The sequence below is a fragment of the Haliotis rufescens genome, unplaced genomic scaffold, assembly GCF_023055435.1.
Source record: "Haliotis rufescens isolate VD_foot unplaced genomic scaffold, xgHalRufe1.0.p SCAF_12, whole genome shotgun sequence".
Lineage (NCBI taxonomy): Eukaryota > Metazoa > Mollusca > Gastropoda > Lepetellida > Haliotidae > Haliotis > Haliotis rufescens.
In genome coordinates, this window is record NW_025963802.1 from 8,051,135 (window position 1) to 8,167,142 (window position 116,008).

At 39.1% G+C, this 116,008-nt stretch overlaps 7 protein-coding genes across 11 annotated transcripts; 5 read left to right on the plus strand and 2 right to left on the minus strand.

The window, feature by feature from the left end:
• The first annotated feature begins 9,620 nt into the window (after positions 1-9,620).
• LOC124141213 (ADP-ribosylation factor-like protein 1) lies at positions 9,621-12,949 on the plus strand. Its single transcript, XM_046509151.2, has 4 exons — positions 9,621-9,862; positions 10,599-10,672; positions 11,216-11,444; positions 11,751-12,949. The coding sequence occupies exons 1-4, from the start codon at positions 9,748-9,750 to the stop codon at positions 11,972-11,974; spliced, it is 642 nt and encodes a 213-aa protein (XP_046365107.1). The 5' UTR covers positions 9,621-9,747; the 3' UTR covers positions 11,975-12,949.
• Positions 12,950-16,137: 3,188 nt separating this feature from the next.
• On the plus strand, positions 16,138-23,943 carry LOC124141210 (protein toll-like). Its single transcript, XM_046509148.2, has 2 exons — positions 16,138-16,416; positions 21,425-23,943. The coding sequence occupies exon 2, from the start codon at positions 21,700-21,702 to the stop codon at positions 23,722-23,724; it is 2,025 nt and encodes a 674-aa protein (XP_046365104.2). The 5' UTR covers positions 16,138-16,416; positions 21,425-21,699; the 3' UTR covers positions 23,725-23,943.
• Positions 23,944-28,727: 4,784 nt separating this feature from the next.
• On the plus strand, positions 28,728-33,221 carry LOC124141209 (glycoprotein 3-alpha-L-fucosyltransferase A-like). The gene is made up of 2 exons (XM_046509147.2): positions 28,728-28,888; positions 30,558-33,221. Exon 2 carries the CDS (start codon positions 30,599-30,601, stop codon positions 31,763-31,765), a length of 1,167 nt encoding a protein of 388 aa, XP_046365103.1. The 5' UTR covers positions 28,728-28,888; positions 30,558-30,598; the 3' UTR covers positions 31,766-33,221.
• Positions 33,222-37,861: 4,640 nt separating this feature from the next.
• LOC124141207 (cell growth-regulating nucleolar protein-like) lies at positions 37,862-46,788 on the minus strand. 2 transcript variants are annotated; one of them, XM_048393336.1, is made up of 7 exons: positions 46,768-46,788; positions 44,976-45,123; positions 42,879-42,993; positions 42,426-42,536; positions 41,401-41,484; positions 39,650-40,117; positions 37,862-38,711 (listed from the first exon to the last, which is right to left on the minus strand). In XM_048393336.1, exons 2-7 carry the CDS (start codon positions 45,098-45,100, stop codon positions 38,574-38,576), a joined length of 1,041 nt encoding a protein of 346 aa, XP_048249293.1. In that variant the 5' UTR covers positions 45,101-45,123; positions 46,768-46,788; the 3' UTR covers positions 37,862-38,573. The 2 variants fall into 2 exon arrangements, with proteins under 2 accessions (XP_048249293.1, XP_046365099.2); XM_046509143.2 differs by lacking the exon at positions 46,768-46,788 and adding an exon at positions 46,251-46,341.
• LOC124141206 (protein mono-ADP-ribosyltransferase PARP14-like) lies at positions 46,532-86,035 on the plus strand. Of its 2 annotated transcripts, none has more exons than XM_048393331.1 (26): positions 46,532-46,741; positions 56,867-56,985; positions 58,356-58,959; positions 62,139-62,342; positions 63,339-63,581; positions 64,380-64,622; positions 64,830-66,536; positions 66,735-67,241; positions 67,497-67,561; positions 68,110-68,373; positions 69,076-69,312; positions 73,234-73,285; positions 73,629-73,678; positions 73,818-74,039; positions 74,874-75,095; positions 75,309-75,396; positions 75,660-75,791; positions 76,461-76,526; positions 78,137-78,316; positions 78,911-79,114; positions 79,601-79,827; positions 80,230-80,310; positions 80,468-80,792; positions 81,791-81,930; positions 82,400-82,574; positions 83,343-86,035. In XM_048393331.1, the coding sequence occupies exons 1-26, from the start codon at positions 46,555-46,557 to the stop codon at positions 83,627-83,629; spliced, it is 6,831 nt and encodes a 2,276-aa protein (XP_048249288.1). In that variant the 5' UTR covers positions 46,532-46,554; the 3' UTR covers positions 83,630-86,035. The 2 variants fall into 2 exon arrangements, with proteins under 2 accessions (XP_048249288.1, XP_046365097.2); XM_046509141.2 differs by having other exon boundaries at positions 69,091-69,312.
• Positions 48,516-54,020, plus strand: LOC125371546. Of its 2 annotated transcripts, XM_048393333.1 has the most exons (3): positions 48,516-48,771; positions 49,565-49,730; positions 50,281-54,020. In XM_048393333.1, the coding sequence occupies exons 1-3, from the start codon at positions 48,625-48,627 to the stop codon at positions 50,385-50,387; spliced, it is 420 nt and encodes a 139-aa protein (XP_048249290.1). In that variant the 5' UTR covers positions 48,516-48,624; the 3' UTR covers positions 50,388-54,020. The 2 variants fall into 2 exon arrangements, with proteins under 2 accessions (XP_048249290.1, XP_048249289.1); XM_048393332.1 differs by lacking the exon at positions 48,516-48,771 and having other exon boundaries at positions 48,794-49,730.
• A 1,932-nt stretch (positions 86,036-87,967) lies between the features above and the next one.
• LOC124126283 (kallikrein 1-related peptidase b16-like) lies at positions 87,968-106,357 on the minus strand. Of its 2 annotated transcripts, none has more exons than XM_048393335.1 (10): positions 105,795-106,357; positions 100,994-101,090; positions 99,403-99,516; positions 98,185-98,292; positions 96,961-97,080; positions 95,024-95,192; positions 93,880-94,055; positions 90,602-90,745; positions 89,610-89,746; positions 87,968-88,241 (listed from the first exon to the last, which is right to left on the minus strand). In XM_048393335.1, exons 2-10 carry the CDS (start codon positions 101,073-101,075, stop codon positions 88,053-88,055), a joined length of 1,239 nt encoding a protein of 412 aa, XP_048249292.1. In that variant the 5' UTR covers positions 101,076-101,090; positions 105,795-106,357; the 3' UTR covers positions 87,968-88,052. The 2 variants fall into 2 exon arrangements, with proteins under 2 accessions (XP_048249292.1, XP_048249291.1); XM_048393334.1 differs by having other exon boundaries at positions 105,786-106,357.
• Positions 106,358-116,008: the final 9,651 nt, after the last annotated feature.

Below are 116,008 nucleotides of genomic sequence, written 5' to 3' on the forward strand. Positions count from 1 at the left end.
GTTCCTCATCGTCGTTCCTCATCCTATATGCAATCCATTTAAAGTAGTAATGCGTTCGTTGAATTTGTTGCCCTCTTCTCCTATTGAACCACTTAAATTCTCGGTAAGCCTCACACAACGTTTAACACTTGTATATACAGATACAATAGCTTGATACGTTTGTCCACACATACCAAGGAGTACTGAGAAAAAAAGATTTGATGTAATTACCGAAATGTATACAAATATTTGAAGAAACAATTATTCATCTGTTTTGCAATAAATGTAAAATAATCCTGGTGACAGAAGGTTTAAACAGTTACAAAAGGCACATTTTCTAAGAAGAGCCAAGCAAATTTGAATTGCGGCTTGACATAGAAGGACAATGATGGAGTCACGTGATCATGACAGCGATCAGAGAATGGTAATGTTACGGAGTGAGTGCCAAGACAGGGGCTGGTACATCACGCCCTGGAAATGTTAAATGTTTGAAGATCTCTATTGGTCCTATCTACCCTCGTGGGGATGCCGTGTTAGAATAGTCTCCCGGCAGTCGATGCCGGTCGTAAGGGACGATCGGGTGGTCAGGCTCGGTGACGTGGTTGATTGCATGTCGGCCTACCCCGACGGCGAGGATCGTTGCTCATAACATCAATCACTTGGTTGTCTGACCTAGATCGATTATTTACAGGCCGCCGTCATATAGCCGGAATACTGCTGAGTGCGACGTTAAACAACAAACAAACAAAACAAATACATTGACAAAAAGGAAACCGTATTTCGTCCAACACACGACCTAGAAATTGTAATAGCCCGGTGTGGATTAGGGGCCCCACCTATGTCTTTACGGCTGTACGAACTGATCACTCAACCTTCTGGTGCTACCTTCACTTTTCGACATTAAACAGCACTTTACGACATTAATCGGTACATTTCATCATTAATCGGTACATTTCATCATTAATCGGTACATTTCACCATTAATCGGTACATTTCATCATTAATCGGTGCATTTCATCATTAATCGGTACATTTCATCATTAATCGGTGCATTTCATCATTAAACGCTGCATTTCATCATTAATCGGTACATTTCATCATTAATCGGCACATTTCATCATTAATCGGTACATTTCATCATTAATCTGTGCATTTCATCATTAACTGGCACATTTCATCATTAATCGGTACATTTCATCATTAATCTGTGCATTTCATCATTAACTGGCAAATTTCATCATTAATCGGTACATTTCATCATTAATCGGTGCATTTCATCATTAATCGGTACATTCCATCATTAATCGGTACATTTCATCATTAATCGGTGCATTTCATCATTAATCGGTACATTTCATCATTAACTGGCACATTTCATTATTAGTCGGCACATTTCATCATAAATCGGTACATTTCATCATTAATCTGTGCATTTCATCATTAACTGTCACATTTCATCATTAATCGGTACATTTCATCATTAATCGGTACATTTCATCATTAATCGATGTACTTCATCATTAATCGGTGCATTTCATCATTAATCGGTACATTCCATCTTTAATCGGTACATTTCATCATTAATCGGTGCATTTCATCATTAATCGGTACATTTCATCATTAACTGGCACATTTCATTATTAGTCGGCACATTTCATCATAAATCGGTACATTTCATCATTAATCGGTGCATTTCATCATTAATCGGTGCATTTCATCATTAATCGGTACATTCCATCATTAATCGGTACATTTCATCATTAATCGGTGCATTTCATCATTAATCGGTACATTTCATCATTAACTGGCACATTTCATTATTAGTCGGCACATTTCATCATAAATCGGTACATTTCATCATTAATCGGTGCATTTCATCATTAATCGGTGCATTTCACCATTAATCGGTACATTTCATCATTAATCGGTGCATTTCATCATTAATCTATTGGACTGGTTTATGGTATTTTTGGTTTGGAGAATAATGGGATATATAAAATACATTACTGCTTTGTCTTTTTTTTATCTATTCCTTTCTGTTACAATGGATGAAACGTTTCTGCGTTTGGCAAAGCTAAACAAAACTGTTAAATCAAGACAATTCTCACACTCATAGCCAGTTTACATACACTATCGCCAGGTCTGGAGGGGATCAAAACACGATATATTGGTTGTCACGTGAAGTATAAGAAAAAGGGCGGGGGTACGTGTCTGATGCATATTTATGACACCTCAATAAGAAACACCGAAAGATATCCAGTAACGACCGAGATATTGCAGCATGTTTAAGTATCTGCAATCTACCCTACACAATTCACATCCGAATTCAGCTCGCGTACCCGGTTCAACTTCACACGAAGCTATACTTACACGCGCTAATACTTAAGTAAACAAACAAGACGTCGCAGACTATCACGTGACCTAATTCCTTGATAGCGGTGTTGAGTCTTAGATTGCGTGTTAACCTTCTTCCGGGTAGCCTGGCCTGCCCCGACCCATGGGTAGTGTTTGAACACCTTGTTCAGTTTTGTTACATGCAATCGACAGTACATATGCTGCCGTCGACGAGGTGATACGTATTTTATGGAGGACGTGAGTATATAGTGGTCACATTAAGTCTTTCCATAAAGTTGTGTGTGACTAGGAATCAAGTAGTAGTATTGGCGTTGGCAAGGTGGAGATTTCGCTCATTCAAACGTACTCATTCTGATAATGTAACCTTCACCTTAACCTTATGACCAGCTAAAGTCTTACCCATAGTAAGAAACAGACATTCACGTAGTCTGTCTCACAGTCTCTGAAGCATAATCTCTTCCTTCCATCCAGCCCTTACTGTTACCTTATAGCTCTAAACGAAGTCTAGATTTTCCATAGGTTCAGGATCTCCTTTTCATTTCAAATGAATTTTTTTGTTTCGACGAAAATAATTTACTTTCAGAGACTAATCGTAGGTCTAAATGTAAGAGCAAGGCACATTGTATACAAATGTTAAGGCTGAAATAAGGGTATGTTTAGAAATAACGTGAAAATATGAATACATCGAGACATATTATATCCTAATTATGTCCTGAATACATGACACGTGTTATGGATAACAACTTGGTAAAGGGGCAAGGAGTAGCCCTGAAAGGTCGTTACAAAGAATTATGAACTTGTTATCAAGAACAAAATGCCATGTATTCGTGTTCTTCAAGCTTCCAAATGCCTATCGAAGATTTTGGGATTATATAATTAAGATCCTCAAAGTAAAACATTTGGTGTTAAATGCTGCAGTTTGTTTCATTGCTTTATGAGTGAGTGCGTGAGTGAGTATGATGTTACGTGTAGCATTCCAGTCATAACCAGGATTCGAACCTGACAAGCCAAGTCATTAGCCACTGTATCAGTTTCCCCAACACACCACTCCCTATTGTTGTAAGCTACCTTAATGGGATGATGAGTGAGAGAGTGAGTATGGTTTTACGCCGCTTTTAGTAATATTCCAGCAATATCACGGCGGGGGACACTAGAAATGGGCTTCACACATTGTACCATGTGGGGAATCGGACCCAGGTCTTCGGTGTGACGAGCGAACGCTTTAACCGCTAGGCTACCGCACTGCTCCTTATGTGATAATGTAATTAGTTGTAAAAAGATAGATATAACATTCCTGTCACTGTTACCAGATAAAGACATGCACTAACACGGCCTTAATTCGTTGTGAGTGAGTGAGTGAGTTAGTATGGGTTAACGCCGCTTTTAGCAATGTTCCAGCAATATCACGGCGGGGGTACACCAGAAATAGGCTTCACACATTGTACACATTGGGCAAGTAAAACGGTATCTACGAGCTCGTAAAGGGCACGAGTGTAGTAATTTATTTATTGCTCGCTTAAACTCAGCAAATTAAACTACCCGGTATCTAAATTCAACGTCGAAAAAAAATGTTGTGTCAACGTTCGTTGAAATACACTCGTTATAAGAACGGTATCAAAACGCGCTTTCATATTTTGATAATGTGTAACAGACAGGCAGACATATCCATATCCTAATTTAAACAGAATATTTTAATATTGGGGATTGAGTAGCCCATGTGGTGCGACCAGAATCGTCCAGTGAGTTGAGCATTAAATAGCATGGACGAGGCAGTCTGTAATCATCCAAGAGAAGTAACCCTCGTATACACAAGTTGGAGAGGGGCTCTACTACACTCTCCCAAAGCCATAGCCTTGTTTGTTTTACCCGTTTTAAGAAACCATTTGTTCGTTTTATACTGTACATCTTCAATAATGTTACAATATGTGGTGCCCCATAATTCTGCACCGTAACAAACTATAGACACAATCATAGCATTAAATATTTTAAATAAATACCGTATTCGACCAAATAAGCGCACAGGGCGCTCTCAAAATTAGAAATAGGGGGCTCTTAGAGTTGAGAGATCGTATATTTCGTGGTTTATGCTGACAGCCTGAAATGATACAAAAGAGGTGAGGTGAGGTGAAATGGGGTTTAAATTCTGGAAAAATATATCTGTCGTGAAAATACGCACAGACTTTTCTTTTGTATCAGACCGCCTCCGTGGTCTAGTGGTAGAGCGTCCGCCCGGAGAGCGGAAGGTCAGGGGTTCGATCCCCGGCCGCTGTAACTCCAAGATTATTGCACTTATATAGCGACGTGCATGTACGTGTGTGTGTGTGGCTGCTTGTACTAGTCCGGACTGATGCCGATTTATAGGGCTAGCCCACTGAGATACCATGCCGCAGTTTAACATGAATAACCCACTCAGACACAGTATACTGACTCCGAGCCGACCAGTCCTTGTCTTTGCCCCTTAATGCCGAGCGCCAGACAGGGTAACAACAAGTACCATCTTTTTTACGTCTTTTGGTATGACGCGGCCGGGGATCGAACCCCTGACCTTCCGCTCTCCGGGCGGACGCTCTACCACTAGACCACGGAGGCGGTCTGATACAAAAGAAAAGTCTGTGCGTATTTTCACGACAGATATATTTTTCCAGAATTTAATTGCCCGTAATTATGGGTGCATATAGCACACGAGTGCGTATTATACACGAATAAATATGTCCTGTGTACATTGATCAATCGGAAGGGTGCTAATTGGGATTGTTCACTAGCAAATATCGCCGTGGGCGCCGTGGGCGCCTATTACGTTGAATATGGTATTGTCAGGGAATAACTTTCTTTTGATATCTGCATAGTGTCATAATGGCCTTGTTACTCGCGAGGCAATAGTAGCTAGTGCTTTAGTCAAAACAAGTTCAGGCTTGAACAAAATACCCCAAAATCGATAAAACGACACAGTTTAAATATATACACCAATAAATTTTCACCTGTCATACGTTCTTAGATGTTAACTATTTTTGAATACTGTAACTTTAGTTTTCTTCAAGTTTACCTTCATACCTGTGGTGTTGCAAACATATTCTAAGGCACAAATCTTCTTTTGTAGATTTAAAGGTGTATCAACATTAGATGACACGTCATAAGCATGCATAAGTGCATATATTTCTAGACAGTCTTTAGTAATAAAGACGGTTTGTCCATACAATTTACAAATATATTTATGAATATTAAAAACATCTGTGGGCTAAGAATGCATCCTTGACGGGTACCTATGTTACACTTTAACAAGTTCAAGTATTTAGATAACCCAGCAGGTATTCTAACACAGGCACACAGTTTAGCATACATTGCTTTAATAATAGACAAAAACATTTAAAAGGCACCACTATCAGATACAAACAACTCCATTGATCCCTAATGAGACGGAAGATCCTGAACCTGTGGAAAATGCAGATTTGCTATAACGTTACAGTAATCGCTTAGTAGAAGGGGATGTAACATGGTTCAGGGACTGTGAGACTGACTGCTCTTACTTTGACTCCCCGTGTATTGCAATGGGTAAATCTTTAGCTGGTGGACAAATGGGGTTGACGGTGACATTACCAGAATGAGTACATGCTTGAAAGTTTAAGCAAGTTATAAATTAATGTATTTATTACTAACTGAAACTTTACTCGTGATCACAATTCACGATTGGATATCGTTCTTATTGCGAGTGTATTTCAACAAACGTGGTAACAACGGCTTTTATCGACGTTGAATGTAGATAATGTGCTGAGTATAGGTGGGTTATAAATAAATTACTACACTCGCCCCTCTTGATACCGTTGTTTTTTCAAAACGTATCTGACTCGGCCGTTCGTTAGATGCGTTTTGAAATGCACTCATTGTATACTATACGGTATCGAACGGGATTCGTTTAGTAATCTATATTTCTGACAGCTAGCGTCTGCTTACTTGTCAAGAACAAATACTCAAACAGTAAACCGTGACTGTTATTTCGACAGACTAGCTTGCAGTGGCACACTTTATGTGACTTCAAAGATTTTTGTATGAACATTATTTTCTTGAAATTACATTGAACACTATCAGGTGTGTACATCGTATCCCAAGTGTATCCCAGATCGATGATCACGATGTCAATCACTGGATTGCTTGGTCCAGACTCGATTGTTTACAGACCGCCGTCATAAAGCTGGAATATTGTTGAGTGCGGCGTTAAACAACAAACAAGCAAACATAAAGGAATTAGACCTTTTTCCTCGCTTGTATGTTTTTGACATAGAACAACAAGCATAGAGGTAAAACAATTACACAATTACAGTTCCTTACAAAAACAGTACAAGTAAACATGCACCATGTGTCATAGGTGTCCATAGTTAGACTCACTCAAGAAATTGAAAGCTTTGTTCACTCATTTTAGACATAAATGGGTCGTGTCAAAATGACAAAACTTGCAATTAATGGAAAGAAAAGTTACAGGTGTTCAATCATGAATCAAAAGTCTGCCATTAAATATATATATTTCCCACAATAAGAGCAATGGGACACAGTACACAATAATAAGAAGGAAGGCACTTGTGTGGCGTTTAAAGGCCTACCATGTCGGTATGAAATGACCTGGTCACATCTAAAAATGCAACCAAAATTTACAGCGTCTCTTATACGATGTTCGGGGCGGTCGGGTAGCCTAGTGGTTAAAGCGTACAATGTGTGAAGCCCATTTCTGGTGTCCCCCGCCGTGATATTGCTGGAATATTGCTAAAACAGCGTAAGACCATACTCACTCACTCACTTATACTATGTTGGTGTTTTGCAGGGGAAGAAACTTGCCCGACATTTGGCAGTGTACAAAGGAACAGAAGCAATCATATTCCCTCGTTCGAGGTGCCGGCCATGTAGGATGTTCTCGGTGGTCACGATACCACAAAATGACTTCATGCAGCAACCTTTAACCTGAGTGGAGAACTTGACCTTGACCTTGACCCTGACTTCACTTACAGATTTTTTTATTTCTACTGGAATGTAAAACTTTCATTTTCATTTCTCTTTCAATTTGAAGAAACTCTCAACACACTCAAACAGTGATGGGATATGTTAGAATCATCCACACTGTCGTTTATATTTTCGCTTTAACATGTCATATTATGTTTGGCTGTAAATCACTAGATTGTCTGGTCGAGACTCGATTATATACAGACCGCGGTAATATAGCTGGAATATTGCTGAGTGCGGCGTTAAACAACAAACAACAACATGCACAACATGGCGTGTTCTAATTTCTGAAGCCGATCGAAGGGTGTATGGACGTAAGACATTATAACTGTGACAGGTTCTGTGAATATACCATCGTGGTGTTCATGATAAAATGATGGCCAAACTCATAAAATATATAACTGAAAGATTAAACGAATAAACTCATTTGTCTCATTATTATTTGAGCCGTGAAGATCCGGGAAAGAATAGGTCTTCAGCAACCCATGCTTGCCGTAAGAGTCGCCTATGCTTATCGTAAGAGACGACTAACGGGATCGGGTGGTCAGGCTCGCTGACTTGGTTGATGCATGTCATCGAATGTCAATTGTTTGGATCGATGCTCATGATATCAATCACTGGATTGTCTGGTCCAGACTCGATTATTTACAGACCGCCATCATATAACTTGGCTATTTCTGAGTGCGGTGTTAAACAACAAAGAAACAAAAGCTAATGTCGATATGTATTGAGGCGATTGACGTTCACAATTGCATGATCAATTCGTGTTTGCATTCCATTCAATGCTTGTTTTTAATACTGTAGGTGTAATACCGGGTAACACACCATACGGTCCTTGTTTATAGTTACGGACGGAGAAAGTAGATCTATATGTTTTCTGCCACAAATGAAGAAAAAATACATTGTTTGAATCAAACCCCAGACTCCTCTTCACTCAACGTTATCACCTTGTCTTGTTACAGTGTATGTTGCATCTATATGATCATGATTAACGTAGATAACGTACTTTGACCTAGTCCAGATCAAAATCCGGTATCAATAACAGTCAACGATAAATAGCGTGACGTACGTCCGCCCAGCGTGTTTGTGCCAGGTTAACAACTCCACGGTGTGGGGTCGGTATATATATATACTTGTACACACCAGCCTACTTGGCGATATATTCAAGTACTATTGATGAGGACCGGTCGCATTACGAAACTACGGTGTCTTGAACTTCCAGCTGACACAGGCTACGGTCGACAGACGGAATGGGGCAATATATTAGTATGCTGCCATGGCTAAGGAAGGAAGTGGTAGTTCTCATGCATGGCACGTATATAGTACTTATTACCTTCAAGATAGTCATCGAGTCGTATTTAAAGACTGGAAGACCAAAAGTAACACGTGACCTGAATACGTCACATATTAGATTTAATATAATAATTAATTGGCCTACCTAGTTAGATCTGTGTCTTTGAAAGATTGAGCATGGGTTTATCTTTTATCCATATTTTTTTTATTTTTCAAACGATAACCGCTCCGTTTAAAAAAGAAGTGACATATTTTATTTTCCTATTTCCGCATGATCACAATTTCACGCAAAAAATGTTTAAAACTCAGATTTTACAGCCAGGTCTTGAGGAACAGAAAAACGTTAATTAATCCACGAACAATGTTAAAAGGAATCCTATTTAGTTAGTTAAGGGACTGTAGCGTGTTCCATAATTATAAAGTAAACAATGTACCATCTTGGTCTTTCTGCTGATTTGAGTTTGAATTGCAGTGCGTGTCGTTTAAAGGTATTCTACAAAGGTTTACAATTACGTACACCATTCAGACCAGTGTTTTTTAACCAGGTCGACTTACTTAAACTTCCTTGTTTTTTACTATTGAAATAGCAGTTAGCTTATGACCTTTCATTAAAACTCTGTTTATTTCACCCGACTGATAATTACTGCTTTAAGCAATCATTATAGCAACGATATTATATTATTGATAACAATTTCTTTGTTTAGTTCGTTTGTTGTTTAACGCCGCTCTCAGCAATATTCCAGCTATATGACGGCGGTCTGTAAATAATCGAGTCTGAATTCATTCATTCATTCATTCATGCATCAACCAAGTCAGCGAGCCTGACCACCCGCTCCCGTTAGTCGCCTTTTACGCCAAGCATAGTCACCTTTTAGGGCAAGCCAGGGTTGCTGAAGACCTATTCTATCCGAGATCTTCACGGGTCTATATATTGATTACAAAAGCCGAAAATTAATGGTAAATTATGGTAATGGTTCTATTTTTAATGTTTCTTGAAAGAAAATGGAAAATTACACACGGGAAATTCAGAATGACAACCCCTTTGTACAAATGCATATACATATTATCACATTACATGTATATTATAAAGATATCATAATATCATACAAATAACCAAACGAACTTAATGTGATCATGGTCGCTTTATCCAGTCACATGTGTCCTTATATTTCAGGGCTTGATAATGCAGGGAAATCCACGCTGTGTTACCTGCTAACATCACGACTTCACGGCACGCCGCCAACCCGCTGTGAGTAGGACCCTGCAATACAATGTATTTAAATGATAAATTATAAGTCTGCATTTCACTGGGGTCAGTTTAACTCTCCAAGTATACATCGAAAGAAATATGGGGCGGTCGGGTAGCCTAGTGGTTAAAAGTGTTTGCTCGTCATGCCGAAGACCCAGGTTCGATTCCCCACATGGGTACAATGTGTGAAGCCCATTTCTGGTGTCCTCTGCCGTGATGTTGCTGGAATATTGCTAAAAGCGGCGTGAAACCACACTCTCACTCACTCACTCACTCACTCACTCACTCACTCACTCACTCACTCGAAAGAAATATTAATCTGTGAATGCCAATAAACTCTCGCCAGCTTCTACAAATATAAAACTCGTGTTTTTTCGTTCATTTTTATTTCACCTCATTTGTTATGTATTAACTGTATAGAACAATTCGTGTTGTGTGATGTTAATGTAGTACATACCGAAATTTGTTTGTTGTTTTACGCCCCACTCAGCACTATTCCAGCTCTATGGCGGCGGCCTGTAAATAATCGAGTCTGGACCAGACAATCCTGTGATTGATATCATGGGTATCAATCTACACTTGGGATATGATGACTTGCATCACCCGACCATCCGATCCGTGAGTCGGGTTGCTGAAGACGACTCAAGCCCGGATCTTCATGGGTTAGATAACTGAACTAAGCATCGTTGGTTGTGACTGTATGCCATGCCAGTTATAACGGCGGTTTATGTTTCAGATGATGCCAAAAAGACATTAGTCTACAACAACATCAAGTTGACACTGATTGACGGGGGGCAGAGAAGGCGTGGGGTGAGTTATGTCACATGGTTTAAGATCAACTACTCAAATAACACAGCAACACAAATAAGCTTTGGAATTACATAAAATGTAACGGACTAAAACGGCTAGGTTCGGGATGTTTCAGTATTGCTGTACTTATACGTCGACACAATGTGTGATCTACATTAATCTTCAGGTCGCCTTTTAAGACAAGCAAAGCATATGACTTATTCTGACCAAGAATCCATTTGATTGCCATTGGTCCTTTGCGAGTGCCTGACCGTGTGTGTTTGGTGTCCTGATGATGCTTGTTGGTATGTCGCCATCAAGTCTACGTTTGTTGTTTTCACCAAAGCGGTAAACGTCTAAGATTTTATCGCGTCGGACATTCGTCGGACATCAAGCTGACGCATGCGCTGAAATACTATTCAACGTTGCTTTGAAACAAATTACCCCACTCCCAAGTTAGGCTTAGACACTGTAATGCATAATGGTAGTAGCCTGTGACGGCTGGAGAGCAGCTCCCCGCCGCATCAAGCCGCTGTTCATGAGATGATTGTCCCCCATCCCCAGTATCCCCGGCACAACTACAAACACATCGACGTCGTCCTGTTCATGGTAGACAGCAACGACCGGGACCGTATACAGGAGGCCCAGGACGAACTGAGACTTGACGCTCAGGATGCAGCACTCAAGAACACCCCCTTCCTTGTCCTCGCCAACAAGCAGGACCTGCCGGCCGCCCTGACAGCACCAGAGGTTGCCGAGGCAATGGACTTCCAGGAAATACTCAAAGCTCACAGTAAGTTGCAGATAAAATTATTCTTATACTGTTTTCTTTCTTTTCCATCATTTTGTTTGTTTGGTGTTTAACGCCGCACTCATAATAAACATTATTAACGTAAACATTGTCGCCGTCAGAGTACACATGGAACCACAAAGAGAGTTCGCTATATTCGTTATTTCGTCATAAGCGTGTTCGTTATATCCAACAATTCTTTTAGATAAAATAGACAGCAAATGGCCGGGACAAAATCCTGTTCGTTATATCCGTCAATTCGTTGTAAGCGTCTTCGTTATAAACGTAGTTTACTTTACATGCTTCCAGGGGCCAACATTATAGGATGCAGCATTCTCTCAAGGTCAGGCATTAAAGACGCCTTGGATTGGCTGACACAAGAATTCCAGAGTCCCTGTAAAGGCTCGAAAGCTTCCCCTTACAAGGAAGAGATCGATGAAGCCATAGTTGGGAAACGCGAGGCTTGGTCCATTTTTACCTACATAAGAGACATATTTGAATATTTGAAAAGATACCTACCTAAATTGAAATGATCCAGAGACTATTACATACCCGAAATATTAAACAGACTGTTTGGCCATGGTAACACCACCATGTTTGGTTGGTTGGTGTGTTGTTTAACGCCGCTCTCAGCAATATTCCAAGTATATTAGGGCGGTCTGTTAATAATCGAATCTGGACCAGACAAACGAGTGATTGACATCTAAGCATCGATTTACGCAATTGGGATACGAGGACATGCAGGAACCATGTCAGCGAGCATGTCCATCCGACCCTGTTAGTCGCCTCTTACAACAAGCATGGGTTGCTGAAGATAAATTCTAACATGGAATCTTCAGGGGAACACAATACTGAGGTTGGGTGTCATGTTTCGTCACCCTTCACATCTGGCAGACTGATTCCTTGTTAAATTCTTTGGATCAACAAAGTTTCATATTTCCCTCGGACTCATTGGATTGTACATTATATGATCGAGTGTTGACATCGTGCACAGATTGGATTGCACATTATATGATCGAATGTTGACATCGTGCATAGATTGGATTGTACATTATATGATCGAATGTTGACATGGGTGCACAGATCGGATTGTACATTATATGATCGAATGTTGACAAGGGTGCATAGATTGGATTGTACATTATATGATCGAATGTTGACAAGGGTGCATAGATTGGATTGTACATAATATGATCGAATGTTGAAAAGGGTGCATAGATTGGATTGCACATTATATGATCGAATGTTGACATTGTGCACAGATTGGATTGTACGTTATATGATCGAATGTTGACAAGAGTGCATAGATTGTATTGTACATTATTCGATCGAATGTTAGTGTTGTTTATTTGATTGAATGTTGAAATTGTGTACATACATGTATATCTCATCACTGGAGGTGTGTTTCAAACTTTCACTTAATGTAAATGTGAATATGTGTGCTTTTTTTGTTTTACGGACATTATCATCATTGCCACATGCTGTGGATGTATTATTTATAACTAATAAATCGCTTAACTTGTAAGTTCTTGCAACGCCTTTTTAAGTATCCCACAATATCCACATATACGATACAGTGGTTGATCGAGGTTTCTGTTTTACATTTTCCACAGCAATGAAACGGCAGGGGGACACAAAAATGGACTTCACAAGATTGTACCGGAAACGCTTTTTAATGAATGGGCTATCACACTGCCATTATTTCGCTGACAGAAAGATAGTTTATTATAGTCTCGCCTTAAAAATAAAGTGCATACGGAACATATTAAAATATACATAATGCGCCATCCCTCATCTTGGGATTGAGATGCTAAATTAAATTTATATAATAATTTAAATTCTCTTAAGAAATTGTTATTTTAATCTGAACATACATCAAATAAAGAGTTTGCAAGATTTTGATATTAGGGGCAACAGTCGTGCAAATGAATTCGAGTGGCGTATAGCAGCCTGTGTCTACACGTAGGGGGGCTACCCACGCGTCTGCACATCGACAGCGCTCCCTTGTGACATACTCTCTGTAATAAAGGCTTCATCCCCATAGTCTGTCTTAAAGGCGCGGTTAACCCGGGAGTTTATTTCCTGTCCTGCCATTTCTGCTATTTTGAGACACTTTATTGTCTCGTTCTAATCTTCTTTATACTTCTTGAAAAGGACGTTCTGTACAAAAGATACAATAGTTTAAATCTTGAGTCCGTTGGAACCATCAAATACGTCAGGGAGGTTTATAGCGTTCAATTTGACACGTATACGTTTGATCCAGTTGTTCTTATTAAATAAAGCTTGTCGTCTAGCCCATCGGAACACATTGTATGTGAGTGTTTGTGTCTAGGCTATTCAGTCTTGTGTAGACCGAAGAATTTGAATTTGGATATTAATAATCCCTGCTCCCGATTGGCCGAGCTTGCTACTGCTTTAGCCATGCGCGAGTAATCTAAATGCTCTGTTATCAATAGTAACTGTCAGCAATTTCAAGAAGTATATTTCCACATTAAAGACAGTCTGTCCTTGGTGTTGCCAAACGTCTACAGGAAAGAACTTTACATTTCTCCTGGTGCACAATGTTTGTTAATATCGCACCAGTTATGAAGACATTCTAAGAAAGCATTTGGGTCTGCTTCATATTTCTGCTAGAAGTACTGATACGGTTTATAGGCTAATACAGTTCCTCATCGTCGTTCCTCATCCTATATGCAATCCATTTAAAGTAGTAATGCGTTCGTTGAATTTGTTGCCCTCTTCTCCTATTGAACCACTTAAATTCTCGGTAAGCCTCACACAACGTTTAACACTTGTATATACAGATACAATAGCTTGATACGTTTGTCCACACATACCAAGGAGTACTGAGAAAAAAAGATTTGATGTAATTACCGAAAAGTATACAAATATTTGAAGAAACAATTATTCATCTGTTTTGCAATAAATGTAAAATAATCCTGGTGACAGAAGGTTTAAACAGTTACAAAAGGCACATTTTCTAAGAAGAGCCAAGCAAATTTGAATTGCGGCTTGACATAGAAGGACAATGATGGAGTCACGTGATCATGACAGCGATCAGAGAATGGTAATGTTACGGAGTGAGTGCCAAGACAGGGGCTGGTACATCACGCCCTGGAAATGTTAAATGTTTGAAGATCTCTATTGGTCCTATCTACCCTCGTGGGGATGCCGTGTTAGAATAGTCTCCCGGCAGTCGATGCCGGTCGTAAGGGACGATCGGGTGGTCAGGCTCGGTGACGTGGTTGATTGCATGTCGGCCTACCCCGACGGCGAGGATCGTTGCTCATAACATCAATCACTTGGTTGTCTGACCTAGATCGATTATTTACAGGCCGCCGTCATATAGCCGGAATACTGCTGAGTGCGACGTTAAACAACAAACAAACAAAACAAATACATTGACAAAAAGGAAACCGTATTTCGTCCAACACACGACCTAGAAATTGTAATAGCCCGGTGTGGATTAGGGGCCCCACCTATGTCTTTACGGCTGTACGAACTGATCACTCAACCTTCTGGTGCTACCTTCACTTTTCGACATTAAACAGCACTTTACGACATTAATCGGTACATTTCATCATTAATCGGTACATTTCATCATTAATCGGTACATTTCACCATTAATCGGTACATTTCATCATTAATCGGTGCATTTCATCATTAATCGGTACATTTCATCATTAATCGGTGCATTTCATCATTAAACGGTGCATTTCATCATTAATCGGTACATTTCATCATTAATCGGCACATTTCATCATTAATCGGTACATTTCATCATTAATCTGTGCATTTCATCATTAACTGGCACATTTCATCATTAATCGGTACATTTCATCATTAATCTGTGCATTTCATCATTAACTGGCAAATTTCATCATTAATCGGTACATTTCATCATTAATCGGTGCATTTCATCATTAATCGGTACATTCCATCATTAATCGGTACATTTCATCATTAATCGGTGCATTTCATCATTAATCGGTACATTTCATCATTAACTGGCACATTTCATTATTAGTCGGCACATTTCATCATAAATCGGTACATTTCATCATTAATCGGTGCATTTCATCATTAATCGGTGCATTTCATCATTAATCGGTACATTCCATCATTAATCGGTACATTTCATCATTAATCGGTGCATTTCATCATTAATCGGTACATTTCATCATTAACTGGCACATTTCATTATTAGTGGGCACATTTCATCATAAATCGGTACATTTCATCATTAATCGGTGCATTTCATCATTAATCGGTGCATTTCACCATTAATCGGTACATTTCATCATTAATCGGTGCATTTCATCATTAATCTATTGGACTGGTTTATGGTATTTTTGGTTTGGAGAATAATGGGATATATAAAATACATTACTGCTTTGTCTTTTTTTTATCTATTCCTTTCTGTTACAATGGATGAAACGTTTCTGCGTTTGGCAAAGCTAAACAAAACTGTTAAATCAAGACAATTCTCACACTCATAGCCAGTTTACATACACTATCGCCAGGTCTGGAGGGGATCAAAACACGATATATTGGTTGTCACGTGAAGTATAAGAAAAAGGGCGGGGGTACGTGTCTGATGCATATTTATGACACCTCAATAAGAAACACCGAAAGATATCCAGTAACGACCGAGATATTGCAGCATGTTTAAGTATCTGCAATCTACCCTACACAATTCACATCCGAATTCAGCTCGCGTACCCGGTTCAACTTCACACGAAGCTATACTTACACGCGCTAATACTTAAGTAAACAAACAAGACGTCGCAGACTATCACGTGACCTAATTCCTTGATAGCGGTGTTGAGTCTTAGATTGCGTGTTAACCTTCTTCCGGGTAGCCTGGCCTGCCCCGACCCATGGGTAGTGTTTGAACACCTTGTTCAGTTTTGTTACATGCAATCGACAGTACATATGCTGCCGTCGACGAGGTGATACGTATTTTATGGAGGACGTGAGTATATAGTGGTCACATTAAGTCTTTCCATAAAGTTGTGTGTGACTAGGAATCAAGTAGTAGTATTGGCGTTGGCAAGGTGGAGATTTCGCTCATTCAAACGTACTCATTCTGATAATGTAACCTTCACCTTAACCTTATGACCAGCTAAAGTCTTACCCATAGTAAGAAACAGACATTCACGTAGTCTGTCTCACAGTCTCTGAAGCATAATCTCTTCCTTCCATCCAGCCCTTACTGTTACCTTATAGCTCTAAACGAAGTCTAGATTTTCCATAGGTTCAGGATCTCCTTTTCATTTCAAATGAATTTTTTTGTTTCGACGAAAATAATTTACTTTCAGAGACTAATCGTAGGTCTAAATGTAAGAGCAAGGCACATTGTATACAAATGTAAAGGCTGAAATAAGGGTATGTTTAGAAATAACGTGAAAATATGAATACATAGAGACATATTATATCCTTATTATGTCCTGAATACATGACACGTGTTATGGATAACAACTTGATAAAGGGGCAAGGAGTAGCCCTGAAAGGTCGTAACAAAGAATTATGAACTTGTTATCAATAACAAAATGCCATGTAATCTGTTCTTCAAGCTTCCAAATGCCTATCGAAGATTATATATTATATAATTAAGATCCTCAAAGTAAAACTTTTGGTTTTAAATGCTGCAGTTTGTTTCATTCCTTTATGAGTGAGTGAGTATGATGTCACGTGTAGCATTCCAGTCATAACCAGGATTCGAACCTGAAAAGCCAAGTCATTAGCCACTGTATCAGTTTCCCCAACACACCTCTCCCTATTGTTGTAAGCTACCTTAATGGGATGATGAGTGAGAGAGTGAGTATGGTTTTACGCCGCTTTTAGTAATATTCCAGCAATATCACGGCGGGGGAAACTAGAAATGGGCTTCACACATTGTACCATGTGGGGATTCGGACCCGGATCTTCGGTGTGACGAGCGAACGCTTTAACCGCTAGGCTACCGCACTGCTCCTTATGTGATAATGTAATTAGTTGTAAAAAACATTCCTGTGACTGTTACCAGATATAGACATGCCCTAACACGGCTTTAATTCGTTGTGGTGTTGATCACTGTCTGTAACACTGACAAGAGTGAGTGAGTGAGTGAGTTTGGTTTTACGCCGCTTTTAGCAATATTCCAGCAATATCACGGCGGGGGACACCAGAAATGGGCTTCACACATTGTACCCATGTCGGGATTCGAACCCGGGTCTTCGGCGTGACGAGCGAACGCTTTAACCACTAGGCTACCCGACCGCCCCAACACTGACAAGACTGAGAACGTTGTCAGCAGGGCACCAGGTCACTGGGAATGCCGTAAGCAGAGCAGCTGGTAAGGGGCTGTGTACATATTGATTACTAAACCAATACCGTAGATACTGTCTTTATTACAATGACTGGTTTTTAAAACGTATCTAACGAACAGGCGAGTTAGAGTGAGTGATTTAGTGAGTTGGTTTTACGCCGCGTTTAGCTCCAGCAATGTCACGGCGGGGGACACCAGAAATGGGCTTCACACATTGTACTCATGTCGGGAATCGAACATTATCACTCGGCGTGACGAGCGAACGCTTTAACCACTAGGCTACCAGACCGCCCCTTGGGCAAGTTAGAAACGTTTTGAAATAAAACGGTATCTACGAGCTCGTAAAGGGATCGAGTGTATTAATTTATTTATTGCTCGCTTAAACTCAGCAAATTAAACTACCCGGTATCTCAATTCAACGTCGAAAAAAGATGTTGTGTCAACGTTCGTTGAAATACACTCGTTATAAAAACGGTATCAAAACGTGCTTTCATATTTTGATAACGTGTAAAGTACAAGAGAGTAATAAATACATATATTTATTCTCTGTCCATTTTGATAGAAACAAACAGACAGGCATCCATGACAGTTTATTCAGTAAAAAGGTCATAGGCCCATAATACAGATAGTGTTTAATTGCATGAACTACGCATGGCAATGAAGTAATCGACTAAGTTTCTCTTAGAAGTTGGACTTTCCATATCCAATAGAAATCTCTGCTTAAAGCAGAGTCGAAGTTTAAACCTGCTACATCTGAAACGAGTCATGCATATTCTCAGATGTACTGGAATGGGGAGTGTCAGATCTTTTTCTACATTTAACTGGGATTTAAAATGTTTATTACAAAATATATCAGATATACTACTGATAGAACTGTTAGAAAAGATGAAAGGTTATCAAGTAATCTTTGTTTAAAGAGATGAATAAATATCTTCACATTGCCAACACCTTGTGTTATCCGTACATATCCAAATCCTAATTTAAACAAAATATTTTTAATATGGGGGATTGAGTAGCCCATGTGGTGCGACCAGAATCGTCTAGTGAGTTGAGCATTAAATAGCATGGACGAGGCAGTCTGTGATCATCCAAGAGCAGTAACCCTCGTATACACAAGTTGGAGGGGGGCTCTACTACACTCTCCCAAAGCCATAGCCTTGTTTGTTTTACCCGTTTTAAGAAACCATTTATTCGTTTTATACTGTACATCTTCAATAATATTACAATATGATGTGCCCCATAATTCGGCACCGTAACAAACTATAGGCACAATCATAGCATTAAATATTTTAAATAAATACCGTATTCGACGAAATAAGCGCCCAGGTCGATCTCAAAATTAGAAATAGGAGGCTCTTATTAGAATATATTTTTGGTGAAAGAGTTGAGAGATCGTATATTTCGTGTTTTATGCTGACAGAATGAAATGATACAAAAGAAAAGTCTGTGCGTATTTTCACGACAGATATATGTTTCCAGAATGTAATTGCCCATAATTAAGGGTGCATGTAGCACACGAGTGCGTATTATACACGAATAAATATGTGTACATTGATCAATCGGAAGGGTGCTTATTGGGATTGTTCACTAGCAAATATCGCCGTGGGCGCCTATTACGTTGAATACGGTATTGTCAGGGAATAACTTTCTTTTGATATCTGTATAGTGTCATAATGACCTTGTTACTCGTGCGGCAATAGTAGCTAGTGCTTTAGTCCAAACAAGTTCAGGCTTGAACAACATACCCAAATATCGATAAAACGACACAGTTTCAATATATACACCATTAAATTTTCATTTAATTGTTGAATACTGTAATTTTAGTTTTCTTCAAGTTTACCTTCATACAAGTGGTGTTGCAAACATATTCTAAGGCACAAATCTTCTCTTGTAGATTTAAAGGTGTATCAATAGATGACATGTCATCAGCATGCATAAGTGCATATATTTCTAGACAGTCTTTAGTAATAAATACGGTTTGTCCATACAATGTACAAGTATATTTTGAATATTAAAAACATGTGTGGGCTAAGAATGCATCCCTGACGGGTACCTATGTTACACTTTAACAAGTTCAAGTATTTAGATAACCCAGCAGGTGTTCTAACACAGGCCCACATTTTAGCATACGTTGCTTTAGTAATTGACAAAAACATTCCACAGGCACCACTATCAGATACAAACAACTCCATTAAAATGAAAAGGATCCCTAATGAGACGGGAGATCCTGAACCTGTGGAAAATGCAGACTTGCTTCATTTAGAGCTATAACGTTACAGTAATCGCTTAGTAGAAGGGGGTGTAACATGGTCCAGGGACTGTGAGACTGACTGATCTTACTTTGACTCTCCGTTTATTGCAATGGATAAAACTTTAGCTGGTGGACAAATGGGGTTGACAGTTACATTACCAGAATCAGTACATGCTTGAAAGTTTAAGCGAGTTATAAATAAATATATTTATTACTAACTGAAACTTTAATCGTGATCACAATTCACGATTGGATATCGTTCTTATTGCGAGTGTATTTCAACGAACGTGATAACAACGGCTTTTATCGACGTTGAATGTAGATAATGTGCTGAAAATAGGTGGGTTATAAATAAATTACTACACTCGCCCCTTTTGATACCGTTGTTATTTCAAAACGTATCTGACTCGGCCGTTCGTTAGATGCGTTTTGAAATGCACCCATTGTATAATATACGGTATCGAACGGGATTCGTTTAGTAATCTATATTTCTGACAGCTAGCGTCTGCTTACTTGTCAAGAACAAATACTCAAACAGTAAACCGTGACTCTGTTATTTCGACAGACTAGCTTGCAGTGGCACACTTTATGTGACTTCAAAGATTTTTGTATGAACATTATTTTCTTGAAATTACATTGAACACTATCAGGTGTGTACATCGTATCCCAAGTGTATCCCAGATCGATGATCACGATGTCAATCACTGGATTGCTTGGTCCAGACTCGATTGTTTACAGACCGCCGTCATAAAGCTGGAATATTGTTGAGTGCGGCGTTAAACAACAAACAAGCAAACATAAAGGAATTAGACCTTTTTCCTCGCTTGTATGTTTTTGACATAGAACAACAAGCATAGAGGTAAAACAATTGCACAATTACAGTTTCTTACAAAAACAGTACAAGTAAACATGCACCATGTGTCATAGGTGTCCATAGTTAGACTCACTCAAGAAATTGAAAGCTTTGTTCACTCATTTTAGACATAAATGGGTCGTGTCAAAATGACAAAACTTGCAATTAATGGAAAGAAAAGTTACAGGTGTCCAATCATGAATCAAAAGTCTGCCATTAAATATATATATTTCCCACAATAAGAGTAATGGGACACAGTACACAATAATAAGAAGGAAGGCACTTGTGTGGCGTTTAAAGGCCTACCATGTCGGTATGAAATGACCTGGTCACATCTAAAAATGCAACCAAAATTTACAGCGTCTCTTATACGATGTTCGGGGCGGTCGGGTAGCCTAGTGGTTAAAGCGTTTGCTCGTCACGCCGAAGACCCGGGTTCAATTCCTAAAATGGGTACAATGTGTGAAGCCCATTTCTGGTGTCCCCCGTCGTGATATTGCTGGAATATTGCTAAAAGCAGCGTAAGACCATACTCACTCACTCACTTATACTATGTTGGTGTTTTGCAGGGGAAGAAACTTGCCCGACATTTGGCAGTGTACAAAGGAACAGAACACCATGGAAGCAATCATATTCCCTCGTTCGAGGTGCCGGCCATGTAGGATGTTCTCGGTGGTCACGATACCACAAAATGACTTCATGCAGCAACCTTTAACCTGAGTGGAGAACTTGACCTTCACCTTGACCCTGACTTCACTTACAGATTTTTTTATTTCTACTGGAATGTAAAACTTTCATTTTCATTTCTCTTTCAATTTGAAGAAACTCTCAACACACTCAAACAATGATGGGATATGTTAGAATCATCCACACTGTCGTTTATATTTTCGCTTTAACATGTCATATTATGTTTGGCTGTAATTTCCTCACCTCAAGCGATATCAGCTCGAGTTGCCCGACCAACTGTACTTGCAACACAGAAGACGTGTACTGCAACTCGTCCTTGATCACAGTTTTGAATGGTTCTCTGGACAAACCTGGACTCTTTCGATCCTTAATGAATAAACATATTAATATCTTGGATTTGTCATCCAATGGAATTGCAGAAATTAAGGATGGATTTTTTGAAAACTTAACTATCAATATCCACCATCTTCGTCTATCCTACAACAAAATCGCAGAGATCAATGGGCCAGAGTTCAAGGGCATTGTCGCAAAGTTTTTGTATCTATCCCATAATCATATTCATCGGATAGACCCATATGCTTTTGACGGATATGTTACCTGTGTCGAAGGTGTGGATTTATCTTACAACAAACTGACCTACTTTGAACCTTGGCCTTTCACAAAAAATAATCAAATTTCGACATTCAACTTTAGTCACAACGACATCAGCATCTTCCGGAACGCTCCAAACCTCACCATTGTGGACATACTAAGGACATCAAAACTAGGTCTGAATAATCGGGTTGATCTCACCTTCAATAACTTCTCGGGGTGGATCCTAGAAGCCCTGGAAGATGTCTACCACTTCAATGCTGATCCAGATACAGTCATCACGATGAAACTTGGAGCAATGGGGTTTCTTCTCCAGAACAATCCTTGGCGATGCGACTGCATGCTGTACGAATTCAGACATCAGCTGCATTCAGACACATTTATGTTGTCAAAAACAATACGTGACCAATTATCCTTCAAATGTGTAACCCCGAAGAGACTCAGTGGTCAGAATGCACTGGACGTGCCAATTACTGAGTTGGTATGTCCTGTTCTTGAAGGCTGTCCCACTTCCTGCCATTGCCAGAGTGTACCAGCGTATAAATATACAAGCGTCGTGTGCTCCACTCTTATCTCATTTCCAGACCAGATGCCCTCGGGGCCATTATATTTAAACTTAAGTTGGAATTATATTTCAAAACTTGAATTTAGACCATACCTATCACGTGTAACATACCTGGATTTGTCCAATAATAGATTGTTTGTTATAGAAGGGGGTGCTGTTCAAGTCATGGGAAATATAGCTATGCTTAATCTTGCTTCAAACCAGCTGATGACGCTTCCGAAAGAGTTACAAGTTGTGCGATTCAGTAATGTTCATTTGGAAGGAAACATACTCGACTGCTCTTGTGATTTGACTTGGGTTTCTGATTGGATAGACGTCACGAGTGACGATCCAGCCTATCAGCGATCAGTATGCTACAAGGATGGGTCGCCTATCAGACTATCTGCCATGAAGGACCGCATTGACTGTGTCACTGATATAGTGGTTCCCGTAACAGTAGGCGTTACCATCACCGTTGCCGTGGTAATACTCGCTGCTGTAGCATGCAGAGTTTGGGGAAAGAAAAAGCTTCCATTTGTAATGTATTTAATAAGAGGAAGAAAAGTCCAACCTGTTGGCAAGTATGAAGATGACGAAGCGGAGATGGACTACCATGGTTACTTGTCGTTTGATAACGACAATATGGACATTGTACTTTGGGTTAAAAATGTCCTTTTGGAAAATTTGGAAAATAATGATCAAGGCTTTCGAATCTGCTGTCCGTTACGGGATTTTGACGTTGGAGTTTCACAGGCAGAGGAAATACTGAGTTATATTGACAGAAGCAAGCGGTTTATATCCATCGTATCTGACACATACTTCAACGCTCTCAACTGGACATCTTTTGAATATGACCAGGCACGACACAAACACAAAGACCACGAATCCAACATCATCATGATTATTTACAACAACATTGACGTTGATAATGTAAGGTCTGAGGCCGCAAAGACAGCGTTGAACAGGAAGGAGTATTTGAGAAGGGAAGACAATTTGTTTTGGCAGAAACTTAAGTTTCTGGTCCATACCGGACATAAATTGTTTTAAAGAGGAAGGGAAGATGATCAATATGTCCTCCATGCATAAAGGACAATGCAACGTCGTCATCACTTGTCCATATATTTACAAAGTCGTTGACATCAATAATATCACAACCCGTGAAGATCCGGGGTAGAATAGGTCTTCAGCAACCATGCTTGTCGTAAAAGGCGACTAACGGGATCGGGTGGTCAGGCTCGCTGACTTGGTTGATGCATATCATCGATCCCAATTGCGTAGATCGATGCTCATGTTGTCAATCACTGGATTGTCTGGTCCAGACTCGATTATTTACAGAAAGCAGTCATATAGCTGGAATATTGCTGAGTGCGGCGTTAAACAACAAACCAACCAACATAATATCATATACATGTATACCTTTAAAGTCACATGACATAAGAATCTGTTTAGCACATAATTTGGTACTTTTCCACACAGACACTCGACAGACTTTATTTTACTTTAACTAACCTTAACAATTGTTGATAAAGCTCTATTTGAATGAGGATAACACAAGGGGAGTTGTCGGATAATGTTAATATTATTGATCTAACTGTTAATTATCTGCTTAAATCTTCACTGACGGACATGTGCCCATGTAATGACAAGAGGCTGTGTCGTTTCGCTCTTTCATTTGCGGTAATTGTCCATGTAGATTTCATGCGCATAACGTAGTATACAATGTACTTATTCAACTGATATCAGAGCTCATATTTGTGTACCAGTTTCAACATATTAAAGACAGGACAATTAAAAAATCGTTTGTCTGAGGTTGTGTCACATTTGTATTGTCCAAGTTCCGGGAATAATACATGTTTAAAATTTAACTTAGAGCTAGATTTACATATCTTTCCAGACATTAGGGAAGGGGGGTTGCTTGTCAATAAAGCATTCAACACTGACAAGACTGAGAGAGTCAAGACCAACAGCGTTGGCTGTTTGTTTTGGAAGTCTTTGAATCGTTATACAAAACTAGCGCTATATAGCTTCAAACATTTCATATTCAGCAACCCATTCTTGCCGTAAAAGGCGACTATGCTTGTCGTAAGAGGCGACTAACGGGATCGGGTGGTCAGGCTCGCTGACTTGGTTGATGCATGTCATTGTATCCCAATTGCGTGGATCGATGCTCTTGGTGTCATTTACTGGATTGTCTGGTCCAGACTCGATTATTTACAGACCGCCGTCATATAGCTGGAATATTGCTGAATGTGGCGTTAAACAACAAACAAACAAACAAATTATATTCCCTGCAAGATAGTTGACCCCAAACAGTAGTAACACTCTTTCCCAGACACGAGCAGCTGATGTAGGGCTCAATCCAAGTACACACAAAGCTATTATTCGACGGGACAGGTGCCCGGGACATGTACTTGAGGCTTGAGAGACACGTCTTATGTATTTTCAGCTTATTTAAGCCATTCGCTGATGAATATTTTGACAAGATAGTAGGTATGGTTTAAGAGACAGCATCGAGTGGTTGCTAGCGCACGGTACGACGTACATGTAATCATAATGTATCATATTTAAGCAATATATGTTGTTATGCAATGTATGTTTCCTTGCAATGTTGTCATTGGCGGAGGAGTCACCGGGTGCATAGATTGGTCAACGGAGTTGCAGCATTCCATTCCTGTTTAGTAGGGAAAACAGGCCACACGCGAAACGGTATGGAACCTATATCCAGGCATGCGGGGATACAACCGTTTCGAAACGTGGGGCGTACTTAAACTTAAAAAGATGCTGGCACATACTTCAGGAAACTATTTAAATATATCACCAAAGGATTCAACAATGTTTGTGGCATCCCTGCATACACCCGTTGGGGTTCCGGGTTAGAACAGGTTCAAGCATGAATGATTTGGATGATTCGGTTGGTTAGGCTCAATGACTTGGTTGATGCGAGTCAACGTACCTCGACGACTTGGATCGTTGATCACACTATCGATCACTGGATTGTCCAGACTCGAGTGTTTACATGCCACCGTCATATAGCTGAAATATTAACACGTGCGGCGTTAAACAACACAAAAGCCACACGCGCACACAGAGAGGCATACACGTCCTCGCGCCTCCTGGCCCAGACTGCATTTGTCCACACTGACAGCTGAACACGGTAGAGGACATCTTCAAGTTCAGATTAAAAGAAACTTCATTATGATTAGAAGTCACGGCGAAAATAACATTAAATCTGAGTTGTTTTGCATCACTGACATTATGGAGGCTAAATATCAAAATAATAACACTTTAGTTCTGAATAGGGGCCACGGGTGGCCTAGTCGTCTAAGTGGTCGCAATTCGCGGTGCAGAGCTGCGTCCCTTCGGCACGCCAGAAACCTATGATTGTGGGTTTGAATCCCGGTTCGGCCCGATTATGTTTCTAGGTTTGTCAGCACCATACCCGTGCTGGTGGGTTTTACAAAAGTGGTAAACGTCTGAGACCTGCATCACTTCGGGCTTTCCTCCCACATTAAGCCGACACGCTGTGATATAACTGGAATACTGTTAAAAGCGGAATTAAACACAACTCACTCACTCACTTAGGTCTGAATAAACTTTTTAAAGGGGCACTAATCTAACGCAATTCCCCGGGACTGGTTGTTGCCTTTGTTATTGTTTTTTCCCAGTGAGTACCCGGATGTATAGCAGAAATCTAGACTAGTTCGCGACCTCTGCTGCGCAATTCGTAAGCGCATCAGTCACTTTTATGGGTAGTAATAAGGGCGTATGGTCACATTGATCAACAAAATGAAACACAGTTTTCGAGATAATAAGGAAATGTAGGTATATTTGTGGGTAGCATCGGTAATGGTGACGAAGTTTTGATAAGTCACTTTCTTAGTAATTTTGCGATTTTCGTTTACACTATTTTGACTTGCAACACAAAGTAAATATTTCAGCTGAGCATTGCTTTTTTATAGTGTGTATATTTTTTTACTGTCAAAAGTGTAACATTTTCAAATTTATTAAACGTCTAAATATTCAGTTATTTTACAAAGTGACTGAAAAACATTTCCATCTGTATTATTATGATAACGAATTCCAAACATTTTGATGTTTAATGTCATCACCAAGAGACTGAAAATGTTACGTTGAAAAGTACATTTCTATGTTGTTTGGCTTCTAATCCTACATAATAATCTGTTGTGATGTTTGTAGGTCCTTTTGATCATCTTAATCAATCTGGACAGATTTTTTAGTCAAAATGACTGAAATATTTACACATTTTATAAATTGCCTGAGAGAATCACATTTTACAAATTGACGGTAATATATACACGCTTACAAAGGAAAAGACCTGTGAAAAGAACGTCTATCGCGCATTGAAAAAATTCCCAACCAAGACGTAGAGAAACAAGAACGAATCGGTTCAAACGAAGGAAAACCAAATTTCAAATACCATTATTGCAACCTACCAAATTTATGTGTATAAATTTTAGGCAGCTTCCTTGGTCGAGGAATGTATCCGTGAATATCCACACAAAGGAACAATATCCTACTCGTCTGCAGCTGTACAAAGAAACTTATTCGATGTCACGTGTCTCTGTAACAATCAAATATTTTAAAAGATATATATCGGTTCAGGATATTATAACCCGTGTTCCTTTCTCAACTTATCACTTAGATTGTTTCAGGTGTTTCACATAGGTGTCACGTCTCAAGGGTCGGCTGAGAAATCCCACGTGACAACTATTTCAATAACGTCCACGGTTCCTAAAAAATCCATTGAGTGATAGATAACAATGAGCAATCAATCAACGTATTATTAGTTAACCCATTGAACAAAGTATGTTGTTTTTACATCGACACTTCACGCCATGATATGCGTGTATTCCCTTTGTTTTAGTAAACCTAGACATGTAAACACTCCCTTTTGACATATCCACTGTGCAAGATAACAGTGATTAATCAATCAACGTATTTTCTGTTAATCCTTTGATGACTAGGAACGATCCGTTGATTTACAAAAAAAGTAAATGAACTGATCATTCACCTCTTGCTGGGCTGCCACGTGCATATTACATAACACACATTTCACCTCACTTCAAACCTGGATTTAGATTGAATAATTACCCCAGACACAATAAATGCCAAATGGGAACCTTTGTCAGGTAATCTAAGTGGTGCTACCACTAATTGTACCTGTAATAAATTCATTAACTGAGCATCAAGTGAATGACGACAAATACACAAGTGTAGGGTTATACGAGAAAACGTGGAGGACAACAAGGGAGTAGTAATCGTATTATCGACGCAATCCGAAATCCGAAAGTGCTTTCACTGCATAGATACTTATTTTAGTATTAAACTATAATCATTTAGGTATTTCCACATGACGACATCCGATGAGCTCCGACGTTCTCTTTATCTGTTTGTTTAGGCTGAAGAAATTAATTAACATGCGCCCTTTGTCGAAATCTTTATAGATCACAGTTAACCAATCAGTGTTTATGCAAAAATGCGTAAAACAAATATTGCCTCCAGCCTCCAAGTTTATTTAGCTGTCCTTGCAGACGGTAGCCCAGTCTCTGGTCACGCTCAGTTGCGTTGCGTAACATACGGGTGCTCACGGGGGAAAAGACAATAACAAAGGCAACAACCAGTCCGGGGAATTGCGTTAGATCAGTGCCCCTTTAATTCTAGCTTCTATTTTATGCACGTCGTTTTGATTATATTATAATCTCGTCTTTTGCACGAGACTTTAGACAAGTTAAAACACAAAATAACCCCTCCCCCCAACAAAACAACAACAACAAAAACAAAAAAGCACAAAAACAATAGCTACGTGCATCACGTTTCCATGACAATCGCCAATTGGCTCGATCCGTCTCTGTTAGGGATGTTGATCTATTTGCGAAATAAACGTACACGGACAGAGTTACATCCCCTCTTAAAAACTCCACAACAAAGGCTCTTACCGACTGGGCTTTTGTCTGAGGACAGACACGTTGAACTAAATTATCCCGGCGGATGCGCATTTATCCATTGCGCCAGTCGGTAAAACGAGCTGAGCGCTGTGAGGAGTTCAGTAATATTGTTCAACGAGAAGGTGTCCGATGCTTGCATTTTGCGGCTTTGAGAGACAAAGATTCTGGATATGATATATAGCTGTAATCCTTTCCGAGTGGATCTTTTTTACAGAACAGGATATTTCGAAAGAGAAAACACCGAGGTATTCACAGTATCTGTTTTTGCATGTAGATGTTGATCTTCAAAGAAAAATAAACACCTGATGCTATGACTAGATCATATTAGCAGGTTATCAGCTGGTTATAGTAGGCCTAGATTGTATTTTCTGTTGCTCAGTGATTCTTGTGTTACCGCGTTGTCATGGGGATGGGAGGAATGGAAATAAAGCAGGTAGATATTTGATGAAATCATTTATTCTCTGTGAATTGAAAAAAAAAGTTAAAAGATAAATCGTATTTTAAAGGCCCATCAAGTAGGTTCTACATAGACGTGTGAGTACAGTTGATCAATATTTACAAAATACAAAGTGTTCTTGAAAATACTTGAAAATATCAAGTTACAAAAAAATGAAATTGTTTGCAGGATTTGTGCATACACCTCAAGACCAAAATTAGATTGTAACTTTACTTTATGATTGTTTACAAATATTAGCTTTAGAAATTCCATGAAACCAGAAGTACATGTGGTCTTGTAAAGCTAAAAAATATTAATCAAGGAGATCACCAATGATTAAGAAATTGTATAGTGCCATATTAATGACTAAAGCCTTTGGGAGGTGTTAGGGATTGTCATATTTACTTCTTAAATTTGTTGCCATATTAATGACTTAAGTCTTTGGGATTACATTTTAGGGAGGTGTTAGGGATTGTCAAATATACTAGGGCTGTGACTGGTCCAAATTTACAAACAGGGTACCCAACACCCTATTGCACGACCCTACCCGGACACCCACAGTAGATTCAAGAGATGGGAACAAAATGTGCGATTAGGAATTGTTTTACCCGACCCCCTGGCAAAAGGTATTTAAAGGGCAAGTTCACACGGAAATGAACCTAATTTTCTTGTACTTTTTCCACAATAAAAGTGTTAACCTTGAAGTGTCATAGACAAAAATATAAAAATATCACAATTAATTAACATATGTTTTGCATTAAATCGATTTATATTTTTCACATTTACCAAGTGTTCTATTTCCATAACAAAAACACCATGGCTTATGCCCCTTGCAATATGACGTCATTGGTGCCAATTGATAAACATTATGACGTCATCATGCTATGTTAGAGCCGCTTCACGTGGTGTAGGTACTGGTGTGTGATTCTAGCGTCTCAGATGCCAGCCAGCATAGTGTTATGCTGAGTCACCACTGCGCCGGAGTGTGTCGTAGGCCATGTTGTTTTACCGAAAACGTGTACTTGATATCTTTTGCGTTCAGAATAGACAGGGACCCAGTTGAATTGGCACCAATTACGTCATAATCTAAGGGGGATAACTCAGGCCTGTTTAGCTAGAAAAACGAAAGCATCATAACGGCATATCATTTTCACACTATTGTGAGCTTCCTACTTTCACTGTGAAAAAAATGAGTGTATATTTTCAAACACAGATACTAACTAATTCTAAAATTGCGTTTTGTTTAGAAAAAGAAAGAAAGTGATTTTTGCGTGTACACTTCCCCTTTAAGTACATCTATAAAACAATCTGGTCATGCATACACTGAAGTTGACTGAAGCTGAATCTTTACATAAAACATATAAGAGTAAGGGTCAGAAAGTTGTACGAACATTAGCAATTTGTAGGTAATCATGGAATTGTGGTAGTGAATTTTTCTCATTATGTGACTAACCCTAATATTTACATGGTTGTTTCAGGTGTTGAATTTGCAGGGTGACCAGTCTGCTATGCTGACCAAATGTTTCTAAGATGGCCATTTCGACCAAGACAGAGGAAGTTCTGTACACTGTTGGCCATCATTACAGGAATAGTGTTGGCACCTATACTTTACAAAAGGTTCAGATGCAACCAGTCTGGTGTTCCACCATCACAATGGAGCCACAATTCCAAAGATCCTCGGTTTGTGACAGTCTTCCCCGACGCAGGCACCCCTGTTGGCCATACCGGTGACGGCCGGAAGCTTGTCCTCCTGTGGACATCCTTCTTCACAGGACTCGTGTGGGATGCTGACCACAACGTCTTCCAGGACTGTCCAGTGACCAACTGCGAGGTGACCACAAACAGACACCTCCTCACGTCGAGTCACGCTGTGCTTTTCAATGTCCGAGATTTATCTGACCATCTTGACAGTCCGCTACCCTCATCCCGAACTACAGATCAGATCTGGATTCTACATAACACTGAGCCTCCCTATTATATATATCTCCCACTGAGCAAGTTCAATGGTGTATTCAACTGGACTAGCTGGTACCGTAAAGACGCCACAATCTTTTCTCCATATGGGCAATGGGTACCATTAAATCCTCAAGACAAAATTTTGCATTTTAGGGAAGAAAATTACCACAGGAAGAAAGCAAAAATGGCATTGTGGGTGAGCAGCAACTGTAATGATCGCAGCAATAGAATTGATGTTGTTCGAGAACTCCAACAGTATGTAGGAATTGACATATACGGTAAATGTGGTAATCTGGATTGTAAAAAGAGCTGTAAAGACGTGTTTGATGACTACAAGTTCTATTTGTCATTTGAGAATGGGTATTGTCGTGACTACTTGACAGAAAAGTTCTGGCGACCTATTATTCGGGATCAGATCCCGGTTGTACGAGGCGGAGCTGACTACAAAACAATGGTGCCACCTGGGTCCTACATTAACGTGGATGACTTTGAAAGTGTCAAAGCTTTGGCTCAATATCTGCTTAAAGTTGCGAGGAATGAATCTCTGTATAATTCCTATTTTTCCTGGAAGAAGGATTACAGGCTGCTCCCTAATGGGTGGACACGTATGAACTGGTGCGGCCTCTGTGAACGTCTGCATGATGTCAAGCAGCCAGCACAGGTGTACTCCAATCTCCGGGGATGGGTGCAGCAAGACACGTGTCGCTATGGAGATGGCTGTGCATTATAATGCTGTGTGGATGTGGCTGTCTCTTAAATACAGAAGACATTTTAGTCACCTTTTTGTAGAACTTTTTTTTATCATTACCAATGGTTGAAAAGCACTTTAATTTAAGCAGTGATCTTGAAAAGGCCTTAAAATGTCTTGTGATCAAAAGAACTTGAATTTCATGTGTTTTTTTGTTTGTTTATTTGTCAGATGATTGTTCTGAATTTATTCATTTATACTTAAAAGTACTGTCATTTTCAGTGGCCCATAATTAATTTTGATTTTTTTTTCAGCGAAATAGTACTTGAAAACTTAATTTAGTCTTTGGAAAGCCTTTTTGAAGCCTTTAAATTTAGGACATAGTGACAGTTTTGGATGAACCATGTTACCAATTTTGAAAAATATCTTTGGGTCATTTTTGATGACAATGTCATGGAAAAGGAACCAATATGAAACCTTGAAATAATGAGAGAGCATGAGATATAATTTAATGATTATTAGATGTTTCCACTACATAGTCATGTATGCATCACTCGTTGAATTGATAAACATGGTTGATATTGTTCATATCTACATGGTGTTAAACCAGGATGGCTTATATACTGATCAAATTAAATAAGGGAACATAGCAATACAGCAGAAGGAAGTCACTTGTGTTCAATGTAAATGCTTCACATTGACAAAATAAGTCTTGAAGTGAACTGTTGGTATCAAATGTCACAACACTGCCAGACAACCTCCGATCATTTACAGAACACATTCTGGATATCATATCAAACATATGTTCCCTTATTTATTACTTTCAGTATTATTACTGTTAACAGCTGTTGGGTATGTTGTAGGTTATATGAAGCAAGATCTGTTATGTCGTAGGTTGTCATGGTGATATGAAGCAAGATCTGTTATGTTGTAGGTTATTTGAACCATATGTAATATATGTAAAGGGATATGTCCTGCAAAATCTTTTTGTTTCATGATAATCATATTTGTGGGCTTAATGTCCGTAGCTATGCAACTTTTTGAGAACAGAGTAAGCTAGTAACATTTTCCATTTTTTTTCAGAAGTCTTTGTCTTAAAACCAAATATTTTTGTCATTAATTATGTTCAATTATAACAATTTTCTATGCTATAATGTAGCCATGGTGTTTGTGGATGTTTTATAAAATTCAGGCATGTCAAATAATTGGTTATTACCATTGCAACTGCAGACCTTATATTTAAGTTTCTTGGAACAAGAAACATTGCATGTACTACATGTGCTATTTTCAGTAATATAGACATTGGGAGGGGTTTGCTTGTTGTAAACTATATGACTGTAAACAGAAGTATAGAATGGATGTTGTCAGCTTCTTGATAAAAATATATTTACACAAGGCCATCCTATCACTGGACCCGTGAAGATCCGGGGTAGAATAGGTCTTCAGCAACCCATGCTTGCCCTTAAGGGTGACTATGCTTGTCGTAAAAGGCGACTAATGGGATTGAGTGGTCAGGCTCGTTGACTTGGTTGATGCAAGTCATTGTATCCCAATTGAGTGGATCGATGCTCATAATGTCAATCACTGGATTGTCTGGTCCAGTCTTGATTATTTACAGACCGCTGTCATATAGCTGGAATATTGTTGAGTGCAGCATTAAACAACAAATAAACATCCTATCACTGTCACCTGATCTAGACAATCCAACCTCAAACTGGGGCAGTTAGGAATGAATATCTTGTGTAATTTGTGTCCAAAACAATTAGTAATCATTCTTGGCATTTCTCGACATTGTGTTTGCTGAAAATAAATCCTTTGCATTATATTCAACTGGTATTACCCAAACTTCAAAATCTGTAAACCTCCAATCATACATTAAGACAGTTTGGTAATATTTGATTCATTTGGGGTATTAATTATTTATTGGTAATATGTGTGACAATCACTGCAGCAAGGTCATTCATTATCCTGTCTGTTACAGAAATGTTTTTCAGAAAGATATGGTCATATATTTCACTTAATTGTATTGGTGGAATTATTTTCAGAATATTGTAATGATTTGTCTGAAATGGTAATGGTAGAAAGCTCTGTAGGATCACATCACACTTTAGGTGGAAGTCAACACTATAAGACTGCAGCAGCTGTGGTAAATATTCAGGGCTGATATAACACCCTGAGAAGCCACAGTCACCAGTCATTGTAGGGTTGATTAGGAAACTAGGAAACGGCATGGTGGAATTTGGTAAATAACTTTCAGTGAACTGACAGAGAACAAACAAATTGGTATGTGGCAGTTAGGCCTGAAGGCATGCAACATTGCAATAGTGTTGTCTGAGTTTGAATCCTCATTCAGATGTCATACCTGGACATAACCTTCCAGTCATGTTACTTATTAAGAGTCATCCACAATGCGTTTTCCAAGTGTTTCTGTATAATATTTAGTTTCTAATATAATTCCATATGATCTGTTTACATTAATTATGACTTGCGTTTATGGGGTATGTGCAAATAATTCTTAATTATTCAAATTGTCATTTTTCTTAAAACTATTCATTTGATTTCTCACCCTGTTTGGTTTATATGTCCCAAAACATTTGTGAAGTGATGCATGCGTACAATGGTGTACAAGCTCCGTTCCAGTCATTCCATTTTTCCACTTGCAATATTCCAGAGATGGTTTTATTTGTATGTTTACTGTAGCATATTTATTGTCACTATGTCTTTATAAATGAAGAGCCCACAAGCTCTTCAGCTCGCTTAACAATTTGTGTTTTTTGTACAAGGTCAAAATGAGGTAAGAATCTTAAATATTAACATGTGAGTTGGATTCATTAAATTGAATGGTATTTCTATTATATACTACTTACAAGAAGTTAAGGACCATCTGATTTGTTCATGTAACTACAGGGGGGCACGGGTGGCCCAGTCGTCTAAGGCGCCGCGATTCGCTGTGCAGAGTTGCGTCCCCTGGACATGCCAGAAACCTATGATTGTGGATTCGAATCCCGGTTCACGCCGATTATGTGTCTAGGTTTGTCAGCACCATACCCGTGCTCGTGGGTTTCACCGAAGTGGTAAACGTCTAAGACCTGCATCACTTCGGGCTTTTCTCCCACATTAAGCTGGACACGCTGTGATATAACTGGAATAATGTTAAAAGCAGCGTTAAACCTAACTCACTCACTCATATAACTACAGTAAAACTTAGCCATCATGACAGATAAAACATAGTGATATGGACAAATTGGGTGGTCCTTAACTCGGTATGAATAGTATCTCAAGGTGTGTATCCTGACACCATTTTGAGTGTTTGTATTTTGAGTGTTTTGCACAGCGCTAGCTGCTGTCTTATTATCAGGGGCGGTCGGGTAGCCTAGTGGTTAAAGCGCTCGCTCGTCACGCCGAAGTCCCGGGTTTGAATCCCAACATGGATACAATGTGTGAAGCCCATTTCTGGTGTCCCCTGCCGTGATATTGATGGAATATTGCTAAAAGCGGCGTAAAGCCAAACTCTCTCCCTCTCTCTCTCTTATTGTCATGCTGCTTGCCTTGAGCAGTTAATGGCTGTGGGGTAGCCTAGTAATTAAAGTGTTCGCCCCTCATGCTGAAGACCTGGGTTTGATTCCCCACATGGGCACAATGTGTGAAGCCCATTTCTGGTGTCCCCCTGTGTGGTATTGCTGGAATATTGCTAAAAGCGGCGTAAAGCCAAACTCTCTCTCTCTCTAATTGTCATGCTGCTTGCCTTGAGCAGTTAATGGCTGTGGGGTAGCCTAGTAATTAAAGTGTTCGCCCCTCATGCTGAAGACCTGGGTTTGATTCCCCACATGGGCACAATGTGTGAAGCCCATTTCTGGTGTCCCCCTGTGTGGTATTGCTGGAATATTGCTAAAAGTGGCGTAAAACCATACTCACTCACTCACTCTTGAGCAGTTGGGTTCATGTTCCGAAACAACAGAGTGACTGAGTTGAATTTTGAACAATATTCCAGTCATATCATGGCTTAACTTAATGTGGGAGGAAATCCTGATTTGGCGTGGATCTAAGATGTTTTCAACTTTGGTATGGTGCTGACAAACCTCAAAACATAATCAGGGCAAACCGTGGGTGTCTGGCATGGCTAAGGGACACAACTCTGCACAGGGAACTGGGGGAGAGTCAGTTGGCACGTAACAAGTCTGAACCAGACAAACCAGTGATGGCTGGTGTGAGCATGTACCTACAATAACATTAGACAGGTTCTTGTTCTTCCATCCATGGGGGGTTTGCCAGCCCTGGATCTAAAATGCTACAACTATGCAGAGTTGCTTCCCTTAGGCATGCCAGGATACAATGATCTTTGGTTCCAATCTCAGATTCGACCTGATTATCATCACTGGCTTGTCAGCACATACTCAATGGTTTCCCCATCCAAAGACCTCAAATTAATCTGTAAAGGCAGGATATGACTTATATACTGCCTTATATCGTTACTGAACTTGCATATTCTTTTATACCTACACAGCGGTTCTTGTGGCCAGCTTGAGTAAGCAACATTTAAGTCATCAAAGAAGTGTCATTTGTTGCAGACAGACAATAGACAATAGTCAGTAGAGGTGTGACGGTATGGTGGTGTCGCGATGCAATATGTATCTCAATACTATGGGTGCAATGTGATTTGTATCCCTTTACAGTACTTTTATTTCACATGTTGATATTCTTTCTCTTTGCTAGTGAATCACAACCCTGAATCAAGACTTGACTGACTGTTCAAAAACTGATCAACTACTACACACACACCACTACAATTTGTAATGTATAGTAGAATATGTATCGCGAAACCGAGGTTGCAAATCAATGTATTGTATCTTGGCTTTCATATCGGGATACAAAAGTGATCTGCTGTATCTTTACAAAACTATTTGTCAGCAGCCCAAGAAGTTAGTCAGTGAGTGAAACCTCCTTGAATGGTGATTACTGCCACGGTGAACTACATTCAAGCCATATCAAAGAGAACCGTAAATGGTCCAGTCTGGACCAGGCAAACTAGTAGTTGATAGCATGGGGCAGGGATCCATGCCACATGGCAACAATGACACACCACCTCCAATGGTCACACATTGTTCATTTGACAAGGAAACAACACAAGAACGTTTGTTGTTTAACGCCGCACTCAGCAATATTCCAGCGGTCTGTAAAGAATCGAGTCTAGACCAGACAATCCAGTAATTGCATCATGAGCATCGATCTATGCAACTGGGATACAATAACAGGTATCAACCGGGTCAGCGAACCTGACCACCCGATCTCGTTACGGCAACCCTTGAATCTGTACGTCAATTCGTCAATCATGGTTGGTTGTGTGCTGCTTGATGCCTTATTTAGCAATGTAACAGTGTCCTGTAAATTGTGAGAGTGAATTGGGTTTAAAGCTGCTTTTAACAGTATTCCAGTTATATCCCGGCGTGTCAGTTTAATGTGGGAGGAAAGCCTGAAGTGATGCAGGTCTCAGACGTTTACCACTTCGGTGAAACCCATGAGCACAGGTATGGTGCTGACAAACCTAGAAACATAATCAGGGCGAACCAGGATTCGAACCTACAATCATAGGTTTCTGGCGTGCCCAAGGGACGCAACTCTGCACAGCGAATCGCGGCGCCTTAGACAACATGGCCACCTGTGCCTTTGAATAAACAACTCCAGACAAGACAAATCAGTGAGTGATACAATGTACAACATCAACGTTAGGGTAGAGTGTCTGGGTTAGAATAGGTTCTTCAGGAACACATTCTTGCGTAAAAGGCAACTATCCTTGTCGTAAGAGGCAACTGACGGGATCTGGTGGTCTGGCTCTCTGACTTGACTGATGCATGTCATCGTATGTCACGTGGATCGATGCTAATGATGTCAGTCACCTGGACTGTCTGGTCCAGACTCGATTATTTCCAGGCAATATTGCTGGGTTAAACAACAAACAACAGCAAATCAACCAAGTCATTGAGTCTGTAGTCGCCTCTTATGTCAAGCAAAGGCTGCTTGGGATCAGTTCTTACACAGAATCCCCACAGGCTGTCCATGAACAATGCATACTCTTTTCATGGTATCTATTGCAATAATATCGCATTAAACATGTTAAATGAAAATAACATTTACCAACAATGATACAATTTTCTTCTTTGTAGACAACTTTATTACCATTCCTTTTCAACGACATAACAAATATTTCCATTTCAGAAATAAGTAAAAGAAACATCATTTAGCATGTTTAGTGAAAGATGACAGGAGTAGAACAGTGATACACAGTTACCTCCCTTTAGACCTTCAACTGATTGTGGCCTTGTCAATAATGACTCTAGAAACACATGCAAGAGAGTTTTTTTGGAGGTGAGCACCAGGCAACCCCTCTCTGGATCCACAAATGATAAAAGAGATTGAAATGGGTCCAGGGTATTTATCACAATTAACAAAAGTGATACATTGTACACTCAAGAATTATTTCTCACTATTACACAGATACAATGCTCAGCAGTATACCAGCACTGCTAAGAAGTCGACCAGCTTGATAAAGTCTTCATGTACTTTGGCTCCATTGCCATGGATTTAGCTGTTCAAAATAACATGATGGTATACATTTCCACATCTTCAAGTTTAAATTATTTTGAACATGATATTTTGGGTATCATTATTAAGAATAACAATTCCTTTGCCCTTATTAAAAAAATAAATTCAATTTGACCATAAAACAGTCTACACTCTTGCCTCGAGTCTTTAGATAACTCATCTGTATCTAAACATGTTAAAAATGTTATTTTTTCATTGGCCATGTTAACAGTGTAGGCTTATTGATATCATCATAAAACAGAAATTTGTATCACGTCTGTGCTACAAGCTTAACACGTTCTTTGAACACTTTGAAGTTTGGGTTTTTGGAAACTTTCTTCTCAAACTTGGCCCACAGCTTTTCCTCCGACTTTGGTGCCCCCATCTGTGATAGATACTCGGATATCACCTAGTGGACAGAAATAGAGATTGTAAACATACATGAAAATCATTCTACAGACACTCAAGATATCAACTGGGGAATAGAAAGGGGGATTATTAATGTATACATGTAAACCATTCTACAGATACTAGGACATCACCTGGGGAACAGAAATGGAGATTGTAAACATACCATATTCTCTTGAATATAGTGCGCACTTTTTTCACCAAAAGCACAGCTGTGTAGAAAGGGGTGCACATTATAAACGCAATAATGAGGTTTGATGTTTTTTTCCCACAATGCAGACACTACTGTGAGCACGTAACACCGGTAATACCATGTCAATAAATCCGTACTGAAGTACGCAAATTAATCATGTAAAATGACACTGTCTGGTTATAAAAAGTGTTCATTTTATATCTGGACTTATATTTGTATTTATACAAAATTCCATTAAATATTGTTTTAATTAATTTCGGCGAAATCTTGTGTGAAGCAACCGGAAGATCGCACAACTCACCGTTATTAACAGCAACCACGGTCAGATTACCACTATTGATGCCTTGAAACGAACTTTAGTTGACAGAGAATGGATTCATATATCATAAATGCCATATTTTGACTCGTAAAAGAAAATATTTGTTGTTTGAAAAACATTCTACAGCTACTCGGAGATCAACTGGGGAACAGTGAGTAAGTTGGTTTATGCTGTTTTGAGCAATTTTACAGCAATTTTACAGCGGAGGACACCAGAAGAGGGCTTCACAAATTGTACCCAAGTGGGATATCGAACCCAGGTATTCGCCGTGACGAGCCACCACCCTTTGCCCATTTGGCTACCTAACCCCCAGGGAGACAGAAAGAGATAATGTAAACACATATGTGTGTTTCATTCCTTCTACATGCTGCAGAGCTGGAATATTGCTGAATGCGCTGTCAAACAACAAACAAACACAAACACTCACTTTCTTCTTCAATTTCTTGATTGCAATTTCCCCTTTTGACGTCAACACTTCAGTGATGACATTTTCCCAGTCAAACTTTGTCTTTTTCTTAACAGGTTCCTCCTCCTCTTCTTCTTCAGGCTCATTTGGTTCTTCCTCCACCTCTTCTTCCTCCTCCCTCTTCCTCTTCTTTCCCTTCACCTCAACCTGCTCTTCCTCGTGTTTCCGTTTCTTCTTCTTCTTCTTTTTCACCTGCTCGTCTGTTATTTCCTCATCTTCATCATCCACTTCACCCTTGTCTTTCTTCTCCTTCTTATTCATCTTTTTCCTCCTTTCTTCCTTCTTTTCTCTCTTACTCATTTTCTGCTCTTTCTCTGCATGTCCATTTTCACCGACACCATTTTGAGCGTTTGTATTTTCAGTATTTTGCACAGCGCCACCTGCTAACTTATTGTCATGCGGCTTGTCTTGAGCGGCTTGGTTCATGTTCTGAAAAAACAGAGTGACTGAGTGAGTGAGTTTTCTTTTGAACAATATTCCAGTCATATCATGGTGTGTCACCTCAATGTGGGAGGAATACCCAAAGTAATGCAGGTCTCAGACATTTACCACTTTTGTGAAACCCTGAAGTGAAAGTGAAGTTAAGCAACGTCGGTCACGGAGAGTCCTTACATGGGTGACCACATTCTGCAGACTTTGTTCGAATTGTGCTTCTGTTCATCCAGCAGTGAATGGGTACCCAGTAGGATGAGATGTTAACCTTCTAGCGCCTAAAGGCAGCTTGGGGTGTATACTCCCCAGGGAGCTGAGAATGATTGTTCAGTGCACACTGATCCATTAACCAGGGTAATAAATGTCTAAGCACTTAGAGCATTCGTATTCATGGAGTACAGCACCATATAAATGGACTATTATTATTAACAATTCGGGTGACCTGACTTCTGTCAATACATTGAAAGTCAAGCCTGCCTCCCCACAGGTGGGACTCACTCATCATGAAGCTATAATGAATACATAATGTGGCTACCCCTTCATGTCTATATTCTGTATCAATTCAGGGTTTCAAAAGAGTGTGTCCTGTACGCATACAAATTTAGAATGGATGCAAATAATATCCACTGCGAGTCCCACTGGATGAGAGGTTGTGGGAAAGGTTAAAAGTAATTAAATTGAAACATGTATGCTAGATTTATAGTGTGACTCTTTAATATCGTGGTATTGTTAAATCTCATAATCTACATCCCCTGTCGACTGTTTACTTATGCAAAACTAAGCACAACATTTCATTGAAAGATCGAAAACAGGACTTGTTGCGGTTGTCACAGCTACACCATGTACACGAAAGGATAATCTTTTTTATGATAGTTACTGGAATGTTTTTGAGGTGGAATTACCCCTACCTCCATTCGAAATAAGTTAGAAAGAATCCATCAAGAATTCAGTTTGTTATAAGCGAATAGCCGATAAATAAAAAAGGTTTGTTATAGCGGTCAGTTCATTATAAACGTGTCCGTCATCAACGTAGTTTACTGTACTTCACATTTATTTGCAATTGGCACATCTGTCACCATGGGAACCCCCATTGAGCATTACTGAGAGTCCCCACCTTATAACTACTTGGCTTTGCTTTATCATACCATCTATCACAAAACATAATGCTAATTCTCATATGCATTTTATTGTGACTCGAGTAAGTATCGATACATGAGGTAGGTTATCTTGACACCTGTAACTAAAACAAGACCTAAGAACCACAGGTGTTTCTATTTCACCTTGATGGCCTCCTCCATGAGCACATTCCACAGCTGGGAGATTAAACTGGGATCACGGATCCGTAGGCTGTTCATCAGGAAATTCTGAAATAACGCAATGACATGTTGAATATACAATCAAACAGCTCAGCATGGCATGGTATAAGTGGTCCACCGGTCTCAAGAGGGACATGTGTTGATGTGTCCACTATGGTGTAGTAGATGCAGAGATGCCAACCCTAACTCAAGCTATGGAGTAATCACTGGGGTAAAAAAAGCATAGTTTCATGTGAAAAAGAGTAATGTTAATAGTACGATGCGAGCTTTCGTTTTGACATTTTCATTAGGCCAAGATGTATGTGAAACACGGGTACACATGTAGTAATGTTAGTAAAATAGCTGCACACAACAGCATCACTATTTGAAAAATAGGGCAATGAATACTAGGGCTCAAAATAAAGCAGAAACAATTACCAGCTTAAAAAACACGCTTAAACTTAACTGAATTAATTTTTTCTGCTTATTTTGAGCTTCATTGCCCAAATTTCAATTAGTGATGCTGTTGTGTGCAGTTATATGCCAAACTGCCTAATAGTTAAGGTATCATAAGGACTAGCAGAAATTTGCCATTTATAAGGGTTTTGGTGTATGTTGTCATTATCATGCTTATAAGGACTAATGGACTAAAACTGCTTTGAAGGTGGTGATGTTACTTCCCCCTAAAAAGTATTATTGCAGGGACTGAGTCTGTGATATTTTTCATAACAGAAATACAGGATAAGGGGATGTCGGGTAGCCTAGCGGTTAAAGCGTTCACTCGCCGAAGACCCGGGTTCGATTCCCTACATGGGTACAATGTGTGAGGCCCATTTCTGGTGTCCCCCGCCGTGATATTGCTGGAATATTGCTAAAAGCAGCGTAGAACCATACTCACTCACATACAGAATAAGGCAAGTTTTGTCTATATACATACAGAATAGCTCATCTTATTTATAATCAATATATATAGATACTGATATTTAAAATTTGAATTTCCAATCAATGACCTCAAACTTGTTCTTCTTTCGTGGAATGTTGGGATAGTTCTTGATGCTCTCCAGGGTGCCTCGTAGTCGGGGGTTGCCCCCCTTCTGGTTGTCTATTGCTGACTGGACTTGCTGTAATGTCATGAACAAAAAGAAGTTACCATGGTTACAGTTTTCATAGTTCCATCATAGACATGATTACTATTAAATCTTTTAAATTCATAAAAGTGAGAGATACCATGGTCATTATTACAAAATGTTTAGGAATTCAGTGAAATCAGGTCAATAGACTTGGTACCATTCCCAGAGAATACATCAGGAACATCATGATTATCAGTCTTATGGCTAAACACAGCATTCTTACAACATGTACAAGCTATGTATAAAGACCAAGAGTCTCACAGCTCTATGCATACATCCTATGCGTCAAACGTCACAATAACGAGTTTCCTAAAGGTGTCAGTGTTCACCCACCTCTATCCATCGATCCTGCTTGGCCTCGCCCTTGTTGACTTTGGCCACATACCCCTTCCCAGAGTACTTCTGGTCTTCACTGATACACTTGGTGTGCTTCTCGAAGTCATTTCCCCTGTAACCACCACAACAGTTTAACAGACATGACAAACGTGCTACTACCAGTCTTAGTCAGGAATGGAGTTGAGCATGTTGAGGTATTCACCCCACACATACACAAATTACCATGTTATCCTTGATTATCACGGAAGTTTCTGTTCCCTGTCACAGAAAATAAACACAAGCTGTACTCATTTTATGAGGAAATTTAATCCATGGTTATGCATGGCGTGTGTAGTTGAAAGTTGGTATATTAAGATTTTAACTTGATGATGCCAAATATGCTGTTCCTATATCATGTACAAAATGTGAGAAACAGAAAACACTGACAGACTATTTTAAGTAGATGAAGCAAGTTCTTAAGAAAGTAGCACTTGCATTTACACGAGGAAACGTGTGTCGTTGATGTGATAAATTCAGTGAGTAATGTCTCTATTGTTATGTATAAATGGGAAAATTATTATTATTTTTGCAATGTCATTAATTATAAATTAAAGAATGCATGAATAAACAACACAACAATATAAATATTTCATTTTTAATGATTTTATTACAAGGTACACAGGGTTTATATCTATCGTATAGACGTCCGATTTTCGATCACAAATCACTTAATTTTGTTAATCCGACATACTTGTTAATCCGACACAATCATGTGCAACCAACGATGTCGGATTAACGAGACTTGACTGTATATGCATAACCACTGACAATGGAATCACCTTGTGTGCATTGGGCATGTTGGGAGTCCCATTGGCCAGATTCACTGACATGTATGAGTAAATCATGAAAACTAATTTAGTTGTTAACCAACATTTCTCTTCTGATCATGCTGATGGGAACACAACCTAACGCTTAAGTCTGTCTGCATGGTCTATTTCAGATCTGTTTTGTCTTAACATGTCAGCAAATGGTTGAACAAGACATACACTATGAGTGAGTGAGTGAATTGGGTTTAACAACGCTTTTAACAGTATTCCAGTTATATTGCGGCATGTCAGCTTAATGTGGGAGGAAAGCCCGAAGTGATGAAGGTCTCAGACGTTTACCACTTCGGTGAAACCCACGACCACGGGTATGGTGCTGACAAACCTAGAAACATAATCGGGGCAAACCGGGATTTGATCCAATCAACCATAGGTTTCTGGCGTGCCCAAGGGACGCAACTCTGCACAGCAAATCACGGTGCCTTAGACGACTTGGTTACTCGCGCCCCCTACATACAGTATGAAATCACCATGTTGATAACAATATATGGCAAGGAAGAGAATATATGGATGTCAACATCTTTATTATGAGGAACACAACGTATCAGAGTATATGCTTTACCCCTTCATCAGGTGAATAATCTTCCTTATGTGTATCACTTCCAAATGCCTTTCAACACGTTCAAAGACCTGATGATATGGTGAGTTGGTGTTTAATGTACTTGTCTGACCCGTGAAGATCCGGGGTAAAATAGGTCTTCAGCAACCCATGCTTGCTGTAAAAGTTGATCATGCTTGTCGTAAAAGGTGACTAACAGGAACAGTTGGTCAGACTAGCTGTCTTGGTTGATGCGTGTCATCGTATCCCAATTGCATCGATTGATGCTCCACGATGTCGATTACTGGATTCTCTGGTCCAGACTCGATTATTTACAGACAGCCGTCATATAGCTGAGTGTGGCATCAAACAACAAACAAACGTACTAGTTTGGACTGATGTTGGTTTTATAGTGCTAGCACAAGATACCATGCCACAGTTTAACATGGATATCCCACTCTCTGGTTAAGGAGTCGGAGCCAACAAGTCATTGCTTTATCCTTTCAATGTGTTGCGGTAGTCTGATTATGTCCAGTTTGTCACACAGAACAAACAGGGAACTCCCAACTTCAATCCCAGGATCCCCAAAGATTATTCCAAAGGTTTTTGATCTAAAAAAGATTGAGTGTATTGCCAAGATTTCATGTTTGATAAAATCAGGCAAAGTGTTGCCATGTAAATTCCTGTACTTACCAGAAGTCCTGGCCACAATCAATACAACACACTGACTGACAGTTCCGACATTTTGTCATGCAGTGTTTTTCCACCTGGTTCTTTTTCAGGGCTTCATTACACACGTTACAGGAGAAGAACACCATGGTCAAGCTCAATCAGGAATCGTCTGAAAAGATCAGCAATCATCACAGACAATGTTAAGTAATCATGAATATACAAATTGTTAAAGAAACACTGGTTTGTTGATAGAGACTATATTAGAAGCCACAAACCATTATGATCATGGTCTTCAGCAACCCATGCCTGTTGTAAGAGGTGATTATACTTGTCGTAATAGATCGTGAGATAACTGACGGGATTGGGTGGCCAGGCTCATTGACTAGGTTGATGCATGTCATCGTATCCCCATTGCATGGATCAATACTCAAGATATCAATCACTGGATTGTCTAGTCAAGACTATTGTGTATCATCATTAATTATCCGTGTTAACAGTGACTAGAATAAAATTCTATAATATGACATACAAAGTCCACCTAATGTTTTATTGATATGGAATCAAAATACTATAACAATATCATGAAGAGACAGTGCTGTTGGAAACGCAAGGTGGCAAAACCTGTTTTGCCTATGTTGGTGCCGTTTTGTCCAATGTAGTGTCGTTTCGACATGGTTTAGCACTAACCCACCATTACGGATGTAGCCAAGATACTGATAGCAGTTTGTCAACGTCATAAAAATAAACCTGGTTAAGAATTTGAGCAAGAGAGCAGTTTACCAGGCATAGACTCCTTTGATATTGCTTGTCATGTCTAAAATTAGACCAAAGAGAGCTCCACCACTTGCATGTTTACTTGTTTGGCCACTTTCTCGGAGTTTCTGTTATTTGAGTTATAAAGTAGACCACTTAGCCATGATCGTGATGTGGGAATATTGGAATATATACATGGCTCTATTAGTATTATCTGCGAAAATAAAGGGACAGAAATATTTTTTTCCTGCCGACATGTCACCAACCTCGCTGGAAAAATAATGCTATTTTCTAAATATGTAGGCCCATATTTGGAAGTAACGCACGACACAATACCAATATAAGCTGTGAAGCCACTGACTAACCTAAAATTAAGTAGCACATTTAGTTTACCCCTCTCAATAATCATATATTTGAGCAGAGGTGGTCATGAATCAATGTCAATATCAACTTTTGTCCACGAATGATAGTATCATGAATGTACAAATGCGGATGTTATAGTTGTCAGTATATGCATCCGTATCAGCACAATTACAGACTAACCGTATCCTCCGACACGTGTGGAAACAACCGGAAGCACAACACTGTCTGTTCGGGCCGCTTACCTCATTGAAAAAGACCCTTACAACATTGCAAACGAAAACGATAAAAACACATGAAATGATAAAACTCGTTATTAACGATACGTAAGTAAACACGATGAACAGGTAAAAAGAATACCTGTCCGATAAAAAGTCTTGGCGAGTGTCATAAAATAACACTATTATCATGATAATTGTATGAGGTATTTTTGGGTATGATTTGGGGAAATATTTCAAATCGAAAGAGAAAGTAGATACTTTACATCATGGACGACAGGATTGATCAGCGTTGTGTAATCTTACGAGGCTTCCCTCCAACCCCTAACCCCAATCAGGATATACATAGCCTTCTCAACAATCTCGCTGGGATACAGATTAAAAATATCTGTCAACTGCACACCCTGTCTACCACCAACACACCGGACTGGGTTGTACTGTGCCAGAATGTGGAAGGTCAGATTTGTTCTCAGATTTGTTACGTGTAGGTCTTAGTTAAATGTAGCCAGACACCGTTGACCGAACAGGTTTGACAAATTTCACAAACATAGGTAATAGTTGACGCCTGTGCTTTCTCCCCGCCACAGTATGTTCGCTTATCAGCTGCTTACTCCTTGGGTAGATATCAAGTGGGGTCATACTGTGGTCGTCGCTTTTTTACACACGTCATACTATGTATCGGGCATAGTTGGTTGGTTGGTTTGTTGTTGAACGCCGCACTCAGCAATATATTCCAGCTATATGACGGCGGTCTGTAAATAATCAAGTATGGACCAGACAATCCAGTGATTGATATCATGAGCATCTATCCACGCAATTGGGATCAATGACATGCATCAACCAAGTCAGCGAGCCTGACCACCCGATCCCGTTAGTCGGGCATAGTGTAAAGTAAGGAATGGATTTTAGAAAGGAGTTTGGATTTGAATACTGGAATGGAATTTGGAGGGAGGGAGGGGGAGAAAATAAAATATGAAAATATAACAAAACGCGGCGCAGACTATATTAATAAAATAAATAAACTTTAGCACTAAATTAATTTGCCGAGATGAAATACTGTAAAAGGTAAATTCGGTTAGGTTAACTAATGTTTTTAAACATTCTCACATAAAAGTGTTGTGTGAACGTATCTCTTAACATTCAAATGTTAAAATTGTTGTGTGGTTTATGTGGGCGTTTCTGCGCAATAAAAGTCATGATTTTGTAATTGAGTTGACTCGTCCATAACAACCTCTGTAACACGAGATGACACGCCAGAAGTATTAGTCCTGCATCATGGCTGTGGAATGATATCCATGCTTTCCGTAAAAAGTGACTATGCTTGTCGTAAGCGGCGAGATTTCCCGCATATGCTCCCAATTTTCATGTCTATTATCTGTACCTTTGCTCCCAACAGCGATTGTCATATATCTCTCAATTTTGGAAGCGATCGTTCGGCCATGGCGTTTATCTCCGTTGCTCAGCTACATCTACGAGGTGCAACTCACTTGACCATCGCTATCGCGTGGGAAATACCGGAATTTGAACACTCGTGTCGTAAACAGAAAACACAGGCGCATATCTGAGTTCAGAAAAGTCATAAGTGCCCTAGGGTCATATCACGTCACGAGACAACACTATACTGTTTCCGTCATCCGGACGGCATTGGTCACGTCATTCGACATTCGTCACTACTCGCCCCTTTCCGTGACCTACAAAAAGACTCGTCCCCCTATCGATGAATGTTATGTGCGAAAATACGACAAACCAATCAGAATGCGCGTATGATTTCAAGTTCTTTGTCAAAGAATCCCTCAGAAATAATATTTGAAACCAAAGACACAGTTAAATGTGTTCAAACATACTGTGTAATTCCGCATGTCCTGATCTGCACTAAATTGCATCTGAAATATATATACTATACGGGGAAATATGTGTGAACCATTACACAACGAGTTGACAACTGTTTTAGGTATGCCCGTTTGCGCTAAGACGGAACCCGATCGCAAAAATGGCCACGAGAGGGGCACGAGTCGCTATTCGGCTTGTCCCGGAATAACACGAGTTGGTCACGAATGGTCATTCGAATCTTATTCACTACTCGCCCCTTTCCGTAACATGTTTGTCCCGGAATAACACGATTTGGTCACGAATGTTATTGTGACGTGAGGTCGGAATGACGTGACACTATAAACGACGTCATAGCTGAAAATTGTGTCGTCATTCGACAAATTGTGGTTCCGCTGCTGTTGCGACTTTCTGTCCTTATTGACCTTTTTCACACTTCGGTACTTCCGGTTTGAAAGCGAGGCTTGGAGAGCATCGCTGCTTATGCAGGTAGTGTCAACACACAGGAAGTAATGGCTCACTGTTCGGTCCCATTCTGTACGAGCGATCGGAGAAAAGCAGTTTCTTCGGAATTGTCTTTTTCCAATTTTCCTAAAGACAAGCATCTCAGGAGGAAATGGATCGCAGCCATACGTCGAGATGTGAGCAACTCCTTCCAGGTAAGCAGACTGTCTGTAGTGGTACATGTGTCGAATCACGAAAAATGTTTATCGCCAGTTCACAAGAAGTCCGACTAATTTGTTGCAAACAATGATACCACAAAATTATATTTCACTAAAAAATGACAAGAACATCGTGTTCTACATTATTCTAGGTAAAATAATAATTGTTTACATGTAATTTCAAAATTTACTTCAATATTTCGAGCCATTCGTTACCGATGAGCTCTTGACAACTTCATCACACGATCAGTGAATGGGTTGACATAAACAGACGGCAAACCTAATGTTATGTAAAAAATGTATTATTTATTTAAATGTTGATAATCTGGGGAAAGATTTACTTGAATGCAATGCCAGTAAGTAACACTGACACAATAGTCGACCTTATACTTGAGAAATAGTTATGTAATAAATATTTGTGGTTTGGGCCCTAGGCCTATAGATCTATATTGACTAAGCATGTCTGTCTCTATGGCTGCCTGAAAAAAAATGTAAATATTATTTTGATTAAAGAATACTACCGGTTAATGAAATGTTATGGTTATGGTCGTTTTGCTATCCTGCAAGTCAGGTTTATTTTCAGCAATCCTTGTACTGAAAATGTTCATACATTAAGGTAATATACAGGTAACTTCTACCTTATGTATGCTACTTTTAACATTTTATGGCCATAGATTTTGTAATAATGGTTATATACATATATGTTTTTTTACAGCTTCACTATTTTGAATAATAGAAACTTAATAACATTGTTAAATATGTTTATTGATGTTAATTTTTTTTGTTTCAGATTGGTCGCAATATTATTTTGTATGCTCTAACCACTTCAAGCAATGTGAAATTAAAAGAGGTCTGGGAGGGCACAAAAAGAGGCTTGTTCCAGGAGCTGTTCCATGTATTTTTAGATGGAACAGTGCCAACAAGAGTAAACCAACCAACAAGGTCCAGGACAGAAGGTATTGATTTGACTATCTCTTATTATCATATCAATTATTACATATAATATACAGTTCACTAAAATAGTTGTAATCATAATTTGTCATGACATTAATATTTTATTTAATCATTCATTTCTATTCCAGTGCATGTACTGTACAGTGTGTGACACTGTAAATGTATTATGATTATATTAATGTGTAAATATATTATTATTATAATAATGGCAGTATTGCTCCCAGACAGGTGCGCGGAAGCTATGTCCAATTTTTTAAAAGTACTGATTTAACTTCGAAATTTTACTGCATTCGCCATCTTTGTTTATTTGACTTGACTATTGTCATTGACTTATTACATTTCTTTGTGTGAGTGTTGTCCAAAATGCACCCAATTGCTTAAAATGCAATCAAAAGTATAAAATATTTATGTGAACCCCCCAAAAGTTTTCCTCTTTTTGAGGGAAAACCTGCACACATCCCTGATGATATAATTTATGGTACCAAAATTACTATTCTAGGATATGCTTATTTACGAGGGAATATGAAATGTTCCGTGACTTACACTTTTCAGGTTGGATAGCATGGACTGTGTACCAACAATGCCTACACCAGCTGACACTGCAGATCTGGCTTCGACTACGGCCAGTGACCCGACCCAAACGTCTACTCCCCACCTAACAGCAGATCATGATTACCATGAGAAACAACATGCCACAACTGAAGAAAAATTAGCTTCTGCACATGCAGAGATAAAACGCTTACAAAATTGTGTAAATGTTCAGTCTGCAAAATTATTTTCTATAAGGCGTTTCGCTACCAATCCTATGGACATCAATTTTTATACAGGTTTTGCTGATTTCAATGAGCTAGATCATTTTTTTCAGTGGCTCTATCCTACTGCTTCAAAGATGCAAACCTGGACACAGTTTCAGAGAGGCACTGATGTTGACAAACTACACTGTGGATTTCCATGTTCTTTGTCATTGTTTGACCAATTATTTGTGTTTCTCATTAGAGTAAGACAAGGTTACCCTGAAACACACTTGGCACATCTGTTTAATGTCATTATTTCAACTATTTGTAGAATAACTATTACATGGGCCAATTATCTGTATTTTTTGCTTGGATGTGTATGCATTTGGCCCTCTAGAGAAATGATAAATGAAAGAATGCCACCAGAATTTAAATGTTCTTATCCTGCAACACGGGTTATTGTTGACTGTACTGAATTGAAATTTCAAACGCCAACCTCTAGGGTTGTCAATTCAGAAATGTTTTCGCATTATAAAACCCACACCACTATGAAAGCATTGATTGGTATTGCTCCCCATGGGCCAATTACTTTTATCAGTTCCCTTTATGAAGGATGTATTTCTGATAAGGAAATAACCAAACAGAGTGGTCTCTTGTCATTGTTAGAGGTAGGCGATGGAGTTATGGCTGACAAAGGGTTTTTGATTGATGATCTTCTTCACTCTACTGGTGCTCACTTGATTATCCCCCCCTTCCTCTCAAAATCAAATGATTATCAGTTTACTAGAAAGGATGTAGAAAACACACAGGAAATATCCAGACTACGTATACATGTGGAGAGAGCTATCAGAAGAGTGAAGGAATACCATATTTTTGATGGCATAATTCCATTAACCATTGTAGGATCTGTAAATCAAATTTGGACTGTTTGCTGTCTATTATCAAATTTCAGGGGTGATGCAAAGAGAAAACTTATGAAACATAACATGGCTAATGACTTTGGACCATTACTTGAACCATGTCATCATGGTGTGTCATCTTGATAAATACTCATTAAACAGAAATGTGATAATTGTTTACTGGTACATTACTTCAATATGGTATATTATGCAATCAGTTTTGCAAGTTCTTGTGTCATAGTTGAATGGCATGGTAATGGGAGAGTGGAAACATCTTTATTTCCTTGTATTACTAATACATTCATGCTGAAACAGTGCAACTAAAGTTTTCAAAACTGAAGTATGTCAATACCATAACAATTTGATCATTCATGAATATGTGTGTACATATCTTACCATGGTTACATGTCTAACACATCAATTGTCAATGTCTCATGTCAGAGAAGTAAAGAAATTCATCCTTCATGAAACACATGAATTACAATGTCACTTGGCTGATGTATGAATCACATCATTACCCGATTACTAATGTAAAACTTCATTACCCATAAAAATAGACATTTACGGGTTGATATGTCAGTAGTCTGTCTGGTTTCCAACCGTACAAGCTACTTGTCAAATTACTTTCCATTCATTACATCAGTCAACTTGCCCCTTACTGATAATATTGTTTAGATTTTACCAAGGATGTAATTTATGAAATAGTTGAAGTAAAACAGATCCAACCTGGTTTTCATTTCATTGCAAAATTCTTCATTGAAATATATTCTCTCCAAGTGGTAATCATCTTTGCACCAAACAAAGAAATCGACCTACCTGGCCCCAGAGAGTAACATTTGCCCCATTACTTGATGATAATGCTGGAATGTTTCTTTGAGCTTGTATGTACCTTGAGATGTTAACTTAAGGTAGTTGATATTTGATATGGATTGTGCAGTGGAACATTTGATTTCTAGCAAACCCCAAGGGTCACTCTCAGACGGGTCATATACCCGCCTGTCTGGTGAAGTGGCTAGATATGGACATGTATGGTTAATGACAATTCCACAAGCATGGACATTAAGCTTCTGCAGCCTTGAATATGCCTCAGCAGCAGAGTCCTCATTCTCCATGCCATACTTCATAGCCTCAGTTTGTCTTTTGGATTTCAGTAGAGAGTCACACAAATGTTCAAAATTATCTTGTCTGGTATGCACAAATTTAAAGTTACTTGAAGATAGGCGATGTGCCTTAAGTTCCAACCACTTCTTTTGCTCACATTGATCTTGTGTTTCCTGCTCGTATAAAGCACTCTGTGTTGATGAAACTGACAGTCCATCGAGAAATGTTTGTTGGTTTGATGTAAGTGGGCCATTTAGTTTGCTTTTAATATCAGGCGTTACAAAAGGTGGGGGAAAGGGGTGTGAATGGTTTATGATATGACTTTTGTTTATGTTTGATATATGAGGCTGTTGAAGTGAAATGGTTGAACCTTTGGGAACTTGACCAAACGCAGAAAGTACAAGAACTATATCATTCATATTCGGAATGATTGATGAGAACTGATTAGCCTTAGGATTTTGTCCACAAATGTTTTTTAGAGTGGAAGAAAATTCATTATGGTTGATGTCTTTGGGCAAGGGATTGTATAGAGTAGACCTCAAACCATCAAGGCATCTCTTTTTTAAAGGGACAGGTTTCGCATTGGAAGATGATGAGTGAGTAAGTGTAGGAGAAGCAGAGGAAGTGTTAGTAGAGGCAGCAGATGTAGTTGAGGCAGCAGATGTAGTAGAGGCAGCAGATGAAGTAGGGGCAGTAGAAGAGGTAGTATCTGTTGATGACTTAGATGTAACAGATCCACTGGCAGGTGTTTTTATTTTTTGAACAGTGATTTGGTCTACCTTTTTGGCAAAAAGGCCTTTACTTCTTTGTGGAACGTGCCATGTCTGTGGCAGCGATGTTTTTGACAATGCAGGTGGCACTGTTTTTAAGTCAAGGGATTGATAGTGTTGTAACAAATACAGTAAACCAATCACGTGATTACATTTGCCCTGGCCAGATTCACAATTACATGAAGTCTGCTCAATGAGAGTTGAATCGGTTGTATTGATCCAGATCTGAAAAATATCACTGGTAGTCTATTGTTATTATTGTTTTATGTGGTAATATCTGCTCAGTGTAATAGCACTTTTTTCTTATGAGGATTAATTGGCCTTGTCCAATTATAACCATGACTTGAAAATAATTATGCAGGGAACCCAGTTATCTTTTCTAAGCCTTGAGCATACTAAAGGTTTCTTCACTAAATTGATTGTTCTTCAGACTATTGATTCAAGGTGTGGGTTTTCAATAAATGAGAATTTTAATTATCTTTCCATCAAAAAGTACTTTATTTTCACAGCCACAATTGTTTTAAATGTATCTTAACGAGAAAATATGAAACAATTTATTGAGTACAAAAACACAATTTCCTTTTGGTTTTATTCACCTTCATGTGATAAGGGGTTTCATTCTTTTTTATTGACTTGAAGTTTCGAGCTCTGCAAACTGCTCCATCAGGTTGAGGAGATACTATAATCATAAAAGTAATTGAATATCCTGCCTGTTATAATCATGATAATATCAATGTATATAATTGATTTAGAACAGGTCTGTAAAATAAACCCTTGTATACAGTTTATATCATTCTTTGTTGTATTTAATTTGCCTGCATGTGTTTACTTTTAGTCTGACTCATGTTACCATAAAATGGTGAGTTATTACACATTTACTTCTTTGGATTTATGTGAATGTTTATTGGTCACACAGCAGATCATATGGACACAGTCATATTACTCAAATGTGGAGGGCAATAGAACATTATCTGAGCTCCCTGGTAATGTTTAACACTGAACATGAATGGTACACTATGTACAGTGAAAAACAAAATTGATGGAAAACTGTGAAACGAATCTTTACTTAAGGTGAGTTGCTGCAGGTTCTTAGGCTTATGATGATAAAGGGACTTTTTCACAAGTTCAACACGTTTTCTTTGAGGTTACAACAAATGTGAGTAGAAATTTATGTTTTGATAAAATATGGTATCTGCTTCAGCCTAACAATAGTTATGTGACATATGAGAAATTCATACAAATCATACAGTGATCAACGCAGCAATATATATTTTTTTATCTTTAAATTTCAGTTTTACACATACTGTTATATTACTCATTTCATGTTAAAAACAACACCCAATATTTTTTTTATGATTTTTCATTGCTACTACAGTAGGAAGCTAACACGTTTTTTTGTTTTGGAAAATATTTATACTTCTGGTGGAATGTAAACAATGAAAAAAATCCGATTATTCATTTCCAAAGCTGTTCTTATTTGGACTCATATCAATAAGAAAACAAATCGAAACAACTTCACAGCCAAATTAAAGTGTTGTTTATTGTTTACTAAACAATGTGATGTAATGATTATCACATCAACAATACTAGGTGTCACATGTATTATAAAAACCGCAAGATGTGTGTTTTTGGAGGACTTTGATAAGATAATATTTAACGGAAAATTCACTTCCGGGTTGCCGACACAACCAAGCCCCTACCTTCAACATCGAATATGTATCCCTCGCAAAAATTGCCATAGGCTCTTTTTAATACTTTTCTGGGGACTTTTGCAATTTGGTTTACCCAAGTTTTAACAAAACCGGGTCTTATGACCGGGACACAGTTTAAATTTTTGGTCCACACAGTCTTCGCGCTCAAATTGGTGGAAGCCATTTCGATACTGATTCCTTGACACGGAAGCACCGAATGCTCTCCAAGCCTCGTTTTCGATCCAAGATGGCGAAAGTGTGAAAAAGGTTAATAGGTAAACACTAAAATTCGTCTCTGTATGTAGACATCTTCTTCGGTAATAAAAAGAACATTATATTCGTGTTCATATTCGCTCTCGCTCGGGAAATACCGGAATTTAGACATATGTCGTAGACATAGTATGACATGAACACTCATATAATATCCTCTATATATGTCCCCACACAAAACACAGGTGCTGTGCCGGAGGGACATATATGTCCTACACAAAAGTCAAGTTACACGGTGCGGGCCTTACACTAATCGATGTTACTGCCCTCCTATTAAAAGGGATACCAGTGAGTGAGTGAGTGAGTTGAGTTAAACACCGCTTTGAACACGTGTTCAGCTTGTGGGAGGAAAACCACTTTGGTGAAAAACACGAGTACGTGTATGTTGCTTAAAGACCTAGACACATAATAGGGGCGAACCGGGATTCGAACCCACAGTCATAGGTATCTGGCTTGCCAAAGGGACATAACTCCCAACGAATTGCGGCGCCTCAGGCGACTGAGCCCCCCGTGCCCCCAAAGGGCATACTGTGAGTAGGTGCTACTAGCACTTGGGACATGGCAAGGTGAAGGAGTGGAATTCAGTGGAAATATGTCATTATCGAGTGATTACTGGGGTATTAACTTCTGAATTCATGCTTGGAACCAAATCAAAACTCGTCAATGGATTCATGAAAATGATATTTGTGCATACGGCAATAAACGATGATCATGTTTCATAGTGTAGTTTTATCTGAAATAATCCCCGAAAGTCTCTAAACACCTGTTGTTACACGCACTTGATGTTATGTCATACACTACTTGAATATGTTTCATGCGATAGATCGTAATATGTTTCACTCCTTGCGCCATGATACCAGTTTCAGTCATGCCCAAGGCTAGATATACACTCGTTTGAGCCAATCTGGACATGGTGAATTCGGTGTCACACATACAACTGATGAACGTTTGTTGTATCATTACCTTGGAGACCCAACAGTCCATGTGCTTGTAATGTGCCATGAAGGACACGTTCCGGCCAGTTTGTCTCATAGATATGAACAGTTTCTGTTCAGTGATCGAATCCCAAAACGATGAATGGAACATTTTTGGACACACGTCGTTCCATTACTATGTGTATTTATGTTTGCAAAAAAATAACTTGCATGAGGTTCGAAGTTGAGATGTGCATTTCTTTTGGAACATAGTACACGACAAAGCGAATGAGTGAGTTGGGTTACATTTATCTTGTATTAGATCATGGCGTTGGAGGAATTATTTGTATATTTTGATATGAATTATTAAGCAAGTTTGCGCACTATAACACACAAAACACGAGTCAAACACACACAGAGTGTCACAAGTGGTAGATGTTTATCACTTTGGGCAACACATGGCAGGGTGGACATCCCGGGCATTCTGACATTTTAACCCTTAACCCATCACGACCATCCAGACCTTGTTCCACAAAGTAACCTTGGCGACACGACTGTCGTAAGAACAGGCCTTAGGTACTTTTGGCAACCTGGACAGATTGTTGATCCCTAGATGCGCTATGCCTTGGGAACAATGGCTTTAAGGCCTTAAGACATTGATGTTTACACTTATCAACACAAACATTCATAAATTGGCAACAATAAATGAGATCAATCTATGTAAAGAAGTTTTATGTTTCAATCCATGAACCATTGCAGATGCAAATGCAATCAAGGGCAAGGTGTTTCCAAATTACCAAGGATGTCAGCTGATTATATCACCTTGTGGAGCTGAAGATGTGCCGCAAGAATGGAGGACACCTGCTTCGAAACCTGAGGTATGTGAAATACTTAAACAATTTCCCTATCAGGTTCGATGTAAGGTCATTATATTCTCTAATCCATGTTCATAGTATATACAGCACAGACACTCGGTCAGATTGAATATTTCCCATGAAACGATGTCTTATATCATGTGATGTGTGGTTCAGTTAGCGTTCAGTTAACATATGCTCATGATATAGTCAGATATGGAAAGGGATTTGTCGCTTTATTTCCTTCTGGTTTGTCTTTTGTTTTACTCACCTGGCCTGATAGAGGGGCCATGTAATGAAATTTAGCACACACATATTCTGGATTTTGCAATAATCTAAATTTTAACCTTTTTATATTTAAAATTTAATAATATTTGGTAAGTGGACAGTTAGTAATAGGGTTAAATTTGAACCTTTATTTGACCTTTGCTCTTTGACCATGCTTCAAAAGTTGTTTCATCAAAGCTTTGAAAACGTTTTATGGAAGACATGTGGAACACATTTCCAAATTTTACGCATCAGTGAGAATTTCCTGTTTGTCAGGTGAAGAATTGACTTGCATTTGCATGTGTTTGTGACGGGTGCCACCGGTGAGGCAGGATACGCTTAACTTTTCGCGAACACCTGGAATAAACACATGCTGATAATACAGTCAGAATCGAACAATCAACTGCATTCAGAGGAGATTTCTTATAAGTATGGAAAGGGTTTTCTCGCCTTTACCCGAATCCTTCCAAAATGCATTTTCTTCACACTGCAAACATCACCTCACAGCTGGACGAATAAAGCTGAAATTTCACATACTTTTTCCCAACAATGATGACACCTAATTGTCTTCAAGAGGTTCGAATTTAATTTTCAAAATGACCACATGACAGTCCACAAAACCCCTCTATTTATGACTACTATCATTTCTGTTCAGAATGTACTATATTGCTCTTATGGTCTCTCCAAAGTTATATATGACAATCTTCCATGAACTTTCCAGAGTGGGGGAACCTGAACTTTGGCATGTGTGTTTCTCGCTATGATGATATTTCTTGAGGATTTTTCTTTGTGAAACAGTTTGAAATACTCTTCTAAGCGGGTATATAGGGTCATAGTAACATTGAGTAAAGTACGTTTAACTGTTGTGTATTGCAACAATATTCCACAAAAGTACATTGATTCTTGCCGATTTAGAAATGTATGGACTTTCAGTAAGCTGCTTTCATATTTGTTAATACATTTGTTATCTGTACTTATGCAGAAAATATTTGAATAGTAATGTATTTATTATATGTAACATAATATAGCATTTTAAAAAACCGCCGACATTAAGTTTAAGGGCTTTAGAGATTACAAAAATCTGAAACCTTGCTTCACCTATTATTTTTCACATTACAATATTACAGGGGACGATGCGTTCTTTGAGGTCAAACAATGCTTTCGGATCATCTCCAGGAGGTTATCAACATGGTCAGGATATACTAGAAGAACCGCCCATGTCAGGTTTTAAGTCAATGAACTACAATATAGATAACCCGGAGGCTGGTGGGAGGGGAGGTATTACTGGAGGATTCGTGTCATTGAACAGGGTCTACCCAAACACAAGCGGAAGTGAACACCTTTCAGACGATTTTGCACCAAGGCAGCCACTTCATCCTGGTTATCGTCCCACGCACCCGCCAGGGATGCCTTTTTATGCTGAGTCACCTGCGTTTCAAGGAGTACCATGGCCACCGTCATGGAATCATTATCCTGTGAATCCAGACCAGGGTTACTACTGGCCACCTTATTACCAGTATCCACATGGTCCGATTCCTAGGTTCCCAGGACAACCACCTGCACCAGTTCCTCTTTTTCAAAATCAGCCAAACATCGGAAGTGGTTTCCCTCAACCTACTCGGTACACACAGCCATTATCGTCCATCACCGTCGACCACCCAGTCAGTTGGGCCCCTATGCCACGTCCTCAAGAAATGTACGACTCACCTGAACTGCAAACGCAACGTACAGGTGAGAACAATCCAATAAGCACTTACACTTAGTTTTGCATAGTTCACGGATCCGCAGACCTTAAAAAGCGAAACCCAGAAGAAGAAAACAATCAGAATGACAAATTGTTGTTATATCGCCGACGTATATATTTGTATCCGTGCCACTTAGACAATTGGTAATTACGTTTACCTATTCCGTGCCAGTAAAACACACGCATCATCTGCAGCTGTATACCTATCATCCTTGATGATATATTTCTAAAAGATCTAGAACACCATGTATGTCAGACAAACACATGATTTATTTTGATGGTAAGTGATGCAGTAAAATTTGTTACCACAAAACTCGTACTTGTGAAGACACTTTTTTAAATGTCTAATGAATTGCAATGTTTATCAGAAAAGTCCCCATATGTGATTGTAAATAAATTCCTACCCATTAATCTAAATTACATATATATGTCATACTCCTTGTCCCAACAAATGAGACTTTGTAAAAGGATATAAATACAACGTTGCTATCATAACACATGTATATGTACATGCTTATAAATACAATGACAAGGCATCATTACCTGCACCCCTAAATAAGGTCGAGATCGACGTTTCTTGAAAAATTGACGTCAAGTGAGTTTATTCAACATGGACTATAAAGTAGCATCTGGAACAATAGCCCATGGGATGAAACATGCCCTCACAGATATAATTAGTGAGACACAATAGGGTCTTCTTAAGGGTCGTTGTATTTGAGATACTAAACGAATATTATACAACATTTTGAAATATTGTAAAATACCTGAAATACCAGGCTTACTCGTTACTGCAGATGTTTTAAATGTTTTTAGTGATAGTGTTGAGTGGAGATTCATAGATAAAGCTTTTGAGGCTTTTAACGTTGGTCCCATTTTGCGATATTGGGTCAAACGTTTCCAGAAAAGTAGCTTCAGTGCAACAGTAATCTTGGCTTAGGCTTAAGGCAGGGTGATCCATTGTCCCCTTATATATTTACTATATGTGCTGAACTACTTTCAAGCTCAATCAAAAGTAGCAATCTATAAAAGGTATTGATATCAAACGAATGGAATACGTTAATATTCCAATATGCAGATGATGCCAACTTTACTTTAAAGGGATCAGGAGAAAACCTCTCAGAATTGATAAGTATACTAAGAACATTTGCTATAGCTTTGTGTTTAAGAATCAATTGTGACCAAAATATGGCTACTTGGAATGGTTCAAGGAAGAATTCAAATGAACAGTTATGTCCCAATATACCATTGCACCAGTCAAAAGAACCATTTAAAATTCTAGGCGTCATAAAAATGTTTTTGTGGTTTGGAAGTGGTGTTAGATATATTTGAGAGATATTTTCACAGATACTGGGCACTTGAAATCATTTGCAAACCTAACAATATTATTAGAATTAAAAGGAGCACATTGTCACTATTTTAAACTAGTAAACCTTATCCCTCAGTATTGGATAACACTTGCACAGTGTGTGTTTGTAGAGAGAGAAAATATGCTTGAGTCTAACTATTGCAAATTTATATGTAAATTATTAAGGCAAGTACAAGCAACCCATTTGATATTCTTTGTGCACAGTGGAAGTCGAAGATAACTGAGACTTTATTACCCGAAGAGTATATGTCAAACTGCTTTCATATGATTCAGATATGGATTCGGTAATGGATCGAGAAACTTACAACACAAACTTATGCATAGAATTATGACAACCAGACAGTTTTTTTCTTAATACTGGAAAAAGTTCAGATGAACTATGCTCGTTCTAATACTTTGAAAACATAAACACTTGTCGTTAATAAGATTATTATAAGTATTATATTTCATAAAACATTATCACAACCTAGAAACATATCAGGATACCACAGACAGTGTTGAGCTAAACGAATAATGACCAATTCTTGACTTAGATATTGCTCTCCTATCTCCTCTTCCACACCCTTCTTCTTTTCTAGTGCACAAACCCCACCCCACCGTCACAGTCACTATTGAAAGAAGTTGCTAAGATAAGGCCCAATAACCCTTAACCACGTGGGTATGTCAGGTATGTAAGGGATTGCATACATTTCCACTAAATAAAGAAAACAAACAAACAAACCCAAACTATAGTGAAAAGCTATTCCTTTGAATAGTAAACCCTTTCCATGTTCATTAAAATCGATTGTACGATTCCGACTATATCTCGAGCATGTGTTTATGAATCACAATCGAATAGTGATGAGACCAGGTTCGCGAAAAGGCGAGCGGATACTGCCCTACCGGTTGCAACCATCACAAACGCATGCAAAGGCAAGTCAATTGGTCACCTAAAAACAAACTCGGCAACATATGTTGTAAGTAAAAATAGGGAAATGCATCTGACACCATTCTTGTTACTGATGCGTCAAATTTGGAAATGTCATAAAACCTTTTAAAAAAAACTTTTCTGAGGCCTTGAATGTTGTAACCTTGATCAAACTTCTTAGCAAGAGTCGCATGATGCTCTTTGAAATCTTAGACGAAAGAGCATGCTCGATTGTCTCTCAAAAGTTGTGAAATGTCGGCTGGAGGAATATTGCTCCACAAATAGGTAAAGATGACGTCATCCCTCTTGTGATACAGTCTTGTGGAGAATAGATCAAAATATGAAACAGATGAAGTGGTCTCACTGGTGTTTATATCAGTTCAGGTTGGTAAATCAGTGGAAGGAAATTGGCTAATCTTAAGTTAGACTTCTTGGCCAAATGTCCTTGTTTTGACTTTGCCAATCCGAGTAGAAATTCTTATTCAAATGCACAGAAACAGATCAGCAAGAAAGGGATCATAATTGGTAACCATGTGGATGCATACCTCTTCCCTAAATGCCTTACCCCCAAATTCTACATATACGTTATCAACGAAGAAGTCAAACATTTCACATATTGTTTTCCCAATAAACCTCAGATGTTTTCGTTGTTGACAAACTGACCCGAACCTCTGACGATAGCTATATAACTGTGTCAATGATCACTACGTTTTGTAACAAAAAAAACCCATGGATTTTGGAATTATGTTTTTCCCTAAGTTTGTCATGTGGGATTGTGGTGTACAAAGTTGAAAAATCAAATCTTTTGACAGAATTTCTGAGTTTATAAAAAGTCAAGCAAATTCATCTTCCTTGATTGTGTTAAAGATTAACAAACGTTTAAACAATTCCAGTTCACCACTTAAAGTATCCCGATGCAGACGAACTGGTTTTTGCCAGGAGAACGATTGAAGTTCATGGATGTGACTTTGCATCAGGAAGTTTGGACAAGTTCAAGTATTATTTTGAAAACGAAAGACGAGGAGGAGGAGACGTAGAAAACTTCGAAAATGACGAGGAAAATAACAGGCTTCTCATTACATTCAAAGATCCTGCAGGTACGTTTTCTAGGTTTGGTACGTTTAATGTAATGAAATCAATTCATGTATTTTATAAAAAGGAGAGTTGCGTCCCTTAGGCGTCCCACAAACTTATCGTGGGTTCGAATCAGAGATTTATGTTTCTAGGTTTGTCAGCGCCAATTAAAAGTGGCCTTAAACAAAGCTCACTCTTTCCGAATTCAGTATATTTTGGACCATTCTGTGTGATATATTCAGTATATTAATTAGTATTAAATGTAAATACCAAATTTGTATTCGTCACCATACATTCGTTTTGAGACCAGTAGGAAAATGCACACTAAAAATATACGACGTTTCAAATTATACTCATGTGCGAGAGAAATATATTGTGAGAATTATACCAATAAGTGTGACGGAGACGGTCACGTCACTTCAGGTTTTGTAGTGATTAAGTCAAACTATTTATGATAATAGAATAGGGATATGATACACTGGATTATCGGGGAAGATTGTAGACATACTTCACATATTTCTTCCGAAATGGGAAACAGAAGAAATGATGTAAATATTTGAAAGGTTATTTGTACACACCTTGATAATTCAGTAAATTACAAATAGTTAGTTAATTACTTATTTAATACAACTAACCTCGATCACTTTTTTAAAATTATAAAATATTATTGGTCTGTTTCAGGCATAACATTTGCAACCCTCCTTTAAATGATGTGACTGCCGATGAGATGTAAAATTTTAACTCACTCACTAAAAGAGTGAATTTTATTGCAAAATGCAGAAAGCGTATTGCGTATTCTTAAAGGCGACTCACCCATTGGTCAGATGAGCTGAAAGGGGCATAAAATCTACAAGAACCGAGGAGTAAATTAAGCTTTTTGTTTCCTCATTCAATAAACACTTAAACTTATGAATAGGTTCAGCGTTTTATATATATATGTGTAATTATAGCAGGGTTATATGTATATATCTTGAGAGTTCAGTAATAGATACAACATATTGTTTTTTAAATATTTACAGTGGCACAGAGACTCGTCGAGAAGGGAAGAGTAACCATAGCAAAGGAAGAAGCGGAAATAAGACCTCATACACCAATGCCAGTCTACGTGGACAAAGTGCTTTTGAAGTATCCAGGTGCACACCTCGATAAGGACTCAGAGGACCTTTCTATCTATCTTCAAGCAAGGGCCAATGCTGATGTGAAGGGAGTCAACAAAGGAGCCAAAGATGGTGTGCTGTTGGTAACTTTCAGCGACCCTATTGGTAAGGAGAAATATCGAAGTTTATGTTAATACGATTGGCTCCCGTGGTACATATCTTGATTTCGACATATTATTAGCAAGTAATACTATAATTATTAAAAAGATAAAGATGTTTCCTTCTGCCTGTATTTTTGCTTTTGTTTGTAATACATAAAATAACCTCATAATCAAATCTCAATTTTAACTCAAATATTTGGAATTATAAAAGGATATCACCTGGATAGTGTGTAATTATCATATTCCAAGCAGCCTTCTAGTAATTTCCCTAAAAATCTAATCTAAAAATTCTCATGAAAACAAAGAGCTGTCCATTATTATTTTTTAATTTATTAAATACATTATGTGTAAAATAGGTTATGTTTTATCTGTGTTCATCGTATTCTTCATAAAAAGTTATATTTTAGAATTTGCCAAATAAATCACTTGAAGAATTCATAATAATCAAATAAAATGGTCACTTTGTCGACCTTTGAGGATAAAGTACGGCTATGTTTGACTTTTATCTTTGTACTTGCACATACCTCCCGTGAAGAGCCGGTCTTCAGCAACCCATGCTTGCGGTATAAGGCGACTATGCTTGTCGTAAGAGGAGACTAATGGGTTATTGTGGTCAGGCTCGCTGACTTGGTTGATACATGTCATTGTATCCCAATTGCATGGATAGATTCTCATGATATCAATCACTGGATTGTCTGGTCCAGACTGGTACAGAGCGCCGTCATTTAGCTAATAATATTGCTGAGAACTGCGTTAAACAACAAACAAACAACAAACAAATTATATATCATACTTCATTCAGATATATCCAAACTCCAGTCAGCTTGTAACAACAAACCCTTCAAAACGAAAGCGGTGACAGCGTTTAAGGTACCTGCCACCAGAGTACTGAGGGTTGAGGGCGTCCCATTGTCAGTTGCCTCGGAGACAATTTCAGATTACTTTGAAACCCGGAAATGTGGAAATGATACGAGTTCAGAGGTAGTCAAAGTGGAAGGATTAGATCAACGTGGATGCTACCTTGTCCATCTCGCTGACCACAAAGGTGAGGAAGAACAAAGGGCTATAGTACATGGTCCGCTTAAGATCCGGAGCCGTGAATTTACAGTATAAATTACTGATATGAGAAATAATGCTTGCCATGGATTGCATAGTGATGGCTTCAATAATATTGATACTACATGCATACATATAGAACAAGGCATGAAAGAAACATAATGATATATTGAATGTTTGCCTGTTTTTTTCTCAGTTGTTGAGCAGATCAGCGAGAGAGTGCATACACTTGGAGAAGCAAATATAAAAGTCTACCTCCATCACAAATGTGTCGGATGGCAGTCACCTGAGTCCACTGACACAACACCAGCTCAGATGTCAGGCGCCATACCCCTTGAAAGTATTGACCAACTTGTACCACGGTTTCTGAAGAAGTCACCCAAAGTACTCAGAAACATTCAAGAAAAACTAGGTGGTTACGGATTGTCATTAAAGTTGAATGAGTCCAACCAGTTGTTCGTATTTCGTCAAGTCGGGAGCGAGTGTGGAACTACAACTGCTGATGGAATGGATTACAAGAGTTCAGCTAGGTCGGTCATCAGTGAATTTGTTCTTCATGTTTTGGTTCAGATTCCCATGGAATTAAAGGGCAACATTGATACAATGTTAATGCAGGTCAATGTTGATGAAACAGAGGTTAGGATGTACACTGACAAGGAGGTCGTAGCAATTGTCGGCATTCCTACGAAAGCTAATGAAGTCAAGGCAGAAGTTGAGAAACATATTGCGCATGGAATATCTTCAAAAGGCCCCCCAAAACCCGAAATTGTGAAACCTTTAGTACCTCTTAAAGCCAAATTTCTTCGAGAGTGCGGTTTTAAGGAGATGATAAAACAATTCCCTGGAGTGAGTGCGAGATTTGATGCAAATGGTGTCCATCTGTCTGGTCCAGAAACCTCTGTGAAAGAAGCAACGATTAAAATGTATGAACTGGTGAATGGAACGCAAACTTCAGAGATAGAACATGTTTCCAAACAGCAACTAACTGAGCTTCAGAAGAAGGCAGTTGAGGATGATCTGAGGAACGAACTGAAGAAAATTGGCATTGTAGCATCATGGCATGCAAAAGAGTCATCACTAGAAGTAATTTCAACAACTCCAGAAAAAGTTGGACAAGTCGGTGAAATGATACTTAATACTGTGGTGGAAAGAGTTGTTCCCCTTGAAGGAAAAATGCAGTTACTAATCCAATCAGAATCGTGGGAAAGCCTACGGAAATCATTGATTTATCATTTGCCTGACACCTTCAGTATTCATAATCTCCAAGACAAGAATTATCTACTCATTGTGGGGTTAAAGGATGATGTGGAATGTGTTTATGCTGAAGTCACAATGTTTTTGTCCTCCAACACCGTAGATGAAACACGTCTCTCGTTTACTAAAGGGCAGCACAGATTCCTTCTGGCCCACTACAAAGAAGAAGTTGCAACAATTGCTAAAGATTTGAAGGACTATCATGTCCGGATTATATACCAGGAGAATGGAACCGAGTTCACTATTAATGGCTCAAAAGAAGGAATCGACAAATGCCGAAAGGAACTGACCTTCCTGGCCGACAAAGTAATGAGCCACAAGGAACTGTTACAGAAGGCTGGCATGGCCAGAATGCTCAAAACAGGACAAGGAGGACACATTATTTCTCATGTAGAAAAGGTTGAAAGATGTATCATAGAGGTTGTTAATGAAGAGAAGGGGGAGGATGAAAACAAACACGAAGGACAAGGTAATGCAGCCACTCAAGAGCCAGTATCCACCATAGTGGCTGTCTCAAACATAGCAGGTGGAAGGAAGATCTATGTAAGAGAAGGAGACATTACGACCATGAAAGTCAGTGCCATTGTCAATGCTGCTAATGAGAGATTAGATCACTGTGCAGGTCTTGCCAAAGTCATCGTTGACAAAGGTAATACTTTTTTTTTTTAAAGTAATAAATATATATTATATATATATCCAAAATGTTTCCACATTAAAACTGGATATTTTCACGGATTATGTTTACAGTTAATGAAGTGTTATACAAACGTTTTAATATGCCAAGTGCGATTTACCATCAGAATCCATAATTGGTAGAGAAGAAAATATATTTTTGAACATATTTCAGCTGGAAAAGACGTGCAAGATGAGTGTAACGGACACGTGAATTCGTATGGTGCAGTTCTGGATGGAGATGCTGTGTTGTCGAAGCCAGGAAGACTGAAAGGTAGCTGTGATTTCATTGTGCATGCAGTGGGTCCAAGATGGGAAGGAGGAAAGAAGAGAGAAAAGGAAAAATTGAAAGAAGCTGTCACCCGGAGTCTGGAGCTTACAGACAGTAGACAGGGGAGCTCTATTGCAATACCTGCTTTGAGTGCTGGAATCTTTGGATATCCCAAAGATGCTGCTACAAGGGTTATAACTACTGCAGTAAGAGACTACTTTGTGAAACATAAATCCAGTACAATCAAGGACGTTTATTTGTGTACAGTGAATGGCAAAACTGTGGACAGCTTTGTAAAATCGCTGCAAGATGTCTTAGGGGCATCAAATGTTCACATACAACCACGTTTACAAGGCGGGGCAGGTGCTCAGATGCAACAATCATCCCCCAGAACACAGAGAAGAGTTTCTGGTATGTCAACTTGAAATATAATAACCAACTGCATATGATAATATGTAAAAAGTTGAAATAGTGAATGGCATCATTATCCGAGGCCTATTTTTTCTCTGGTTTGACTACGTGGCAAGACAAGCTATGAGTGTTTGTACTGCAGTATTAGTGCTACAACTGTTTTGCACCATGGACCCAAGGCAATAACGAAGTCCCATGTTTTAATAGTTATACCACATTCATATATTTCATGCAGTTTCTATTTATTCATTGTAGCTCTATCAGATGTGAAGTGTGGGTATAAAGTAAAGCTGGTTGAAGGAAGCATTGCTGAACAAAAGGTATAAACACCATGAAACCTTTATTCACCTGTATCATCTTAGCATTCATGTGTATCATGCCAAACGTTATGAAAGATGATGACAAACGATGATGTATAATTTCGTTGAATGTTTCTGTAAATATAGAGGTGTCAATGTAGATTGTGTGTTAGTCAGGGCTTCAAATATGTATTTTGATAACAAATAAAAATCGCACATTCGAAAATGGTAATGTTTACTGATACAGTACAATTTCAAGTTATTTGTAACAGGTGCGCTAATTCCCTGTTATGTAGATAAGAAAAACATTTTCGGAACCTAATTCATCAGGCTGTGGTTTACAGTATCAGTTTATACACCATTTTTCTTGTATGTTGCTATTAATACTGTGAGAGCAGGAATGACTAGACAAGACAAATAATGAAGCCTGTCCAAATAATAATCCATTTTCTTTATGTATATTGTGATAGGTCTGGGAAGAATTCAGATTCACTTTTGTAAATATTTTGTAAACATTTTGTAAACACCTATACACACGAGAACATATACATGTATTTTGTGTTTTTCAGGTAGATGTTATCGTCAACACAACGAACAAGGAATTGAATTTACAAAATGCAGGGCCAGTTTCGACAGCCATTCTTGAAGTCGCTGGTCCAGAGTTATTGTCTGCCTGCAGGATATACCCACAAGGCATTAACCCTGGTTCAATTGTTGTCACACCTGGTTTCAAACTGAAGTGCAAAAAGGTGTATCATGTTTGTATGAAGACATCCACACCCCTGCGAATGCCCTTTCTTCGTCAACAAACACCAAATACAACTGTAAAAAAGGTAAAGCTGTACTTGAGGTAAAGGTAAAGGTAAAATGATTAATGTTAACGTGATGGATATCTGTCCATTAAAATGAATAGCATTCATGTTGATGTGTGAAAGTGTGTACTTTCAAAAGGCATGATCGAAGTTTGACCAAACTTAGTATACAGGTGTATGATCGCAAGAGCAGGGTTTGAATCAAATAAAATGCCCCTGCCACCTGAAATACCCAAATGTGTCTCGAAATAAAATAATTGTGAAAGTTTGACCTTCATATCTTGTGCCTTGACAGAGAAGCATATAGATCGGTAATCCATATATCTATAAGCCCTAACTGTATTACTGCATTGATAAATATTCGGGTATGGGCTATCAACTACAGTTAGAGTACTCCCATAAAACCCAGGTACAGAAAAAAAGGCACCTGCAGTGACCAAAAGAAAGCACCATTTCAGAACTGTTGGTGATGCATACATTATTTTACCATCTCTTATTCTAATTGCGCACCTACTGTCGTTGTTTTTTTTATCTTTGAAATAGATGTATTCAAAGTTGATTATGCTGGAAAAAGCTTTGCCAAATGACATCATGGCAGGTGGCATTATGAACAGTTTTCTGGAACTTCGTGTTCATTCTGTTGATATATATTATATAAATGTCCTCGTCAAAAAAATATCTTCCCCAATATCACTATCTGTATGTGGGTTTCAATTGAAATAGAAATCTCTTTTGCAGGCTGTGGCAGACATAGTTAAGGAATGCTTAACAACTGCTGACAGACACAACTGTTCCAGCATCGCAATGCCAGCACTTGGTACAGGGATTGGAGGATATTCTCGAGATCTGGTAGCCGAGGCTATGTTATCAACCATACACGACTTCTGGTCACAGTGCCCGAATACATCCCTCACAGACATAAGAGTCATCCTGTATCCCAGGGATAGGGAGAACATACAGGTTTGGTGTATTTCTTTACACATCATCTTTTTTATATCTTTTCATTACAGACACATATGCCCCGTTCATGAATGTCAATTGCAAATATCAAAGACTGGATTATCAGGCCGAGATTCGATTATTTACAGACAGTCGTCATACAGCTGAAATATTGCTGGATACGGCGTTAAACAAAAAAAACCAAAACTAATACCTATGCCAGGCAAGGTTTCACCTATTATGTAAAAGTCTTCAATAAAATATTCATTATATAATCTAGGGCGTTAAATCAAGCTTTTTAACCGTATACATAAGGTATGCTAACTACCAGGTTCATGTCTTGATTTGTTACTTTTGGCACATAATGATGACTATTAAAACGAGCTGTACGATTGTTATAAGCCGTATATGTAAACCTCATGTGATGCAAAAGTTGTCCCAAAGCAAGTTTATCTTGTGTTCCAAAAGAATATGAGCAGAAAGGAATTTTACCGAAGACCAGAAATTGAAGGATTAGAAAACATTGAAAAACTTTTTTTGTCATGTAACTGTCATGATATCAGCAGACCATATCAGGTGTCACACAGACACCCTAGGGAGTGCAGAGACAGAAACGTCAGTAACGTGGGTATGATCCACGGACATTACAAGTCGTTGAATGCTTTTCTGAGGCAAACGGATCCATTCTTCATGAAGTGCGGCTTCAAGTCCAGGGAGATTTCGAACTGGGAGATCACGATGTCTGATTTTCCGGCCAAGAATGTCCCAGAGATGCTCAATCGGATTAAGATCCGGACTACAGGCCGGCCAAGGAAGATTGGCAATAGCTTCTTGACGCAAATAAGGCAAAACTGCCCGAGATCTGTGTGGTCTAGCATTGTCGTCGATGTAAACAGGTCTTGTCTGAAGAGGATGGTTGTCTAAATGAGGGACTACCACTGGTTGAAGAACGGCATCTTGGTATTGTTGGCCATTCAGGTTTCCACGAATTGTCACCAGCGGAAGTTTGCAGCTGAAGGAAACACAACCCCATATCATGACAGACCCCCCGCCACATGCTATGGTCTTCTGGATATTCCTTGGTGCAAAACGAGTGTTATGTTGCCTCCAAACGCGTATTCGACCATCAACAGTTCGTAGCACCATTCGACACTCGTCAGACCAATGGATCCTTCTCCAGTTGGCCAAGTTCCATCGACTACGGGCACGACACCATATCAGACGATTCCGCTTGTGCTTTCAGTCAGTTGAGGACGTTTTACTGGTCTTCTGGCGTTATAACCAGGCGACGCCTTACGGTCATCGTCGAGAGTCTGTGATGGGTAATCCACTGCAGTCTTAAATCTGTTGAAGTGGCAAATGGATTTCATCTGACTATCCTGAAAAGACGTCTATCCTCTCTGTTAGAGGTCTTTCTTGGCCTACCAGACCTATGCCTGTCATTGGCATCATTGGATTGACCATGTTTGACAATCAAACGAGTGATAACACTGTGATGACGACCCATTTGTCTTGCAAAGGCCCTGCATGACATGCCAGCATTTGACATGCCTATCACCTGCCATCTTTCAGCGTTCGTTAACTTTCTCCTCACCATGGCTGATTTTCAACCTCTATTGGAAGGGGAATCTCACACAGGAGCAAAATGCAACCACGTGTCTGAAACTTGAATTTCACTATTTATAGGTTAGGGGAACTGCAGCAACACGAAAGGCACGCTTTTCTTGTGGTATCTGGACAAACTTGGGTTCACGAAACTATGGAAGCCTAATTCAGTCATACATCATCATATTTCGTATTTCTGATTCCCACACGTGAAATCAAGAGACTGTGAATATGGTGGCGCTTAATTTTTGTGCATGTGTATACATGATGAATCTATTATTGGGAACCTATTGCTACCATCAAATAATAAATTCATGACACCGAGTAGTTATAAAATATGTATTGAACCTTTCCCCTGTGGCTATCTGTTCTTGTATTTTTGCATTTTTCATCTCCTCATCCAGAGCCTTTATCGTAACTTTGTGTTGTAAGGTTCTTCCCTCTACTCACTCATTCCCCATCCCACCCCCGTGACATTGTAAATGCCCCACCCTCACCCCTCAACCACATATACCCCTCCACCACATATATTTCTATTTATATTGTTTTGTGATTTTGTGTATTGGTATTGACCCCAACAGCTGAGTTTGATCGCAAACAAATGTAGTGGTAATACTGTTATGTAAATGGCTAGTCATTTAACACTGATATATAACCAAACACTGTTCAAAGGCAGTCCCAAGACCACGCCAACTCACTCAAACGATTAGGCTGAATCATAAACTTCAGCAAAATTTAATAATCAGGAATCTTTCAAACTGATGAAAAGCCTGAAAATGAACATTATATAATTAAATATATCATATAAGTCACCAATTTTCGAATTGTCACAAAGTACCTTTGGTCAAGGCCTGAATTAACCACCATGGTATGGTTACGTTTATGGTTTCGATTATTGCTACAGTGAAATCGCTTCACAACCTTATCACAGCTCATGAAAAAGTCATTATATTATCTGGTGATATAGCTTCTATTAAACTCGAACCCTGTCTCTTTTGTTTGGCTGTACAATTTAATTGTCCAAACATTTTACTCATGACAATTGTGATACATTTAATAACACTTAAATAGAAGCGACAAAAGCCTGTCTATTACTACAAGAAATTGTACGATTCCGACTTTCCTCTGCACTTGCCGTGTGACAAGGTCAAGCCATTTGAACACCTTCTGTTAATAGCAATGGAAATAGAATCACTTTGATAGTGATTCATAAAACACATGCTCATGTTATAGTCGGAATCGTGCTTTCTATTGGATACGGAAATGGTTGTGTCGCTTTATTTGTATAAACACAGTTAAGAGTGTATTTACAATTACACTACTTTGATTGTAATTTGAAATTGTCTGGCATCTCATGGCTGCGATTATAAATTTGTCATTGACCTTTTGTTTCAAACTTGTGCTGTGTTAGGGATGTGTTTGGGAAGTCATGTCCTGAAACTAAAAGTTCATATGACATGTTTTGGGGGGAGCTAGAGATATGGGACTACATTAGACAACAAATATAAAAATGAATAAAGAACAGCTGTTACCTTATTTTGTAAAGTCAAACGGGTTTATTTTTCTGATGGCATTCAGGAAAAAATTGTGATGGGTTTGCTTCTGGTTTTGCATAAAATGCAAACACCTTAAAGTGAGTAAGTTTGTTTTATTTGGGCTGTAAACACCTTTCGGGTTATTATTTATTGATTGATTGATTGTTTAACGCCGCACTCAGCAATTTTCTAGCTATATGACGGCGGTCTGTAAATAATCGAGTCTGGACCAGACAATCCAAGGATTGATATCATGAGCATCCATCCATGCAATTGGGATACGATGACATTTCAAGTTATTAAATTTGTATTATATGGGCAGTAACCTTTCCAGATAACCTTTTTGAATGTTACTGACAACATGTTTCACACTGTTCACAGTGTTTGTTTATATGATTTTGACTTTAACTTGTGAACTTAAATATTTTATGCATGTTACAAATAATAAATATTCTTCCAGTCATCGATATAAGGCATGGGTGTGATTTTAGAATATCATTAAAATATGCACCCAAACGATTGAGAGAACCCGAAACAGCAAAGAAAACACTGTAAGTATTGGGTAGAATGATTTTAAAGATACAAGAGCTAGTTTAGCAAACTTTCACTTCTCATGTTCAAGAACACTAAATAAGGTGAGCTGTACCTCCGGCATGTTGCTGATTAATTTAGAAGAATTAATGGTATCGTCTAAATGTACACCAGACCTGGGTTACTTTGAGGATTTGTAGATCTAACACCACCATGACATCACAGAATGTGTTGAAGTTTCTAATCAGAATCACTTATATTGATAACACAGGTGTTTAAGGATCAAGCCCAGCAAATGAAAACGGATGGACAACGAACTTCAGGTGAGTTGTACTTCTGTCTCTGTTCGGTGAGCGCAACTGAGGTTGTTGTAGTCTCCATAAGTACATACATGTGTACCAGATATGTCGATACTGAATATCAGCTTGCATGAACGTGGTCTCATGCCTTCCAATGATTGTGATAAGAGCCGACGAAGATGGCGATTGCATGATAACATTGTGACCTTGGTTATCATTGTTTATTATTTGTCGGAGATAACTGAGTCAGCCACTTACTTGTCTGTCCCAAACTCAAGTGCGAACAGTCCAGTGTAATGTATATATGCTTGTTGCAATGTAAAACAGAATGAACCCATATACTAATGAAGGAATAATCATGTTTCAGATTCTGGGAGGAGGGTGATCTTATCACGTGGATCAATTACCAGATTTAAGGTAAAAAACACACACACACCAAAAAAACCCAAACAAGTACACACATTTAGATAAGTTAAAACTATTGAATACGTTGATAATATTTTATATGACCTATGTCTAGCACATATAAATGTATATTTTGCAATTTACCCCTCAGGCAGACGTTATTGTGAATCCAACGGACCGAGAACTCAATCTTTCAAGAGGTAAACTGTCTAAAGCTATATCAGATGCTGCTGGTCCGGCTTTGGAAGCTGAATGTCGAAGGAAATATCCAAATGGAACTTACAGTTTGGCAGTTACATCAGCTGGTCTTCTACAGGCGTCTGAAATCTACCATGTTGTCATACCACCGTGGAACAAAGCTCGAGGCGAAGAGGTAGTTAAATGAAAGTTTTACTGTCATATTTAAAATGTGAACAGTCATGCTATATTTCTTCCAAAAGTGCATTTTCCTGCTCACGTAACAGCACGTGAAGGCTGACTAAATAGTCATTTTATAAATTGACTGCAAACATTTATTTGAAGAGAAGAAATTATAAAAAAAATCAAAAGGGCTTAACGAATTCAGAATAGACTAATTATGTTGGGAATAGAAGAAGGTAAATGTGATCATTGTTGAGCTAATCACAGACTTCACTGTAATCACACATTGTGGTGATAATTAATTGTTATCTACCTGATTCTGCATTAACAACCAGAGACTAAAAATCACTAATGAGGAGAAGAAACAACAGACTCGGTGATATAGTTTACTGGGATGCAATAGTTTAATTAGAAATTAATTGGAAGCCAGACAGTGCACTGCAGTATGGATACGTCACGACGAGCATTAGATGAATTAAGTCTTTTTCTCTTGTCTGTATTATGTGTAGAACTTAGCAATTGTAATACACGAACGGGTTATCTCATTCGTCACATATGCAATCACAGGTGTATTCCCAAATAGAAACTGACCAGCTCAATGAAAGAGCATTTAGAAGCATCTTAATCATTTAGCTAGATGCTTGCATTTTTTCTGAAGGTGATAGTGACAAATCGGAAGCATATATGATTAGCGTCACATAACATAAAATGCAAACAAAATGTCTGGAACTTGTGGACGTTGGTCACAAATAAAAGTATATCTTGAAAGGAAAGGAGGGAGTGATATTGTTGACAGTGACGTAGCATGTAATTCGTTACTTGTACTTGGTATCTGTGGTATCTCTAGAATCTACACCGTGCTGTAACTCTCTGCCTGGAGGAAGCTGACAAGAGCAAGCTCACGAGTCTGTTATTCCCAACACTGGGAATAGGATTGTCCGGATATGATAAAGATGTATCTGCCAGAATCATGTTCACAGCAATAGATGACTTCTGGAGAAACCACCCTGACACCACGCTTATTGATATCAAGATTGTCATATATGACAAAGACAATGATGTGGCAAAGGTAGGAGACAGTACCACGATTTGGAGTCTAATCAAGAAAATATTGCAATAATCATTGATAACTTTAAAAATTGACTAAGACTATTCAAATAATTAACAACAGAATTACCATACACGTATGGTTAATGAAAGGCTAATAATTTTCGGCTAATAATATTGATCTGTTTTATGTAGTCACACATGTAGAGAACATTGCAATGATTTCATTTTTCAGGTATTTGAAAAACAGAGTGGATCATTTTATGGCATACCGACCTCAAGCCGAAGAGGTCGACAACTGAAAACAGACAACAAAAGCACAGGTTCTCTCTTTTTCTTATACTCTTTATGTTTCTGAAAGCTGCAGATATACCCCTGCTAAGTAATACTCACCTTGATTGTAATCATACCCAACCTTTCACTTGCATGATAAGAACATGTAGATCCCAGCCGCCAAGTGACTGATTTAGCTTATCATGAATAAAATGAAATGTATACTAAGCAATTGCATCATCCGTATGTGTATATAATAGATGTTTTCTTATATAATTAGTTTATCAACACCTTCTATTAATTCATTCAACAGAAGAGCCATTTGATGTAAGTGGAGGTATTACATTTGGCAACATCCACTTCACCCTGAAGCATGGGGATCTTTTGAAAGAAAACGTGGACTGTATCATAAATAGTGTGGATTCACAGTTTAATCTTAAGAAAGGTAATTCCCACTTCAAATATTTGTGTCACCTGGTCAGTATCTTTTTACCAATATATACTACTCGAAACCAGTTAAAGAACACTCGCAATTGGAACTCTGTGTGTTGCCATAACCACCAGTCATGACAAATTAAATACAGTCATATGAAAAAAACCCGGATGTTCTTTAACCTTTTTGGGGAAATATATATATAAAATGTCAACGCCTGAGAATTCAGAACCAGTCTCCATTATCAGCCGAAACAGATTCCATGACGTAAAAGACGTAAAAGGCAAAATAGTGGTGAAAGGATCATTGAGAATCAATGATTGTACCAGGTGTTCACGAAAAGGGTAAGCATGTTCTACCCAAACTGAACCACAATTTTGGATAGGAGAAAAAGACAAATGTTATCGAAAAAGATAAATTGTACACACAAACGCACGCGCACACGCACGGACACACACACACACACACACACACACACACACACACACACACACACACACACACACACACACACACACACACACACACACACACATAGGGGATATCAAATGGTCGGTCCCTAAGTCTTGCACATAGACATTTTGATGAGTTATCTAAAATGGAAGTGATGTCATCAGACCAGATGACCATGTGACATTCCTGTGAAGTGAGCTATAATTTATGTAACATACCTACTTACAGGAACAATTAATCAAGTTCTCTTGCGAAAGTATGCAGCTGTAGGAACAGATAACAGAACACAGAAAGGTGAGCTGAAACTGTTAGTTAAGGAACTGGAGAAGTTATACACATGCCTATAATTCAATTCCACTCGTGAATAATATATTTTACCAATATTGAGGATTTTAAATTTCAGCCAACGTTCCAAACGTACAGCTTCAGTGTATTTTATCATAGAGTTGGGGTTCGTTTTCAGGGCATGCTCTGGAAAACCTGGTATAACATACATGACAATTTGGGGAGTAGATAATTACAAGGAAATTGAATCTGTCCATTTGTTAGGCTATAAGCAGTTTTTAGGTGTTAAAGCTCCCACATACTGTCCGTGGTGAATGTGGACGATATCCTTTATATATCTCAATTTATCAACACGGCATTTCATATTGGTGTACGATTTTAAATATGCCCGATTCCCGTTACCCTAAAAGAGCTACAATATGTTGTTTCTTGAAGCATCTAATGGTAAATGTAATTGGGTGTCTAAAATCAAGTTGCTCTTGTATAAATTTGAGTTTGGTTATGTTTGGGAAAATCAGGGTATTGATTCCCCAAACTTGTTTATTACTGAATTTGTATCACGTCTAAAATGTATTTATGAACAGGATTGGCATTCAGCAATTTTTTAAAAGCTCTAAAATGTGTTTTTATTCATTATTTAAAATGTCATTTTGTGTTGAACCATATATATCTGCTGTAACTATTGGTAAATTTAGATAGGCAATAGCTCGTTTTCGTTGCAGTTCGCATACCTTATATATTGAAACGGGAAGATATAACTATGTACCTAGAACCCTGAGGATTTGTAAATTATGTATATTTGGTTATGTGGAAAATGAATACCACTTTTTGTTAATTTGCAAAGCCTATGATAATTTAAGACAACAAGATATTCATGAAAAGTTTTATGTCCATCCTACCCTGGATATATTTAAGATGTTAATGTCTGACTGTAACCAAACTACAATTCGAATTACCACAATGTATTTGTATTATGCCTTTATCTACCGTGAGTCAATAATTAATACTGTGGACCAATATATGTACCATGGGCCGTTGGCCTAAACATGTACGAAATAAAGAAACTTGAACAAGTTATAATGTACATTATTTGCATTCAGCTTGATTGTACACCCCTGAAAATGCATGACTGGCTGTATTTTTTCAAAGAAAAACTATAAGCGCTTATTTGGCGAAGCGCGAAAGTTGGAAAGAATGTTGTGAATAGGTTGAAAATATCATGGCCGACAAAATTGCCTTTTTTGATATGACAGTCACTTTCCTTTCTCTTGGCAGTACACGATGTATTTTGGATATGCAAAAATCAGTATTACATCATAAACAGATATGCACACATATCCATTTGATTACAAAGGCTGTGTAGAAAAGGTTTTATATGCTAAACCATGAAGATTGATCGGTATTGCATCATCTGCCGGACTAAACATTTTGTCCCAAATGGTTTCGACATATTCCACTTCACACCAGAAATGAATATTTGTAAGCATGGCTTATGGTAATCTACTTATACCAGCAAACAACCATGGAAGAGATGTGTCATGTGAATTTGAATCCGGGTTTTCAAAACCTTTTTCGCAATTGTTGATATGAATGTACATTCTCATTACGTTTTTCTACAGAAAAAGATCTCCGTTCCAAAGGTTTAACAGTGTCTCAAGTAGCAGGAGCGACATTCAACACTGTTATCCATTACGACCCCTTTCACTTCAAGCATGACGTTAAAGCCATTCTGAAAGCCTGCATCAAACAGGCAGATAAAATGCACTGTTCATCTGTGGCTCTTCCAGCTCTTGGACAAGGTAAGCATTGTGTTGTGACAAGGTAAAGATTGCATAAGTTAAATAAAGGGGGAACTAGTGGCCCAGTCGTCAAGGGTACCGCAATTCGCCATTCAGACTAGCATCCCTCAGAGGTAACAGAAACCTGTGATCGTGGGTTCGAACCGAGATTCGCCTTAATTATTTTTCTTGGTTTGTCAGCATTCTGCCTGTGCTTTTTGGGTTTCACAAAAGAGGTCAACCTCAAAGATCTGTAGCTCAAATGTAATTTTTTTAATGCAATATAAAAAGTATAAAATTCATATTAAAATGGTTTACTTTCTCTTTTCATTATGTCCGTATGGATTTTTTCTCCACAACATTGAAAATATGACATATCTGAAACTGTAGCTACTTATTAATAGTGATATGAGCTGTAATGCAAGAGTAAAGATATGCAAATTTAAGCAGTCATCCATTGATTTGAACTTTGAAAGAGCACTGAAAAGTTTGTTGCATGGAAAACTTTTGGACTTTTATCCAACAGTGTATTTTTCAAATGCTCTTGCACAGAATCAATATTATGCGTGTGTACACAAAGTGAACTATTTTTAACAATTATAACACTTTACGTAGGTCCTTTCGGGGGAGTTCCGGAACATCTACTGATGGACTATCTTTATGATGAATTGCAAGACTTGTCTAACTTGAAGTATGTCACAGAAGTACGACTCGTCCTTTACGAACCAGACATGTATAATCGATTCAACGACCTACTGGCATCTCTGCTGAACAGACGAGGAATAGCAAAGAAGCCTTTCTTTGGTGACAAGCATAAAGGTACGATGATTGATATAGAAACATGGTTTATCTCTTTCGGCTGCTTCGGGGGGCTAGGGGGGCCCAGTCGTCTAAGGCGCCGCGATTCGGTGTGCAGAGTAGCGTCCCTTGGGCACGCCAGAAACCTATGATTGTGGGTTCGAATCCCGGTTCGCCCAGATTATGTTTCTAGGTTTGTCAGCACCATACCCGTGCTCGTGGGTTTCATCGAAGTGGTAAACGTCAGAGACCTGCATCACTTCGGACTTTCCGGAAATGCCACATTAAGCTGACACGTCGTGATATTACTGGGAAACTGTTAAAAGCGGCGTTAAACCCAACTCACTCACTTCGGCTGCTTCATGTTTACATCGCCTTCGTCCTCCCGTATGTTAAGCTGTATGGGTAATGTTTTGAACGTATTAACCAAAATACTGGCTATAACGTGTGTTTGAAAGCTTTTCTTAAAATGTACAACATGACCTTGAACCACATGTTGTCGTGTAGGCCACGGAGGTGCGAGGCCAAAAACACAACCTGGAAACTGTCAAACTGAGTCACGACTCCACTATGTCGCCGAACACCTTCCTGCTGATGGGGTAGAAGTGGAAATCTTCTCTGATAGCAAAACATGTATACAGTCTGCAAAGCAGAAATTGGAGAATGCTTGTAGCAAAGAGTTCGATGACCAACCTGTTGAACACGACACAATACGGACGTTGGATGAAGAAAAGGTAGTTCTCTTTGCCAATATATTGAATTCTGTATCTCTCTTTTTCTAGTTCAAAAAGGTCCATTTTCTGATTACATTCCTAAAGTAGAATCAAGTTTTAAGACGGCATTTCGTCTTATTATTACAAATTATGTATTAAGGATGCATGTAATCGTATTAAAGGTTGTGACACACCCGAGCTCTCGGAAGGATGTCTGCCTCAACTCCAACTACTTCACGTGTTTCATCAAAACTTTGGTTCATTTCTTTTACAAACCATTTTTTAAAGATTTCTTTATTGAAACCCATTGTATGAATCAATTATATTTTCTAAAGAACACGATGCCTTATTAAATAGGATGTAATGTTCACGAACAGATTCAGTTATTAGAGCTGATAACGGACCGTGTTGTATCTTATGCAGATCTTGAGACTACAGAGCATCGCAAGGCAGCGTGGAGTTTCCATAGACATCAACACACGTTTAGGTAGAATTAGATTACAGGTGAGCTGTTATAACCGTTACTCATATGTATGCCTTGGCATCTTCTTAAACACAATGTTTTTCCACCAAAGCAGTTCTGAATAATTGCTGTAACAAAGTTAATATGAATTAACACTGAATGTCGGGGATGTCATTGCTTGAATGTTTCCTATTCCAGGGTTTAAAGGAAGACGTAGCTGCCATGAGCAAATCTGTATACGAACTATGTCTAGAACAAAAGGATGAAGAGCATGCAGAAGCAGTTGGAGCCTGTGTGCAGTGGTACTACATGGACATCCTGAATAATGGGGACGAGGAGCTGGTGGCATATGACCAGAATACAAACAAACTCATTGAGAAAACATTTAGAGGCATTGAAGAAACCCATGAACTTGAAGATACTGAAGGGGTGAAATACATTATAGACTTTAAGGACATGGTTGAATACAGAGAAGATGATAAAAGTACCAAGGTCATCGTTGTCAGGAAGGATCTCATCCAAGGTATGTGTTCACACACTATACTGTACATGTAACCAACATGTAATCTGATTAGTGTTAACGTTTCAGATTCCAGTAGTGTAAAAGGCAAAACAGCATTCAATTATATGAATGGATCACTGGAAAACACAAAAACTAATTAGTCGAAGTTAATCTCTCGTAAACCAGTCCACTGTCAAAGAAAATGTGAGTAGCACTGCCAAATAATGCGAAAACATGCAAGTGTCAAAGTATAATAAAACTTGACCTCGGCAACAAAATCCACAGTTTTCGATCTTGCTTATACTTCTGCCTTTGTAACCTTTCACAAATATAAAATGAGTTTCGTCCATTTACACAGGTAGCAGCTGCAATTTACCCTCACATATTGTTATGAAGAATTCTCCTTTGATACATTTAATTCACTATACCTCGAAATAATATCTCATAAATAATGTCCATGTATTTGAAAAAAATACCAATGTAAATATATGGCTGTTTGTAAATCTGTAATGGAAAGGCACAAGACGTGTAAAACGATATAAATGTATAACTAGAAAACATAAAACTAATTAATCTAAGTTAATCTCCCGTAAAACAGCCCATTGTCAAAAATAAAGTGTGTAACACTGCTAAATGTTGTGAAAACATGCCAGTGTCAAGGCATAATCAAACTTTACCACTGGCAACAAATTCCACAGTTTTCGATCTTATTTATAATTCTTCTGCCTATGTGACCTTTCAGAAATATAAAATGAGTTATGTGCATTTTGTAAATTTGTCCATTTACAAAGGTAGCAGGTGAACATTATCCCCAAATATGATAATGTAGAACTATCCTTTAATACATTAAGTTCAATCTGCCTGTAAAGAATCTCTCATACAAAATGTCCATATATTTGAATTTCTTTTTACCAATGTAAATATATGTCTGTTTGTAAATACATGTGCGCACGATGTGTACCAAGTATGTAAACGAACTACTCCGCGTATTTTAAGTGTTACGTGTTTTCTGTGGCTAGCTGCGGAGTTCGATCCTCCACACCACTGGGAGCCGATGGGTGCCAGTGAGAATCTAAATGTCTGCAGAATGAGTCCAGATAATGCGGAATACCGAAGTGTAGCTGGGTCATTTTCAAGTGCAAACAGAACGATAATCAAAGTGAGTATTTTACCACGTTATGTAAAGGAATAACAGTAAACGTAGATAATCCATGCAGACAATGGAGTGAAAAGTACAACCGCCTCATTGTATTGTGAGTGTGTATGGTTTTACGCAGCTTTTAGTAATATTCCAGCAATATCATGGCGGGGTCACAAGAAATGGGCTTCACATATTGTACCCATGTCGGTGTTCGAACCCGGGCCTTTGGGGTGACGAGCGAACGCTTTAACCACAAGGCTACCGCACCCCAGCGTTCAGATATTTGTATTTTAGATTTTTGTGTTTCTGCTTCTCTTGAACCTTAGCATATAGTCTTTGACTGGCTAGTAAACAGTTGCAATGTCCCAATCCATTTATTCATTTCAAATGGTGCATTTAACGCTTGAAGTCTATTCACGTACGCTTAAGAAAGTATTATTTCTTACTGTGATATTGCATTCCCATGTATTTTATGCTTTGCTGTCAGATCGAGCGTGTCCAGAACAAGTCCCTGTATAAACAGTACATGGCCAAGAAGGAAGAGTTCAGAGGGAGACATTCCACGATAAAGCAGGAGAGACAACTGTGGCACGGAACAGCTACCGCTGCCATACCCTCCATCAACAGCTATGGCTTCAACAGGAGCTACTGTGGCAAACATGGTAAAGGGATGTTGTCGTTTATGCGTTATAAGTTCGATTGTTTAGTGGACAGGTACAAATTGGATACAATAAAATCATATTGAAACCAAGCCACAATAAAGTGATTTTGACATATTGGCCATTAAATATTTGAAATTTGATATCTCAATAAAGTAGCTTTCAATGTATCACACCCAATGCATGGAAACAAACTACCCATTTATGTTCTGTACATACCCTATTCGGCTTTGTAGAGGAGCAACTGTAATTTGCAGTTCATCCCAATTATTAAAGTTTGTTTTATTCTGGTGCTTGATGCGTAATATCGATGAAATATCTTTTTACCAGTCCCATTGCTACTTGTTCCATATTGTATGGTTGGTATGATGCAAGGGGTTATAGTACTTGAGATTACAGTCGTAACTTATTTTTCAAACTTTTTCTTGACTTGGTTCAGTATCTTCAGTGGCTTCATGATATCCAGTTAAAGTAAGGCAGTGTTTTATAACATGTAAGAAAGAACCAGACCTGCCAAATTGTCTACACAACATGTCTTAATGGTACATCTGTTGTTTGATGATGTCCGACTGGGAACCATTAAGACATATAATGTCATAAAGGCCTGGAATTATTTCTAAATTGCTTTCAACGTTATCTATGGTACTTCCATTCACTTCTTTAATAAGGATGCTGCTGTTGATTTCGAAAATGTATGCTGATGATCACAAGTTATAAATTATAGTAATGATCTGCAGACATGCATACATGAAGGGAGTTATAATTTTTCAGCGGTTGCCTATGGCAACGGTGTCTACTTTGCCGTCAACGTCAACTATTCAACACAAGACAAATACTCTCGTCCCGACCCTGCTGGCAACAAGTACATTTACCTTGTCGATGTTTTGACTGGGGAGTACACTTTGGGCAAGTCTGGGATGAGGGTTCCTCCTCCGGTAGATCCGGCCACTCCTGCAGTTCTCTATGATTCTGTTGTGGAAAACATCCACACACCAGGAATGTTTGTCATCTTTAATGACACACAGGCATATCCAAAGTACCTAATTACATATAAATGAAAACGGTACAGACATGTAGCAAGCATTCTCATTCTTATGGAGTGAATTTGATCAGACGCATTCAATTCAATTTCAAAGTTAGAACTTGCTTGATAAAGGTGTTAGGATCTACACCGAAACGTCGCACTAATTGTAATAAAGAAGTTGTTCATCCATAGAACTCGTCTTACTTCTAGGTAAGATGTTGAAGGTTCACTTTACTGCAATCGACAAGTGGTTAGGTTTCTGACAACCTATCAATGTTTGTTTTGGAATATGTAAAATGTATTTTTAGTGTATTAACAATGTATGTGGTTAATATTTGCGTGTATCGTTGTATACTTCCACTTGTTATGAATATTATTTTAAGAACAAGAGCCCCTGACGAAACTTTCAGGGTAGTATTGTGCATATTTTATGAGGTACATACCTCGGCAATTCTTTTTGTACGTCAGATCTTTTGCACATTTTTGCAACGAATGATGGCACCTTTAGAAGTTTCAGTTCGATTTTCAAAATGGCCTCTTCGGCAGATATATTGAAAACAACACTAAATGACCATTACTGCGTTGTTGTTTCAGTCAAAAGTAATATAATTTCATTTTTGTTTACATAGTTGAGTGGTTCAACATATTTGTTCCATGTTTGTCATTTTGTGTAGTTGGATATCGATTTGACCTTTTAACTTCGATCATGCTTTTAGCTTCTTTAAAAATGCACTTAAACATGCACGTTCCTGTTTATGAAGATGCCCTATTTTGTTCAAATCATTTTGAGTTTATCGTTAGTTTTATGAAATGCAAGAACTGTTAACAATAAAAAAATACAAAATAATAATAAAAATCACGGCATTGAATGATAATTAAGTATAAGTATAATATTCCGTTAATTCCATATTTCAGATTTCATAATACATGCTTGTTATCGGTCAATATTACAAGTTAAATTATGCTTACAAAGTTCTGAAGTTACATTTTCTCAACATTTGTTCTATCACCAAACTTGTATAGGTCTAACTTAGTCAGTGGTGAAGGTCACGGAGAAGAAGGCGATTTAGCTGCTTCCCTTTTTGTATTTAATGGAACCTTTCTACTCCCTGAATTCTTTTCTCGTACACAGCTTAGGAAATACTCTGATACTTAATGTTGATGCTTGTAACCATTATGGGGGTTAAACTGAAAGAGTATATGTAAAACAAATTAAATGTTAAATGACACCAGAAAAACATATCCCCTTAGATGGGATATACATGTAGGTGTCAGCGTTGTTTCAGATTTCATTTTTAATATATGTTATTTTATTGTTCATATAGTTGACTGCATACAGTCGTCCAACGGTAAATATGGCATTATAATCATGGAAGTTAAAACCATAATTATATATAGAATTGGAGAATGCCAATATATTTAGTGTTGTAGAAAAGGATATTAGTAACATAAAACTAATTTGTTTGTAATTTTAAGTAAGTGAATGATTCTCTGCGTGAGACTTACATGTGAAAACAACTGAGATAAATGCAATCGGTCTGTTGATTTCGAAGAGGGAATCATCTCCAAAAGATTTACTACAAAATAAATATGGCATTGTAACCAGGGCATTGGAACGTTTGTTCTGAAAAGCATTGGCATTGGCATTGGCATTGGCATTGGCATTGGCATTAAAACCAGGGAATTATGCACTGCGGACCAGTATAACCATGTAGAACTGTGTTACGTTCATTGTTGCAACATGGCTGAAATTTCGATTCTTGTTTCATAATTGTGTGTTAGTTCTCTGTATCCAGGTGAGTAACTGTGCCGTAGAACTATTATTTCCATTTTTTGAAATTCTAAAATATATTTTTTGCAATTCGTCTTCCGTTGTTATTTCGGGATCTAATCGAGATACGAAATATAACATCAAATATCGTGTCAGCTAAATTTTCATTAATATTTCAAAAGTTCCTGAAACCTTTAGCTCCGATTCCAGCATTTGGTTTTGTAACGTAAATTCTAGTGTAGGTTTCAGTGAGAACATAACTGCAATCCAGGATTTGTTTTTGTATTTCTTCTTTTACACATATTACCCGGTAACCATTAAAAGCGCGCAAAGAATTTTAATAATCATGTGCTTAATCAAGGACATATTTCTGACTCTTCTAATGTATAGGTTGTGGTTTTGACAAAGAAGATTTTCTTCTTTACCTTTATGAATTCCTTATACTTTTACATTTATTCTTGTAATAATTGGAAGGATATTTGTGCACCAAAGTATTCAACCAAATGAAGCTGTTTAGCCTCTACGGCCTCCACATTGCTGTTTATATCAATGACTCATTTTAGCTTTTAAAATATTTCAAATATTTTGTCTTAGTTTATGAAATATGCATAAACGGTAATGTAACTTTATTAAGATATAGATGAATAAAACCATTATTTTGTAACCGTCTGTACACGGTATTTTTCATTGTATTTGTATGATAATGTCCAGAAGCAAAGGATGTGCTGGTGTCAATACGGTGACGTCATTACACATTGCGTCAATCATAATGTCTCTGTGATGTGTACAAAATGTGAATTCATTATTACACGTTGACATCGTTCATCTTCGTTTATACTGAACTGTGGTGAAACTCATATATAGCTTCTTCAAGAATTGTGATATCTTTCGATTGTTCGATCCCCATGTCGCTTTATACCAACAGATGTTAAAAGGTGGTACTTGTTGTTACCCTACATGGCGTTCGGCATTTAGGTTCTGAAACAAGGTTTGGTCGGCTCGGAGTCGGGATGTATTGAGTTGCAGCAGTATCACTCGGGTTTTATGTCCCAGGTTTTGTGCGTCGCTCATTAAGTTTTATACAACTCCCCTCCGGCAATTGGTATAATACCTAACGCGGGACGCAGAAAAACCTATATCCCCAACTTTATACTGCTGCATCGACTTTGTCTTGCATGATGAACATTGATAAACAGCTGTTGGGATGAGCTGAGGTAAATGTGTGTTGTTTCATGTGACTTTCGTTGACCCGTACACAATGTGCAACGTTTGACGTCGTAGCGGGCAGTATAAGGGATTAGTTCTCCGGGTCAGAAATTCACGTGCAGCCTGTTTTCTTCGTGGTGGAATATAAGGGATTTAATCTCCCGCTCTCCCGCTCTCCCGTTCCGGCGGGAAACGTAATATTTTATCAAGATCACGCTAACCAATCAGATCTCAACATTCCGACATGGTGGTTAGACGTTAAACTGCGGTATCTCAGTGGGCTATCACTGTAAAACCGGCATTAGGTCGGGTTAGTACAATCAGACACACACGCACGCACGCACGCACGCACGCACGCAGATGTGCATGCACCTCGCTATATAAGTGCAATAATCTTGACATTAAACACCATTTCACCTCACCTCTTATGTTGAACTGAATACGGTGTTTGATGTGATAAGGACCGACCATTTGCTTTTTAGAAAAATATAATTTGTTCACGAAACTACTGGAAAAAATATTTGCCGGATGTCCTCAACAATTGTGTTGTAAACAAATTAAATCTCAAAGTGAGTGAGTGAGTGTGGTATATTCAAGCCATGTCACGTCCGGGGTACACATGTCGGGAATCGAACCCGGGTCTTCGGCGTGACGAGAGAACGCTTTAACCACAAGGCTACCCGACCGCCCCTCCTTTCAGAGAGTAATATGAATGTTGTATGTTACCGAAGATATATTCTGTTCCGAACACAACTCCCTGGTGTGGTTTCGAAGTGCCAATAGTACTGTATTATTCGACCTAATTTGGATGTCTAGTGTTACCTGGATATTTCAGAGACTAGATCAATGGTGTGACTGTGATGTGTTTTGCAAATATTATTATATTACTCTCATATATATGAGTCTCATCCTAATTATACACACTGCATTGACCATAGTTCATTAAGCACCGCGCTTTCATTTGCTTTACGTTAAGTTAAATATTCTGACACTTTGAACATATATCATGCTGTCATTCGCACTCAGTCCGACCAAATACTAGTCAATTGATATTGAGATCTTTAAACAGCATCCCCAACACGACCCGCCCTAATTCCATCAATGCACTCGAAATCCGCTGACACTAGATTTGGGGCAGTGGAAAGTATAGCGCATTCCCCCACTTTCTTGTTTTCTTTATCGATCAAGAAATATTTAAGCAAGACACAAACACCCCTTTTTAATATGATTTCGGGCTTTGAAGTGTACTGATGTCCGTGATCTTGGACTAGGAACAAAATGCGTATTTCTAGTCTTCGACAACCCCTACCAAACAACCACGGTTCCATTTGAATTAAATTCCATCCTGGGAAACCAGTAGCTCTCTAAAATTGGTAACATGAACAACAATTATTATTTGAATCATACAAAGTTTATTCTCCATGAAGGAGTGTTTACATTCCGTTAACCACATGTATGTGCAGATCCTAGTCTGAATGATCTATTTGCCGTCAGGTGGGTCGATCACCGATTTCACCCAACCCCAGACAAAACTCATGTCGGTGAAGACGAAATGCCTCAGCGAACAGCGAAACGGACTTGAGGCATCGGGAAAGTGTGCCACGATGCCCTCCGCTGACCACGCCCCTGTTTCCGGGTGCTGACACAGAAGGGCGCCGCCATTGTCACCCTGTCAAGGAAATGTTGTGAAATGTGATTGGCATTCAAACAGCAAGCCATTGTTAAAGGGAACAAATATGAGTTACAGTGACGTGCACATTGATCGTATGATTGTGAATAACTGACATCGTGAACTGGATCAGTCAGGTCGTGGAATCGGGTACACGTGTATTCCTGCTGCCCTTTGAACTTACCCCAAGAGTGAGTGAGTGCGTTAAGTTCGACGCCGCTTAACCGACTCTGCTTCGTAGAGATTTCTATTGGATATGGAAAGGGTTTTGTGGCTTTATTCTTATCACGGAATGTCACCTTGACGTGGAATGAAAACCTGAAGTACCAATTATGCAGTTCTTTGACGTTTATCACTTTGCGGGAACTCACGAAAACGGGCATGATGCTGACAAATCTAGAAACACACAATCAGTGCTAATTGGGATTGGAACCCACGACCACAGTCCAAGACACGGTTAGGGACGAAAATGTATAACAAATTACGGTACCTTAGACGACTGACACACACACGTCCCTCGAATTCCATTTACCGCTTGGATATTAATATGGGTCATTATTTATTTATTTACATATGATTGTAAAGCTGACAAGTAAGGCGACTCTTTCGCCATGCAATATATGGATCTTAGATCGCAAATGTGTATAATTATTCAAGATGGACATACTCAGCATCGATTGTTAAATTTGACGAACTGTTGCCATTGGAACCTGTACACCGTTAAGCTGAAATAGGTTGCTTGGTGAGTTGGTTGTTGTTTAACGCCGCTTTCAGCAATTATTCCAGCTAAATGACCGCAGCTTGTAAATAATCGAGCTTAGACCACACAATCAAGTGATTGATAATGTGGGCAAAGATTCATGCCAACGGGATACGATGACACGCAAATCAAACCAGTCACCGAGCCTGACCACCCGATCCTCTTGGTGGCCTTCACGACCAGCATGTGTTGCGAGGGACCTATTCTAACCCGGAATCCCCGCGGTATGACCAGCATGTGTTGCTAGGGACCTATTCCAACCCGGAATCCCCGCGGTATGACCAGCATGTGTTGCTGGGGACCTATTCTGACCCGGAATCCCCGCGGTATGACCAGCATGTATTGCGAGGGACCTATTCTAACCCGGAATCTCCGCGGTATGACCAGCATGTGTTGCTGGGGACCTGTTCTAACCCGGAATCCCCGCGGTATGACCAGCATGTATTGCGAGGGACCTATTCTAACCCGGAATCTCCGCGGTATGACCAGCATGTGTTGCTAGGGACCTATTCTAACCCGGAATCCCCGCGGTATGACCAGCATGTGTTGCTGGGGACCTATTCTAACCCGGAATCCCCGCGGAAGTCGAAATTAGTATAGGTTCTTACAAAACATATTCCGGAGTCCGCCTGCAGGGACAGGCCACAGTGAGTTGATGTTGGCTGGGTTCTGTTCCGCATGTACTCGCAGACAGGATCCGGAAGTACTTTAACAGTGAGATGTGCACGCGTTCCACTTTGGACAACTGAAACAAAAGTCAAACATATTGAATCCCTACACAACATAACGCAACGCGAGATATGTCTCCACAGGCAGTGTTAAGACAAACTGGAGTGTGTTTTTGTAGCTATTGTAAGGTCTGCGGCTGCATGAACTGTCGCATGTATAATTGTGCACCTAATCTTGGCACATTGGAAACACTTCGTAGCCTTACAGCTCACGTTTGAGAACAAATCAGCAGTGAATCAACTCTGTCGGCATATGTACAGATAATGTAAACCTTTCTTGTAGTCGACTTTTGTTACTTATAGTTGGCTTTGAAGTACTTATATGGTCGAATCTGTATCAGCCTATCATCCTATCATGATGTTGATCCTATCATGATGTTGATCTGTTACTAGAAATGGGACGGTCGGGTAGTGGTTAAAGCGTTCGCTCGTCACGCCGAAGACCCGGGTTCGATTCACGACATGGGTACAATGTGTGAAGCCCATCTCCTGCCGTGATATTGCTGGAATATAAAAGCGGCGTAAAACCATACTCACTCTCTCACTATCATTTTATGAACAAAAGCATATGCGCTTTAAATAATACACAAACAAACCATTCATTCAGATATTCAGATTAATGATAACCGATAGTTGATCAGTAGTTTTCAATAAGCATCTGGCTGAAATTCCACACACACCCGAACCTCTCTCTCTCTCTCTCTCTCTCTCTCTCTCTCTCTCTCTCTCTCTCTCTCTCTCTCTCTCTCTCTCTCTCTCTCTCTCTCTCTCTCTCTCTCTCACACACACACAAACACACACAGACAAACAAAACATCTTGAAATACAAAGATTGAGCCCTTTGACTAAAATAAAGTAATCAAACACCTTTACCAGGAGATATCGTCGAAAACCCTGCCACAATGCAGTTTTGTTCTTCAAAGCATGTCCCGTATATGCTGGTGGGCTGGCAGGCTCGCTTGATGGCGAATGTAGTAGGAACAGACCAACTTAGTCTGGCCAGGGCAATGTTGTAATCTGCACATAGAGAATAATGATACTATTTCTGTATTACATGTATGCTGACTGTCCTAATCCTATGATGTACTATCTTGACCCTTACACGATCGGCTATTTCCGGCGAAAATTGGCCTCGGACGTGACTCGTAACCATTTTTAGCCGAGACTACAATTGACCACATGACCGTCACGTGATGTAAACATCCCAGCGTTCAGACGACAGTCATGAATGGCTTGTCAGAGGTAATTAAGAAACTGTATCTATTGTGGCAAAAACGGCCGTTTGAAATGTTATGTGACTCACCTTACATTGACGATAGTGTTTGTAGTTATTTACGCAAATCAGTTTACCCCGTCAAGCACAGAACGAACGTTAACGTGCAAAAAATGTGTATCCTAGATCATGTTAAGGCGGAAGCCTGTTTACTGTTGGGCAGAAGTTGTCCTATTTCCAGCACTCACGTCCGAGTCGTCTTTGCGATTACGGGGCGAAGTTGGCCGAAAGATTGCAGGTAACGGAAAGGGGCGAGGTAGGCCGAAAGTATGACCATAATATGCAACATGTCTACTGACATTGCTTTGATATTCTCCATGTATTGTGCCTATGCCATGTTTTACTACATAAATTCTGATAATGCCATGATATACTTGCTGTACCATGCAATACTCGCTATACTATGTTATACTACATGTAAACTAGTGTCCAAAAGAAACGATACCACCTGTTTGCAACGACATAAAAGAAAAACTAAACAATGCAGAAGTTTAGGATTGGTGTTATGCTTTTGAGAAATCCTTTCACAACATCTGTACAAAAATGTCATTTCAATAAAATCTGTACAACCAATATGACAAGCCTTTAAAGATGGGTGGGGTCGAAAAATGAACATTTCGTTAGAGCACTGATCACAGAAACAACGGGAAATGTCACACCACACGTCTCAAAGTCAAGTCAGTAGCGGGTATGTCCACCGTGAGCATCAATACATGCCAGAACACGCCTACGGACTGATGACGTCAAACGTCTGATGACGTTGGGAGTGATGCGTTGCCATTCCTCGAGGAGACATCGTTCCAAGTCCTTGACGTTGACTGGAGGCACACGGCGACGTCGGATTTGCCGATCGAGGTGGTCCCATAAGTGCTCGATGGGATTCATGTCCGGTGAACATGCGGGCCATGGCAAAACCTGTACGTTGGCGTTGGCAAGGAAGTTCTGTGTCAATCTTGCTGTGTGTGGCCTTGCATTGTAATGTTGGAAAAGGAGTCCACGAGGCTGTTGCTGAATAAAAGGGCACCACAACAGGCCGTAGGATGTCATCAAGATAGCGCTGTGCATTCAGGTTTCCACGAATTACGACAAGCATCGTTTTGACGTCACCACATATGCCACCCCAAACCATTAACCCTCCACCTCCAAACGGCCGGACCTGTTGGATACAGTTAGGCGCCAAACGTTCACCAAATCGTCGGTATACAAGCTGCCGTCCATCGTTTCTGAAGATGAGGAATCTGCTCTCATCAGAGAACATAACACGTGCCCAGTCCCGCCGTTGCCAACGTCGAACTCGCCTGGCCTAGATCAGTCTGTTGTTCCGGTGTCGAGGCGTCAGGAGCGGTCCGCGGTAGGGATGACGTGGCCGGATACCATACTGCCGTAGTCTCCTGTAGACGGTCTGTCGACTGATCCTGTGTCCCAGTGCTGTAGCCGCCTTGGACGTCGCTGTTACGGTGCGGTTCCTCAGGTGTAATACCCGGATGTAACGATCTTCACGGGGCGTGGTTACTCGTGGTCTTCCACTCCTGGGCCTGTCTGACGTCTGACCTGTCTGACGTAACCGCTGCATCAACCTGGTGATAGTGATGCGTGCGCAGCCCAACCTTCTGGCGACGTCGACGTGTGACGCTCCTTGTTGGACCATTCCAACGGCTCTCTCTCTCTCGATGGCTGACAAACGTGGCATATCTTGTGTTCTTTTTGTTGCTGTGATATCAACGTGTCTGATCAGCCGTTTTATACAGTTTTTCTGCACGTGCAGAACATGCTAGAGAGGGAAATGTCACTTTCACGAAATTTACGTTTTTTCCCGGAAGTGATCACGTGTTCCCGATATTTTTTATCGACTATGCTGTGTTTGGGATGTGCAATACGAATTGGCATGTTTTCTTACTTGACAATTCACTTAGTAAAAAACAATTTTGAAAATAAGTTGGTATCGTTTCTTTTGGACACTAGTTTACATGTATTGTGCCCGTGCTATGTTATACTACATATATTCTGATTATGCCATGATATACTGACTTACTATGCTATACTCACTATGCTATGTTATACTTCATTACTATGTCATGCCACACTGCATATATTCTGAATATACCATGCTATACTGACTGTGGTCTGCTCTACTCACTGTGCTATGCTATACTGACTATGCTATGCTATACTGACTATGCTGTGCTATACTGACTTTGCTATGCTATACCACATGTATTCTGACTGTTATGTTAAAATACATGTATTCTGACTCCTCCATGCTTGACTAACTCTACTGTGCAATATTGACTATGCTAAACTACATGTATACTGCCTATGCAATGCAAAAGTACATGTAATCTTGCTATGTTATGCTGAACGACGTGTATTCTGATTATACTATGTTATGCTACATGTATTCTGACTGTGCTGTGCTATACTACATGTATTCTGACTGTGCCGTGATATACTGACTATATCATGCTATGCTGGCACCTCATGCTAATTTGATTACGCTGTGCTATGCGGACTATATCATACTTATTATGCTATGCTATATCACACTATGCTTTACACTATTACACTATCTTCTACCAGATGACGTAGTACTGAACTCTACAAATATGATGGCAATGTACTGTTCAATATACCATTCTAAAAGTGGAATGAGAATACATTTACCCTGGTATGTGCGCATGTAGGTTACAGGAGCAACACACACTGAATAGTTGTCATTTCAAGGACATTAGGGTCAGAGTGTTCTAACCTATGTAAACCATCGATAATAGTCGCTCTGGCTTTTGGCGACCCGGGTTAAGAATTCATCTCGCCAATTCGATTCTCCGTCACCAGCTAAAAGTGCCAACGACTGTGGAAATGTGAGTAAATACAAACTCACCCAGAGTCCGATCAGGATCATTTTTCAACACTTGCTGTAACTCATCTCCTGTTTTGAAGGGGACGCCAGGATGAAAACGAATTTCTTCGATTGTCCTTGTTCTTTCTTGCCATTCGTTTTGGAGACGATTGAAACTTCCAACTTCTACTCTGCAACCCCCTTTGGTTCCGGTACACCTGCCGATGGTAGGAAATGCGTTCTTTGTCAGAGAAATCAACAGTCCAATCAGACATGAAAAAGAGAGTTAAGATTTGCGTCTCCAAGTCAACCTGTTGTTTGTTGTTTAACGCCGAACTCAGCAATATTCCATCTGTATGACGACGGTCATAAATAATCCAGTCTGGACAAGACAACCCAGTAATTGACATCATGAGCATCGGTCTAAGCAACTGGGATACGACGACATGCATCACCGTCTGTTCACCGATCCCATTGGTCTTACGAAAAGCATAGTCGCCTTTTACAGCAAGCATGGGTTGCTGAAGACCGGATCTTCGCGGGTTCCAGGTTACTGGAAAAAGTTTCACAGATCAAGCGATATAACCACGAATTTACACCATTTTTGAAATCAGTACATCTGAAGTTGAGCATTTAAACACTGTACGTTCACTACTCGAGAACGAAGAGCATGCATGCATCCTTAAACGGTGTGGGCTATAACATGTACACTGGTTACGGTAGGGCATATCTATGGTAGTGACATCAATGGACATGTTTGCAGTTGTGTGGTGAAATATAGTCAAAACAATGTTATTCCTTGCTTGAGCATGAACAACTGTAAAAAAATATGAGTAAACAAGAACTGGTCGGCTCGGAGTCAGTATATTGTGTCTGAGTGGGGTATTCGTGTTAAACTGCGGCATGGTATCTCAGTGGACTAGCACTATAAATCGGCATTTTGTCGGACCTATACTTGCAGCATACACGCACGCACGCACGCACGCACGCACGCACGCACGCACGCGCGTACGCATGCACACGTTCATGCACGTCCCTTTGTAAGTGCAATAATCTTGAACGCGAAGCTAAATCCCATTTCGACTCATATCCTAACCTCGGCGCTACCTGTCACAGACAAATATATACATCAAAGAGAAATAACGGTACATATCTCACAGAGATTCACATGAGACAGATTCCTTACAGCGTCATGCAGTAGGCATCAGTGGCAATCCAGTTGTCATCGATCAGTACACCGCTACAGAGCACCACATCACCCTGTGCGGAGCGGACAGTGACGAGCCATGGGTTAGCATTCCCAGCTTCTGCGACCCCATTGAGAAGGCGGCTTGTGGTCTGTCTCCCACACAAGGCTGTAATGAAGACATTCACTAACATGTTTACTGTGATCAACGTGGTGATGCCAATAGAGCTATATTTGTATACAGTCTGTGTCCGTCCATGGACCACATGGATAGCTTCGAGATACATAGAACTTGAAGAAACAAAAACACTTGATATCACTTTGTTACAAGCGGACGTCGTTATTCACTGTCTAGGTTATTTAACTCTGTATGCATATATACACATACTCTATATACACATATAAAGGGGCGCAAATGTCTAGTCAACCCAACTATTGAAGGGTCATCCATTAAGGGTAGAGGTGAACAGTCCTGTTCAAACTAGAAATTAACTAAACAAATCCCCATTTGTCTAAGTCCTTCTGATGATAGTTTTTTTTACATTATTACATAGAACAAGGACAAAAACGTAACACCCGACGTACTACTACCACAACAACATCAACTACTACTACTACTACTAATAATAATAATATATCCATTAATACTGTGCTGAGGCGCTGGAGGGTTATCAGCCATAACAGATATAATATCATCCTACCGGGTACCCACTCGGTGAACAGGGGCACATTTGTGATAAAGTCGCTTGCCTGAGGAGACACCACAAGTGCTACATGTGCTTCAGTGAAGGACACAAAGATTCCGGGGTAGACTAGGTCTTCAGCAACCCATACTAGCCGTAAAAGGTGACTATGCTTGTCGTGAGAGGCGACTAACGGGATCGAGTGGTCAGGCTCGCTGACTTGGTTGATACATGTCCTCGATCCCAATTGCGTGGATCGATGCTCATGATGTCAATCACTGGATTGTCTGGTCCAGACTCGGTTATTTTACAGACCGCCGCCATATAGCTGGAATATTGCTGAGGGTGGCGTTAAACAACAAACAAACAAACAAACAAACAAAACATGCCCGAAGCCTCAGAAACTCTCAGGAGTCAAGTTGCCGAATGCTGCTGTGTGGACACATTGCTAACAATCTCATTACTAGTAGCAGATGACAAGAGACACTTGAAACAACGCGTTAATTTCTAAGTATTTGAAATCGTGCCACAGTTATTGGGATGGTCAACGTCAGGCAGCAACAGGATTTTACGTCACTCGGAATGCTGTTGAGAGTCTGTTTCAGCGGCACAAGACCACTATAATTTGCCAATGATCAAAGGCCAGGACCAGTTCCCGTTCTCCAAAGCGATGATAGAGCTAAGTATGTTAAAGTATTGGCGTTACGACGTCGTCTCGGCGCTACGATCGCTTAGTGGAACGAGGCCTTGGGCGTTCTAGGGTCACAACACAGAGGCAGGATGGTTTCCTTTGTAGCCTTGTCCTGTGCAATGGGGTTCCCGACGTCACGTCATATAAGGGATGAGCACTAGCACAAACGTGAAAGACGTGAAACAATAGTCTGATTGTCAATCGACCCCAGTGTGACAGCAATTTGTTTGGAACAACATGTTGCAGGGGTAACATTTGAACTGCGCCAACCACTGGCTTACTTTTGACTGTCTCACGTTTTATTTGGAAATACAATGAACTCATTTTAAGCCAATATATGACTATTTGTTTTGGACAACGTCTATCAGTCCCACATTAAATAGATGATCCTTTAATAATTGTGCCGAGTATGCATCATGATGGAGTCCGACTCTTAACAATACCTGTAGCTATTGTGCGATCAAGACCCCTCCCTACAGTAATGATGCTATGTTGTATTTTCCCATCTTCTGTTTGCTATGTAATGTTACTCCCATATATATCCTAAGGAAGACTGTACGTACCATCCACCTCACAGTATGTCCCGACGAACCCTTCATTACACTGGCATCTAAAACCAGCAGGACTGGTGTCCCGAACACAAGAGCCTTGCCCAGCAACACAAGGGTTCCCTGCACCGCAAGCTTAAACGAAGACACAGATACCGGTAAATTCTTTTCGTAAGAGTGAGTGAGTGAGTGAGTGAGTTGGAATTCACGCCGCTTTGAACAGTATTCCAGTTATATCACGACGTGTCAGCTTAATGTGGGAGAAAGGCCCGAAGTGATTCAGGTCTCAGACGAGCACGGGTATGGTGCTGACAAACCTAGAAACACAATCGAGGCGAACCGGGATTCAGTCCCACAATCATAGGTTTCTGGCCTGCCCAAGGGACGCAACTCTGCACCTCAAATGGCGGCGCCTTAGACGACTTGGCCACCCGTGCCCCCACTTTGTAAGAAACCAAGGCACAAGATACATGTTATCATCTTCTCTTTCGTCTAGCACCTGTTCACTGCTTCCACAGTTCTGCTGACATTTCAATGTTTATCTTTTTCCCCACACGTATTCATTAAAGCTGCGAACAGAAAGCTTCGCCTTCAGGCCAAACCTATTTTCGGACGCTCGGCTTTGCAACATCAGGTTTAGCATTTACCATACATATCCTCATTTTGTCTTCATTGAAAACAGAAACAATTAACATGACGTAAGACAGGAGTGAGTGAGTGAGTGTTTTTGACGCTAAAGCCATCAATATGCCAGCTATGTAACAACGGCCTGTAAATAAATTAGTCTGGACTACGACCCCACCAATGGTTGAAATAATGAGTATCGTATAGGGGAATGCCGTCAGGACGAAGTTTACTTTGACTAGTAGTGCACAAAAAAACGTCCCCACAATCGCAGCGGTGAACACCGACTTGGTCGTCCAAGTATCTTGAACGGCCGATATAGAATATGTGGGAGGCCGTCAGTCATGACAGCCTGTGTGTGTCACAACACACCATGTCATAGATACATCCTAACACAAGCGGACACTGTGTTTCAGCACTACAAGTGCAAATGATTGCTGATTAAGCAAATTTTCAAAAAGTCGTTTCATGACAGAAGTACTGCTCAAAACGGCGTTAAACCTAACTCACTCACTCACTCCTATTCTCATTCTGATCACTGACTCAGTCCACAGAGAATGTTGCTGATCTAAGTTATGATCTTATTCATGTTACACATTATCTAATAAAGCTTACCGTCTACGTCGCACCTTGTCCCCGAGTAGCCAGGTGCACACGTGCACTGTTCACGTCCGTTGCTGTCAATGATGCATGATCCGTGCACACAGCTGCCGGGGACGCAAGCTGGGAGTGAATACAAATTAACATATACTTTGAAAAGAGCCCCAGCTAATATTTCATTTTTTTACGTGAAAACTTTATTTGGTTTAGCAATGCTGATATGGAAGCGAGTACAATACACAATTTAGTTAGAAATTATTATAAAAATAAAAACACAACAGTGTTTAGCAACAGTGAATATCAAAATGTTTTACTTGCTTCAACTTATTGTGACGTGGCTACGAATGCCTGTATAAGAACACAACTGAGAAAATTCTTAATATTTTTGTGTTTTCTTTTAATTCGGAGTAAAAAATATTTAATAATGTATTTTAATAAGCTATGGTAGTTTTGAAAGCGCAAAATTGAATTTGTAACTAAAAGCGCAGGTAATATTGTTGACACCATTGAAACACAGTAGGTGGTTTATCTCCACACCTCCGTACTTTTCAGTGACTGAAGTGGCCTGGGTTGAGAGCAATATTTTGAGTACTGGCCTACCGATTTGAAGAAAGGAGTTCTCGTATCACCGATAAACAAATTATGTCGCCGTATGTACTTAGTCTACCATTTTTTACAGATAAATAGCACGGAGTGGGAGACTGAGAAGCGCCAAAATTACCATCTCAGTGTTCTCTCTAAAACTTGTAACACCCTCCCATAGTCGATTTATATCATGTTTCCAAAAAATGTATTACCGGGCATATTTTGAAAATTGTAGAAAAAACAACAGACATATGTTAATTTTATCATTTGAAAGTGCCTGCCAAGTATGATTGCGCCTTATCAGCTGTGTTAATCAGAGGTAGATATTGTGATGTGAATCCCCTCATAAACAATCAGAATCGAGCAGTATAGGAATTCATTTGTGAGATCGCTATTATCCGTTAAAGACGTCAACTGCATGTAACAAAGTTTATTGGAGACGCAATTCTGCATGCTACTACAGATATTCTAATTTCGACTTTCTGGCTTTGGCGAATGCAACCTAAAATAAGTCTTAAAACTCATTAGTGAAAAGCGACTGCGTGTCTACGTGCGAGTTCGGCTGAAATAAGAACATTAAAAGCTACAGCAACTGGATTCTTCAAACGTTTGTGCTGATAGCCATCAATAACATAACATAATACCTACCCGGAATTCCAGCGCAACACCTTTTGCCATTGTAGCAGAGGAGGTCCGATCTTTGCTGAGTTCCAAATGGACATGCATTGGTTTCATGGCAGGAGAAGAGATGTACTTCACATGCTGAGACCAACATGACAAAATGATCAGCATATACTACTTAACAATGAGGCTCCTGAAGATCCGGGGTAGAATAGGTCCTCAGCAACCCGTGCTTGCCGTAAAAGGCGACTGTGCTTGTCGTAAGAGGCGACTAACGGGATCGGGTGATCAGGCTCGCTGACTTGTTTGATGTATGTCATCGATCCTAATTGCGTGGATCGATGCTCATGATATCAATCACTGGATTGTCTGGCCCAGACTCGATTATTTACAGACCGCCGTCATATAGCTGGAATATTGCTGAGTGCGGCGAAAAACAACAAACTAACCAACTTAACAATAACGGATATTTGCAACAATGAATGTAGAAGGGGCAACTGGAGAGAGACCATGCTATCGGATCCGAGGGAAACAATCTAGCACCTGCTGTATGCTATAGTTGGTTTGGGCAAAGGGAAGCTATGACCAACGAATGCTGTCGCGCCACTACAAGCGGAAAAGAAAACTAACGAATTCCGTGGGCACGAATAACATGAGCGACAAAAGCCTTATAGCTAACCAATAGTTGTAGCGCAAACAAACATATGGGAGCAATTACAGTTATAACAACGAAACTATCATTGTTACAATGCCACTTGCGAAAAGTAAACTACCGTTAAAGAATGTTTGACGCCATACTTAACAAATACCTTATATTTCACTGTGGTCCATAAATAATCGTGTCTGGGCCAGACAATCCTGTGATTGATATCACATATTTTACGGCAAGCATGGGTTGCTGAAGACATATTCTAACCCGGATCTTCACGGGTACGTCAACAAATACCGTGGTCACGAATGACATGAGCGAAAGAAAAACATCACTGACGACAATTATTATTGGTAGAGCAAACACTGGGAAGCAGTAAGCAGTTATAATACAGGTGTCAAATGGGATTTATCGTTAACACAATACCACTTACGGAAAGGGAAACTATCTTAAACGAAAGCCGTCGTCACGTCGTCACGAAATTGTAGGCAAATATCACGTCTGGCTCAAATGGAAACAATTATTAAGGAATTCCATCTGCGCAAACCTGGACCATCTCTTATTCTTAAAGGGAAAGTAACGCTCACGAATACCATGGAAGAATAGGAAACTATCCCTAACGATTTTTGTATCCCTTTTTGTGATGGAACTAAATGTAAACAATACGCCGTACACTAAAGATAACATGTTCTATATATAAAAGTGTTTTAAACATTGAAAATATAAATCTGTAGAATGTAAAATTAAATGTGATTGGACAATTTGCAATGCTTGTAGTGACATTCAAGGAAGGTTTGCGTCGATCAAACATAAATCAATTGAATAAGCAAAACTTTAATAAACGATCTTACGACAGTCACTGAACAAAAACATCACCATGAGGTATTCTAGCAATAGGGTTCTACAGATCATAAAAATAAGAAAACCTCACAAAACATTTACAAGTACAGATGTAGAGAGTATACTCACGCGACGGGTAGAAATAAAAAGAACTGGCAGCACTTGGCATGCAGACTAGGCATACGAGGAGGCACAACTTCTGAACGTCCATGGCTGTCAACTTTCACTTGAGGCATGGAACAGAAACGGTCCTTATATACGCTACACAAGACTACATCCTTTGTTTGATACTTGCTGATTCACCGACATAAGTCAACAGGGATGGGATCGTATGACACTTGAAAATGTGTATGCATTGAATGTTTTTTACTTGTATCAGAAATTAATGTTTATCTCATCGGATATTGAGATGTCACGTGGGATTAAATATGATAATTAAACGTCAACGAAGCGTTAACTTGTCACTTTGAGAGCAAACAAAAGTTTGGACGTCTGAATTCTCTAGTTTATGGTTCACTTCAAGTGCAAAACTATTTTGAAAGTTGTAAAAAAAATGTTTTTGAAAGATTGTGAGACGTGGTGTCATACGTTGCAATAAATATCAACATACTTAATATTTGCAGAAACCTAACTGATGGTTCAGAACATGTGTTTTGAGATTAAATCCAAGAGGAGGGGGGTATTTGTTTAACGGGAGGTGGGAGCATTGCGACAAAAAAATAATCGGGTGCAAATCAGGTACAGAACGGCATATGTGTCTATATGCTTCTATTAGTATAATGTTCTCATCATCAGATTTTGTAGATGCCATAACTAGTCCCAAGTTAGTTACATTTACTTACATAATATTTCGTTGAAATACATATTGCATATCTATTTACTCTTAAAGTTTTCCCCGATTACATTCGACTGACGCATATGCCATCAATGACAAATCTTAAATATTTAACTCATTCCAGCAAAGACGCGTCGCTTACGAGAAAAAATATGGGAATATCTCTTATATCCTCTTATACTTAACACATCCGTTTACAAGCCACAATACTATCAGGGTATTTTCGTGGTTTCAATGATATAAGAGACAACTGTTTGATTGGCATTCTACAAGTTGGTGAGTAAGTAAGAAAACGTACCACTTTATGGATGCTCCAACTTGATAGCTGTGTAAGACTCTACATCGAAATGTCGCTATAAGCAATAAACCAAAACTTGTATGTTTTCTTATTATGAGAAACAGTTTTCGTTTTCAACACCACAATAGTGTCCCTTTGTGAACTTTGGACATGTTTAATCCAACACGCAGACCCTATCTACTCTTTCCAACGTTTTCTTTTAACGTTGACGAATTTTCCTGATTGTCTGTATATAATAACCTTTGATGGTAAATCTGTCAACGGGTTAAATAATTCTATCTGCTCAGGTTTGATAAAAATGACGTTCAATAAAATATCTACTTTGATTTAAACGTTGACGAACCTCCCTGACTGCATTATGTATAAGTAGTGAAATATAAATCTGGGAATTGGAATTATATATATATATATATATATATATATATATGCTGAACACCAAATTTGTGGAAACATTTAACTGAAAAATATATATAGGAAACGCTCTGATAAAATCAAATGTATACATCCATGCGTCTGTTTCAATGATGTAACTTTATTTCAGTAATACTGTAAGGTCACAGGTATGGTGTAAAGAGTGCAGATGCGATTGTAGGGTTTGTAATGATGACTGTTTTAATGACGAAGCATCACATATAAAGAAGAAAAAGTTACGTGTTATTAGTACATGACGTTAAAGAAGTAAATTTATCTTTAGTTGGATGTACATAATATTGTCGTTCCTTATATACATATACGAATGACAATATTTAAGGGAACCCCTGTCATTTCAGCCCTTATATTTTGTTTGTTTGTTGTTTAACGCGGCACCCCGCAATATTCCAGCTATATGCCGGCGGACTGTAAATAATCGAGTCTGAACCAGACAATCCAGTGATTGCATCATGAGCAGCGATCTACGCAATTGGGTTACGATGACATGTATCAACCAAGTCAGGGAGCCCGACCACCCGATCCCGTTAGTCGCTCCTTACGACAAGCATAGTCGCCCCTTAGGACAAGCAACGGTTGCTGAAGACCTATTCTTCACTGGTGTCAGCTATAAGAAAGAACGAAATTACAATCTTTGTTGCACGAGACAGTAACTTTGCACATTGCACATGTACAGCATACCGTCCAAGGTGAAACATCCTGGTAATAGGCATGTGTCATTAAACCACTTGATTCATTGATCGGGTAAAAGAAGGAAAATGCCAACAAAAGTGTACATGACAGAAAAATGAAATATTGCGCGCAATAGGCATGATTGAAGCAAGCCAATCACAGAATGCAGTTACCAGACACTTTGGTAAATACAAAAGTGTGACATCCCGACTGATGGAGCGATATCGGCAAACGGGTGGGGATAAGACTAGGTGGGTAGGGGAAAGACTACCCCCAGGCAGGATCGATATGTACGCACAATTGCTTTGAGGGAACAGATTCATTTCTGCGCCAGAATTGAAGGACAATTTCAGGACTGTAACAGGAATCCGACCTTCGACATCAACTATATATACACTGCAAACACGAAAACGGCATTGTCAATCAAGCAACGGCGTCTACCGGTATTCCTACTTCTCAGATTTCATTGGTCAGTTCTCGCGTGTTAGATTACAGGCCCGAGTTTGACGCTGTACTCGAAGCGCTTAGCGGAAGTACTGAAATCAATCGTTCTGCGCATGCGGATTGCTTAATGCCTTGTCCAAATTTTCCGTTCTGTGCATGCGCGATTTCGCGTATTGTTTCCACTATATGTCACCACTATTTGACAGTGATTTATAAACACAGTCTCGTGATGAGTTCGGAATCGTACAATGTCGCTTTAATTTATGGCACGTACTTGATCGGCGCGTATTTCCCATTAACAAATACAATGATAACGGTAATAATTTTAGTCAAAATAATTAGGAAAGCGCAAGTCTCAGGAACGTCTGAGTATAGGAAAAGGATTTATACTTTCGAAAGTTATATAATCGTCAAATACGCAAAAGAATATCAACTGGCTTTTAAAACTTATTTTTGTAGAAGGTGATCTTGGTGTTTGTTGCCAGATAGTATATGCATATACATTCTCGATATTGCTTATTTTAATGTTTATTCATAGTTTTAAGGTTCGTCCGGCTAATTGACGGGATTCCACTTTCTCATTTGTACATGACACTTAAACAGTGTTCTGTTACTGTAAACAGATTAGTTTCAAATTTCAAACTGGTGATATCTATTCAGACTAATGCTTAGTCTCTAAAACTGTATAGTTTTGAAAGAAACAAGTAACTCCATTTAAATTGAAGAGTAGCCCCAGTTATATGGGAGATTCCGAGATGAACCTACTCTATGGATATCTAAGCTGCCACCCAAACCGACCCAAACTGGACCCGGAAGCTTATTGTATGCTATATTGTCCCATGGAAGTGCACTAGAATTATACATTGTATTCCGGACGATTGTGTCCTTTCATCTACTTTTAAATGTTGCCTATACACTAATCTGGACGTACTACTCGTTGTTCTATTTATGTCATCCTATTATATATATATATATATATATATATATATATATATATATATATATATATATATATATATATATATATCAGATATACATTAACGCATGTTACCATTCTAAAGTCATACTCTCATATAACCTTATATTGTCCATAATATCAAAGTTAATTCAACAACATCAAGAACAGCAATTTCAGCTACTGAAACACCCAAACACAAGGCTGTTATCAAGCGCTGGTGCAGACGTGATGCATCGTAAAAAAACTGTATCGTGATGTCATCAGAAATACAATTTCTTGCAACATTTATACTACGAGATAGTAAAGCTAACGCTTACTCACCGGTGGAACGTAGACAATATCGCTAATACAGATATCACGTATTTGAATGTTATTACGAAAGACAACACTCATTATTTTTGCAGTGACCATATAACACTTATACACGTTTATTGGTGACTTTCATCAGTTTTGCTATTAATTTTAATAACTTTGTTTTCACATATACAAGTAACAATACCCGACTAGCCTGTCATATATACTTATGGGGCAGTTTTCAATCTTGTACTGACTTACTCTGGTGTTCCTGAGGGGAGGTTATTGGCTTGGGTGTTATACCCCGTTTTTCTGGTAATCCTATTATTACTTCATTTTTATCTAATGACACCCTGTTCTCTCGATCACGGCTCCGTGACTATCCATAACAATTAAGATGAACATTCAGATCAAGTACATGAATGAGTTTGTTTTGACGCCACAGTCAATCAAAGACCAATGCTATGCGGTTTGATTACACACTTCTACCAGGTCGAACATCGTGGATCTTTTTCTACCTAAAGAGAATCATAGTTCATATGCTAATTCATCTATATCCTACGAAAAGCGTCCCGCTTAAGATGACCTTACTTGTTGTTAAATCCATCATCTATCCCCCCGTTCTCACATCCCCCCCCCCGACACACACACACACACACGCACGCACGCACGCACGCACACACACACAACGGACCTACATAACCTGGACAGAAAATACTGCTGATAGCCTCTGGTCAACACCGCCGCGAGCGCTACCACAGAATGTTCGTCGAACCCTGCAGGGGGCATTCTCAGTAGCTTCAAATGCGCTGAAATGTGCGTGTCTAGGACAGCTGATGTCCGATGCTGAAGAACCGTGTTCACAGCTTACCGACTTGGTATTTTTCTGCACTGACAGAAACTGGATATACTGACCCACAGCTGTTATAGATATTTAACTAACCCCTGATCAAATAGATGCCCTTCGTTAATCTCTGTGTGGAGTACGTACCATATATACCTGTGATAACGATACCGGTGGCGATGCTGATGCTGATGGTGGTGGTGATTGATGGTGATGATATGATCATATCATCAAGGCCGCTGGCGTTGCCTAGTGGTAAAAGCGTTCGCTCCTCGTGCCGAAAGTCCAGGTTCGATTCTCTGCATATCATAGGCACAATGTGGGAATCCCCCGCCGTGATATTGCTGTAATGTTGCTAAGGCGGCGTAAAATCCGACTCACATAAACTCTCATAAATCACTGTGCCATTGCTAACCAAGGTTCTGCAGATGGCACCGGAGTATGTCAAGATTCAACTCTCGGTTGGTCTTCTTCCATTATATCTCACTAGGTGGCGCTACTGGCCTCGCTAGGTCGCTCATTCATCCACAGGGGTGTGTACATGAATGGCGGCACTTTCTTAAAGCGGTTGTTAAGTAGGAGTTTATGTCATCGGAAGTTCACCTCAACCGATTCCAGCAGTCCTGCTTTTATCTGATCCATTGACCTAAGTTTGTGGCTCTGAGACAACACGTACAAAAGAAAGTCTTTGTACAGGAGATGCAATGGGCTATTCGTGGCATATCACATGCTTTTACGGATAGTGAACCGGCCTCGCGATATCTAATCCGCTGTCCTCGCATAGATATTAACATATCTTCGAGATCTGTCTGAATGAATGGCGTGACAACATTCAAGAAGTACGTTCACGGTTATGTGAAATATTAGAATGATTCCACCACAGAAGCCAAATCTTAAAGTTGTTTGATTCTTCGGTAGCATTTTCAATAAATGTTGTTCACGAAAGGTTCCTGAATACATTAATCGAGATTACGCTATCCGCACGGATGACCTTTTCCTGCATAGATATATCTAGATCGGTGACGCTAAACCGGTGACCCGTACCCAGATTCCGGACATACAAGTGAAACAGGCACTCACTCACTCACTCACTCACTCACTCACTCACTCACTCACTCACTCACTCACAATGTATCAATCTATCAATCTATCAATCAAACAATCAATCAAAATGGAAATCGAGTGACGGATGCTTGACTCATTGTAAGTCTTTGTACGCCATTGTATCGTTGCTAGTGGTACCAGTTACCGGTTTGGGCTAGACGAAGCATTGACGAAGCAAAGAGTTTAATCAGACGTCTCCTTGAGGGAGACTTGTATCACACCTGTGATCCCTGGCGATAAGAAATATGACATTGCGTACCAGGCCAGCAGTTAGACGTATCAACGTATAATCGTAAATTCTCCTCGGCGTAATATATATCTTGCACGTGTACGTAAACAGGATGTGTTTGGTAACTTGAGCAGGAAGCACAAGTGCACGAAGGGATGGTATTCCAGATGACAAATGAAAGAAGACAGAAAGATTGTGACCCAAATTTAGTGACTGGTGGCCGTGTCGCACACACGAATTTTTATTAAATGTATCCTCGAGAGTCAGTAAGAAACTAGAACTAACTGCCTTTGTTCTGTAAATCTCACCAAGTTTCAGCTTTCGCCTCTTCCTTTGTGGAATGAGGTTTCACATTTGTAAAATGATCTCTGTTATCTGTCTGTACCATCAACTTAACTGCCCTCATCCCCTGCAGTTGTCCCGTCCCATATTGCCAAGCAGGTGACCCACAAGGAGGAAAACGGCCCTCCCTCAGTCCAGAGTCATGAGTTATACTGTGCCTACCACAATAAGTTGTGAATACGTAGCCTTGCTGTGGCCAAACATTTTGTAACAATTTGGCAAACTTTGATATGTAAACAGCACATATAATTCAGTTTATTTCATCTTAACATATCAGTTGAATCCCACTTGACCTTTGAAGATCCGGTTAAGAATAGATTTACAGCAACCCATGCTTGCCGTTATAGGCGACTATGCTTGTCGTAAGAGGCGACTAAAGGGATCGAGTGGTCAGGTTCGCTGACTTGGTTGATGCATGTCATTGTATCTCAATTGCGTGGATCGGTGGTCGTGATATCAATCACTGGATTGTCTGGTCCAGACTTGATTATTTATAGACAACCGTCATATAACTGGAATATTGCTACCTGCGGCGTTACACAAAGAACAACAAAAACGGAAAAAACGGATCCTACTTATTTTGTGGATACAATAACAATAAATCAAACGAATAGATCGTTTGAGCTAGCTAAATATAAAAAAATAGTCGATAGTCATATTTCCCTCTGTTGGTCCCACGTGAAATGTTCGTCATGAATACTGTAAATCATGAAATTAACGCAATAATAAGTCCGCACATTAATGCAAGTATAGAAGAACCCTGGCCTCAAATGCGTCATGACATTTATGAGAGTAGCCTTGCAAAAATCACTGTAGTCTCACAATTTAATAATGTAGTATTGGCTGATAGATGTTCGACCGAATAATATCATTTGTTCAATCAACTGTTCATCTAATTTCCATTAATGTATGTTACATTGATAATATGTTCATGGGTTTCTTCTCTGAACGTATAGTGTTGAGGACTACTTCAGTTGAGGATAAGTAACATAAATAATGATGATATTATTTTGATATTATTGTCATTATTATTCCTTCAGATCATTAAAAAGAGTTATTATGTTTCACATTAAACATAGAGAAAGAGGTATGGATATTGTTGAGATTATTTTTTAGCATCGACATTATTAAAATAATTCTTGAGGTTATTATGTTTTGTTTATGGTCTCATGCCGCACTCAGCAACTTAAGGATATTACAACATACATTTAGGTTCAGTTGTATTATTAAATTTGTTTTATTTTGCATATGTTACAGAGACCTTATAAAGTAATATAAAAATGTATAGTCGCTATTCTTAAAAGTAAGCATATGTTAGATTTATCAACCGGAAATATTGCACACCAAAGGATAATTATATATCATGACACTATTCTATGTCGAAGTCAACTATATGTATGTTTGCTATTGCTAGATGATTGGTTATGACACGGATACGTCATGATAAAGCAATGAAAAATTGACATTTGATGATATAAGACAGCTACGCGATAAATCGCCAAGAACAAAGAAGAAGGAAGCGATATTTATTTCACGATAAAACCTTGTTCTATCATTTATGGAGATTCGAACATGCACTCGCAACTTGAGGACGTCGTAACTTTGATTTTATTTGTGAGAGGGAAGTGTCCAGTGAGTTGTTCCTTATAGATGTAGCAGGGGAAGGTAGATAAATGCAATGCCCGAACAAACGCATCAGAAAGTGAGAGCGAAATGTTAATCGGTATTGGGAGAAAAGGTACAGACGAGAAAATTGTGAGAATATGCGGGAAAGACCAAATTCAAACCCTCCTGTTCATAAAATGGATTTATCTGGCATTGCCGCGGTCGTACGTAATGTTGATATCTCATATAAGAAATAAACGAGTCGTGGTCGTTGTTTATCGTACAATAAACAACTCCCACTTGCGGTTTGTTTCTTAATTACATGACCATATACCCTGACATTATATCACAGATGACAAAAACGACATAAGCCGTTCCATCATCACAAGAAACCCTTGCCAAAAGTAGCGCCAACTGCACGATTCCGACAACACAAGGAGCATGCATGTTTCATTATTCACCTTATAAAATGATGACACTGGGTGCTCGCAAAAAGGCGAGCTCATCCCGATCCACTAGTGGCACCCGCTACAAACACATGTAAAGCCAAGCCAATTGTTCACCCGAAAAGGCACGGAAACACACGGTACAACTCAAAATAGAGAATTGCATCAGACATCATTTTGGTCATTGATACGTCAAACCTGGATTTGCCAGCTACACGTCCTATACAAAGACCAAGCCAGGACCCGAATCCTTTAAGCCCGCCCAAACAACCCCCTGAGCACGAAGCTTGCTTACATTTTCTCCTAACCTAAAGTAATCTATACTAGTTCTGAAGTAGATCGTATTTACCCGCATGATTCGCCTTATGTCATTTATTCCCGATAAACAGAGCATGCACACTTTCTGACAGTAATGTGGGGTAAGTCACGCACCAAACCTATACTCTCGATATACATGTTGCTCTTACTTAAAACACTATTGGGCTAACAAGATAGGTATATTAAAGTGCCATGCTTTTCTGATGTGCTATCATTCTAATTCGAAATAATGACATAAATAGTTACCACTCACCCTCCAATATTTTTCAAGGTCGGGTTAATCACAAACATATTTGAATATATACCACATCTATACTTACATGTACTTATCTTTATACTTTAAAGAATAAGTGTGTCTGTCATACAGACAACGAAACAAATGTGTCCAATACAGCCCAAAATTTGGCAAAATGAAGAAAGTCTCTTGGCTCCTTTTTTGTTATACTTTATAACTATTGTTTAACAACTGGGTTTTTTCTGTAAAATATGTTCATTTCAGAGAGTAGATGTTATTCTAGCATCAGGTCTGTGGCACGTTCACTGCATCAGCGTTGACATAAAAACGATTTTTACATATATAAATACATACAGAGGAAATGCTTAGCATTTATCTTTTAAGGAAGAATGTGGGACTTGCTTAATACATATGTATGTGGACATATATGTATGTTCATTTGGATGAATATAGATATACCTCCTTATAGATAGTGATCGTAGATGATTGTAGAACGTGCGCGAAGAAAATAGAATAATTATGTGAGTAATCGGGTAAATACCACGTTTAGCAATATTCAGCCATGTTGCGATATTGGTTTCCAACATACAAGACGGACCATGAAATTATGACTTGAATTTGGACCTGGCTTTCTGGTGTGATGTAACACCCCATAATATAATGTAGAAAAAGAGCTAAAAGCACGAATAAAGATCACGAGATGAAACTTATGTATACATCTGGGCATATATTTGCGTAGTGTTACTACGTTAATTCATCAGTATATATGTATTTTGCGCAAAGGATATTGTAGATCGACGCTTACATGCGCATATAAACTATTCACCAGTGCTGTAATATTTAATTCATTTGTCTTTTGATACATATAGATATGAACATGGAGAGTCTGTCTGAAGAAATATAGACATGCATGGGATCTTTTGGATAGTTGTACTTCACGGTTAGACAAACACTTAGTCTCTGAAAATACATTATTTTGGTTAAAACGAGAAACTATATTTAAATTTAAAAGGAGCCCAAGTGAGATAGAAATTTCAGCCTGAACCCGTTGAACATCTAGGCTTGTTTCATTTGGGGCTACAGCATTGCAGTAAGGCCTGGGCGGAAGGGAAAATAATATGGTTCAGGGACTGTGAGACAAACTACATCACGGTCTGTATCGCCGTCGTGATCTTTAGAGCTACGAAATTAGAGCCATCTGAGACAGCCACTCGACACCTGTTGCACCCATCAGATACCAGTCACTACTGTCACTACTCCTCTCTCCAAACGAAAAAAAACCCGAAAAATGTCGAAAGTGTATATTTTTAATCCTTCTAATTTACTATTTAGATACATGATTTAACTTAAAAGTAATTAAATAGATATCTGTGATGCTGGTACCGTTTTGTCGCCATTGTGTAGCTATTGTGGAGTTATTATGAATATCAAATACATGTCTTGAAATATAGACTTGTAAAAGAGTTCATCAAAGAACCATATGCAGCCATTTAATTGGCGTGTATAGATATATAATCCATTTACTTATACACACTTATTATGGACATATACAGAATTTCATTGTACTTTATTATTGAAAAAATACCCGTGAAGATCCGGGTTAGAATAGGCCTTCAACAACCCATGCTTGTACTAAGGCGACTAACGTAATCGGGTGGTCAGGCTCGCTGACTTGGTTGATGCATGTCATCGTATCCCAATTGCGTAGATCGGTGCTCTTGATGTCAATAACTGGATTGTCTGGTCCAGACTGGATTATTTACGAACCACCGTCATATAGCTGGTATATTGCTGTGTGCGGCGTTAAACAACAAACAAACAAAAGCTATTATTAAACACCTTCCAACAATGATAAATTAAACTCATATTTCTATATTTTCTGTTATATTTATAACATAATTTGATTCATAATTTAATTATTGCGTTGCTTTCTTCCCTGTCATTCAATGTACATGTTCAACCCCCTAAACTTTTAATATTTCATTTTTCACAAATGGCTACGTTAGTGAGTTGCCTAGATCTCTCGTTACCTACTCACACGAACAGATTAAAATAATTTGTTTTACTATCATATTTCTGTTTATCTAATTCATAATACGAAATTGATAATTCATTGATCACAGTATAGATCATATTCGTTTATATCACTATCTGATGCTAAGGTTTTATTGCAGAAATTATAATTAATTCAAAATGTAGAAAGATACACAATTTGCCATTATTTGACTTTTAAACTGTACAAAGTATAATATAATGATCAGAATGCCTGTAACGGGTAGTATTTAAGAAAGAAATATTTGTCGATAAGTCCCATTTTTCAGATATGCCCTTCAGTAGTATTATTGTATATCTCCAAAGAGAGGTTTACATTGTAGTTATCATTATTCGTGGATAATTAAAAAAGCAACATAGAAAATATATATGCTACCATGACGAAAGAATACAGAGTATACATAACTCGCAATTCTCCAAAAGAGATTTCAAATCACAATAACATATCTGATATAAAGAGAGGTGGTAATGATTTAATCTCTACATTGTGCCCTTGTTCGTGAGCCCTTGTTCTATTCAGCAAACAGCCCAACCTCACAACATATCCGATTACACTGATTCAGGCTGTCCCAGTTCTCCATGCGATACTGACGCCCGTTCGTCTCCCAGACCATAGAGAATAAATTTAAAAGGAATCCAGCTCAAGTCAGAACGATTTGGCAAGCCTAGATTGCCTCAATTCTATCCATGAAAGTAAGCATTAATAAAAAAAATATTGTTCTTGTCTGCTTCAGACTATATTTTGTAGAGACATATTTTTAACTAGGAAAATTGTACTGACACCGGCGCTGTCCCTTTTGAAGCTATTTATAAGAATTTCGAATTGTCGTCCATTGTTCGATGTCAATACATCGACGACAAGTGAGGATATCATAAAGTAATCGTTGATGCCGCGCTACACTATAATAAAAATTATAATCAAGTTGACTGGTGTGTACATTACTACAGTGAACATGTACATGATCATGCCCCAATAATCAAATGCCGTAATGTCAAATACTAATATATAATTGTGTGATGAATTTAACTGGATCAGTGGTAACATGTGATATTAATATTCCATCAATTTCTCTCCTGGTTGGTCCATGTCTACAAAATGAACATAATACAATTGAAATGGAGCCTAGAACAATTCTTAATTTCAGGCTAGGGCTGTGGAAATCTAGACTTTCCCAATCACTATAGACTTGAGTTGGTCTAATTTTTTACATTATTCTCTTGGGTCAACGCCACAGCTCATACCATACACTAACAGGACCAGATTGCCCCCCGCCGGAGCTCCTGGATTTTGGTTATATCATCTAACATGGCCAACTCTGCTCTTAAGTAAACAAGAACCTAATCAGCGAGGGGTCCTTTATCATCCCTGTGACTGCTTATAAAAATCTGATATCTCTTCCCAAAGACCTGGTTAATAATATATTTTCTGCTGAATATTCGAAACAGAGTGAGTGAGTTGGTACTACATATGTTTACGGTTCTATTTTAAATGACTGCAGCGCTCCATTATGAAAACAAATTGTTTTAACGCCGCTCTCAGCAGTATTCCAGTGATATATGACGGCGGTCTGTTGTATATGAAATAAATGCAAATTGAATCTTGAATCTTGAAAGTTGTACCATTTCCGCTAATAAGTATCACATGCAGTATACAGTATATCAACTGCAATATACTGTATACAACATTCAGTATACAGTGTGTCGCGAGCTCTGCGCTGGGCTGGAGCACACATTTCCTACCCCTCTCCCTTCGGCAAACACCTTATGAGGATTGCAACGAGGTCACAGGTCAGGTGTGCACTCGTCAGTTGTCTAATGCGGTCAAGAGTAAGATCTTCCGGAAGACCACTGCACTAGAGGTATGTGGATTGTTGATGAGGTACTGCGTGTTTGGAAATGGGAGTCAAACACTAAGCACTTTTAGAGAAGAGCTCACAATAAAACGTTATGGACTCGCGGACGGACTTGTGTTTTCATTTCAAGACTTACATGTATCAGGTTGAACTTCTACGACAGATGTAACTTGGTTACCGCTTCCTAACTGTAACATTAACTAAACTTTACGCCTTTTATACACATTTGTGATGGGGCGACAATGCGACAACGAGACATATTTTGACCTTGAAAATGTCGCGTTACTGCATCGTCGCCCTTTTGTAAAATAAAGAAAAGGATTATTCAAAGAGCGACAATGCAAACACGCGACAATGCGACAAATGGCCAATTGTCGCGCTTTTGTTAATTTTGACACGTTTTGCTTGTTTTTGTAAGGGCGTCAATGCGACAATGCGACAACGCGACAATGTCCCTTCCATAGTGATCCGTGCAAATAAAACTGAGTTATGAAATAGAAGTCTGACACGCCAATTAAAAGATAAAGTGTTGCAGCTTCTGATTTCATAGATCTTCAAGAAGTATTATCAATAATGGGATGGGTGATGAGTTCAACTGCATGCCGAGTCTATACGTTGTGATTAACAATAATGCTAATAATTTTGTCAAAATGTATGACATGTATTACGTGAATGAACATATTGTTTATACTCGTCCATGTTTTTGACGGACAATATAATTTACATGCTTGGTAAAAGTGAGGACGGGCATCATTGTGTGTTTCCGTGCTTTGTTCAGGTGAACAATTGACTTGTCCTTGCATGTGTTTGTGACGGGTGCCACTTGTGTGGCAGGATACGCTCACCTTTTCCCGAACACCCGTTGGATGGCCTGAACCAATTCGGATTTTAATCCCACATCAGTCTGTACACCGTGATATAACTGAAATACTGTAGAGTTGAAAATGGTGTTTAATGCGATTACCGTATATATATACGCGTAGTGTGTTACTGCAACTGTTCAAATGTTGTGCAGTGCTGTTATGTAATATGTAAAAGAAAGCATATTCAATTATCCAATTGGTTTGAATAGAATATACTTGCGTCAGTGTATTTTATTAACGCCCCAAACCGTAATTTAAACACATATAATAACAGATCATATACACGCATGGTGCCTTGACTTACCGCTAACTTTAATAGGCCATCCCTGAAAAAATAGTTCCCCCCCCCCCCCCCCACCCCACCCCACCCCATGTTTTAGTAATATATTCCAAACAATATCCTCATTAGATGAGAAGATATTTTTCAGAATTACCTCAGTAAGTCAATTACAATGACAGAGCGTCGTAATACATTTACATCAAGTACAATACGTCAAAATGGCCGACACGATTCCCGAAGTTGTTAATTAATCTGTGGCTATTTCAAGCCTTTGTCATCACTGATCAATTGGCCGATCCTTGAAAGGTGATTGTAAAGATGTGTCAAATAGATACTAAGGTAAATTCATAGATTGCTGTAGATTGTCACTACGATAGTTTGGATGTTTTTTTCGTTTGTTTTTTCTCTGGGATGGGTTGTAGCGAGGGTATCCTTAAACGGGCATGCAACCACGCTTCTGTATGAATTCGTACCAGGGAATTCCAAGGGTTTTCCCCAGGAATGTGGAAGTACATGTAGTCAGTGTTTACGCCATTTCAAGAATACAGTCACGTGAAGAACGTCATGTGACCGACCTCTCGTCCTAGCCGTATATCTTGTAAACTTCACATTAAAAAATTAGTTATTATTATAACCAAATGAAACACAACCCATTATCCGATAGGGGTAACTGTTCATAGCCGAGGGATATGTTACCACATTAAACTTGGTAACATTGTTTGGTTTGACATCTTGGCGCGTGCCTGAATTCCATTAACATGTTACATATCCTAAAACTGGCTTATCAGCAAATCTCGCTGCACTCCGCGCGACAGATACTAGAGCAAAGCATGCCAGAAATACGAAACCTTTTCTGCACACTTTCTAGGCGCTCACCAATTAATCAATTTTAATGAATTTTTAGGCGTTTTTCCGTCCAATGACCATATACGGAAAAAACGACGTTTTCGTGTTTGCAGTGATACGAAACAGGTTGGGAATTGCTTGTCTGAAATCAAGACGTCCTGTCAGAGGAGTGTGTCTGACAGTGGCACACAGGAACG

Bases quoted from the DNA above. Each gene is read 5' to 3' on its own strand.
- LOC124141213 (XM_046509151.2), top strand. From the start codon at position 9,748: ATGGTCGCTTTATCCAGTCACATGTGTCCTTATATTTCAGGGCTTGAT. The intron at 10,673-11,215 runs GTGAGTTATGTC...CCCCATCCCCAG, and splicing joins GGGGGCAGAGAAGGCGTGGG to TATCCCCGGCACAACTACAA. The intron at 11,445-11,750 runs GTAAGTTGCAGA...ACATGCTTCCAG, and splicing joins GGAAATACTCAAAGCTCACA to GGGCCAACATTATAGGATGC.
- LOC125371546 (XM_048393332.1), top strand. From the start codon at position 49,543: ATGTTAATTTTTTTTGTTTCAGATTGGTCGCAATATTATTTTGTATGC. The intron at 49,731-50,280 runs GTATTGATTTGA...TACACTTTTCAG, and splicing joins AACAAGGTCCAGGACAGAAG to GTTGGATAGCATGGACTGTG.
- LOC124141206 (XM_048393331.1), top strand. From the start codon at position 46,555: ATGGACGACAGGATTGATCAGCGTTGTGTAATCTTACGAGGCTTCCCT. The intron at 73,286-73,628 runs GTGAGTTGTACT...ATCATGTTTCAG, and splicing joins GGATGGACAACGAACTTCAG to ATTCTGGGAGGAGGGTGATC. The intron at 81,931-82,399 runs GTGAGTATTTTA...CTTTGCTGTCAG, and splicing joins CAAACAGAACGATAATCAAA to ATCGAGCGTGTCCAGAACAA.
- LOC124126283 (XM_048393335.1), bottom strand. From the start codon at position 101,075: ATGGACGTTCAGAAGTTGTGCCTCCTCGTATGCCTAGTCTGCATGCCA. The intron at 94,056-95,023 runs GTAAGGAATCTG...TACCATCGGCAG, and splicing joins GATGCCTACTGCATGACGCT to GTGTACCGGAACCAAAGGGG. The intron at 88,242-89,609 runs GTAAGAACCTAT...TTTCCTTGACAG, and splicing joins CGGACTCCGGAATATGTTTT to GGTGACAATGGCGGCGCCCT.
- LOC124141210 (XM_046509148.2), top strand. From the start codon at position 21,700: ATGATGGGATATGTTAGAATCATCCACACTGTCGTTTATATTTTCGCT.
- LOC124141207 (XM_048393336.1), bottom strand. From the start codon at position 45,100: ATGGTGTTCTTCTCCTGTAACGTGTGTAATGAAGCCCTGAAAAAGAAC. The intron at 42,537-42,878 runs GTGGGTGAACAC...ATGACATTACAG, and splicing joins AGCAGGATCGATGGATAGAG to CAAGTCCAGTCAGCAATAGA. The intron at 40,118-41,400 runs GTGAAATAGAAA...CTGTTTTTTCAG, and splicing joins TCATGGAGGAGGCCATCAAG to AACATGAACCAAGCCGCTCA.
- LOC124141209 (XM_046509147.2), top strand. From the start codon at position 30,599: ATGTTTCTAAGATGGCCATTTCGACCAAGACAGAGGAAGTTCTGTACA.